General features: G+C 41.0%; 5 protein-coding genes across 5 annotated transcripts; all 5 read right to left on the bottom strand.

Annotated features, from left to right (window-relative positions):
- Nucleotides 1-17,709: 17,709 nt before the first annotated feature.
- On the bottom strand, nt 17,710-24,955 carry LOC101946402 (keratin, type I cytoskeletal 12). The gene is made up of 8 exons (XM_024100778.3): nt 24,243-24,955; nt 23,541-23,623; nt 23,115-23,271; nt 21,594-21,755; nt 21,368-21,493; nt 20,744-20,961; nt 19,850-19,941; nt 17,710-18,714 (listed from the first exon to the last, which is right to left on the bottom strand). The coding sequence occupies exons 1-8, from the start codon at nt 24,843-24,845 to the stop codon at nt 18,617-18,619; spliced, it is 1,539 nt and encodes a 512-aa protein (XP_023956546.1). The 5' UTR covers nt 24,846-24,955; the 3' UTR covers nt 17,710-18,616.
- A 6,835-nt stretch (nt 24,956-31,790) lies between these two features.
- LOC101946118 (keratin, type I cytoskeletal 19) lies at nt 31,791-55,316 on the bottom strand. Its single transcript, XM_024100785.3, has 9 exons — nt 55,193-55,316; nt 51,716-53,122; nt 37,155-37,237; nt 36,532-36,688; nt 35,528-35,689; nt 35,293-35,418; nt 34,930-35,150; nt 33,061-33,107; nt 31,791-32,056 (listed from the first exon to the last, which is right to left on the bottom strand). Exons 2-9 carry the CDS (start codon nt 52,148-52,150, stop codon nt 31,959-31,961), a joined length of 1,329 nt encoding a protein of 442 aa, XP_023956553.1. The 5' UTR covers nt 52,151-53,122; nt 55,193-55,316; the 3' UTR covers nt 31,791-31,958.
- Nucleotides 55,317-74,832: 19,516 nt separating this feature from the next.
- On the bottom strand, nt 74,833-90,111 carry KRT23 (keratin 23). The gene is made up of 8 exons (XM_008162738.4): nt 89,622-90,111; nt 85,754-85,836; nt 84,067-84,223; nt 80,870-81,031; nt 80,638-80,763; nt 78,163-78,383; nt 76,810-76,841; nt 74,833-75,389 (listed from the first exon to the last, which is right to left on the bottom strand). The coding sequence occupies exons 1-8, from the start codon at nt 90,036-90,038 to the stop codon at nt 75,286-75,288; spliced, it is 1,302 nt and encodes a 433-aa protein (XP_008160960.3). The 5' UTR covers nt 90,039-90,111; the 3' UTR covers nt 74,833-75,285.
- A 23,413-nt stretch (nt 90,112-113,524) lies between these two features.
- On the bottom strand, nt 113,525-121,113 carry LOC101944027 (keratin, type I cytoskeletal 15). The gene is made up of 8 exons (XM_024100780.3): nt 120,252-121,113; nt 118,791-118,873; nt 117,421-117,577; nt 116,340-116,501; nt 115,913-116,038; nt 115,575-115,795; nt 114,512-114,537; nt 113,525-113,955 (listed from the first exon to the last, which is right to left on the bottom strand). The coding sequence occupies exons 1-8, from the start codon at nt 120,852-120,854 to the stop codon at nt 113,852-113,854; spliced, it is 1,482 nt and encodes a 493-aa protein (XP_023956548.1). The 5' UTR covers nt 120,855-121,113; the 3' UTR covers nt 113,525-113,851.
- Nucleotides 121,114-126,657: 5,544 nt separating this feature from the next.
- Nucleotides 126,658-135,986, bottom strand: LOC101945842 (keratin, type I cytoskeletal 19). The gene is made up of 8 exons (XM_005294107.5): nt 135,309-135,986; nt 132,769-132,851; nt 131,079-131,235; nt 130,640-130,801; nt 130,379-130,504; nt 129,998-130,218; nt 128,769-128,797; nt 126,658-126,980 (listed from the first exon to the last, which is right to left on the bottom strand). Coding segments are annotated over exons 1-7 (1,188 nt in total). The 5' UTR covers nt 135,747-135,986; the 3' UTR covers nt 126,658-126,980; nt 128,769-128,796.
- Nucleotides 135,987-136,304: the final 318 nt, after the last annotated feature.

The following is a 136,304-nucleotide window of genomic DNA, read 5'->3' as shown; positions in this document are numbered from 1 at the left end:
CTGGTCAAATAGTCGTCATTGGTGCTTTCTAAGAGTCCGGTAACTGACTTTTGAGTGTAGCTGGTGGTGTTGTAGTTGCTGCATACTGTACAAGTTTATACTAATATTTCTTCTGATGTCATAGTGATTGTTTTGATGATAGTGTCCAGTTTAGGAAATAATGTAAATGTAGATATACTGCAAAAATTATTCAATAGAACAACAGCAAATAAACTAAACTCTAAGTTACTGTGTTTTGATTTTTACAGCAACCATAATTCTGCTTTTGTGTGTATATATGGTATTTCTTATTCCCTTTATATTGGGTAATATTTACACCTGAATACATGTAAATTTGGATGAGAAGTGGTACATTTTCCCCATCAAAAGGGAGATACTGGTAAGAGTGGGAAAGAGATTATGGCCTCAGGTTTCTCGCATATAAAAAGGAGATGTTGGGAATGGAAGAGGAAGACCATGAGTGGTGGCCTCCATTATTAGGAGGTGCTATTCAGAGTAAACTTCCCTCTTCAAGAATTCTTGTCTGAAGAGGGTCAAGGTGGGATTTGGGTCTGGACCCTTGAAGATAATCGAAGGTGATGGTGAAGGGTAGTGGAGTTAATTCTAGCATTGGATGCTGCTGCAAGGTGCTGTTACTGTGTTTGTGTGGTGAACACGATAGAGGGATATCATTCTAGAAGTGGCCTCATAAAATGTGGGTAAACATTCATAATCTATATGCTTATCAGAACTGAGACTAAATTCTAAATATTTTGAGTTTCTCTCTCTGCGGGTATTAACCAGTGAGGTGCAGAGTTTCACGGTTTAATGTAACTATAGCTGTGACCAAATATATAACTTGTAATAGTAAAAAAGTTTATTGAAATAGACTAGCGAATAAAATTAGAATATCAGAATATACTTTTTGGTTTTCATTAAAGAATATTTTCCAATTAAGTAGAAAAAATGAGAAACTCTTGGTGTAATTCTGATTTTAAAAATAGAAATTATTCCTCAGGCCACTCGGGATGCTGCACTTGTTTGGGAGATTTCCTCCTTTCTTGACTCTTGGTTTTGACACCTGTAAAAGGATCATCTGTGCAATCTTGATGCTGTTTATTTAGTTGTTTTTTCTTCACAAAGTCACTAGGGAATATATTTTCACGGTGGAATATAAATCCCTATCAGAATAATTATACATGCAACAAAGGTGTATTGTATTTTTAATTATGAAAACTGGTGTGACAACTGTTACATATCTTGGCAAGTTGGGACTAGAGCTCTAATTCCAGTGCATGAAGAGTGCCTTTCAGACTGGTTATTTCACTCTTTCTCGAGCTTTGTTGATCAACATTGGTAGAAATCACTTGTTGCAGGGCTCCATACTGTAATACCACAATCAAATAAAAATAAAATGTTAGTTAATTAAATAAAATCAGTGTTTCATATACTTGCTTTACCTTCCGAATAATGCCATTTTTACCTGAGAGTTGAACTGTTCTTCTGTCTCTCGGTGATTCTTTTGTGCAAGAGCTTCATACCATGCTGTCATGTCATTTAGTCAGATAAACTCTTGGAGCTGCATCCATTTCAACATTGATATCACCACTGGTAACCCTTTGAAAACTTCTGAGTTTCTGGAGAAGGAGAAACCAGGAGGACTTTAATAACACAGTGACGTTACACTATAAGATATGAAAAAACGACCACCACCTGGAATAAGTTTAACACAGCCCCTACTGTATCCACAAAGTGAGACTGTCTTTTGATCACCTGATCTAGGCTATGATTCAGTGAGGTATTTAAGTACCTGCTTACTTTTAAGCACATGAGTAATCCCATTGACACTTTCTCTGAGCCTAGGTCTACCCTACGTGCTGGGCTGTGATTCCCTTGCTCATGTATGCATACTCGCAGTAGATCTCATTGACCTAGCATGGGCATAAATAGCAATGTTGCTGCGATAGCATGGGTAGCGGCAGCTTGAGGCACAGCTCCTTCCAAAGCTGGAACCACCGTTAAAGCCTGGGCTACTAGATGTTCTGAGAGATCCACCACTACCACTAGTACTGGGTGAGGAAAGCTTCCTGGAGCCATCAGATGTGAGAATAGAGAGAGATATGGCATTAAAACAGAAGTGGGACCTGCCCCAGTATAGCAGAGGTTGTATCAGCCAGGCAGATTTTTAGCCTGTATATGTATAATTAACAGAGATTTTCATTCCTGAATTCGGTCTCCTCATGGCAAAATGTAGTTTGACAAGTTAATGTCTATTATCTACAATTGGGTAATTTTTTTCTGATTAATGTTTTTACTAACTTTATTAAGTACACTTTCATAGAAATATGTCCTTAGGATATTTGTTACACCAAGGATTGTTATGGCAGTAGGTGGAGCAAAGCAAAATTTATTTCACTGTTCTTTTAATCTTTTATTTTGATGATCAATCTTTTTTCCCCCTTTTAACTTTGGCTCTGTTACATTCTCTTCATCTTTCACACTCATAATTTCAACAGGAAACAGAACAAAACTTCGAATGACATGTATGAACAGCACTGCTACCTGGATTATTAGTTTTGCATTTTTTATTTTTAGCAAAGAAAGGGACATCAGATCTGTTGTCATTGTTTGACTCAAAGGCATAATTTAGCCGATGCACTGATTTCTTCTTAAGTTATTTTTAAACAAATTTGGTACTAAAACCTGAGCTGTGCATTTGCTCCACAGAAGCCTGCCAGTGAAAGTCCTGGTATAGGGAGTGGGGGTGGGGGAATTCACTAAAGCAAGAATTTCTTTCTAATTTGGGATTTATAAAAGGCTGAGTTGTTGGCTGGTAATTTCATTTTATAATCTGAGCTCACTGGAATTCTTTAGCAGATATTGATTGTAAAAGAGGATTTCACTGGTTGTTGCAATAAATCATCTAGTTTATTTTGTGTTGCGGATATCAATGCATTTAATAATATTTATTATTAATAATAATAAAATATATAGTGATTTTGTGTTAGAGGCTGCTTCCTGACTTTGAACTTGTCTCAGGAAGGATTACTAGCATTGTAAGGAAAAATTGGTACATAAAACAAATACCACAACTTTTGTCTAGTTAACAGTTTTTCAAAGAGATTTACAATACCTGGTGCAGTTTTTCATTTTTTCCACCACAAGCACAATAAACATTTTCCCAGCTAAAATTGCATGTTGCTTATGCAAATGAAACAAGCATCACAGTGGAAGTTCAGTTTGGGAGAAATTCTCAAAAAGTAATATGGAACAGATGATCAAGTGTCCTCTTTTTAAAAAGAGCAAGTCATTGCAAATGCAAATGTGCTATTACAACCAGTGCATGAGTACAGTTGCGGCAGGATTCCTGTTACTTGCACCTGGTCTAGAAATGTCAGCAGCCACACCATCCCTTATGGGGTTTGTGGTCAGACATATTTCTGGGTGCAGCCCATAGGTTTGGGCTACATACTATATATATCCTCTTTTAATAAAAATAGCAAAAGTGTTAGAAGCTAGGCCTCCAGTCAGTGCCACTGAAATAATAGCAGCAGAAGATAAATTAGCAGCATTTCTTCTTCCATAACTCCAGTGCATTTAAGTTTAACTATGTGGGTTTAAATTCTGCCCTTGACATAGATAGGAGGGTTACATTGTTAAGCAAACCCAGTTACCAAATTGTTTGAGATTTGCCCAACACTAGAATCTATCAGTCAGTACGTAATTCACATAAAAATAATCAGGACCAATGTATATCATTAGCAAACTTAAGAAAGTTTATTGACATACACCAGAACATAGATATATTTTTTCGTTTTATTTTGCATAACAGAACACTTCTAATTAAAATGAAAAGAAAAAGCAGAGACCTTTCACTAGACTCTCTCTTTTTAAGAAAAGAAAATATTTCCATAGCCACTCAGGATGATGCATTTACTCATTTGCATTCATTCTGGTCACTTTGTATTAGTATCTGTAAAAGGACCATATCTTGATGTTGTTTACCTTATTGGCTTCTCTTCAACTGACTGGACCTTAGATGATGTGACTCTACCATGCTGATCTAACTCTTCAATGATTGTTTTAATCACTCTGATTTTCGTTAGTTCTAAACATGAAATAGAAAATGTGAATGTCAAAACTTAAATATAAGATAAAAAATAATGCTCAATTCACTGTCATTTTTTTGTGTGCAAGGGATATGTTTCAGAGATACTATAGTATATCAATCAAACATTGGTTGTAGGCAGACAATGGTGTAAATTAATCTAAGATACTATAAGGGCTTCTTCATTTCTTTCTTAACTCAGATGGAGTGTGAAATTCCTCATTACCATTTTGGGATAAGAACTTGACTAAAAGTCCATTAGATTATAACAAACATCTAACACATACTGAGAGAGTATTTTTTACTCCTAAGTAATAGCAAAAAACCCCAACATTCTTCCTCTACACCTGAATTTGCCAAGATCTCTACAGCCTAATAACAAAAATCAAAGGAAAATAAACACAGAAACTAATTACCTTTGCTGATATCGCATGACTTAGAGTCAGAGCTTGCCGATCCAGAACGTCTAGATCCCAACTCTGTACCAGCGCCAGAACCACTAGAGCCTGAAACTGTAGCAGATCCTGTACCTCTCAATCCCAAATCTGTGCCAAATCCTAGATTTCTAGATCCTGAATCTCCAGAAATAGAACTTCTACATCCAGGACCTCCATATCCAGAATCACTGTAATAAGTAATATTTTATTGTAGGTTTCAGAGTAGCAGCCGTGTTAGTTTGTATCCGCAAAAAGAACAGGAGTACTTGTGGCACCTTAGAGACTAACAAATTTATTAGAGCATAAGCTTTCGTGGACTACAGCCCACTTCTTCGGATGCATACAGAGTGGAATCCACTCTGTATGCATCCGAAGAAGTGGGCTGTAGTCCACGAAAGCTTATGCTCTAATAAATTTGTTAGTCTCTAAGGTGCCACAAGTACTCCTGTTCATTTTATTGTAGTTATTATTTAACCATATTTTCAGCTTTCTCATTATATGCGGTGTGGAACAAAAGTAGAGAATGACACGATGAGATTTTGTGCTTCGCCTCTAAAATGTGTAGCACAGAACTTGGAGCACAGGGAGATGAGGGAATAAGGTGGCTTTAAACCAAGGGTTCCCAAACTTTTTACTAACTTTTTACCCACGAATTGCATTTTGTCTTTATTTTTGTGCCAAGCTTGGGTCCAAATTTGTGTGTGGGGGGAGACAAAATCATAGGCCAGCATCTTCCTCTTCTCGCCCCACTGAGGGGGCACTCATCACCCAGAGCAGTTCCCTCTGCCCTGGCTTGCTACCCTAATCGTGGCCTGGTGTGGAGGGGAGACCCCAAGAAAATGGGGTTGGAGAGCAAGACTGTGCTGTGTTCACTCTCCAGCAGTAGGTCCTGTCCCACAGGGCTGGGTCTGGCTCCCCACTCTAGGCAGCCCATCCTGGTGCATGGGGTCACAGCCCCATTAGGTTTGGCTCAGCCACCCCTCCGTCATGATGGAGGGGTAGCCAGGCCAAACCCAAGTGGCGCAACCACCCTGTGCATTAGATTGGAATGCCTGGAGTGGGAAGCCAGGCCCTACGGGACGGGAGCTATTGCTGCAGGGTGAGTGAATGGCAGGTTTACTCTCCAACCCCTCTGCACTAGGCCTGCGACCCATGTAGAACCTTCCTGCAACCCACCAGTGGGTGGGGGCCACCGTTTTGGAAACATCACTTTAAGCAACCTTTATGTCCTCCTAGTCCTGAGCTGTACTAGGCTCTGGGACCAGAGCCCTGTGGGCTGCAGTGCCACCTGGAATCTCCACATTGTTGCATGTTCCAGTCTTGGGCTTGACATTCTGTTCCTGCCTCCAGCCCCCTCCCTGACATGCCTATATTCCTGTGCTTGCAAGGGAATCCCTGGAAAACCACTTTATGACTGTCATTCACAGTTCCAGCACTGGGGGAATTTTCTACCAGCTGGAACCGAGGCTTGTAGAGTCCCTTTACATTGGTCCTGACCTTTTATCTGGTGTAAAGGGTTTGGAGTATAAGCGACGATTTCATCTGCACTCCCGACCCAAGGAGCATGCATTTCAAATGAGACAATGAGCGATCCATTTCAGACACACCGTACATCAGATCACATGAACGTCTGATATCGTAGTACTACTGATGACCAGTTTCAATGAAAGGTTTTTGTGGTGAAGGTTTGTGTTTGTTTTAAGAATGGATTTGAATGAAGAAATGGTGACTCTTTTACACAAAGGAGGGAGATATTTACCATATAGTAATATTAAAATTTCAAGGAATACAGAGAGATTTCAAAAGGGAATCAAAATTGTATTATTCAGTATTTTAAAGGGTCGTAGAAAACATAAATGTTTAACATAAGATTTTTTTTTCTTAGTAATTTTAATGCAATGTTAAATTAGATCCCGCTAAACAGCACTAATGTGAAGTGGCAATGGTCAGGGTACAGTGATATATGTAGAATCTAGACTAGAAAGTGGATAAGATATCCAGAGCTGGGTGAAATTTTTCTGACACATAGTTTACTTGCTGAAAACTGCAGTTTCTGGCTTGACCAAAACTATTTGTGAATTTGAGTTGAATTCGATGAATAGTTTTGGACAAAAAATTTTTTTTTCAAAAGTTGATGCATTTTGGTGTGTTGCTTAGAAATGTAGCTAATATATTTAAAAAAAGACCCCAAAGAGGTTAAAAGCACCTGAAACCAAAATGAACCCCCCCCCCCAATAAATTTGTTTTGGGTCGAATGAAACATTTTGTTTGATCTGAAACAGAATTTTTTTGTTTTGTTTTTCGTTTTGGCAAGGAAAACTGAAAAAATTCCCTTTCTAGTCAACCCCAAAAGATTTTTTTTTTAATTTTGTTTTTCAGTTGGCCACTAACCTGAAAAATCAGTTATTTGTTCAGCTGTAAATACATTGTTTTCTTCAGTACTCTTCCCTTTTCTTACCTTCCCTCTCCATCTAGCAGGTGGCGGTAAACCTCAATCTCATTTTCCAGATGAATCTTGATGTCCAGGAGTAATTCATACTCTGAATTCTGGCATTCCATGTCATCCCTTATCTGTTGCACTTGTGTCTCCACGCTGCTAATCACCACTTGTATTTCTGAAAGCTGTGCACAATAGTGACCTTCTGTCTCTGTCAAGGTGGCTTCAAGAGATTGTTTCTGACATAGAAGAAAAATGAACAATACTAATATGAGGGGGTGGAAGAAAAACCTTGTTTTAATAACAATGAGATATGAGCATATGAAATTTAGGAGCCTAAGTCCCATCTTCAAAAGCAGTGTAGGCACTTAGGAGCCTAAGTCCCATTAACATTTTACCTTAGATCTTTGTTTTAATAACATGGACTATAAAGATAAAGAAAGCAGCTTTTATTATTTAGTATAACAAACTACTCAACAATTAATAGTGTATGATTTTAACTCTTTTAAATGGTTACATATTAGTTTTCTTTGTTCATATACTATTTGTGCTTTTAATAGCATTACAGAAAAATGGAGCTAAAAGGTGAAGAAGGACACTTTCATTTTTAGTATAACAAACTACATGACCATTAACAGAACATGATTTCATCCCTTTGATTGCCATAGAATATTTGTTTCCTTTGTTAGTAGACCCTTATTGTGTCAGTTTGTGTCAATGTATATATCATTCCATTTTATTTTGAAACTCTGCAGTTCTTTTGCAATGCTACCCCTAGCTATAATTTTTTATGCTTTAGCGCAGAAGTTGTTTGAACAACAAAGTAAAAGGAGAAATGTATAATGTATCATATATCTCTTGCACATAAAGTGCAACACCCTGACTTCATCAAAGCCCATGGCAAAGTTCCCATTCACTTCTATGAGGGCAGGATTTCACCCAAATGCTATTTTAGAGGTACAGATTTCAAAAATGCATATAAGATTTAGAAGCTTAAAAGCCCCATCTTCAAAAGCAATGTAGGCACTTAGGAGCCGAAGTCCCATTAAAAATTGTACCTTCGATCTTTCAAAATTAATCTAAGACGTATCTATTCTCATACCAGAACAAGTTGGGATTTCAGCTCTATCTCCAAGGCTTGAAGAGTGCGTCTCAGTTCAGTAATCTGACTTTTGTTGGTACTGGTCTTCTCAGCGCTAAAGTTGATCTTTAGAAAACAATTTTATGTCATGTCAGTTTCTTTGACTAGTTGGAAGTACCACAACACAGGGTTATCAACAATCAGAACATGGATTATATTCATTTAAATGTTTGCCTCCACATTGTCCAGAACCCAGAAGGATAACAGCATGATTCAACAAGCAGTTATTATGCCTGGAAATTTGAAGAGTCTCTGCTTCAGCGGATAAGAGCATTGGCATTTAACTGAGATATGGATAGTTTGACCACTACTTTTCTCCATCTGTTGATACAGTGTTCGTGCCCTACAATAGAAACAGTTCCTGAAGGGAAAGTAGTGTTTTTATTTGCATGCATTGACTAAAAGAGAGGGACATTGTTCTATGACAAATAGCTGGTGTACAAACTTGTTAGGAGAAGCAACTAGAAATAGTCATCAAAAAGAAAATGTGAATAATCTTTCAGAAAAAAAAGATTGATGTACCTAGAAAAAAGTGTGATATACCTGAACAGTCAACCTTTGCTTGGGTCTGCTTATGAGAAAAGAGCATACAGTCTTTACTCGGTGTTTAGCTGCTGTGTATTGCAGACTAGATAACCCATATCATTTTTAGATTACTTGGTAGTACAGATATGTATTCAGCAAAAATCCTGAACATTTGTGAAACTTGAAACTTGTCTCAACCTTTCCAAGGTAATGTATTTAAAACATAAAATGTTAGTTTTACCACAATTAATAAAAAAAGATTTACTACTTTTTTATGTTTACTGAAAGAAAATGTAGTTACTAACAGATCAAACATATACGGGATGTCACTTTATTGCTTTATATAGTCAACGTAGAGAACCAAAACAAAAGGGCTCCAAACCCCAGTTAAACCTACTCTCCTAAAATAAATTTCTCATTCACAACACACTTTAATTTTGTGATTACTTTTATTAATTTTCATAAAGAAACAGACAATTAAAAGTATAAAAGGTAAATGACTACCACACTATTCTAATAGAAAACTGTCTCCTTTCAGCTTCACATTTTAAAAAATAACAAAGGTCTGGTCTATACTACCCGCCTGAATCCTAATAACAGGATTGGGGACTTCAGAAGCAGAGTCCAGGGAAGGGGTGGGGACGGTTTTATGGCCTGCAGCATGCAGGGGGTCAGACCAGATGATCATAATGGTCCCTTCTGACCTTAAAGTCTATGAGTCTATGAGACCTCTCGGGGATCGATTTATCGCGTCCCGTTGGGACGCGACAATCGATCCCCAAATCGGCGCTCTAACTCCACCAGCAGAGGTGGTAGTAAGCGCCGCCGACAAAAAGCGGCAGAAGTCGATTTTGCCGCCGTCCTCACAACGGGGTAAGTCGGCTGCAATACGTCGAATTCAGCTACGCTATTCACGTAGCTGAATTTGCGTATCTTAAATCGACTCCCCGCTGTAGTGTAGATGTACCCAAAGAGTCCTGTGGCACCTTATAGACTAACAGATGTATTGGAGCATAAGTTTTCGTGGGTGAATACCCACTTCGTCAGACCCACATGCGTCTGACGAAGTGGGTATTCACCCACGAAAGCATATGCTCCAATACATCGGTTAGTCTATAAGGTGCCACAGGACTCTTCGTTGCTTTTTTACAGATCCAGACTAACACAGCTACCCCTCTGATTTTAAAAAATGATTATCTTTCCAACTCTCTGTCCCCACCTTCTCCTCCCTGCCATGTAGCTAAGATACAGTTTGGAAAAGAGGAACCTGTGCACATATTACTATAACAACATTTTAAATAATTATACAAAAGGATTGAAAGCTAATTTAATTAGTAAAGCCTCTCTGGATAATCCTGTACAAATAAAAAAAGTTTTAAATTATTAATATGATTATTTATTCTTTGTTTCTGGTAGTGTCCACAATGAGCTAGTCATGGGATAGACACAAAAAAGATACAATCCCTGCCCTAAAAACATACAGACTAAATAAGACTGTGTTTTTATGTGTGTATATGTGTTTTGTTCTCCTCTCCTCCATGAGAAACTATTTTTTTTCTTCTGATAAAAACTTGATACGTTGCCTGTCTCATAGCCTAAAGGGAACCCCATATCTATATTATTAAATAGACATGCACTATATGATGATAAAGACCAGGTATTTTCAATTCTTTTCATCGTTTGAGACACATTTTAATTCAGAAATTATTTTGTGAACTATTTCCCCTTCTATTCATGATTATATTACATCCTTGTGGCAACTAGAGCAGTTACCTTTGTGGAAAAATATTCAATGTGTTTATAGCTTCTTTGAGTGTAATTCAGCAATGAGAAATAAGGAGGAGGAGCCAATACCATGTGACCAGCCAGCTTTCTGACAGCCAGTGCTCTGCACACCAAAGTTTAAGAATCTCTACTGTAGCCTTAAAAGGACAGGTTTCTGGAGCAAGTGAATCATCTTTGGTTGAAACTGTCTCAATTTTTTCTGTTTCTTGTAACATGCAATTTAGAATGTCAGACCGGTCTTCAATCATTTTGTAATGTTTACTGTAGTCGTGAGGTCTTCCATCATTACCAGCTCTTGGGTCAAATTTAGCATACTGTTCATTCATTTTCATAAGAACATAAGAACGGCCATACTGGGTCAGACCAAAGGTCCATCCAGCCCAGTATCCTGTCTACTGACAGTGGCCAATGCCAGGTGCCCCAGAGGGAGTGAACCTAACAGGTAATGATCAAGTGATCTCTCTCCTGCCATCCATCTCCACCCTCTGACAGACAGAGGCTAGGGACACCATTCCTTACCCATCCTGGCTAATAGCCATTAATGGACTTAACTTCCATGAATTTATCCAGTTCTCTTTTAAACGCTGTTATAGTCCTAGCCTTCACAACCTCCTCAGGCAAGGAGTTCCACAAGTTGACTGTGTGCTGTGTGAAGAAGAGCTTCCTTTTATTTGTTTTAAACCTGCTGCTCATTGATTTCATTTGGTGGCCCCTAGTTCTTGTATTATGGGAAGAAGTAAATAACTTTTCCTTATTCACTTTCTCTACACCACTCATGATTTTATAGACCTCTATCATATCCCCCCTTAGTCTCCTCTTTTCCAAGCTGAAAGCTCACCATTAGCTTCCTCCAAAGTATGTGCTTTGCCAAGTAGCATGCCAAACGCTCATTAAGGTTTTGCATGGTTTGTTTTTCATCACCAAGAGAAGACCACTGTCACCAACAATAACAACCCTCATGCACCACTGGTTTAAAAGCTTCCAGCTGAGCCACTTCCAGTACCATCCCATCCAGAACTGACTCCCCAGCTCCACCTGTGCCCCACATCCCAACACCAGAATTCCACACTCCACCGCTAGCTCTCCTCCCAAAACCACACCTCTGACCTCCCGAAATGTGTGATCCATCACTAGAGCTTCCAGCAAAGCCACATGTTGCACTGCCTGGTACTCAGACAGATCTGCTGCTGCTTTGTGAGGAGGAAACCTGGTTGCACTTGTGATAAAAGAAGGTCATTGTCATGAAGAAGCTGTACAGTGTTTTCCAGTGCAAATATGCAGTTTTAGTAGAGGCTGTGAAGATAATTTTAAGCTTTTATATACAAATTTCAAATGGCATCATACTCTTCTTAAGTATATAATATTTTTTGCTGATTTACCTTTCCTAGCTCACCATTAGGTAAATTATGATTATTAATAGCCAGCCCCCAAATGTCCATTTGTGTTCTTTCTTCTGGTGTTTGTCATGTCAAGATAGAAAATGGATGTAATAGAATAGGTCATACCTTTCTTTATACTCTTCTGTCTTCAGTTTTTGAACAAAACCGAGTAATTCTTTTATTTCTTTACAGCTTTATTTCTCCCTAACCCAAATAAATTATTTTAATGATGTTTTTACCTATCCTTTCTATAATTTGTTACACGTGTTTGCAATTTTTGAAGTTCCTTTTGCCAGGAGGCTGTGCAAATACTTCTGGGTTGATTTCAGCTTATTTTGTTTCTTCAGTCAGGGTAGTGCCTAATAACTATGGGCTAGATTGTCACTTTACAATTTTCCTTGAGCAAGGGGATGCATGTAGTTGTGTTGCCCCAGAAGCAGCCTGGCAAGCCAGCTTTGACTCAGAGCTTTCTGGTCTCTTCACTGCACTGGGTAGGTAATACACTGTGCTGGGCTTATGCCTGGCTTAGCATATATAATATGGCACATCACACAGAGGGTTGGAGCCCAGGCTCTATCTAGTCCCTTCCCCATCCTGCTCACCTGCACAATGGAGTGACGGGGAATAGTGGTTCTTTTTTGAGTGGCTCTGCATATTCCCACTTATGTGTATTGTGCCATCTAGTGGTGCATAAGAGTAGAACCTTTTCTAACTGTGTCTGTTAGAGTGCTTATGTGTCCGCTTCTGCTCCTCTGTTCAGCATCTCTGAATGTTCTGAGGGTGAGGCTATATAAAGGGGTGCAGAGCCCGCCACCACCTCAGCTCCTTCCAATCGCATGCCAAAGATGGAAGTGAACTGCTCTGGTCCATTTGGATCTGCCCGGTCAGCCCGTGCTCCACTCAGGATGTCCTACACATGTTGTCTGCTTTCAAGTGGACATATTTGCTCACCCAAAGGTAAGTATTGATCATACATACAGCGTGGAGCCAGTCAGTTTCACCTCTACCATCTGCCTGATGCTAAGAGAAGGATTCTGCTCCCAGAATCTTCTTTCGCAGTTCAGTCATGTCAAGCCATGTTCTCCCCATTCATTCAGTATGGCCACACCAATTCGGCACCATCCCAACACCTGCGACGGTACAGCCTCATTCCACTAGAGCTATAGCAATGTCTTTTACTTGTCTTAAGCAAGCCCCTGAAATTTGCAGGGCTGCTATCTGCAATTTTGAATACACTTTTACTATCACATTATGCTTTCTATTTGGCTTCAAGGGCTGATGCTAGATTTGGTAGAGTGGTGCTTAAGTCTTTGTTCTGTTCAGTTTCCTCCAATTTATTTTCAGCACTGCTTATCAAACTATTCGTAAGTGGGAATATGCAGAGCCATTCAAAGAAGAAACGAAGGTTACTTACTTGTAACCGGAGTTCTTCAAAATAGCACCCGCCATCCCCTCTTTCTCAGAGTCCTTTTATTCTGTGTCTGTGGGTTGGTGGTGGAAGAAACTGAGATGCTGGAGGGCTCTGTGCCCCTTATATAGCCTTGCCATCAGAATGTTCTGAGACACTGGGCGGAGAGGGAGGAAGGGGTAAATGAGTGCTCTGACAAACTGCTTGGAGAAGGTTCTGCTGTTAGGCATCAGTAGGTGGCACAATACCCATAAGTTTATATTTGCAGAGCCATCTCGAAGAACTCCATTAGTAATCTTCATTTCTGTGGAGTCTGCTTCTTCTCCTGCACTGTGACCTTTGCAGTAGAAATATATTAATAAATCCCTACTTGTGACATTAGTTGGACAGTAATACACTTATTCTGACACTATATATTTTTATAACCTCTTAGAGGCCACTTCAACATGAATGAAAACATGAAAAGAGGTGAGCCACAACTGCTTTGTGTCCTGTTTTCTGTGATTGATATTTTACTTTAAATAATGTTTCTCCACATAGTTCAATTTTTTCTGCTACTTTTGTTAGAGACCACATTTCAGCAAAGCACATAAGCACATGCTTAACTTTAAACATGAATAGTTCCAATATTGGAACATGAGTAGTTCCAATAAATTTGCTGTAAAGTTGTTTATGAACTCCCAGATTATTAACTAGAACTGACTAGGAATTTAAGTTAGATTGCTTGCTTACATAAGTAAGGTGAGTAGGATTTAGCTTAAATGGGAAAAAGGAGGTACCTCTTTAAAGAAGTATCATTAATATATATATATATATCACAGCCATAAGATTTAATAGCTTAGTAAAATTAAAAAACAAATAAGACATATAGAATCTGCACTTACACTAGATTAAGATAAAAATGTTAATGGCTATTCTTTTCTTCAGAGTATCATATGATCCTATGTTGTGGTCTTAAAGAAAATATCCTGCAATGTTGCTGAAGTGGGGGCAGAGGAGCGGGAGAGGGCTTCCATCTTTCTTGGCAGCATATGCCATACCAGAAAAGGATACCGGACTAGGTAGACCATTGGTCTATTTGGTATTGCAATTTGTAGGTTCATGTAAGGGTAAAAGTGAATTAACCTCATTTTTTTTAGGTCCTGATGTCTCTCCCCTGGACTTCATTTTTTTATTTGAAAAATCATTAAAAAGAAATTCATCTCAACTGCGTTCCACAGTCCTGAATAAAAAAGACTGAAGTTTGGCAACAGCTAAATAAAAAACTAGGTTTGTACAGAGCTTTACATTTACTGTGCATTTGCTTAATGATCTTTGCAAGAAAATGTGAAGTTATTTTAACCAGTTACCGTTCAAGCCTGGTAAAAGCTACTGACTTGCTAAATCTCCTGTTTTGTTGAAGTCATATTCTGTATGTTGCAACACATACTCATTACTAAACCTTGAAACACAAAACAGGTTTTTGGCCCATAAAAACAAGCTTTGTTAAATGATTAGTCATTCACATCAACTATTCTTATCCTGTTAAGGAGTGAATACTTCTGTGGTTTTGCCCTTCTCTGGCCGATGAAGGTTTGGCTAGTGCTTCACCACGCTTGACTAATAAAGGTTCACAAGGGTAAGGTGTGATGCTGATAGTCAAATCTGTCTTTTAAATGATCCTAGAACAATGGTTAACCAATTATGAATTATCATCCCCTGTGACATGTCTCAGACTCTTTTTCCTAGTGACTCAGCAACATGGAAATGGTAACTCCCACTCCATCTCTTTTGTGCCATTCCTAAGGTGCAAATGGAATAACATCTGGTCCCAACTCCCCTGATGGGGATTCCCCAATCCTACATCATCTTCCCCATAGTTCCTGCAGGGGATATATTCAGATTGGAGAAGGACAGTGGCCTTACTGCCTAGCACACTGGCTCGGCACAGTTGGTTGACTGTGTGTTAGGACCAGATTTTCAAAGGTATTTAGGTGCCCAAAGATGCAGCTAGATGCCTGGTGAGATTTTCAAAAGGCCTAAGAAGATTAAGCACCTATGGAACATTGAAATCAATAGAATTAGGTACCTAACCTGATTAGGTGCTTTGAAAAATCTCACTGGGCACCAATCTGTATTTTTAGGTGCCAAAATATATTTGAAAATCTGGCCCTTAGAGACTGTTGCCAGGGTGGTGCAAGTTAGAGCCGTTCCCAGTGGAAAATCAATTTAGCAGAAAATCTGGACTGATATCTCTGACTTCTTGGTCAATGTGTTCCTAAATACAGAGAAATGTTTTTAAAAAGACCGGTGTTTATTTCTGAGTTTGACATTGTGACGGATTCGGTCACAGAGACCCCCTTGGGACTGTTCCCTGATGTACTGGAATTACCTCTGAACCCGTTTTCCCTGCCAGCTTGGGACTCCAGAACCCTGCCTTGTTGAGCCAGACACGCTAGCCTGCTGCAACACAGACCCAGGTCTGGTCCACACCCCCAAAGCTGCAGACTTTAACCAAAAGGTTCTCAGCACGTTTCCTATCTCCAGCATCCAGACACCCAGCTCCCAATGGGATCCAAACACCAAAGAAATCCATTTTACTCTGTATAAAGCTTATACAGGGTAAACTCATAAATTGTCCGCCCTCTATAACACTGATAGAGAGATATGCACAGTGTTTGCTCTCCCAGGTATTAATCACTTACTCTGGGTTTAATAATAAACAAAAGTGATTTTTTAAGAATAAAAAGTAGGATTTAAGTGGTTTCAAGTAAGAAACAGAACAAAGTACCGTATATACTCATTCATAAGCCGAATATTTTTGGTAAAAAAGTGACTCATCAAAGAGCGGGGGTCGGCTTATAAACGGGTCTACACCAAAATTTGATGATTTTAAACTCGATGGAATCATTGAATTGAATATCTAATACATTGTCATTTTGTTTACCTGGAGCGTCTGCAGGTCCTTTAAATCATCCCCGGAACCCTGCTGCCGGAGCCCTGGGGAGGCGGCGGCGGGGCTTCGACGGCTATTTTAAAGGCTGGGGCGATAGCGGCTGCCGCAGCCCCGGATCCTTTAAATAGCCGCCGGAGCCCCGCCACCGCTACCCCAGGGCTCCAGGGATGATTTAAAGGGCCCGGAGCGGTAGCTGCAGCAGGCGCCCCGGGCCCTTTAAATCGCCGCCGGAGCCCCTCTGCCGCTTCCCCAGGGCTCTGGCAGCAGGGCTCTGGCAGCAGTTTAAAGGGCCTGGGGAAGCCGATCCGCCCCGGTATGGCGCACAGGCTCTTGCCGGTACACCGTACCGGCTTACTTTCACCTCTGCTTAAAGTCTTGTGATGACCATGTGCAAAGGGTTAAATTTCACAATAAATTAACATCAGCTCTGTTATATACTAAGAATCATGAAAAAACATTTCCCTGCAGTTGTCATGAAATATCTATCAGCTCCTTGAGAGGTAAGACACTGAGAAGTATATTCTAGTAAATGAATACTGTCAGTTTTAATTGCTTTATCAAGAAGAAAGGTAGCAAGGATAATAGTTCTGTGAAGGTATCCAATAGAACACACCTGTAAAATCACTGAAATCACTACCGATTCCTCTCCCCTTGCATGCAAGTTTAAGATTTTTGTTCATTTTCAGATTTGATTGTGAACCCTCATCTGGATAGACCTATGCTTTTCAGATAGCTTCATTGAAATCAATGGGACTATTTGAGAAGTAAGATTCTGTTCTGTGGAACACAATCTGTCTCATACCTTTGTTTCAGGTGAGATGCTTTTTAATAGTTACTTAAGTGTTGTGATTAAAAAGTGAAACATATTTGAAAAGTTTGTTTTGTGAACTCCCAATAGATGGCATCGAAGAATAAAATCTGGCTGGTAATTGGTTATGATATTATACTTTGAAACATAGATAGACTATCTATCTACTCTCAAACACTCTTTTCATTTTCAGTAAGTGTACAAGCATGGCCATTCTTGATTCTGCAGACAGAATGTTTATTTTAAATGTCTTTCTCGATTGTGGCAGTAACAGTTTGGCTAATTTTGCCCTTCATGAGTCACTCATTTTCTGATTTCAGGTGCAGTGGGTTCTGCCAACATGAAACTCCATTGCTGGCAAATGGGGAATGCCATGTCATATACACTGGCTGTTCCCATCTCATGCCCCAGCAAGCTATTTATGTCATGCTCACCATCCTTTAACAAACCACACCATGACAAGTCACTGCTTTTAGAGAATGTTCCCTGTGATAGTATCTCGGTCATTATCATGTCATTCATTGCTAACTCTGGATCATACTTTTAGGCAGAACACTATGTGTAAATGCTCTATTATAGTTGCTTGTGTATTCATTAATGAAGCACTTTTGACATTGCGTCTCAGTTTTCTGTTGTGCTACTCAAGGTATTCAGTAAAATTTACAGTTGTTCATGAAGTCTGACTGCTGTTATGGAGTCCCCTAGTGTAATGTGCCCTGTATTCTGGGCTATTGGAGCAGCTGAGTCATATTAATAATAATTATGAGTAATAATTATTTTATATCACCACAATACATGTTCATGATGCTTTACAAAATACAGAATAAAGCAGTTCCACTCCAGCAAACTTACAGTCTAAGTCATACATGTTCTTCATTTGGAAGCATTATGTTGAATTAATTGTGACTGATTAATGAAATTTATTTTCCTAAATGTTCTTAGTGCCCCAGTAGTAAAATCACTAATATGAAGCTTCCTTTATTATGTTTAGGTTAAGGTTTTAAAATAAAGTCTCATCTACAACATTTGTGCTCTAGAGTGTGTTGGGTGGTTCCAACTGGAAAAAAATTAGGCAACAAGAGACTGTATTTGCATTTCATAATAAATGCATCTTGATACTCCGGTTTGTTACAGAGTATGGTATTTAAATTGTGCAACATCAAATATTGCTTTGATCACAAACTTAAACAGTGCTTGAATGTAATGTTCTTGTTTCAGGTACAAACACTCTTTCTTAAATGAGGATTAAAATTACAAACATACTCACACAAATTGTATGATAAAGCAAGGTACTGAACAGAAAAAAGTATATGGTCAGTAACTAGAGTTCTAAAGTTATGATAGCACCTCTCAAAGAGTACTCATATTTTAAAAGCTTGTTTATTCCTTTTTTATTGGTCAAAAACTGTATATGGGGTTTAAAATTTTGAAAAGTAATAAAGACAAGTATAATTTGAAATAGAATGTTTATTGCATTACCAAACTTCAGAGGTTCAGAAATTTATTTTAGTTTTGTATAAAAGAATCCTAGTCATCAAATCAAAAGAAAAAGAAGGCAACATGTACTCATCGCTTCAGACAAAAGAATAGAGATCCAAAGTGATGTCTCTTCATTGGGATGCTTGTCAACGAAACAATCTAATGACTGGATCCTCTGCAGTGTCATGCTGTTGCTTACATCTTCTCTTCAATTTCCTTTACATGGGATGAGACAACTTTACCATCCACCACCTCCTCAACAATTGTTTTGATCTTTCTGGTTTTGGTTGGATCTAAACAGTAATAAAAAAGAGTTAGTTTATGAAAGTATTAATGTTATTAAAAAACCCCTCCAAATGCAGAATGGAATTTGGAATGCTGCCTAAGGAATGACAGGGATGTCAAAATAAGCACTAAGCTAAATGTCTATTGGGCAACTGTGCTTACAATGCTTCCATATGCTTGTGAGACATGGACAACATATAGTCAACACATTAAGAAACTTGATCAATTACATATGCTCTGTCTTTGGTCTGTTTGCAGGGTCAAATGGTATGACAGGATTCCCAATATCAAATTCCTTAATCATTGTTGGATGTCCATCATTCAAAGCACACTCAGTTCAGCTGCTTTGGACTAGGCATTTCGTTCGTATGGCCAACTCGAGAAAAGCCAATGCCATATTTTATGGTCAGCTAAAGCAAGGCACCCATTCTCATGGTGGCCAGTACAAACAATATAAGGACATACTGAACTCAAACTTGAAAGCATGTTGGGATGACCCCAGCAACTAGGAAGCAACAGTCGATTCCAGAGCAAGATGACGGCAGATTTGTCATGTCGCCATTCACCACTTTGAAGCAAGACACATTAACAGCTTATATGAAAAACATGGCGAATAATATGAAATATGATAAAATAAAATAAAAAGCAAAATATGAAAAAAGCAAGGATACAACAGCTTGCAATAGTCAAGAACAGGCTTTTCTGTCCCACATATAACTGTGTTTGTGGTTCTCACATTGGTCTGACCTCGCATATATGTGTGTGTTTGCTGAATCTTCGTACGTTGACACTGATATTGACATCAGACTCCATCAATTAAAGTTATAAAGCAGAATTATACACACAGATAACTAGTTATGTCCTTAATCCTTTTAAAATTAAAGATTAAAGTTTCTTGTCATAATGAACTTTACAGTGTAGTGGAACAGAATGGCATTTACTAATTTAGTTACAGCAATTGTTTTATAAAATCATTTTAACTGGGTATTTCCTCCCCCATACAGACATTAACGACAATTTTACATCTACAGTTCACAGTACTTAGTAGTATATACACACAAATCTAATCATCAGTTGAAGTTAAATGCTCAGGGTCAATGGGCACTTGCAAAAATAAATGTTATCCCAGGAGAGACAACTCACCATTAGAAGAATCCAGTGATTGTGTTTGTGATTTGGAAACTGTCAAGGATGAACTTTCAAATGAACCTCCTTGTCCCCCAGCAAATCCATTTCTGCAAAGAAATCACAGATACACATCACACAATAGTTGTCAGGATCAGGAGTATAGAGCAGCAAGTTTTTGTTTGTTTGTTTGTTTTTTTAAATCCTGGATAAGTCAGGAATAAGTTCTCTCTGATTTCTTCTTTTTTAAAATACTGAAATCATCAGCATCATGGGTGAGAACTTTACTTTAAAAAAAATCATTATATTATCCTGCTTCGATTAGTCAGTACAATTGCAACACTGCCAGGTCAATTCTTACCAGACTACCAAACGTATTAGCTGAAAAGGACAATTTATTTAACTTCAAAAACATATATGATTACATCTACTTCAACATTTTCTTAAGTCATTGGTCTGGTAATTTTGCAGGAACTCCATGAAAAACAAAATTTCTGGCATGAAATGGCCCAAAACAAAATAAATTTTGTGTGAACAGTCTCATTACTTTTACACAGGTTTAATTCTGTCATATCTTAGTTAAGCCCTGAAATTCCATGTCTCTCTAATTCAGGCTAACGCACACTAACTCCAGTCACATTCAAGGAGTGACTTAAATATAGGATAGAATTGCTGATTCTCCTTAAGTGGTTTCTATATTTAAAAAGAGCTATAACTTTAATCATTACAGGATCTTTTACAACCAACAAATGTATTGTTGAAATATGTGTGTGTCATAGGCCTTACTTTCTGTTGGTTTGTGGACCACCAGTCTGCACCATTCCTACTTCCTTGGAATTCACATTGAAAGCTTGTGAAATTCACCATGGGAATGAGTAAAAAGGGAGTTTTCAATTTCAGTTCTTTACTTACCCAAACTCCCCATCTAGCAGGCGACGGTAGGTCTCAATCTCCATTTCCAGCCGGGTCTTGATGTCCAGGAGTTGCTGATACTCTGCATTCTGGCGCTCCATATCAGCCCTGACCTGGAAAAGCTGGGACTCCAGATTCCCAATCTGAAGCTGTATTTGTGAGAGTTGAGCACAGTAACTTGCTTCTGTTTCTGCCAATGTGTCTTCAAGGGATTTTTTCTGCATAAAAAGATATGTTACTGATTAAGTGTAGTCTATGAATGGGGAGAAGAAAACAATTTAATAATTAGGAAGAAAAGTGAGCTAAAATGATGGAGAGAAGTGGTATTCTTTCTCATGCTGTATAGTGAAATATTTAAAAATTTTCTTAGAATGAAATATTAATTTGTAGAATTCCTGCTTTGGCTTCTTATTTAATATGTAATCCTGTTTTTTGCTGTACCCAGTCATAACAATCTATTTGTTTTATAATGCATTACTTGCAATTCAAGTATTCCAGATATTACTGGAGTTTATGGACTAAAAAGAACACAGAGTTCCCTGGGATAATTAAACGTTAATCTTAAATAGCAGTATATCTGAAATTGGAAAAGCTACTCCGAGTAGCAGCTGTCTGTGAGCATACCATGGCAAGTTGAGACTGTAGTTCAATTTCCAAGCCCTGAAGAATGCGTCTTAGATCTGTGATTTCACTTTTTCCTGATTGAAGCTGTTCAGTGTTGGTGGAGATTTCCCTTTTCAGTTCCATGCTCTGAAATATCAAGGAAAAATAGAATGTAATTCAGCTACTACAAATGTTTTTCCTATATTTAACTAGGTTTGGCTGAATTGGTTAGCTCTAAGATGTTTACTTTTTCATTGAACCATGCTTCAGCCTCTTTACGGTTCTGTTCAGCAATGACTTCATACTGTCCTCTCATGTCATTCAGAAGCTTGGTCAGATCAATTCCTGGAGCAGCATCCATTTCAACACTGACTTGGCCAGTGGCATTACCTTGGAAACCTTGAAGTTCCTAGAAGGGTAAAAGGAAATAAAACTGTTTCAGTATAATAATGAACAAAATGATCAGCTCTAAATTATGTATAAAGAAAAGTGTATGATTCAAGATCCCTTTAATTCAATATTAAACCTTCCTAGTCTAAACTAATCTACCACTATCTGTACTGTTAAATTTACCCTGTTTTAAATATGAATATCTTTTCACTGTATCACAGCAACCTCAGCAATTCATATCTACAATCTTGCCATTTCAATTTTTACATCTTTTGTGGACATTTCTAAATTACAGAGAAGTCATCTCTTCCCCACCCAGTGTCCTAGGCTATTAGTAAAAAATCACTGAAGGAAAAGATAGGGTACTAGTTTAATTGACTTTCACAGGTTCCTCTGGTTCATTTCGGTATTAGCTTTCAACTTGAGAGAAAACTTATCCTTGGTGGGAAAGATATTTTTCATACATTATTTTATATTTCATACAGTTTTGCCACATCTGTTGAAAATGCATGTAAACATCCATTGTATCAAAATAATACATCGGGCTGATTTTCATGATACTTTGTAAAAGAATATGAAAAGATCTTGCAAACCAGTTTCATTTCATTCATCACTGAATAGACTGACAAAAAACTAAGAAGAGCTGTTGTGATGAAGTGATAGCAAGAGTTAAAAATGTGTTGCATACTAGTGGAAGCAAATATGCTGACAGTTCAGTGTCCTGTACATTTCCAGAATAAACCCAGAAACTCAGGAGCAGCTGGAAAGAAAACATGTTGCTGCCTACCCAAAGGCAAAAGGTAAATAATTGAACTTTGCAAAACCCAAACTAAACAGAATGTAACATGCTGGTGCATTTTAAAGGGCTTTTGCACCTGATGTTTTTTTAAAGCCCAGAAAAGTAATCAAAAGATGCAGTCGTAAGCTTTTTCCATTCTTACATGGCAGATCCAAGCCTACTTAATTCTTTTTCAATAAAGTAGTTAGGCCAAGATGGGTGTGGCAAAGATACAGCTATCTCTTGTCCCTACACAGAGAGGCCTTAAACAAAGCATATATTATTGGGAAAATTGCTTATTATATTACTGGAGGTGAATCTGAGAAAACCAGTAATACTAGCACCATTAAATGCTCACAGTTTGTCTCTTTGTCTGCCTCTTTCTGTGTGTCTCTCTCCCCCCTATTCCTTGATTGAACTGAAGACAAACAAACAAACAAAAACCCAACAACAAAAAGAGCTCTTTCACAGGATAAAAAAAAAAAATCAGAGAAAAGACTGACATTGCACATCTCATCTCCTTTTTTCTAGTACATTTTGAGTTTTACTATTAATCAATTTTTGAGAAAACTGCAATACTGAAGCAAAAAATCTGTCTACCTCCTCATGGTTCTTCTTGAGGTAAGCCAGCTCCTCATTCAGGCTTTCTATCTGCATCTCTAGATCAGCTCTGGTCAAAGTCAGCTCATCCAGAACTCTACGCAGACCATTGATATCAGCCTCCACACTCTGGCGAAGGGCTGCTTCATTCTCATACCTTAAAAGAAATCATAAACCAGGTTTTTGTACCATAAATGGGATCAGTGTAACCCATACAAATAAAAATAACATAACTGTTTTTTACTAGATGGTTACATCTTTTACTACCACTTCAAAACCAATGTATTATGATTATGATTGTTATTAAATTGTACAAGAATGTTTCATTTACGTTTTCTAAGAGAAATATCTGAAAATCGCTGAATTGATTTGGAATTTTTAAATAAAACATTTATAATGGGTTTCATAATAGTACTCTCTGCTTACTTCAGTCTGAAGTCATCAGCAGCCAGTCTGGCATTATCAATCTGCAAAACGATCCTGGCATTATCAATAGAGGCATTAATTATCTGGAAAGACAAGCAGGATGCCCAAGGGTGATTCTATAACCTATAGACTTACTGTTCAATATATTTAGTAATATAATAATGCAAGGGACATTCATTAGACTCTTGTACAATATATAACTAAAATATTTAGGACCAGATTCTCGCCTAATGTAAATAAGCAACCAATTTATGCCAGTGAATATCTGGCTCATGGGCTCTAAAGTAGCTTTTCAGATAGTCTCTTTATTGCAGAATGAATAGGATGAAAGAATGTATGAGGTAAAAGAAGTATGAAGGGTATTAACATGAAAACTTTTTTTAACTATCAAGAAGAAAAGTAATAATCTGAGTTAGTATTAGTTAATTTTATCTCTACCTTCTCTTTAATTCAAATGAGGCCAGGTGAGTTAACATCATCAAAAGGAATTTTGCTACACAATTTCAATACATTTGCTATATCTGCACTACAACAAAAATGTTCTTAGTATCAGCACAATATGATAGATGATCATTACAAATAACAGTATCATAGAGAAAATTTGCTGTTAGTTTCTCAAAAGAATTATTGTAATTTTCACCTCGGACAATATTAGGTGAATTTAGATTGTAAAAAGATGAAACAGGTGATTTTTTTTTTTACCTTATTCCTAAGGTCTTCAATTATTGGGTAATATTTGCTATAATCATGGCCAGCTCCAGGGCCACCAGCACCAGGACCATTTTTCTCATACCACTCACGGATTTTATGCTCCAGGTCAGTATTACCCTCCTCCAAAGAATGTACTTTGTTTAAGTAGGCAGCCAGACGGTCATTCAGGTTCTGCATGGTTTCCTTTTCCGTGCCAGAGAGAAGGCCGCCATCACCACCACCGCCAGCACCAAAGCCACCTCCAAAACCAGCGCCTGAGCTGCTACCAAAGCCACCTCCTAAACCTCCACCAAAACCAGCGCCTGAGCCGCTCCCAAAGCCGCCTCCTAAACCTCCGCCAAAGCTACCTCCAAAGCCACCAACTGAGCTGCCACCAAAGCTACCGCCCAAGCCTCCCCCCAAGCTACTACTACCAAACCCCCCACCAAAGCCAGAACTAGAACCAAGCAGAGAAGCAACACCAAAGCCTCCACCAGATCCCCCACCAAAGCCTCCTGCACCACTGGAACTAGATATTCTTACAGATCCCCCACTAAGACCACTCCGGGACGAAAATTGCCGAGATCCTCCCCCTGTACGCACAGAAAGAGCCATTGTGTTCAAGTTGCCCTGATCTAGTGTAACAAGTAGATGAAACAGAGCAGGGTAGCTCAGAGAGCACTTTTAGCCTTTATATACAGAAAGAAATGGGTGTTTCAGTTGTACAGTCCACACCTCCTCAAGCAAAGCATTTCATCTTTTTCTTTTTTTCCCAGCTTAACATCTCCTGACCATACTAAATGATATGTGCAAATCCATATTGTCCATTCATGTGAAAATATATCACCCTCCAGATATTTGTTCTACTAATAAGGGATATGGGTGGAGTAGAGCTAAGCTTTCATTATAATGTTTCATCATGTGCAACTGAGCACAGAAAAGTATCTTTCATTTTAATCGCTCATCCATAGTTTTTTTCTCATTCTAATATTAATCTCCTTTATTATTTGTGGCTGTTCTTGTAGTAATATACCTGAGAGAACCAGTAGAAAGATTCCTTTAATCTCATTATATTTCTCTTTCTGTCACTTGTCACGAAAGAGAAAGAAAAGAACAAAACCATGATTTTCTATAGAAAATCACTAAAGATCGAGCAGAAAGCAATACCAGCACTTAGACACCAATAATAAGTATGGATGGGGAAGAGTTTACAGAGAAATATTTGTGACATATTATACCATCATTTTATATTGGACTCTTTAAAGGTTTTTCCTTTTCTCTAAGTTGTTTGAAAATGATTCAAGACTGTACTGTGTTTGTACTTTATCCCAATGAGAAGGGGGTCTACAGCATACCTGTTTTCTTGGGTATCTAACAGGATTTGATTTGAGTCTCCCTTGTACTACCATCCCAAAGTTATGTATTTATGAATAAAGAAGGAAATATTTTACTACGTCCAAGAGTAATTTTTTAGGAGCACTAATTGTATTATTCACCTACATTAATACTATCTTCCCTAAAGAACTCGTAAATAGACTGGTATATCCTTTTTGTTTTGTTTTTCTTTGAACCGTGTTTCCTTCACAATAAACAGACAACTTATGTAGTAAAACTCCGTAGTGATGGGAGGGAGCGGGGTTGAGTTGGTATACCCGAGCCTTTTTAATATACAGTAACTCCTCAGTTAACATTGTCCTGGTTAACATTAATATGTTGCTAATCTGTTAGGAAACAAGCTCATTGAAAGTTGCGCAATCCTCCCTTATAATCCCAGCTGCCTGCTTTGTCCACTGCATGCAGGATTCTCTGGAAGAGCAGCCCCTCCTTGTGGGGATTAGAACCAGGGGGGGCAGGGGACAGCCCCCCCCATTAGCTCCCCTAAATTCTCTGTAAAGTATCTGGCTCGGCAGCTGCCCAGTAGCAGTTCAGCTGTCCCTCCCCCCACTGCTGTCCTGCTCCTGCCCGGCCCTCTGCCTTGGAGCTGCTCCCGGGAGCTTCCTGCTTGTTGGGGTGGGGGGGAGAGGGGTGCTTTCAGGATGTCCCCCCCACCCCCCGCTCCGTATCCCCTTGCCACAAAGCGGAGGAGGGGGACAGGGCTCAGGGACAGAAAAGAGGAAGCTTGCTGGAAGCTGTTGCTTCCTGTCTGAATTGGTGGATCTGCTTAAAAAGGCAGCATACTTGAAGTGGGGTCAACGTACTTAAAGGGGCAATGCACGTCTCGCTGTCTCACTCATGTGACGAACTGGGACTGTTCTTACTGTGGTCTGTGAATGCTGACAGGGGAGTGTGGCTAGGATAGTCTGCATTGGGGGATGGGAGACTGGCCGACGAATACCTGAGCATGTAACATGAGAACCCAGGAAGGGGTTAGAGGCCAGGTGACACCTTTGCCCGGGAAACTGAACAAAGGCTGTGGGAGGGGTCGCTGAAGGCAGAGTTTCAGGAGCTGGCTGGGGAGCTGGCTGGGAGGCAGACGGGGCTCTGACCTCGCAAGGGGGCTGGGGCGCCCTGGGACCCCAAGATGGACCCAACTGAGGGGGGTCCTGTTATCTGTGCCTGCAAGACCTGTCTTGGACTGTGTTCCTGTCGTCTAAATAAACCTTCTGCTTTACTGGCTGGCTGAGAGTCATGGTGAATCGCAGGAAGCCGGGGGTGCAGGGCCTTGCATCCCCCCACACTCCGTGACAACTCATGCATGCACCCCCCAGCACTTTGGAAGGTCAGCACCTCTGCAGCCCTGCATGTGCTGTCAGGAGGAGGGAGTGCTGCGCTCCAGCTGGATAGTGTGGGCTCATCATCATGTTCAGTTTTTGCAGGGAAGTGTTTGCAGCTACTGCCCTGCATCTATTGTGTTTCCTCCCTCCTGCCTCAGTTCATACAGCCTTGTAGAGTGTGAGGCTACATTAACAACAGCGTATTAACCCGTGAGGGCTCAGCCGAGTGCTAGTTCAACATTTAGCAGCAAGGCATTTCCTGGGAAATATTCTACCCTCTTTCTCCACTACCTCAACCAAGCTTCACTATCATTCATTGCTGTGTACAATATTAAACTGTTTGTTTAAAATTGTTTAAAACTTATACTGTACATAATGTTTTTTGTCTAGTGAAAAAAATTTCTCTGGAACCTATCCCCGCCTATTTACATTAATTCTTATGGGGAAATTGGATTCACTTAACATCATTTCACATAAAGTCACAGTTTTCAGGAACATAATTACAACATTAAGTGAGGAATTACTGTATCTGTAATTGGATATATAATACATTACTGTATCAATTTTATGTTTTAAAAGGAATATAGTTCTTGAAAATTTCTGTCATGCATATGTTTTTAAATCTGGACTAAAAAATTGCAGGCTTCTCCAACCAGCATTTAAAATTAGGAAAAAAGGATATATTAAAAAAATCATACAGAAAGTTCAATAAGAGGTAATACACATGACATATACAAAAAGTTTCTATTGTCAAACTGAAATCACCTTTGTTTCTTTTATATAATTTGTTAATATCCCAAAGTCGGGGCACTAATCTCTTGGGTGGCTGATGGTCATTTTCTCTTATGACTGGAGCTTGGTGAAAATTTTAGACTGAAACTTTTTGACAAAAAAATGTGGATTCAGTGACACCAAAACATTTTGTGAATTAATGTTAATTTTGCCTAGTTGTTTCCATTAAAAAAATTCAAAAAATCAAAACAATTCACTGAAAATTTCAGTAAATGTTCTTTTTCGTTTGACCTGAAAATAATAAAAATAATAGTAAGTATTTATTAGTATTTATTATTGTTTATTTTATTAAATATATTATTTTAATTGCCACTGAACCAAAATCCATTATTTTCCTAGCTCTACTTATGACAGTGGACTTAAAAGGGGAGGAGATACCCCAGGAACTGCTGTTTGGGGGCCTTGGGAACTTTCAAACTTCATTAATAATGACATCATCGGCCCATTTGTCATGGGGGCAATTATTAGGTAGCACTGTCTCTTTGCCTCAATTTTTCATCTTGCAGCATGAAAGTCCAACAAATGAATGTCCCTTAACACACCACTCTCCTTTCCCTCCATGGCACCTCACTCACAGTTGGTAGTCCTTGGTTAGTGAAGACCCAGAGTTCAGAGGTGTTCATGGGTGGGGGTAGGGGCCTTGGGCAATGCCTCTGCTGTTGCTGTCCTCTGCTGCCATTGGCTGCCATCCCGCTGCCTCTTTCTGCTGTGACATCACATTCTGAGGTTCCACCACTAACCCAGCTCTCAGTGATTTCAGCAGATAGTAGGAATCTCACTGCCAGTGCAGTTTCTGGGTTGCCTTTCTCTGTCCCTACACAAAGTCTAAGTCTAAGGCTTAGACCCTAGACTTGCTCAGCAATCAGGGCAGCTCTAGGAATCACCAGCTGGAAACAAGGGCTCTTAATTGAGTCTAATCAGCTCTGTCATTAAATGCTGGTGAAGGATAGGCCAAATGGTGTCTAGGACTCTCTAGGCAGCAGCCACACCACCACTAGGAACAACTGTTCCCACTCAGTGTCATCTTCCCTGGGATTTGGCATCCCTACCCCCTGCTTAGCAACAAGGTTCAGTTTAGGGTGATCCCCTCAATCAGGGCATGTTAAGCACAGTTCTGCTGCCCTTTACTTGTACAATAAGGATAACAAAATTTCATTACTCCTGCATTCAAATACTAGAGTGATTTGTAACCCTGCTCCTGCTGCCTGACTAAGACTTCCTGGTATCCCAACTTTGCCCCTCTTCTTGACCCTGATCTGCCCCATGACCTGTCTCAGACTCTGATAACCTGAGTCTCCCTGCTTCCTGACACATGGCTTGGTCTGCCCTCTGGCTTGTCTTGGACTCTGATCTCCTGTCAACTTGACTCTCGGTCTGCCCTTTGGCCTATCTCAGATTCTGGTCCATGGATATCCAGATCTGGCCTGCCTCCTGGCTCCCAACTGCTGCTTTGATCACTAGGTCAGACCGCCTATGTCCTGGTCAATGACACTAAGCACTCTAGACCTAACAAAGGGCTATTGGTAAATCTCATTAGACAGCAAAGCACAGACAAAATCCACCTTCATTACTGATTTAGGACTTTTTGAATTCAAAGTGTTACCTTTTGGGTTAATTAATGCACGAGCCATCTTTTAGAGGCTCGATAATCAAGTGTTAAACAGGTTACAAGACTTTGTATAGGTTTATATGGATGACATTGCAATATTTAGCAATTCTTTGTCAGGTTATAAAAATCTCTTGGGAATTGTGCTGACAAAATTCAGAGATGCAAGTCCCACCGTGAAAGTGTCAAAATGTAAAATAGGAGCAATCAAAGACCCTTATTTAGGACACTGGGAAGGAAGTGGCCAAGTTTCCCCAGATCCTTTGAAAGCGGAATCCATAGTTAACTGGCCTATAGCCAAGACTAAAAAGCAAGACCAGTCATTCATTGGCTTGGCTAGCTACTGCTGCTGATTTGTAAATGGTTTCAGTGACATTGTGTCTGCTTATCACAGAGTTGTGCAAAAAGACAAGACTCAACAAAATAGCCTAGATGGCAGCCTCTCAGAAAGATTTCAACGAGGAAAAGAAAATCCCGTCAGGAAATCCTGTCCTGACTAGTCCAGATTTTGAAAATATGTTAGAACTGTCTATGTATCTATTTGTTTACATGTACCTTTGAGTATTGTTGAGTATATTTGAGGGATAAAAATAAGTAGCATAAATTTGATGCAGGGAAAGTTAATTAGAGGTGAAAAGAGACGTTCTTTTAAACTTGGCTTAGCATATTTTGGCTAGAGTATGGTGAATGGTTGGAACTACAAGGACCACATTAATCTTCACACTCAGCAAAAGCAGGCACCGGTGTGCTGCACAGTATAACACCAGATACACAGATACCATATGTCACATGTCAAGTTTATTACCAGAAGTACAAAGGAAACAATTTTGATAGTTTAAGAAAGATTCAATAACATTAAACTACATGGCTCACGCATCATGCTAAGTCTTTTGTACTTATATGATTACTACAGTTTTATGAAGCTTTTTCATAAATATATAGCGACATCGTAATTGCATATTGCTGAAAATTATTTGTTAATTACTCTTAGAAGATCCATAGTAATTGCTATAATTGTATGTACCATGGTTAAGATAAACAGAAATGATCATGGATTTTTAACAGCACGGCACACTGTGTCTATACACAGTATTCTCTCCCTGAATGGCCCTTATTTGGTAATCAAACTGCCAGTCACCATGTAAGTAAAGAGCTATTAAAGGATATTTGTGCCTTGTAACTTAGTGATGCAAAGCAATTTTTGATTAATGGACAAAAAATGAGGATATAGCATGTTGTTTCCCAGTAGATAACATGGCAGTTTTCTTTCAGCTTGATCCAAGTGCCATTGAAGTAAATAGAAAGCTCCCCACTGGGTCTACACTGCAGAGTTTTGTTGTCAAAAGGCAGCTTTTGGTGATGAAACAGTGGAGGTGTACACACTGCAATGCCACTTTTTTCGATAAAACTCTTCAGTTTCAGCAACAAAATGAAACCACTTCGACGAGAGGCATAAAGCTTTTTGTGGCAAACTTAAAGTGACAAAGCTTCAGTGTAGATGCTGCCATTTGTTATATTGCCATACTGGCCTCTCCCAGTATCCCACAATGCCCGCTGTGACCGCTCTGCTCACCATTTTGAACTCAGCTGCCCTGCAGACATGTACCCCCTCCCCTTTCTTAGCTCCGGGAAGTTCCGACAGCACTACGAATTCAGAGGCAGGCAGGCAGAGGCGTGTGGGTGTCTGTGTCTGTGTGTGTGTGTGTGAGAGAGAGAGAGGGTAGCTGTGTTAGTCTGTGTCCACAAAAACAACAAAGAGTCCGGTGGCACCTTAAAGACTAACAGATTTATTTGGGCATAAGCTTTCATGGGTAAAAAACCCACTTCTTCAGATGCATGGCTTCAGATGCTGGGCTTCTTCAGACACATGCCATGCATCTGAAGAAATAAGGTTTTTTACCCATGAAAGCTTATGCCCAAATAAATCTGTTAGTCTTTAAGGTGTCACCGGACTCCTTGTTGTTTTTGTGTGAGAGAGACTCTGCTGTGCTGTGCAGAGCCAGGGTGGGGGCTGATGTCAGGGGTGTCCCCCTCCCCCGCCTCAGGCCTGGTTGCTTCCGGTGGCTGTCTGAACTTAGAGATTTGTTGGGGAGTTTTGTTCACTCTCCCCCAACGCACACACTTCCACAACACACACTCTGTCTCTGTCTCCCCACACACACATGCTCCCTGTCACACATGCTCTCCCCCTCCCATCACACACTTCTGTTGAAAAGCAGCTGGCAATCTAGTAGGATGTCCATGGGCCCACGGAACGATGGGATTGAGAAACCTGCAACATGTGATGCTGTCTCTGCCCCATGAGGCATTGCAAACCCTTCCCAAAGCACCTTATGGTCAGTTGCACAGTGTATAGCTACCCACAGTGCACTGCTCTCTGTGTCAATGCAAGAGCTGCTAATGTGGATGCACTCTGCTGATACAAGGAGCATACTATGGACATACAAAAGCGGTTTAATCAAAGCATTTTAATTAAACCAGAGTAACTTTTGGCGACAAAACTCTGCAGTGTAGACATAGCCACAAACAGTCCAATCCAACTCCCACTGAAGTTTAATCAAGTAATTTTTGCCTTCAACTCTAAGAAGTTCAGAGGCATCTCCCTGCTGATGCTGCTTATATCTTCTCTTCAATCTCTTTGGTCTCGGAGGAGACAACTTTGCCATCAATCACCTCCTCAACGACTGTCTTGATCTTCCTAATTTTATTTATTTCTGGAAATAAAATTGCAGAGTGCTAATTAAAACATGTATATTAAAAGAGTAATACGTTTTTAATGTTTACTTCAGTAACTAGCTCTATACTTTTAGTTTTCCAGCCTGTTAAGCAAACATATTTAGAAGGACTCCCTTAATCCCCCATTGGCATAATCAAGAGGAACGTCAGGAAATTCGAAACACATATGAAAAAGAAAAGTTAAAATACTGATCGTGTATAATTTTGCTCTTCAGTTTAACAGTGGGTTTAAGAATGAAAGTGCCATTTATTGTAAAATAGATATGAAGCATCTTCTTAAGTGTAAACGATATGCTAATTTCAGTCTGAACTCAAAATTCTGGGTTTTCAGGTGTCATATTAATAGAGTGCCTGCCAGTCATAGCTGGGGCAAATGGAAGAATACACTTCCGGGTGTTGGAAAAAATCCCTCCTTATGGAAAAGAACAAACAAAATAGTACTGTTTAATTCATGTGTGGGCTGAGGCCAGTTCCAGGGTGGAAGTGGGGGAATACCTATGTAAAAGGGAAGCATCAAGGACAATGCATGTGATTTCTTGAAGAATATACAGCTGAACACAAGGAGGCGCCAGTCCCATAAGTGTGAATTTGTAGAGATGACACTAGTAGCTTCTTTTTTGATAGTAAATAAACTCTCTTTCTTGGTGTACAGAACATGGTTTCTCTAATTACTGAACATCCTGCACATCACCCAGAACTTTTTACAGAACATTGTTTTGAGTCTTTTATTCCTCCTGAGCATGTTTTGGTGCTTGGGTTTTGTACAAACGGAATAGTTCTAAGGTGCTTTTAACAGAAACATTACATTGAGAGTTCTATAGTTAATGGAATTGGCAATTTTGCCATAAGATTTCACTGATTTAATATTTGCATCTGAAAGACTTATACACCTCAACTTGTTTTATATCAGCGTAATTCATTTTAATGCAAATTAGTAGCAACCAAATCTAAAAATATGAAAACAAAAATGTAAGTGACATACCTCTCTCGGGCTCTTCTATAGTAGATATCTCTGTCTGGAAATGTCTGCTAAATATATGAATAAAACATACTTTGTAAATAAAGGTGCTTATTACATTTAAGAAATGTTGAGATCACTGATCTTTGTACCTTTAATTTGTTCACTTAAGCCCCAATACAGCAAGGTATTTAAGCATGTGCTAACGTTGTTTTTCTTGTTAAATTCCTTGGATTAATCTCACTCAGTTCTACAAACAGTTATCTCTGGGGGGAATGGAACAAAGCCTAAGTAAATGAACTTTGTGTCAGGTACTATGATGGGGCTTGATGGATACTGAACCAATTAACTTCTTTAGCAGCCTCTCGAACAGGGATGGGCAAACTATGGCCTGCGGGCCGGATCTGGCCCACCAGTCGTTTTAATCCGGCCCTCGAGCTTCCGCTGGGGAGCCGGGTCGGGGGCCGTTCCGCGCGGCTCCCGGAAGCCGCGGCATATACTCCCTCTGCCTTCTACGCATCGGGGAAGCCAAGGGGCTCCGCTCCACACGCTGCTCCCACCCCAAGCGCTGCCCACGCGGCTCCCATTGGCCAGGAACTGCACCTGCGGATGGGGCAGCGTGCAGCAGAGCCACCTGGCTGCACCTCCGCATAGGAGCTGGAGGGGAGACATGCCGCTGCTTCCAGGGCCCGCTTGAGGTAAGCGCTGCCCTGAGCCACGCCCCCGTACCACAACACCCTGCCCCAGCCCTGATCCCCCTCCTGCCCTCCAAACCCCTCATCCCCAATCCCATCCCAGAGCCTGCAGCCCCAGCCAGAGCCCCGCTCCTGCACTCTGAACTCCTCATTTCTGGCCCCACCCCGGAGCCTGCACCTCCACCCCAGCCCCAGTTTCGTGAGCATTCATGGCCCGTCATACAATATCAGATGTGGCCCTCAGGCCAAAAACTTTGTCCACCCCTGCTCTAGAATGTCCTCTCTGCAGCTGAATGTGGTGACTGACTGTCTGTCAGCAGGAAAAAGAAGGCAGGACTCCTTGAAAAGTCCCTACCACATTTGTGTTATGAGGAATGGAATGGAAAAGGGAGACAGACTTACCTGAGAGTAGCCAACGAGTCAAAAGAAAGTGGCAAGACCAGTTGGGGGCATTGACCCACCATGTGCACCAGGGGAAAGGGGAGGGTATTTTTACCCCGTACATTCCGGAACACACACACACACACACACTCTCTCTCTCTCTCTCTCTCTCTCTCTCTCTGTCTTTCAATCATTGATCAGCAATAGTTATTGCAAGGAGGTGTGACAATGCAGTAATGGCTGCAGCCTGCTTTACTAAAGAGTGCCACATTGTTTTCAGACCCACCTGCCAAGTCCCAGATTGTCCCCATCCCCAGTCCCCATGCTGCTTTGCAGAGATATCCATGGTGCAAAGGATAATGAAGAGCGCCCTTGTGCTACCAATCAGGTTTCCCCAGAAGCTGAACAGTTCAGTGCCATAGTTTGGAAGAGACATGTTACCATATGCAACAAGGGTACTTGTAATTGATCATTTCACTGTTACTTTTTGTGGGGGAAGCATTTGTACTAATTTTTTTAAATACAAATATTTTTCTATTTTAGAGCATAATTGCCTTCTCACTTTGCTTGTTTGTCTTTGACTTTCATTCTCTTTAGTTTCAGCCAGACTTAACACCACCAGTAAAGTAACCAGTGCTGGCAGGATTTTAGTACGCAGAAGCATCCTTTATCCATTCATTTTATTGAATGCAAGTGTAATTCAACATCTGTCCTCTTTTTACCCCTAGGCAGCCTTTACAAAGAGTATTTAGGATAATTGCTGATTTGCTATAATTCTGAACTAAACAACAGACTTCACAGATACTCAGTTCCTTACCTACTATCCTCTCCTTCCAGTAGGCGTCGGTATGTGGCAATCTCCATCTCCAACCGTGTCTTTATGTCCAGGAGAGTACTGTACTCAGTACTCTGGCTCTGCATGTCAGCTCGAAGCTGCATCAGCTGTGCCTCTACATTGCCAATTGCAGCCTGTATCTGGGCAAGTTGTGAACCATAACGTGCTTCCATCTCAGCCAGGGTGTCTTCTAAAGCCTTTTTCTACAGAAGGTGAAATTATAGAGGACTTACTTATTTGTGTTTTAAAATTATGTTTACATTGAAAGACCTTGTAGTGCCTGTGTTTATCCAAACAACTATCTGTTAAAGATATTCCCGATGTTACATTTTAGATATGTTTTACCGTACTAAGCTGGGACTGCAGTTCTATCTCCAGGCCCTGGAAGGTCCGTCTCAGATCTGTGATCTCAGTTTTTTTGGTTTGCAGTTGTTCAATATTAATAGCGACTTCCTGGTTCACTTCTTCTGTCTGAAATACAAAGAATGGAAAAGAAGGTGTAAAGGCAGTGAAGTTCAATTTTAAATCTAGACTGAACTCCTTGTGAGGTGCTGCTGTTATGTGATCAGTGAGACTTTACCTGTTTATCAAAGCGGTCTTTGGCCTCTTGACGATTCTTTTCTGCCATGCTATCATATTGCTGTCTCATGTTTTCCATAATCTTGGCAAGATCAATGCTCGGAGCAGCATCCACCTCTACATTAACTGTGCCACCTAACTGTTTACGCAGTTCACCAACTTCCTACAAATAATAATGATTATAGATAATTCTATATTTATGAACATCAGTTAAGCTTTTAAATAGGAAGAGAAATGTGTAGTCATGTTAAGACAGAAAGACAGAAACAAATTAAAAATGCATAGAAATAGGAGAGCTATAAAAGTAATTCCTAGGCCTGAGTAAGCACCTTTCTTCAGAGACTCTCAGTCACTTTACAAATATTAATTAAAGCCTCACAACACCCCTCTGATGTACTATTTTCCTCATTTTATGGCAAGGAAAACTGAGATACACAGAGGTGAAATGATTTCCTCAAGGTCATAGTGAGCAGTGTCAGAACTGTGAATAGAATGCAGGAGTCTTGGCTACCAGTTATCTGGTTTTGCATGTAGTGGTGGCCCATAGAACCAAGGGATATTCTTTAAAGGAAGACCATCACGCCTTAATTTTCAGAGCCTCTAAAATGTCATTTTTCTACACAGTTAGAAAGAATGTAGGTATTAAAAAGTGAATACTATAATTTATGATTGCTAAGAGGAATCATTTTGTGTTATGGATTGTAACAAAGGAGGCCTAACCTATGTGAAAGTAACAGGCTTTCTGTTAGCAACTAACAGAGTAGCAGGTTAATTCCAGATTTCAGTTATGTGATCCTACCTCTTGAAAAGAACGGGAGAAACCAAGATTGGTTAACAGTCATAGTTTTATCTTTTCACTTTATGTCTCAAATTCTAAAGTTTATGTTTTTTCAGATTAACCATGGAATTTTCATTATTCTGAACAAGATTTGCATGTGTCAAATGTTTTCTGTATGTCATTGAGAAAATGTGTGAATTCTAAATGAGTTTCTCTGCTGCTCTCACCTCTTCATGGTTTTTCTTGAGGAAAGTCAGCTCTTCATTCAGACCTTCAATCTGTAGTGCTAAGTCTGACCTTGTCAAGGTCAAGTCATCAAGGACTCTGAGTAGTCCAGCAAGATCATTTTCCACATTTTGTTTGATTGCTAGCTCATTCTCATACCTGGAAAAGAAATGTTCATTCCAGCATCATTAATATGTAATTACTAATATGCAATTAATACGTAATTACTATATTAATATGTAATTACTTATATGCTTTACCGTGATAAGCTAGGACTGTAGTTCTGTCTCAGAGAATCACTAACTATTACTGTCTCAGTCTGCAAATTGCCTTTTTACTGACTCTTTAGGGACAAACAGTTTAATTGTCAGTTTTAACTCCAATAACTTTATTACCAAGACAAGATATATAAGTGTATCTGTAGGGTTTCTCTATAGGAATAGGGCAGGTGGGATGTATGTAATGTATCTGTTTTGTATTACTATTCAATTTCAGTGATCTGAAGCGGTTCAGTTTCCTCCTAAAAAAACCCCACATTTCCCAGAAGACCCCGCTGGCTTTTAAAGAGATCACTTGACTGACAGGAGTGGGGAGGAGATCACATTAATTCATCATAGAAACTTACTTCATTCTAAAGTCATCAGAAGCCAGCTTGGCATTGTCGATCTGCAGGAGAAGCCGGGCATTTTCCAGATGTGCAGCACCAATCTGGAAAAGAAGATGATAGATTGTCAAGTAATCTGGAGTTAGCAAACCAAACCAATATTTAAATGTTATAAAAATAACTTTGGATGACATTTTAAAATATGGAATCTGTGCCAGCAATCAGATTGTTCTGTTTTCAGAAAATTTTCATATCTAGGCATATACATTTCTCTCTAACTTATGGTGTTAAGGGAAGAAAATCTAAGGTTATCTGTACACTTCGGAGACTACACTATATGTTATCAGCATAGCCCCTTAGAGTAGATGAAGCCTACATTGACAGAAGGAGTTTTTCTTTCAGTGCAGGAACACCACCATCATAAATGTTCGTTATGTCGATGGATGCACATTTCCATCAACATAGCTATGTCTAGACTCAGGGTCAGAGGGTTGTCAGCATAACTGCGTTGTGCTGACTCAGGGGTGCAGTTTAACCTTGAGTGATGTAACTATGCCAATAACTTTTCCGTGTCGATCAAATCTAAGTAAAAGAATCTTCCAAAAGCAGTGGAAGGAGAAAGCAAGGACTCTGACATTTCCTTCCTTCCCTGCCCTGCTGAAGTCCCTCTCATTAACCGTGTGTTTAGAAGTCTGTGGGTCTACATAATGTGTCAAGCCTCATGAGAAGTATGGGGTCTGGGAGCATCCACTTTGCATCACATGCTCCACTCAAACACTGGTGGTTTTCTGAGAGTATTTAGTGCTGATAGAAGCAAGAAGCAGGATTAACTCTCCTCTGTGGCTTCTCTTCCCCTTGGACGGAGAAAGTGGAGCCAATTTACTAAAGGTAGGCAAGGCCCTTTTCACAAAAGACCTGAGATCAAAAAGGGTGGAACCTCATGGATCCTCAGACAGAGATAAACACCTACAAGATCTCTATCAAGCATTCTTGAAACTACAATACCGACTTGCTGAAGTGAAAAAACAGATTGACAGAGCCAGAAGAGTACCCAGAAGCCACCTACTACAGGACAGGCCCAACAAAGAAAATAACAGAACGCCACTAGCTGCCACCTTCAGCCCCCAACTGAAACCTCTCCAGCGCATCATCAAAGATCTACAACCTATCCTGAAAGATGATCCCTCACTCTCACAGATCTTGGGAGACAGACCAGTCCTCGCTTACAGACAGCCTCCCAACCTTAAGCAAATACTCACCAGCAACCGCACACCATACAACAAAAACACTAACCCAGGAACCTATCCTTACAACAAAGCCCGATGCCAGCTCTGTCCACATATCTATTCAAGTGACACCATCATAGGACCTAACCACGTCAGCCACACCATCAGGGGCTCGTTCACCTGCACATCTACCAATGTGATATATGCCATCATGTGCCAGCAATGCCCCTCTGCCATATACATTGGCCAAACTGGACAGTCTCTACGCAAAAGAATAAATGGACACAAATCTGACATCAGGAATCATCAGATTCAAAAACCAGTGGGAGAACACTTCAACCTCTCTAATCACTCAGTGACAGACTTGAAGGTGTCAGTTTTGCAACAAAAAAACTTCAAAAACAGACTCCAAAAAGAGACTGCTGAACTCGAATTAATATGCAAATTAGACACAATTAACTTAGGCCTAAACAGAGACTGGGAATGGTTGGGTCATTGCACTAATTGAATTTTTTTCCCCCATGTTAAGTTCTTCTCACACCTTCTATGGGTCATCTCGATTATCACTTCCAAGTTTTTTCTTCTGCTGCTACTGATAGCTCATCTCAATTGATTGGCCTCTTACAATTGGTATACGTACTTCCACCTTTTCATGTTCTCTGTATGTATAAATATCTTCTGTCTGTGTGTTCCACTCTGTGCATCTGAAGAAGTGAGCTGCAGCCCACGAAAGCTTATGCTGAAATAAATTTGTTAGTCTCTAAGGTGCCACAAGTACTCCTGTTCTTTTTGCAGATACAGACTAACACGGCTGCTACTTTGTAATCAGTCTTTATGTGTATACATGGCTATGTGCTTCGCCATGCTCCACAAACTCATTTTCATGGGTATAGGGGCAAAGATGTTGGTTTCTCCGTTTTCTCTACCGGTGGGTTTAAACATGAAGGAGAGTATATAGACCATAGCTAGGATGGTTCTCAAAGCTGATAAGAATGCAGGCAGGTCAGTAGCGGCAGTGAGAACTTGTTACTGTATGGCATGAACAAATGCCAGATGGAATGAATAAGACCCTGACTGTTTAAAAAACCCAATCAACATTTGTGCAACCCTGACCTGCACACACTCAATCTCCAATGCGCCTTCGCAAGCTTGATATCTCTGCACACCTGCAGTAGCTGTGTGCGCATGCAAATTAGGATTTGTGTGTTCATTGCAGCTGTGTTCACTCAGATCAAGAATGCGCATACTCATTTCTTCAAGTGCATTTTTGAAAATCTGGCTTTAATTTAGTATCAGACTTTTGATATAATATAAAGTCTTTGTAATATAGTTATTGGATCTTTGTGTCTGCTCCGAAACCAAGAATTCAGGTGTGCCTTAATATTCATAAAGCAGGAGGAGTCCATTGACCACTCACAATGCTCTATTTCATCCAGAGCTGTCTATGTATTTTCCATGAAGTATATCTTTTTTATTGTTGACATTTTTGTCAAGAAGACAAAGCAAATGAAGATAAAAAAAAACATTGAAGCCCAGATTAAGTTAAGGAAAAAGATGTCCTAAACATTGAACTTCTAGTTCTTCTTCGAGTGCTTGCTCATATCCATTCCATTAGGTGTGTGCGCGCCGCGTGCACGATCGTCGGAAGATTTTTACCCTAGCAACACCGGCGGGTCGGCTGTGGAGCCCCCTAGAGTGGCGCCTTCATGGCGCTGAATATATACCCCAGCCGACCCGGCGCCCCCTCAGTTCCTTCTTACCGCCCCTGACGGTCGTTGGAACTGTGGAGCGCTGCTTAGCTGTTCTCCACTCTCCCTAGCTTAGTTCGTTATTCGTAGTTATAGTTATAGTCCTAGTGTTTATAGTTAAATAGTTCAATAGTTTTAAAAGTTATCTAGTTGTTATAATAGTTCAGGAGATTAAGGGGGTCGTCTCCCCCTTTCTCCCCCGGCCGCGGGGCCGGGCTCATGCCCAACGCTCCCGGCTTCAAGCTGTGCGCCTCCTGCGCTAAGCCTATGCCCACGAGCGACCCGCACGACTCCTGTCTGAAGTGCCTGGGAGAGTCCCATCAAACAGATAAGTGCAAGATCTGTAAGGCCTTCAGACCAAGGACCAAGAAGGAGCGGGACTTTCGGCTCCGGCAACTCCTGATGGAGGCGGCACTTAGTCCGGACGCTCCATCTACAAGTCAGGCCCCGGCACCTAGCACCTCGGTGCGCAGTGCCCCGGCGGCACCGGCCATGACGACCACGCGAGTGGCGTCAGATGAGCCTTCCCGGCACCGGACCTCGTCGGCACCGCAAGCACAGCAAGTGCCTCGGCGCCGGTCATTATCCCCAGGGCATAAGAAAGCCCATAAGACGGGGACCTCCGTGCCGAAGACGCTGGCTCCCCCAGTGCCGGGGGTAGAGCCGCGTACGCCGGTGGAGCACCGGAAACAGGTGCCTCCAGCACCGTCGACTCCGGCGCCGAGGCCGTTGAGTCCGGTGCAGACGGCGTCTCCACCGAGGCCGGCGGTGATACAGTGCCTCCCGTCGACGCCAGAGACCTTCGCGGCGGCGAGAGACTTAATAGCTCTCACGGAGCCGGCACCGCCTCAACCACCGGCACCGACGGCACCGTTGCCTCGCCCGGTCCAGGCGAGGGGGAAACCTGCCTTGATGCGCCCTCCATCGCAAGGGCTGGAACCTCGGCACCGATCCAGGTCCCGAAGCAGGTCCCCACGCCGCTCGCAGTCCCGGCACCGAATATCACCTCGGCACCGGTCGTACTCGCGGCCAAGATCTTCTTCGCGGCACCGCTCTACGTCTCGGCACCGCTATGATCGTCGGCACCGATCAACGTCGAGACGTAGTTCTCGGCACCGCTACGGTCGCCGCTCGACGTCGAGAGGCCGCTCCCGGTACCGGGCATACTCCAGGTCCTCGTCGAGGTCCAGATCCGACTCCCGGCACCGACGAGGTCATCGGCACCGGTCGCGGTCCCGGCACCGATCGCCGGCACCGCGTGGAGATAGATCATCTCCAGACCGGCACCGTGCGGCACCGCAGCCCACGGGAATCGTCTCGACGCTCTCGGCACCGCCATGGCCATCGAGATCGGGGTCTCGCTCCTCGGAGGACCTCTCGAGATCGGCATACCCCCCTCAGGGGCAAGCCGAGGAACAGGACTTGAGCCATTGGCAGAATATAACAGAGGACCATTCTCATGGCCCATCTCACTGGTCGTTTTGGACCCCGTGGGCGTACCATCAGGCGCAAGGGGCTCCAGTTGCTTCGACCTCTCGCTCCGGCCACTCTGTTAGAAGGGCCCCGGAGTCCACCATCTCTCGGCCTCCGCCAGGGGGCATGGAGGCTTCCGTGTCCGCACTACCTGACGCCCTGGACTCAAGCGCAGGTGATGCTCCGGCCCAGGAGCAGGGAGACCAGGACCCTCCCTTGGATCCTGTTCCACCGGAGGCATCTTCCTCTTCCTCTCCGGATGAGGCAGTGGCGGGCACATCGTGCACAGGTCCACCTCCAATAGATCTTCGGGCTCACCAAGATCTTCTGCGTCGGATGGCCCGTAATATGGACCTGCAGGCGGAGGAGATAGTGGAGGTGCACGACCCCATCGTGAATATCCTCGGAGCGGATGCCCCATCGAGGGTGGCGTTACCCCTGATCCGCACAATACAAGCCAATGTATCTACGATATGGCAGACTCCTGCCTCTATTCCACCCACAGCGAGAGGGGTGGAAAGGAAATACTTTGTCCCGTCTAAAGACTACGGGTACTTGTATACCCACCCCCAGTCGTGTTCACTGGTGGTGGCATCAGTGAACGCAAGGGAGCGCCACGGTCAACAGGCCGCAGCGCCCAAATCGAAGGAGGCTAAACGCCTCGATTTATTCGGCCGTAAAGTTTACTCAGCCGGAGGGCTGCAACTTAGAGCGGCTAATCAACAGGCGCTCTTGAGCCGCTATAGCTTTAACTCCTGGAACTCTATGGGGAAGTTCAAGGAGTTGGTTCCCCAAGAGTCCAGGGAGGAGTTTGGAGCCCTGGTGGAGGAGGGTAAGAAGGTGGCTCGGACCTCCTTACAGGCCTCCTTAGACATAGCGGACTCTGCTGCGAGAACCCTGGCCTCAGGTATCGCTATGCGGAGGATCTCCTGGCTCCAGGTTTCGGGTCTGCCTCAGGAACTGCAGCAAACCCTGCAGGATCTGCCCTTTGAAGGACAAGGGTTGTTTTCAGAAAAGACGGACTCTCGCCTGCAGAGCCTCAAGGACTCCAGGACGATCATGCGTTCCTTGGGGATGCATGTTGTGGGCCCTCAGCGCAGGCCATTTAGACCGCAGCCTCAGCGCTTCTACCCCCCCCCCGCCTCGTCAGAGACAGGACTCGACCCGGAGGCGAGGGCGAGGTGGTAGAAGAAGGTGGACCGGCCCTCAACCTGGTCAGAACCAGGGGCCACCTAGACCACCTTCAGGCCCCAGGCAGAACTTTTGAAGGTGCGGTCGAGGACGGCGCCCCAGTCATCCCACAGGATCCAGCCCCATCCTTTCGGGATCGCCTTTCCCATTTCCACCATGCCTGGTCCCTTATAACTTCGGACCGTTGGGTCCTTCGCACTGTGGACAGGGGATATGCTATCCAGTTTTCCTCAATTCCCCCCTCTTCCCCCCCTTCCCCGTCCCTCTTCAGGGACCCTTCTCACGAGCAACTTCTTATACAGGAAGTTTCCACGCTCCTTACTATGGGGGCCATAGAGGAGGTTCCAGTGGAGTTAAGGGGCAGGGGATTCTATTCCCGTTACTTCCTCATTCCCAAGTCCAAAGGAGGTCTGCGACCCATCTTGGACTTGCGCGGACTCAACAAATTCGTAGTAAAGTTGAAGTTCCGCATGGTCCCTTTGGGGACCATTATCCCTTCCCTCGATCCTGGAGACTGGTTCGCCGCCCTCGACATTAAAGATGCATACTTTCACATAGCAATTTACCCGCCTCACAGACGCTTCCTGCGGTTCGTGGTAAGCAAGGTGCACTACCAATTTGCAGTCCTTCCCTTCGGCCTATCCTCGGCCCCAAGGGTGCTCACGAAATGTATGGCTGTCGTGGCAGCGTACCTTCGTCGGCAAGGGATACAGGTGTTCCCGTACCTAGACGACTGGCTGGTACGCGGTCGCACCAAAGAACAAGTTCGAGATCACGTCCACAGAATAGTGCACACATTCAACAAGTTGGGTATCCTACTCAACAAGGACAAATCCACTCTAGAACCTACCCAGAGAATAGAATTCATCGGCGCGGTTCTAGACTCCAGACGTGCACAAGCCATCCTGCCAGACAATCGCTTTTGCACCATCACGAGCCTCATTCAAGGACTCAAGGCCTTCCCAACTACCACGGTGAGGTCGTGCCTTACCCTGCTGGGTCACATAGCTTCCTGCACGTACGTAACCAGGCATGCCAGACTTCGGCTTCGCCCACTCCAGACCTGGGTGTCATCAATATACCGCCCACATCGGGACAGCCTGAACATGGTGGTCACGGTCCCGAACTCGGTCCTGACCTCCCTCACATGGTGGCTAGACCACAAGGTGGTTTGCGAGGGGATGCCGTTTCACGCCCCACAACCCTCTCTGCACCTGGTCACAGACGCTTCATCTCTGGGTTGGGGCGCCCATCTCAACGAGCACCATACCCAGGGCCTGTGGACTGCACCCCAGATAGCCCTGCACATCAATGTTCGGGAACTGATGGCGGTGCGCCTGGCGTGCCAGGCATTTCTCAATCTCCTACGTGGCCGCTGTGTGTTAGTTCTCATCGACAACACCACTGCCATGTTTTACATCAACAAGCAAGGAGGAGCACGTTCGTCAATTCTATGCCAAGAGGCCATTCGCCTGTGGGACTTCTGCATCGCCCACTCAATCCATCTCACGGCATCGTTCCTCCCTGGAGTCCAGAACACTCTGGCGGACCGACTCAGCAGGTCCTTTCAAACGCACGAGTGGTCTATCCGTCCGGACATCATACATTCCGTTTTCCAGAAGTGGGGGTTTCCCCAGATAGACCTGTTTGCATCTCGAGACAACAGGAAGTGTCACGTGTTCTGCTCCCTGCAAGGTCGAGCTCCGGGCTCCCTCTCGGATGCGTTTCTCCTTTCCTGGAAAGACCACCTGTTTTATGCCTTCCCTCCGTTTCCTCTGGTCCACAAGGTACTGCTCAAATTGCGCAGAGACCAGGCACAGGTGATTCTGATCGCCCCAGCGTGGCCGAGACAACATTGGTACACCACGCTGTTGGAGCTCTCGGTTCAGACACCGATCCCGCTTCCATTATGCCCGGATCTCATCTCTCAGGACCACGGCCGCCTGCGTCACCCCGGCCTGCAATCACTCCACCTCATGGCGTGGCTGCTCCATGGTTCACCCAGGCAGAGCAGCAGTGCTCGCACTCTGTCCAACAGATTCTGCTGAGCAGTAGGAAGCCCTCAACACGGACCACATACTTGGCCAAGTGGAAGCGGTTCTCCTGTTGGTGCGAACAACGAACCACGTCCCCGTTACAGGCGCCTATTCCTCTCATATTGGAATATCTCCTCTCCCTAAAACAGCAAGGGTTGGCGATATCTTCAATTAGAGTTCACCTGGCCGCTATATCGGCCTTTCATCCAGGGGAACTCGCGTCTTCGGTATTCTCTAACCCGATGGTCGTTAGATTCCTCAAGGGCTTAGACCGGATGTACCCACAACAACGTCAGCCCGTTCCGACGTGGGACCTCAACCTGGTTCTCTCCAAGCTCACAGGTCCTCCATTCGAGCCACTGGCCACCTGTTCACTTCTGTACCTATCCTGGAAGACAGCCTTCCTCGTAGCCATCACCTCAGCAAGGCGCGTTTCTGAACTCAGGGCGCTTACATCCGAGCCCCCTTACACAGTTTTCCATAAGGATAAAGTGCAGCTCCGCCCACATCCTGCCTTTCTCCCTAAGGTGGTTTCTCCATTTCATATCAACCAGGATATATTTCTCCCGGTCTTTCATCCTAAACCACATGCTACTCGCCAGGATCAACGTTTGCATTCTCTGGACGTACGCAGAGCCCTGGCCTTTTATATTGACCGCACAAGGCACTTTAGAAAGACGACGCAACTCTTCGTTGCAGTGCCCGACCGAATGAAAGGCTCACCGGTCTCCTCACAACGCCTATCCTCCTGGATTACGTCTTGCATCCGGACTTGCTATGACCTGGCGGGTGTCTCAGCACCGCACCTTACCGCTCACTCCACGAGGGCCCAAGCTTCCTCGACGGCTTTCCTGGCGCAAGTTCCCATCCAGGACATTTGTAGAGCGGCGGTTTGGTCATCAGTCCACACGTTTACGGCTCACTATGCACTAGTGCAGCAGTCCAGGGACGATGCTGCCTTCGGATCAGCGGTTTTGCACACAGCAATGTCTCACTCCGACCCCACCACCTAAGTTGGGCTTGGGAGTCACCTAATGGAATGGATATGAGCAAGCACTCGAAGAAGAAAAGACGGTTACTCACCGTTGTAACTGTTGTTCTTCGAGATGTGTTGCTCATATCCATTCCAAACCCGCCCCCCGTCCCCACTGTCGGAGTAGCCGGCAAGAAGGAACTGAGGGGGCGCCGGGTCGGCTGGGGTATATATTCAGCGCCATGAAGGCGCCACTCTAGGGGGCTCCACAGCCGACCCGCCGGTGTTGCTAGGGTAAAAATCTTCCGACGATCGTGCACGCGGCGCGCACACACCTAATGGAATGGATATGAGCAACACATCTCGAAGAACAACAGTTACAACGGTGAGTAACCGTCTTTTGCTTGTGATTTGTGTCGCAATCTTAACTTAAATATTGATTTATGTTATTACAAACTATAACCCTGTCTCTACAAAGAATGGTACGTGATATTGTTGACATTTTGCCATTGTTTCAAGCTTATCATTTCCAGAACCGGAGGAAGAAAAAAGGAAAGAAAACTACAAACTTTGAAAGACCAGGGAAGAGATATAAGACATAAAATAGAAGGAAAAATGTAAATAACATTAGTGCATGTACCCACACATACATTATGTTTCAGTTTGTGTGTGTGTACACATGCACACATGCATATTTCCCTGCTTCTGGTGGATTTCATTCCCATCTCTAGATATGACTAAAGTGTTCCTGCCTTGGCTTATTTTTATTCTAGATCTTAGCTACATCTGAAGACCAATTAATTTTTTTTGCCTTCGGAATTCACCAGATTGCACCACATAGCAGGTGTTTTTTGTAACGATTCCTGGAGTGGAATACGCTTGGACTCTGTTACAAAGAAATTAGGGTATTATAAAATATATCTTGTAGGCTGGCCAAAAAGTATGATCCAGACCATTTGACGCTGTAAACAAGAAAAAAATCTCAAGTCCATAGAAAAATTAAAACAAACTGTGGGCAATGTTTAAGAGAGGCCTATCAAAATCTCAAGGCTCACATTTGCAGCTGAAAAAAAATGAAATTGACTGGGAACTGTGGCGGGGCAACGACTCACTGGCACGGCGCCTCCTGCTGGTCATCCTGGGAATTAGCTCTGTCCACTCAGGAGCACCCTCTGCAGACCGGTGTCTCACTTGCTGCTGGCCCCCATCCCTCCCGGACCCCAGTGCCCCTTCTCTCAGGGTTCTGCCCCCTGCAGTACCCCGCAGTCTCACTGGGTCTCCCTTCCCCAGGGAACCGCCAACCCCCTATCCCCACCTCGCCTCAGTCTTTGGCTACTGCCAGTCACCGTCTAGCCCTCGCTCACTGGGGCAGACTGCAGTATTGGCAAGGAGGGTTTGGACCTGCTGCCTCTGCCTACCCTTGGGCTGCCCCTCTACAACCCCAGTACCTTTTCCAGCCTTTAGCAAGGCCTGCAGCCTGGGGGTTTTCCAGGCCCGAGCTCCCCGGCTCCTCTGGCTTTTCCCCAGCCCTGCTCCACTTTAGGTACCCTGCTCAGCTCCCAGCAGCCAGATCCATCCCTCTCAACATCTAGAGAGAGACTGTCTGTGTGTTCAGCTTCTGGCCCCAGCCCTCTTATAAGGGCCAGCTGGGCCCTGATTAGGCGGCCCACAGCTCTGGCTGCTTTTCTAATCAGCCTAGCTGTCTGTGCTGCAGCCCTCTTCCAGGTGTTTTAGCCCCTCCAGGCAGGAGCGGGTGACCACCCCACTACAGGAACCCATTGTTATTAAAATTAAGAAGAGTGTTTAACAGGGCAGGCCACTTTTTGAAAAACGTTTGAAAAAGCTTCAGGACCATCAGAAACCATGATGTAAATGTTATATTAAATATGGTGTCATATATGTGAATTGATTCTTTCTATAGTTTCCTCCCCCATCATGTCATAATCTTGGGAGCCACACATTCGGTTATATTGTGGTGATATATTGACAAGGGAGATTTTTTTGCAGGTATATAGATGGGAGCTCATGAAGAATGCCTCTAGGTCAGATATTGGAGAGAAATGGGTTCCCTGTAAATGAAAGCTGCACCTAGTTTGCTCAGCATAGTAGTCAGAAAGCAACTTCCCTCTAGATCAGTGGTTCCCAAACTTTAACAGCCCACGAACCCCTTTCACTAAATTGTGACATCTCGTGAACCGCCTCCTAAAAATGAATATTTCCAGGGATTTAAGTTTAAATTTCCTCAGTGTGATGGATTCGCTTGCCTTGCTCTGCATAGCTCTTGGAAGTCTGGAACCACTGGAGAAAGATAAAGTCTCAGGTCTGGTTCGGCATCAAGTCTGTTTCTGTATTTGGTTTTCGGATGTGCATACGAGGAAAATGCTTTCTCGCATAAGTATGTTGTTGAAAATGGTAACAAAACTGCAGCAGCTTTTTCTGCCAGAAAGGGGTACTCGTTTCTTAAACTCAGCCAAAAGTTGATCAATGATAGATTTCTGAAACTCCTTTTCAGTTCGTAATCACAGGAGATCTCAATCAATTTCTCTTTTTCCTTGGTGTTTAATATCTGTGTTGAGAAAGTGGTATCATCAAAAGAGTTGCGAATTCAATCATTATCGCCTGACATAGCTGGAAAGTATTCCCTGAAAGCTGTGCAAAGTCCTTTTAGGTGTGCAATTATATTGGTTTTAGTGCACAGATCCAACTGAAGTTTATGTTCTGCCAGGAAGTCATGAAGATTACTGAAACACTCAGCTTGATTGTTTTCCAAACAACTTCTTCAGAACTGCAATTTCTTTATCAGGGATTTAACTCGCTCTTGCACATTGAAAACTGTTATATTGAGGCCTTGAAGAGATAAATTTAGGTCATTAATTCTTGAGAAAATATCTGCCAAATAAAGCTAGGCTCTCGGACCCAGACATTATTTTCCATACAGCTGGCAAGATGGAAAGGGTGGCTGTTGAAAAAAAACCTAGGATTTCCGTTCTAACCTCAAACAAGCGCACAAGGATTTTACCCCTTGAGAGCCATCTAACTTCAGTATGGGTCAACACACAGTCGTGTATACTACCCATTTCTTCGCAAAGTACGTGAAATATTCTGGAATTTGTTGGCCATGATTTTATGAATTTCACCATTTTCACTGTATTGTCCAGCACTTCCTTCAGTCCCTCTGGCATGCATTTTGTTGCAAGGGCTTGTCTATGGATGCTGCAATGAGTCCAAGAGACTTTTGATGCAACCTTTTTTGTTCGAGCTACAAATCCAGTATACTTCCCTGTCATTGATGTGGCCCCATCAGTGCAAATGCCTAGGCAATGAGACCAATCTATTTCCTTTTCTTGAAAATATGCATTAGTCAGATTGAAGATATCTTCTCCAGTTGTACGTTCTTCCAATGGTCGGCAAAACAACAAGTCTTCTTCAACCATACCTTCATTCACATAACGTACAAACAGTAGCAAAATAGCTAGATTAGCTACATTAGTTGATTCATCCAACTGTATAGCATAATATGGACTATTTTTCACTCTATGTACAATTGTGGTCTCTCCATTATTTGACATGTAATTAATTCTTCGTGACAACGTATTATTGGACAAAGGTACCATGTCAATCCTTTTTGCAGCCTTTTCTCCGAGCATGCAATGAACTACGTCTTTTATACATGGACCAATCAAGCTCTCTGCTATGGTATGGGCTTCTGATGCTTTTGCTACTCGGTAGCTCACGTGGTATGATGCTTTAAGGGCATTTTCATGATCAGTACTTGCTTTGGATATAGAACTGGTAATGTCAATTTTCTTCTCAGCTAATTTTCGCTTGAAAAAATCAACAGGCTTGTCGAGTTGTGCAGGATGCCTAGTTTCTAAATGGCGCCGAAGTAGAGAAGGTTTGAGGCTGCTGTTTGCTAGAACATCACCACAAATCACACACAGTGGTTTTGGATGTTCTTGATCACCAATGCATGTAAAGCCATATTTTATATAATCAGCGTCATATTTTCTTTTCTTTGTAAGTGACTTTCCAGGACCATCATGATCATTAGACTTAGATTTTCCACAGTGTGGACTTGAAGAAACACTAGCTGATTCCAGCGTCTTTACACTTTCCTTTTTCAGCCACTTATCCATTGAACTTGTGTACAAAAGTTCTAATAAAAATAACAGAGAGAGAGACTGCTAACAACCAACAAACTAGAAACTGAGAAGATTCACTCACTGAAGCAAATCAGCACTCCAGAGAGAAGGACAATTACTGAGACACCTTAACACTCCTACACTGGCTACAATGTGCTTCTGGCTGGTTTGGCTCGCAAACAGCTTTTCTTCCACCGAGAAAGGTGGGACAGGAATCTGAGCTGCCACCTGCACCCCACATGGAGTGCTGGGGTTCGGGGCTGCTGGCTCCCCCGCTGACAGGGGAGGGCTGGGGCTGCTGGCTGAAACTGCCCGGCCCCGCTCTCCCTGGGGCTCGGGCTGTCTGCCCTGCAACTGGGTCCCAGCAGAGTCCTCTGGCCGCCATTAATGAAATTTTTCTTGCGAACCCCCTGAAACGTTCTGCGAACCCTCAGGGGTTCGCGAACCCCACTTTGGGAACCACTGCTCTAGATCTACAATGAACTGGATTTTAAAATAAAGTTTAAAATCTTAATCCACATTGCTGAACATCTTGCTGTCAGAGACCATCTCTTTGGAATGTAATATTTGTGACACTGGCAACACGGGGGCCGATATGTAAAATTGTGAGACATTTTCCTTTACTGCTACTTTAACAAGTATTAATGTTTTTGTGTAAATAGTAAATGACAACTGAAATTACTTGGGGAAATTAGTGAATTATGAAACAGCAAAGAGAACTTGAGATTTTTAGATTTCCTCAATAAACAGCACCTCCCAGGTAACAACCATCTGTTTATTTACTGTTGTCCAGGTATAAGAGATTAGATTAAACACACACTCACAAAAGAAGAAAAACAAAGTCTGAAAGTCTGATGTGAAGGTGACAAATACATGGCAATCCATAAAGATAACCAAAATGCTATCTTTAATACTCCCTCTTGTGCATAGATAAATACAATTAATGGATGCTGGGAGACCTTTTTAATAGACAATTTAAGATGAGCTAAGAAAGGAATTTTACCATTTACACTAAATTTCCTGCCTTTTGTAGATATAAATCTGATTCTTAATGTCACTTTATCTTGGGTTTTTTTTAATTCAGTGATATTAAGAAAGATGTTATTTGTCATTGAATGTTTGGTGATCCATTCATATGTTGATTATGACAAACTGTAACAGCACTTTCAAAACCTTTAAAGCCTTCTCTGTACTTAGAACTTCTGAAATAATTTACATTAAGATGAAGGTAAGTGTCTTAACTTAGAGTGTCCGACCTTCAACAACATTGAGGAAAGAATTAAAAAGTTTTATATTCTCACAGTCCAATTGTGAGTGTGGCTAATTGGATAGGGCAATATAATGAGAGGCAGGAGACATGAATGCTATCCTCACCCCTACTCCTGGTCTGGTCTCTGACCTAGGCCAAGTGACTTTACTTCTTTGTGCCTCAGCTGTAAAATAGGGATAATTATATCTTCTCTTGGAAGCCCCACTTTGAAATCTACAGCTGAAAAACCCTATATTCTGTAATTATAGAAGAATTAATTCAGCCTTTATGATAGAGTTTGAACTGTTAGGTTACACATATCCATAGACATTTTTATAGCAATATAAAATGTGCAGTCAGTTTATCACATCACAATTTAACCTGCATCTTGCCAAAGTTAAATGGTTAATGAACCTACAGTGAGGCCACAGTGAATTGAAAAAAAAAAAAATTCTACGGTTAGCTGACTCTCTTCATTCTCTAATCATTGGAGTACAGAAGCATATAAAGTCGCAAAATAATGGATACTTTTATGATTTCTTACCTTGTTTTGGAGGTCTTCAATGGTTTTAAAATATGGACTGTGGTCATGCCTTGTAGTTGAGGAGCTATTTGCATACCACTCCCTGATCTGCTTTTCAAGCTGGGAGTTGGCTTTTTCTAGAAAATGCACTTTCTCCAGATAGGAAGCCAAACGGTCATTCAGATTTTGCATGGTCAGTTTCTCATTTCCAGCAAGCAGGATGTCACTACCACTGGTGTTGAGCTGAAATCCACTGCCAAAGCCACCACCAAAGCCTCCTCCATAGTTAGTGCTGGTGGAAATGCGGGTGCCATAGCCACCAGCTCCCCCATAGACACTCGGCGCCTGATACTTTCGGATAGCTGTTTTCCTGTAGGTTGAACCACTTAGACTGGGTGCAACAGGCTGGAAAATGGAGCTTGTACCAGTAAGGTAGTTTCGGCTCTGGAATGCCATTGGTGGTTTTTGTTTTAATTAAATAACTAAAGCACCACAAGATTCAGAGCAGCTAGAGTGGAGAGCACTGTATGCTTCTTGAACCTTTATACTTTATCTGAAAAAGAGGCACGACAGTTGTAAACTCCACCTCTGCTGACACACAGTTTAATTGGGTTCAACACCACCAGCTCTCAGCGTCTTGCCCCTAACACCTGAGTAATGTAATAGAACTTTAATTTGTTCATGTGTGCGCCAGGAAAAGTCCCCAGGTAGTGGGAGCATCTTTGTGATTTTTTTAGAGAAAAGGTAAACCACATTTAAGCTATTGAAAAATGTATTGCATTTTACCTGATACCACAGTCTCAATATCCCTTTTGAAAAAAAAAAAAACAAAGGAAATACTTTTACTCCCGATTTGTAGATTATGGTATAAAAAAAGCAGAGGTGTGTGTATGTAACCAGGGGCATAAAACTTGGTTAGAGTCAATAATATATTTCTACTGACAAGACAATAGTCACTGCCCGAGAGACTATTTAGAATAATAGTAGTATGTTTGTGTAAAAAAAAATCTAATCAGGCAAATGATTAGAAAGATTACTTTTGTATTTACCATGTTCATTTATTTTACAGTAAATGCAAAACAGCATTAACATTTAAAACAGACATTAAGCATTTGTGACATTAGCAAAGGTCAGGTATGTTACATATAAATATAATACTGGTTTTAAACAAGAAATCCTTACTATAATTTAAAATGAACAGACTTTCAATACACTTAAAAATAAAAAGAATATTACTTTGTCATACAATGTAAGTAAATGCAACTTAACTAACTGGGCAAGAGCATTTGAAATCTCATTGCTCACCTTCATTTCCATAGCAGCAATGGAGCTATACTGGGGATTAAGTTTAGCCAAGTTATTTTATCTGTAGACATACTTACCTGCCCAGTTTAGCTGGTCTCTAGCACTTTTTGCACTCTTGTGTGGCTGAAGTTAAAGTGAAACAAATAAGCTTTCATTAAATATTCTTTTCATGTTTTATATGCTCAACAGATAAAAGTATATGTATTAATTTGAGCTGTATTTGGCAACTACAATAGGTTGTACTCTGTGTATTAATGATTAACATTAACTGATTATGTTGGCATGTTAGTAAAAACCATTCTGCTTTTCCAGTGCACTTGTTTCCTTTATTCAAAACATTTTAAAAATAATTTGCTTAAAAAAAAGAATTTCTTTCCTCCAACCCACCCATGCACACATACGCACACACTGTGTCCACTTGGCTATTTTCTACAGAAAACTTGAAGATTTTAGACTCATCCCTGTCATTTGACAGAATGGTTTAGTTTCCAAATGTTAGTGATATTACCTTTCTCCTCTACACAGAATTGTTATATCTCAAACAAACAATTAACCCGTAAAGAAAGATAATATATTTTTGTATCATTCAGGACCAATAAAAACTTAGGTTAGAGTTCGCAAATTACTTAGGTATCTGGCATCATATGCACACTTTTACTTTCTTTGTTATAGATATATGATAAAAACAAAAGGTTTGTGTGCCAGTGACAAATATTTTCTAATTTGAAAAATGTATTTTTACTTGCACAGTTCCATTTCCGTTTATTTGAACTAAAAGAACTACTAACGCTGTTGCTGCTGATAAAGGAAGGCGGGGAAGAAAGGAATGTGGCTAGTGGGTTCAGGATTATGTGGATCCACTGACAACCTCATTTAGGGCAAATATGGAGACAGTAGCAGTGCTGTAATAGAAGCTATGTAGAAGTTGCTGCTGTGGTCTTGGCTTAAGAGGGAAGAAAGATTCTTTTGCCCCAGTATTGATGGAGTTCCCCTTTGTAAGGCCTGTTTTCTCTGGTGCTGTGCTAGGAACGGGGCGAAATTCTGGCCCATTGAAGTTAATGGCAAAACTCTCATGTACTTCAATGATGCCAGGATTTCACATCAGGATTTCTGCTTAAATGTCCCACTTCCATTCAGATGGTGAGTGATTCCACAATGAGGGTATAGGGTCTGTTTTCTACTTTCACTGCAATGTGCACACAGAACTATCAGGTTTCTATAGCAGGAGACTGACTGTCTTTTACATCCCATGATTAACCAATTACCAGAATCAGAGGGCCCTTGCTAATAGCAATGATCTTACTAGGTAAACTATTCTGTAAGCTGTACATTGGGCACAGGTGTTTATGTGCCAAATACAGGGAGATAAAGCTAGGGAAGAAATGGGTTATTGAATGAATGAATGAATTTTGGTGTTTTCAGAACATGTATGGCGTAGGTATGCACAGACCAGACAGTAGCTCTAGAACCTAAGGGCATTGCAGTTACTTTACCTTATTAAGCAGAACAGCAGAACAGTCAAGAAAGCACACAGGGCTTTCATAGTTTAAAGCACCTGTACCAGATACTGGTGTTCAAAGCTTGGCAGAGAAAGTGATGGAGCTTGTTAGTCAAAACAGTCTCCTTGTTTTCCTTTGGTTCCCTGGTGTGGAGAAAAATGGGTAATAAGGCAGCTTCTTGGAGTTTGTAGAAAGGTTTAGGAAATTGAGATAATCGTGCAATAAATTGTGATGGAATTAATTTTGTAATAATTACCTGGTCATGCATTAATCATGACTAGCAGTTCAGGATGACAAGGGTTAACACCACACCTTTGTGCAGTTGTGCATATATCTAGAAAGTGGCATGTGAAAAATTAGGTAATACCCTAGAGAATGCTATATAGGTTTTAATGAGTTACAAGGACATCATTCTATCAGTTGTTTCTGGTGACAACATAAACCAAAAGCGTGAAGCCTAAGATGGATGAAATCATCAGTAATTTGTTTGAGGAAGGAAGAGAAACTTTTCTTCTGTCAAATGGCAAATTTAGCATCAAAAAAGAAAAAAAGCAAAGGATACACCATTTTCTGTCTTTTTAAATTAACTTTGATAAACTAGTTGGAAAGTAAAACAACCAAAGACCTATTTGCTGCAGACCACAACAAGAAGTGTGAAGTGTTCTGCCTCAGAGGAGGATCCAGTCAGGGTTACCTGTCAGATGTCTTTCTTATCCTTTGGGCACTGGGACTGCTGTAGGCCTTCCCTTTGGTCCCTGTCATACTGATGGTCCTGAGGAAACTGAGGCAAGATCTAGGATTGATGATCATGATAGTCCCTGCACAGGCAAAGCAGTTCTGGTGTTTGGATATGATGAATCTCTCAGTGCAATCCCCAATTACTTTGCCTGCTCTGTCTGACAGAGTCTTACAGAACCATGGTCACATCATACACCCAGGCCCAATATTATTACATCTGGCAACCTGCATGCTGGCTGGATGACATCCACTGAAAGAAGATGGTCAGATGAAGTTCAGAACATTCTACTCCAAAGCAGGAAAGCCTCAACCAGACTTATAAACCTAAGTGGAAGAGGTTTTCTATTTGTCCATCTCAGCAGCATCTGTCTCCTTTGACATGACCCATTTCACCAATATTGGACTATGTGCTAGCCCAGAAACAATTGGGACTTTCTTATCAGTTCTATAAGGGGCCATTTAACATTACTCTGCAATCCAGGGCAATACTGTATTTTCTCACCCTCTTTATTCATGTTTTCCCCCAGTTTTGGAGCCCCCTCCCTCTTGGGACCTCCACATTGTAATAACTGGGTTGATGGTCCCTACTTTGATCCCTTAGGTGGCATAGGGAGCAGGTTTCTATCAGTGAAGACTGCCTTTTTAGTAGCTATTACATAAGCTGGAAGGGTAGGAGAGATTCAGGTCTTTAAGCGAGTTCCCTCTTCTACAGTGCTCCATAAGTACAGGGTTTCTGTTAGGCCTTATCTCAAGTTTCTGGCCAAAGTTCTTTCAGAGTTCCATATGAACCAATTCATTCATCTCCCAGTTTTCTTCTCCAAACCTCAATCAGCCTTGGCAGAAGCTAAATTTCAGACACTTGAAACAGTACGGGAATTATTATACCACCAACAGGAATAAAATCATTCAGGAACACAGCTACCCCCTGTTTGTGGCCTTTGCTGAAAGGGTTGAAGGTCAGGCCATATCTTCACAGACAATTTCAGAATGGGTCTCCTCATTTTTAAGAACATGTTATAAGTTAGCCAGGTTAGATCCATCTAGCCACATTAGGGCTCATTCCTCTAGAGCTCAGGTACCCTTTGCTGCTGCCTGTTTGAAGAATATCGCTATTTATGAAACTGTAAATTAGCTATGTGGATCTCAGTCCACACCATTACAAGACACTTCTGTTTTGCAGAGATTCTCAGATCACACGCCTGCTTTGTTAGGACTACTTTTCAATCATTGTTTAAGTAGGACTCCTACTGTCCATCTCCAAGCAAACAAATAACTGGTTGTTAGTCACAAAGACTGGAATCCATGTGGACAATCACTAGAAGAGGAAAGAACAGTTACTTGAAGTACAGTAACTGTGGTTCTTTGAGATGTGTTGTCCACATGGATTCCACAACCTGCCCTCCTTTCCTTCTACTACAGAGACCTACTCCTCTGGGATTCTGTATTGGTGAAGGAACTGAGGGATGGTTACACCTGCTCCACTCTTTATGCCCCTGGGTGGGGAGGGGTGACATGGGGACATCTAAGGCCCAAGTAATAAGAAGTTAATTTTATAGTAGAGGGCAGATATTAGATGGTGAAAAAGGAGAGGGAGGAGGTGTGGCCAGAGTGCACTGTGCTCTAGCTATGTTTAGCTGGCAGACTGTCCTTAATGGATTGTTGTGCTCTGGCAGCTCCTAGGTCACTCTAACCTGCACCTGAGGCCAGGCAGAGAATCAGGAACAGGGCCGGCTCCAGGCACCAGCTGAGCAAGCTGGTACTTGGTGCGGCAGATTGTTGGAGGCGGCATTCTGCCCAATCCTAGGGCGGCATGGTTGCTTTTTTGTTGTTGTTATTGTTCTTGTTCCGCTCCGGCCGCCCTGTAGGGGGCGGCGGCGAGGAGAACCAGAGCGCCCTGCAGGGCAGTCCTCTTCCTTCCCTCCCCGCCGACTGGAGCGGAGCCCTCGCGGCAGGAGGCGGTGCAGCGGGAGGGGCCGTGTGGCAGCGCCCCTGCTGTAGCCCTGGCCACCCCTTCTCTCTCTCTCCCGCCCGCTCCCTCCCCCTCCCCCCCAGCCAGTCCCCCTGCACCCGCGCTCCGGCTGCGCCGCAGGTTTTTTTTTTTTTTTGCTTTGCCGTTCTGGCCGCCCCGGGTTTTTTGTTGTTGTTTTTTTTGCTTGGGGCGGCCAAAAAGCCAGAGCCGGCCCTGATCAGGAAGCACTAGCTAGCTCTCTGATGGCTTCCTTCCAGTTTGGTGCAACACAGATTGGCCCTAAATTTAAACATTTTAAGTACATTTTGAGAATCTGCACTTCCCTCATACTTTTTGATCATCACATAAAGTGCAATTTTCAAAGTCTGAAAGTTTTCCAACCCAAGCTGAACAACCTTTAAAATATTATCTCATGTTAACTTTTTATACAGGGATGCCCTGCCCTCATTAATGTGAATTGTCTTTGGACTTCAACCCTCTGTGCGTGTGACTGATATGTGTAAATGACTAAAGAATATTTATGAGAGTTGAAGTCAAGGTATACTAATCAAATCTCTTAGGCAAGTAACTATGGAAACCTGCAATAGATCTTTATCTGTTTATTAAAAACATTAAATCTGAGAGGAGTGGAGAAGCTACTATAACAGAGTTCATACTTATGAGACCTTATTTTCAGTGCAGCAGGTGTTTGAGTCATAATAACTTCACTTGGCTAATTATTCCACTGCTTGTCTGGCAGTGACTTGTAATATCCAAATTAAAGAACAGAATGCATCAAGTGTTCCTGCATATTTCTAGCAATAACTAACTTTGCAAGTTACACAGGCCCAGATCTACAAAGGGACTTAGGCACCTAGAAAATCACTGGAATGACACTGCGATCCATGGTGCCAAGGCTCCCTATACAATGAATAGGGAGAGATAGGTATCTCAGAATGTAATCCACAAAAGCCTGCACACTAAGCAGGGAGCCACCACAGCTAGCCAACAGGAGATGCCCAGGGAAGAGATGTGTCCTAAGCATTTACCTGTGTTATGGGAGACACAGGTTTAATTCCCCCCTCTGCCTGAGAGGAAAACAGATTTGAAGAGAGGTCTCCACACCTCTCAGGAGAGAGCCCTAACTACTGGGTTATAAGATATTCTGATGTGGGTCTTTCACAGTCTCTCCACTAACAACAGAGTACAGCATCCACCATCTTGACACAATGATTCATTGAGGTGCCAGAGCACTGCTCCTTCCATGGATAACAGAGTTGTTATGGTTGTGACAGTCAATGTGTCTGATAGGGGTTTTAGGAAGAACACAATCAGACCTACCCCAGTGAGAAATTTTCCTGTCCTGGTCAGAGCAAAATGTTATGTCTCTATGTGCACTCCCTACCAAGGAGGAAATGAACACCAAGGGTAAACAGTGAGGTGACAAAATTTGCAGATGATACAAAATTACTAAAGATAGTTAAGACCCAGGCAGACTGGGAAGAACTACAAAAGGATATCTCAAAACTGGGTAACTGGGCAACAAAATGGCAGATGAAATTTAATGTTGATAAATGCAAAGTAATACACATTGGAAAGCATAATCCCAACTATACTTATAAAATGATGGGGTCTAAATTAGCTGTTCCAACTCAAGAAAGAGATCTTGAGGTCATTGTGGATAGTTCTCTGAAAACATCCACTCAATGTGCAGTGGCAGTCAAAAAAGCGAACAGAAAGCTGGGGATAATTAAGAAAGGGATAGATAATAGGACAGAAAATATCATGTTGCCTCTATATAAATCCATGGTATACCCACATCTTGAATACTGTGTGCAGATGTGGTTGCCCCATCTCAAAAAAGATATATTGGAATTGGAAAAGGTTCAGAAAAGGGCAACAAAAATGATTAGGGGTATGGAATGGCTTCTGTATGAGGAGAGGTTAATAAGACTGGGACTTTTCAGCTTGGAAAAGAGACAGCTAAGGGAAGATATGATTGAGGTCTATACAATCTTGACTGGTGTAGAGAAAGTAGATAAGGAAAGGTTGTTTACTACTTCTCATAACACAAGAACTAGGGGTCACCCAATGAAATTAATAGGCAGCAAGTTTAAAACAAATAAAAGGAAGTATTTCTTCACACAATGCACAGTCAACCTGTGGAACTCCTTGCCAGAGGATGTTGTGAAGGCTAAGACCATAACAGGGTTCAAAAAAGAACTAGATAAATTCATGGAGAATAGGTCCATCAATGGCTATTAGCCAGGAACAGGATGGGCAGGAATGGTGTTCCTAGTCTCTGAAGCTGGGAATGAGCAACAGGGGATGGATCACTTGATGATTCCCTGTTCTGTTCATTCTCTCTGGGGCACCTGGCACTGGCTACTGTGGGAAGACAGGATATTGGGCTAGATGGACCTTTGGTCTGACCCAATAGGGCCATTCTTATGCTCTTATGTTTATATCGCAGAAGCTGGCTTAGCAGAGTAGCTCCTGCATTCAGAAATACCTTTACTCATTGAAAATGTATTTGATGGTCTAACGATTGACTTCTGCATCTGGAAAGAGTAAAAAACAAACAAACAAAAAACCAACTAGGCTGCAGCTCCTCTGTGTGTTAGGACCTGGGATGTGAGATTGTGAATGACCTTTTGCCAAGCTGGGCACGATCTCTAGTATACGTCTTCCCATCTTTTCCACTTCTCCCCAGGGCAGTGCAAAAGATGGGAAGGAGAGAGTGGCAGAGAAACTTTTCATGCTTTGCTGGCTGAAGATGCAATGGCTCTGAGGATTAACCTAGTGTAGGATCTTTGGATGTCTCTGTCTCACAAAAGAAGTCTGCTACTGCAAGATCAATTCTCCTTCTCAGACCAGACAAGTTTAAAATTAATAGCTGGATTAAATGATTATTGCTTTAATAGACACTTCCCGCCCCTCCTCCCCAAAAAATAAGTCAACAAATAGCACTTGTTCTACTAGCTGGTGCAAAGTCCAGAGTTTAAGTACCATGTTAATCAAGTGAAACATAGAACTGAGTTCCTTCAGGAGGCTTTTATTTGGGTGTGAGTGTCCAACCAAAAAAGTCAAGTCTCTGTAGTATAATGTTCTCAGTGTGTTCAAGAAAGAAAACTTTTCTACAGATACCAACATAAAATCTTCCTTAGGGCATCAACCCTTATTACAGTCCTGCAAGGTCATAGAGCACAATATAGTAACCTTATTTTGCTTCTTACATTACAACCCAGATTGAACTCCTGCAGGAGGTTTTATTAGTGGGAGTGTTGAAAGCAAGACACTAAAAGTAATTCTTCCACTCTACTCAACACTGATAAGGCCTCAACTGGAGTTCTGTGTCTAGTTCTGGGCACTACACTTTGGGAAAGTCCAGAGGAGAGCAACTAAATGATTAAAAGTCTAGAAAACATGATCCCTGAGGAAAGACTGAAAAAATTGGGTTTGTTCAGTTTAGACTGAGAACAGAAGACTGAATGGGATATGATGACAGTCTTCATTACATAAAAGGCTGTTATAAAGAAGAGTTGACCAGTATATGCTGGCTAGCATATATTTATATATGTCATTAATGATATGTATTATCCGTACCATATGCATATTAGTAGGCATGAAGCACAAATAGCATTAAGCACATCATAGCGGTTATATAGCCTAAATTGGACTATACCTTTACTATAATCCTGTTCACTTATGTTAAATATTCCACAGCACCTTGCATTAGCAGAAATAAGCCTTTACTTAAGTAGATAGGAAACCTATCAGGATCAGGACATATGAGTATTTTACCATAGCAACAGGTTATTATCACAAGCCAATACTGGAATATCCCAAAAGAAGATAACAAGATTGTTCTACTCTTGTACAAACCTGGAAGTTGCCTTCATAGACCAGTACCTGGAATGGTAGTTGTGACGGGTTTGATCACAGAAAACCCCTTGGGAACTGCCAACTGATGTGCTGAGACTACCCCTGCCCCAGCTTTCCCTTCCAGCTTGGGACTTCAGAGCCCTGCCTTGTTTGAGCCAGACACACTAGCCTGCTGCAAACACAGGTCCAAGTCTGAAACACGTCCCCCAAAAGCTGCAGGCTTAACTGAAAACAGCTTAAGAAGTGTTCCTGTCTCCAACACCCAGCTGCCCAGTTCCCAATGGGGTCCAAACCCCAAATAAATCCATTTTACCCTGTATAAAGCTTATACAAGGTAAACTCATAAATAGTTCGCCCTCTATAACACTGATAGATATGCACAGCTGTTTGCCCCTCCTCCCCAGGTATTAATACACACCCTGGGTTAATTAATAAATAAAAAGTGATTTTATTAAATACAAAAGGAAGGATTTAAGTGGTTCCAAGTAATAACAGACAGAACAAAGTGAATTACCAAACAAAATAAAATAAAACACGCAAGTCTATGTCTAATACAGTAAGAAAATTATTACAGATGAAATCTCACCCTCAGATGTTTCAATAAGCTTCTATCACAGACTGGACACCTTCCAGTCTGGGCACAAACCTTTCCCCTGGTACAGCTCTTGTTCCAGTTCAGGTGGTAGCTCGGAGATTTCTCATTATTGCAGCCCCTTTTGTTCTGTTCCACCCACTTATATATCTTTTGCATAAGGCAAGAATCCTTTGTCCCTCTCTGGGTTCCCACCCCTCCTTCTAAATGGAAAAGCACCAGGTTAAAGATGGATTCTAGTTCAGGTGACATGATCACGTCACTGTAAGACTTCATTACCCACTTGCCAGCACACATGTATACAGAAGACTTCCAAGTAAAACAGAGCCATCTACAGTCAATTGTCCTGGTTAATGGGAGCCATCAAGATTCCAAACCACCATTAATGGCCCACACTTTGCATAATTACAGTAGGCCCTCAGAATTATATTTCATATTTCTAGTTTCAGATACAAGAATGATACATTCATACAAATAGTATGAACACATTCAGTAGATTATAAGCTTTGTAATGATACCTTACAAGAGATCTTTTGCATGAAGTATATTCCAGCTACATTATATGCACACTCATTAGCATATTTTCATAAAATCATATAGGGTGCAACATCACAGTAGTATCCAAAACAAACAAGGAAAGTAACAGAACAATAAGTTAAGGAAATGTGACAAACTGATGGTTTGAATTTTAGTGACCTGTAAAGAGATGTGTAACTTGTAAAATCATCCTGTAAATATTACCAACTGAAATGGATATGTTTGGGAGCATAGCTTCTGCTTTAGGTGAATGTAACAAAACTGCACAAGACAGGTTCCTGGAAGCTGGTATTGTATAGAACCTTTTTCCTGTACTATATTGTTATTGGCTTATAGCAATAAACCTGACATTGGTTAATTGGTCTCTTGTGTATATTTAATAACCAAAGTGTGGTCAAACAATTGATTAAGCCAGGGGTCGGCAACGTTTGGCACGCGGCTCGCCAGGGTACGCATCCTGGCGGGCCGGGCCAGTTTATTTACCTGCTGACGCGGCAGGTTCGGCTGATCACCTCCCCCACTGGTTGCGGTTCCCCGTCCCGGGCCAATGGGGGCGGCGGGAAGTCGTGGCCAGCACATCCCTCGCCCGCGCCGCTTCTCGCTGCCCCCATTGGCCCGGGACAGCGAACCACGGCCAGTGGGAGCCGCGATTGGCCGAACCTGCCGCATCAGCAGGTAAATAAACTGGTCCGGCCCGCCAGGGTGCTTACCCTGGCGAGCCGCGTGCCAAACGTTGCCGACTCCTGGATTAAGTAATTTTTCAACAATGGTGATAAATTGTTCTCCTTATCCACTGAGGACAGGATAAGAAGTAATGGGTTGTGTGAGCTATTTTCCTGATGACCCACAAAAGGTAAAGAAGTGAATTGGCCAAACTATTTATCCAAGATGTTATTGATTTGGCAGCACTGACTGGGCCATTGCAAAACCAGTTTACAGAGCTCTCCTCTGATACAACACTGGAACTAAATTTCTCTAGTCAGAAACTCAGCAGATGTTGATTGTCTCTGAAAGAGAAATTAATTAATTTTAGTTGCAGAAGTTGAAAGTTCTTATACCATTTTCCTGTTTGCATCTCTGTGAATGAAGTTTCTCTTAGATGGTGATGATAAAAGCAAAGTATCATAATCATCTGTTGATTGAAAATTACTTAAGACTATGTGTTTCCCTATTCAACATTTTGTTGAAGATCTTTCATCAGCACAACAGGCTTTAAACTAAATGGTGTGGATTAACACCAACCCTCCCCAAAGTTGTTGCTGTTTTGTTTCTAAAAGCCAGCCTCAGCCAATTTTACCACTAACTGACAAATTCTGAAAAGATATTGTAGCTTCTTTTTGGCCAGAGTGGTTAGCCAATATGTGGTTGCCAGGTTGTTTCCATTAGGAGGAGAAACTGATGATATGAGTCTGGTATTGTTTTGGGTGCAATTTTATTTATTTGCAAAGAATGTTCACAAAGTTCTATTTCTGTGAACACAGTTATAATCAATGGGAGATAGTTTCCTTGCTCACAATTTCCCAGCCTGCCTTTCCAGCGAGTCCTGTGCCCCAAAGAACTCTTTCTCTGCTCCCTCTCAAGGCCATGTTCTCCACTGCTTCTCTTGCTTTGAAACGAGAGTAGTTCAAAGCACACTGGGGAACTGTTAGTGCCCAGCAGCAAGGTCCACACAGACACTTAGTTCACGGCAGGCTACTACAGGGTAGATTTACACCTCAGCTTGCTTCACACTAAATGTTCATGTAGACAAGGCCTCACGCTCACAGACGCAGCTGCATCCAATCAGTCTTCCAGCCCTCGCATTTGCAGTCTGACCCCAGGGAGACCCTCAGCCCACATGGCTTAGCTTCTTCTCAGGCCTTGCTGTGCTTCCAAGGGATGGGCAGTGGCTTCTATTGTTTCATCTCTTACTACATGTGATGGGATTTACACACCCTACATAGAGACTAAGGAAGTGAAAGAGCAGTACTAGGCCAAGAAGGCCCTGCCCATCAGCAGTTGCAGAGCATGCTCCAGTTGGAGGATCTGCTCAAAGTCAAAAGGGAATTCTGACAGTCTAGCAATGAGGAGAGAGAAGGAAAGGCTGTTTGAAGGGAGAAAGCCAGTTTCCAGCTTCTGGGGACAGAGTGATTCACAGGAGAGGGGTCTGTCACTGTTGGTAACACCCCAGTTGGGAGGGTAGGCCTTGGCCCTTTTCCCATCGCTTCCTGCTGAGAGACGATAGCTGAACTTTGGGAAGAGAACTGGGGAATACTTATTTGACCAACTGAGCTGCTGAAATTGATTGGGAATTCCCTGCTAGGGTGGAGGTGGGGGTTGTCACCATGTCCCAAATTGAAAAGAGAGCGAGGGGGTAGGAAGCAGCCCAGGGAAGGCTGATCAGGTGCACGAGGAAGAGGTTTCTGTGCCTCTCTCCCCTGGGCTGGGACACGGTAGAGAGGAAGAGTCTGGGTCCCCCTACTTTCTTCCCTCTTGCCCTTCCTGTCTGGGGAGTGATGGACCACAGCTTGACTGCTAGCCCACAGACCATCAGGGAAGCCTCTCCCAGGACTTTGGGAGTGGAAAGACTGTCAAGCCATAGCTTGCCTGCAGGCCTCTGAGTGGACCCTGCTACAAATTGGTGGAAGGGCTATCTAGGTCTGTGCACTAGCCTGCTGGCCCCCAAGTGGAACCCACTAGACTATACAAAGGGGCATTTAATTGCTCCTTCCATTTAGCCTGAATGAAGGGGGCTTAGTACACCCATCAGTTTGAACCAGATTGTGACTGATGGCAGCTATTAACACCTTCCAGCTTAACAGTACCTTAAGATGATATGAAAAAAACGGAGAATTATATTTAGGTAATATTGATACTTTTTATCCTTATTTTGGTTCAGTTGTTTATTGAAATTATTAAAATAGGGGAGCCGGATTCTCACAACAGTAGAAATTAGCAGTTACTCCACTGATGAAATAGCTGAAGGCTGCCCGGTGTCAGCTGGAGATCAGTGGAGTGTAGGAAAGTTCTGGTCATGCCCCTTCTGCTACAGTCCAATACCAGCAGCCGTGATGGGGTGCGATACCAGGGGTGAAATCCTGGCTCCATTGAAAGCAGTTGGAGTTTTGTCATAGATTTCAGTCAGACCGGGCTTTGCACCACCCCTGGGGGATCCTTCCATGGGCAGATACGTTGGGTTTAGATTAGTAGCTACCACCAGTGTGGCTCAAAGTAGTGTCACTGCAGCTGAGGCTTAGGGCCATAAAAACAGCAGTCCTACCTCCTGGCATTAAAACATGCGCTCTCCTTTATGAATCGTCTTTCTCTTCCTCCTATCTCTGCCCACTTCATTGCTTTCTCTTTACTACTTCTCTTTTCTTTCCCACCATTCTCTTCTCTTTCTCCCCTGACCATTTCGCTCTCATCCTGGTGCATTTGTAGTAATAGTTATTTCTGAGTCTAAAGGCAAATGGGAACATTAACAATAGTGTTTATTATGAGAAATTTAACTGCAGAAGCAGGCTACAGTTCAAACCACCAAAGGGGATTGAGAGTAAGTCAACAATCAATGAAAATTCAAGTTAGATATATTACTTTATCAGAATAACTCTCATTGGGTGATTGGTGATCCTGAAGGTGGAACATTGTTTCCTAGCAACTTCTGAAAGGTTACAATTAAACCTTTTGTGGGTGTTAATATACTACATGCTTCTGTCTTTTTCTCTCCCTCCCAGTAAGTTTCACTCCTGAATATTCTGTAAAAACAGGCTACAGATTCATATACAGCAACTACTTTCAGGGAAAGGAGCTGCACGGGCTGAGTGGTTTGTGTCTAGTGAAATAAGGTGTTCACAGAAACATTCAGAGATTATTTAATGTCCTGAAGAAATTTTACATGTGTGACTGAAGTTAAATATATTTTAGAAGGCAATGAGGATGACTCATGCAGGAGTGTGCTAACATGTGCGTGCCATTTAGTATTACTCATCTATTTACTAACCAACCCGCTGTAGTGCAAGAAGGGGGACACGCCTCTCCTTAGTCCTGTATTCATGCAAATCTTTGGGTGTAAAGTATGCTTTTCTTTTATTGTAAAAAGATAAAACAAAAACTGGCTGACTTCGGGAATTGATAATGGGGTATAGAACCTTTAATCTCAGCCGTTGATAGTTGCCCAGGTTGATCGTGTACAAAAGTCATGGCTCTCTGCTGCCTGTTAGTGGCCTGTGTGAAATGAGTTGCTGATCTCAGTCCACTTCTTAGGGTGGACTTTTGTATACTTCACTGATGCAGTCTTGAATAGACTCCCTATGTAAATGTGCATTTAGGGGAGAAGGGGTTCCTTGTTCAATATTGCAACATATCTCTTGGCAGTTCCTCTTCCACCTTTCTAAATCTCAGCATGGGAGAAGGTTTTTTTCTCTCTCTCTCTTTAAATATATGCTAAGGTGGTTCTTGCACAATGAGAAATGGTGCAGGAAAAAGCTTCATAGGAAATAAGAGGCTATTTATAGTGTAGTTAAGACCAAATCACAAATATGGGTAGGGAACTCTTTGAGCAGAAACAGCAAACATGGTGGCTATTTGTTTTTCCTCTGAATTAGGAATCAAGCACCATGAGTTTCATATCGATTAGTATGTCACATATGGAGTATAGCTGACATACAACAAGAAAATGGCTATTTGATTATGCTATGTTTTATCCTTCTTTATCTGCTCTTTGCTGTAACACTATCTCTGATGTACCATGGTTCCCAGTCACCTGAAACCCTGTTAAAATTATTCTTATAATAAGCAGGGGGTTGGACTAGATGACCTCCCGAGGTCCCTTCCAACCCTGATATTCTATGATTCTATGAGTCTAATAATGACACTTCATACACTGATGTGGCATGGAGTGGGGCAGCTGAGATATGTAACAATGCCAGCTCTGTAGCAATTTCCTATATATTTTACAGCAAGCTAGCATGTAATACAAAGATAATGTTCAGGTCTAATCTTCACCAAGTTATATAATTTTCAACTGCTGTAAATTAAATATTTGTATTGTGAGGTGAGGGGAGAAGAGAACTTGGAACACATCTCCACCCTGTAAGCAAATTATTTCCAACATCTATGTTAGTCCAAATAGTGCATCCTCAAAATGCCACGTCTCTATCTAATGCTCAGAATGATTATTACTCATGCTAGCTGTGACCAAGAAGTACAGTATATTGAAGTAAATTAAGCACAAAGCAAGTCACCTGCTCAGTGACAACTGCAGGAAGCAATAATCCATGTAGTTTATAGGGGCAGCTCTTCCTCTGAACATATAGACTAGGATGTGTTGTTCAGAGTTCTGTACTCTAAATTATCCAAGATAACAGAAGTCCAAATCAGTTGTATAAAATTGCTTTTTTGTAAAAGTAAGCAGAAGTTAGAGACAAAGATTAGCATAAATTGAATGTTTAAGTTAAAAGAATTGTGATAAGAGGTCTTCAGAGCCCCTGGTAAAGTCATGGGCTGGCATAATAATGAGCTGAAAGATTCTAGAAATGGGAGGAAATATTTGTGGTTGGAATCACCAAATGCAGTGCGGCAAGTGAAAGTCTGCACCACAGACAGAAGAGGCTGCCTTTTCTACCTTTGCTGTTCTTTTGAGACAGGGTCGGACTTCAGTGACAACAATAACAGTTTAGGCCATCTTAATTAACCTTTTCTCTTTTTCTTCCAAAAAAGGACAGTAAATACCTGTTTTAATACCATCTAAAAGAATGTCAAGCAGTGTTTTTTCTCTATAAAAGACTATGAAGCTAAAGGGAAAGGACCCTTGGACTGAGTCAGGGAATGAAGGAGATTCACAAACATTTTAATTAGTATTTTGTTGTTGTTTTTAACATCTATGGGTTTCTGCATGCCACATATGAGGTATGGGTATCAAAACCAAGTATTTTCCTTTTGGGACTTGTCCAAATCACTCTAACCCACTTGTTTCATATATATATTCATCACTAGAGGCCTCCATATGACTTCTTAAATCAGCCACTTGTGGTGTAATTAGGACATTATTTTACAGGAAGAAATCCATGCTGGGACTTGAACATGGCTAAGAAAGCAGCTGCTTCCAGTTGAAGCAAATGTATTTTGTCACGGTAATCTTATATATATTACTCATGTTTTTTACATCTTAAACATCTGTTCACACTATCCAGTAGACAAAAGGATTAAGGACTCTTACATCTAAATGTAAAGTGCTGTGAGGATTACCTTCATAATCTCAAACATTACATAAAAAGTGTTGAGTTTAAAGTACAATATTGCAATGATTTTGTAAGCAGCAAGAACAGCTATTATGTAGTCTGCAATTGTTTACGTATCACTGTGCACATTAGAAGCTGAATTACTGAGAAAGTGAATATTTACCAGTGGATTAGTCATTCCTTACTCTTTTTGGTAAGTGCCATGGTAGCCTTTAACTTCCAGATAGCAAAACCTCTAGAGATCAAAAGAAGAGACCTTTGTTAATACCTTATTTAAGGGTACCTCCAACAGAGCAGCAAACTCACCCCAGTATTGCACTGTGCAGCTCGTGCGCCTAAAGATCATACATCTCTGAGATTGTTCTAAATATTTCTGCTTACTGTGAAATGGAGAAATAAGGTCTGGACACTGACTATAGATACAACCACTGGGCAGATGTGAGTGACATTCCTCCCCATCAAATAAAATGTTACTGTGTCTTACGCTTTCTCGTGCTACCCCCAAACATTTTTATTTTAAAACCTCCTGGAAGTCTGCGATGTCCTTCTCTTAGGCCATGCAGGCTTCCAGAAACCAGGTACTCACTTCAGTAACATTTTCAGAGATGGAGTGAGAACTATTTTGTTTTCTAGACACTGGTCAGTTTATGGTCCAGATGCTCTCTGAACCCCCAGCCCCACTGCACCACACCATACAAGCGGTGCAAAAGGGATTCCTCAGTAGATGTAACTCCACTCTAGCTGACATCTGCACCTCCTTCCCTTCCTACCTATGGGGGCATGTCAGGGGCAAATAGAAGTATATTAGTAGCATAGCCAGAGTGTGCTGTGCTCTGGGTATAATCAGCTGGTGGACAATCCTTAGAGCAAGTGGAGTTGAGAGCAACCTGCATGCTTCTCAAAATGTCACCAGGGCTGGTACAAAATTGGCCCGAGAAGATGGCTTCTTTGCTACAAGCAGTGGGGACGTCAAGATGAAATTTCACTGATAAGAATTGCTCCCTTTCCTCCAGAAACGTGGTCAGAAGGGCTTTTATTCTGTTGCTCCCATCAAGCAGGAAACAGATTTGAGGCCCACCTCCAATAGCACTGAATAATAATATTTATCTCCTATATAACCTATCAAGAAAGAAGTACCATTAATTTACCATGTCTCTTTTGTCAAAAGCTTTAGCTTGCTTCCTAATTTTCTCCCATCCAAATGTAGAAAAATTTCATAGGAAAACTAGATAGTTCTGTAAACTGAATTTTATTTTCATCTCTTGATCCCTAGTCATAGCTCAGAGCATTCCAGTCCAGGTCAGGGACCTCTTCTGATTCCTGTCTAATCTAATCTGGCAAGTCTAATGTCAAGAGAATGGTAAAAAGCTAAATGAAAACATAAATATTTGCAAAATGGTGCATTGATCATACAAGTCATCCATGAACATAAATGAAATGTATCCTATGTGATGTGGAGTTTACCTAATATACTATATCTTTAGTAGAAAACTCAGATAAATTACCCATAAAGTCCAGACAATTGTTGGAACTGCTTATACTTTAATTGTTTTTACTGCTTGTACGCCTTTGAGCTTATGATGCACATTCAAAGCATTTTAGGAGGCCTTTTTCATTATGTAAAAAAGAAAGAGCATACACCTGTCTTAACATGGCATGCCTTATTACTTTGTCAACCATGCACTGGTTTTCCATTAAAAGGACCTTGAACCTCAATTTTAAATCAATTAACACTGGCATCTGATGTGGAATTTTACAAACAACTAGTTGAGATCAGCAGCCATGAGAGAGAAGCATAGCTTGTGTATGTAGATCATGTCAGTTTAGTAATAAACTTTTTTAAAATTGCTAAATTTTACACTGAGGAAGGAAATGTGAGGAAGCAGTGAAAATCCAGTCAGATCCTAAATTATTTCGGATACCACTAAGCCAAGTTTACAAATGAAGCCAATAATTAAAATGGTTCTATAATTCAGAAAGTACAAGTTCTTAGCTGTGCTAGGGGTGTACAGGCCTCCCGTTTTTGTTCCTCTCCTTGTTTGCCTGTTGATAGATCCTTCCCTTTTCCAAATGATTCATCCACAGGAATGGGCATCTCAAGGGTGTGGACATCACTGAGTTTCAATGTTCCAATTCTATTATAATAATGGTTCCTATTTCCTAATGTTATAAAGGTCTCATGTCTCTATTAACTGAATTTGGGCTATCCTGGGTGGGAGGATCTGAGCTAATCATGAAGAAATTTATTTACAGGAAGTTCTGGTTTATCTTGAATCTTCCGTTTCAGAGCCTAAGTGATTCTATTTTCCTGTTTGCTCTTCTCTGCCTCCAGCAGCTAAAGTCAGTGGTGATTTCCATCTTCCAGGTGGCTCTTGAGATACAGTGTTATCCAGTGCATTGAAGTTCCTTGTGCATTCTAATCCTTATCTTTGACAACTTGTCTTCCATATTACAGAAGGACTTGATGGGAAGATTTTCAAAAGCCTCTCAGGATTTAAGAGGAATTAAGTTCGATGGACGCTAGCTTTTGAAAATCACCCCTGTTATGTTCTGCAGGTGGTTGAAATTGCCATTCTCCATCTCAGATAGACTACATTATCAGAATTACTTTCTAGAAAGAGAACATTAAATAAACCCATCTCAAGACCTGATATGACGCTTTTCTTTAGTCAGTACCTATGAAAATCAAGCCTTTTTTGCATAGCTGTTTTCACTACTTTCCTTGTAACTTTACTCACACAAGTAGTTCCACTTTCATATTTCCCATACTTTCCATGATAAAACTGACTGAAGTTAAACTGACTGGTCTGTAATTCACTGGGTGGTCCTTATTCCCCTTTTTATAGATTGGCACTATATTTGCCCTCTTCCAGTCCTCTGGAATCTTTCCTTTCTTCCATGAGTTTTTGTAGATAATTGCTAATGGCTTAGATATCTCCTTAGTCAGCTTCTAGGATGTATTTCATCAGGCCTGGTGACTTGAAGACATCTAATTTGTCTAAGTAATTTTTAACTTGTTCTTTCTCTATTTTGGTCTCAGATCCTACCTAATTTTCACTGGCGTTCACTATGTTAGACATCTAATTGCTACTGAACTTTTTGGTGGAAACTGAAACAGAGGAGTCTGTTAGCACATTTGACATTTCTACATTTTCTGTTATTGTCTTTCTCTCATTGAGTTACAGGTCTACCCTGTCCTTGATCTTCCTCTTGCAACTAATGCATTTGTAGAATGTTTTCTTGTTACCCTTTATGTATCTAGCTAGTTTAATCTCATTTTGTGTCTTAGCCTTTTTAATTTTGTCCCTACATGCTTGTGCTGTTTGTTTATGTTCATCCTTTGTAATTTGACCTAGTTTCTGTTTTTTGTAGGACTCTTTTTAAAGTTTCAGATCACTGAAGATCTCCTGGGTAAACTAGGGTGGTCACTTGCCATACTTCCTCTCTTTTACTACGCAGTGGGATAGTTTGCTCATGTGCCCTTAAATAACTTCTCTTTGAAAAACCGCCAACTCTCTCGACCTATTTTTTCCGTTAGACTTGCTTCCCATGGGATCTTATCTACCAACCCCCTGAGTTTGCTAAAGTCTGCCTTCTTGAAATCCATTGTCTTTATTGTGCTGTCTTTCTTCCAGTCATTCATTAGAATCATGAATGCTATCATTTCACAGTTAAAAGAAAACACAAACATAACACACATAGCTTTATACAGCATACATGAACATATCAGTGATTATGTTCCAGTTAATAATATAGTACCTATGTTTCACTTAGATTAGAATAATCCTTTTTAAAATCAAACATTTTGTCAGCGAAATACATCCTGTGAAAAAATGATACTCAAATATTGCATAACAGAAACCATAAATATTATAAACAATCATATCAAAATGTTGATAAGAAATATTAGTTAGAAGTTTTAGAAATGTAAGCATACATACATTCACATAAAATTATTCTAATCTTAGATCAAAACCAAAACAAATGCATTGGGGTATTGGTGATTTGAGCTCTGCTTTTGTGCTTTGTGATACCACCGGGTTTAGCCAATAGAACTGTCACTTTGTATTAAATGGTTACGCTCCTGTTCTATTTGTCATATAGTCAGAAATAACACATAGTCAATAGTAATGTATTTGTGTGACATAATTAATCTTTTCGGTGAGTGCCAATATGAGTCATTGGATGGGCCCCTTATGTAGCAGTAAAAGATCTGGGTTTCATTCCTAGCTCTGCCACTGGCCTATTATATGACATTGGACAAGTCATTTCACCTCTCTGTGCCTCACTTTACCCATCAGTCAAATGAAGATAATAATATTTTGTATTTGCCTCACCTTGAGATATATGGATGAAAATCACTATTTAAATTATTTTTTTTAAATGTCTACAAGTTTTGTAGACTAAAGCTTGTGATTCCTTGGTTCTTGTTGGAGATTCCGGTGGTGCAAGGGGTGCTTAAAGCCACCACAGGCAGGTATCTAAGTATTCCCCCAGTGCAAGGGAATCCTTTGATAGCACTGAGCTGGCATAGCCACCTACTCCCCCATCCTTGACATAAGGGTTGGGAGGGTAACTATGGGACCAATCCAGCCAGTATCATTTAAAGCAGACTTTAGGATTGGGGGAGTGGAAAGGTAGTTTAAAAGAATCCAAAATTTTTGTTTAGAGTCAGCCAGGTACATTCCAGCCCAGGTGCTTTAAGTAACAGGTCTGGCTGGTTGGAGCTGCTGAGAACTAAGGAATACAACTTCAATTAGTCTAGAGCCACCAATCCAGTATTACCAGTTTGACCCAATTTAGACAAAACATTAAGTAATTTGTTCAAGGCTCTTGGGATTCTTTCTGCAACCAGGTGTAGGGGAGATCACTAACTTGTCCTAACATGCCAGTAAGAAAGGGTTGGGTCATGGGGGTTGGATTTAGTGCATTTTAGAAGTACATTTTTCCTGAGTCTTTGAGACTTTCACCCTCTTTTGTGATCCTTGTTTCAGTGCACACTAAGCAACAGAATATATGTGCAAACCCATTAAAGCGAAGGATGAGCAGGTATGAAGGAACACAATGTAATTTTCTCCCATTGACATAAGGCTGGTCAGACCAGAACTGTTTTGTCTGGTGTGCATGTATGCTGGGGAGTGCAAATCACATGCAGATGCTCATACTTCTCCATGCTGTCTCGCTTCTGTTGCTTCATTTTCCAGTCCTCCCTGGCTGAATATTCACTTGTGTTGATTCTGTTTGCCAGAGTCTCTATTTATTATACTTCACTGTCATTTGTCCCATCACTGTCAGGATTTTCTCCTGATTTGGTGAATGTGCTGATGTGAAATGTAGGGAGGAACTGCAAGCCTTGGCCACAGAGATTGTTGGCCTGAATTTCACACATGCTGAGAATCCAGAACTGCTATTGACTTTCGGTGCAATTCAGATTGTTCATTGTATCTGAAAATCAGGCGCTCTTTCTCCTCGTTACTAGAGTTTGTTGAGAATTAATTTTTTCCTGCAACATTTTTTATGAGAATGAATTCTTTTTGTTTTCATTGAAATTTTTCTTCAACATTTTTATGATTTTTATTGAGGGGAAAAATGAAAACCTCAAAACTGAAAATGTTTCAGTTTTTGGCAACCAAACACCCAAAATGTTCAGTTCTCAGTTGAAATTTTTTTGATGATCCCCACAAATTTTCATTGAAATCAAACATGTCCCATGTAAATTTCTGTTTTGATTTAAAAAAAGCCATTTTTCATTTAAAAAAATTTCAAATTAAAATTTTTTAACCAGTTCAGCTCACTTGTTCATGAACTCCTAAAATAATATGATTGACCTTGGTTCTATTCTTTGATATGTCAATAGACACCTATTTATCTGTCTATGTTCTTATACAGCACTCATCAACATGGGATATGAGCTTCTGTTAGGAAGGCAAACAGTCAAGTGATGGGTTGGATTAATCAGATCACAGAGAAAATTTGAGAATTCAAAGATGGAGGCTGAAGGATGTATCTGGGCAAACTCACTCTAAACTATAGATGAAAAAGAGGAATTTAATTATATGGACTGATGGAAGGAGGGTTTTACAGGCAGAGTTCTCTACAGTTGGTCTTCAAGAGAAAACACACATTTCCAGAATGGGCATTTCATTAAAATATACTTTAAAATAATGCTAAAAGTAATATATTTAAAACCTGACATTTAAAAAGTTGTACACAGGAAATGCCTAATGTACCTTGTTTATATACTTGGCAAGTGTAGGATTTTGTGCACAGTGTCAACCTTTTCTTTGATTATTATGATGACTGATGATGATGTTACCATCCAGCTTCACACTTGCCCAAGACACACAAGGTTTTCAGGCCTCTTGGATCTGCCGCCCTCTAGTTTTTTAATGTAAAAAAACAACTACCAGCGAAAGTATTTGAATAGCGTTTATTACAGACAATGAGGTTTATTGTAAAAGATAAAAGGTAATTGAGACTGACAGCGAAGGTGGAAAATTATTAAATACACATTCAGTTACAGTCAGTTTGGAAAACAATATGTCAATTATAGAAGGAGGTTAGCATACTCACGGTCCTGGTGAGAAATGCATACCACATTCAGTACCAACATTCCCGAGTCATTTTCATTACCTAGCTTTTCTTCCATGTCTTGATGGGAAAAGAATTTTTCTTTAAAAAAAGATAATACCATCTAGCTCTTATATAACACTTTTCATCTGTGGATCTCAAAGTGCTTTACAAAAAGAAGGTAAGTATTATTATGCTGATTTTCCACAGAGAGAAACTGAAGCACAGAGCATAAAAGATTTGCCCCAAGGCCACATATTGGGCCATTGGTAGAGCCAGGGCCTAGTATGTGCCTTGCTTCACATCTGCTGGTCGATTTCATTTGTGGTGGAGGACACCACTTGCCCATTCACACTGTCCTGCGTGACTGTTTTGAGCTTTTGACTGGTCATTCCAGCATGTTCTGAAGGGAAGTAAATAAGAGATTTATTAGGCACGAGGCGTATTGAAAAGAAATCAAGCAGGGAAAGTTTGCTTTTGTACATAGTTTATGGGCTAGATCCACAGATATGGTAAATTGTCATAGTTCTCTTGAAGTATTTGGAGCTATTCTGATTTATATCAGCTGAAAATTTAATGCTATATATGTTCGTTGGCCCTGACCTGACGTAGCCATGAAGAGATTTTCTGGGGTAGTATAGTTCATAAATAGGTTTATGGTACGTCATGTGAATGGTGAAATGTTTCTGTTTGAGCTGCTAGTCAAAAGCTCTGTATGTTTCACCTTTGGCTTGACATGGCAACATTCTTATGCTGTATGTTTAAATTGGTATTGAAGCAGGCTACAAACTGATTTCCAGTCTCTAATGCTGGGTTCTGACCCTGCTAGGGCTAAATTGTCAACTGTAGCTTCCAGTTTTTCACTGTCACTTTGTGGGCACAGCTATTTGCTCTTGCAAAAATTAGTATGCCCCTTTTATGCAAAACAATCACAACCACTCGGTGCTTGCATATTAAGTGTTGGGCACCAATTCACAAAGGCAGATTTTTTCCATACGCAGAATGGAGTGATGATAGACACATCCAGATAGTTCACCTTTAGGTTATCACATAAATAAAGATACTTGCCCACGTCTCTAGTCAAAGTGTCTTAATGTGTCTAAAAGAAATATGTGAAAAAGACAAAATGTTGTCTCTAGATATGTGAGACAGCACTGACTTGCAGCTGGCACAAACAGCCCAAACTTACTGGCTCAGCCAAAGGGGATGCTACTTTTTAGCTTGCCTTGTGGAGCTGCTGTTCCTGTGATGGACCATGAGGGCCTGAGCTAGAGTCTTAGCTGTGGATGATGTATTTCAGTAAGTGGGGAAGTCTGTACCAAGAAATGGCTACAAGCTGGTGGACACAGCCGCATACACTGAGGATGTGTCTATGCTGCAACAAAAAGGTGTGAAGCAGCTCAGGTGGACATACCCATGCTATCTTTAATCTAGCTAGGACAGCCAAAAATATCAGGGACTCTGCAGCAGGACTGGTTTCATTGCGAGCTCTTACAAGTGCACCCAATCCACTTGGGTATGTATTCATATTCCTAGCCCACATCTAGCTTCACTATTATTTTTAGCTGGGCTAGTTAGATTCAAGATAGTACAGGTATGCCTACCTGAGCTGTCATCACACCTTCTATTGCAGTGTAGACAAACTGAGTGAAATTCACCCCTGCATAAGACATATATGCACCAGTTAAACCATATCAAAATGTGGCTTAAGTGGGACTTAAGTTGTGCATAAGCTTTCCATAGACCCTCCACACAGGAATAAAATTCACCCAACGCGAATGTGATTAGTATTTACTATAGAGAGCAAAATAAGGAGTTTTTACCTTTAGTGCTTGATTCAAAGGTTTTTGTTATTCTGTAAAGATAATAAAATGAAGGTAAAATAAATGAATATTCTCAGTTCAATATATCCATCAATGGTATTTCTAATGTGACCATCATGCCAATATCTAAAAGGCAAAAACAAAAACTGACCACATGTATTTTTTACCATGAGGGATTTTGCTCTTCATTACTCTTGGGTCCAGCCATTTCTACTTTGAATGCCCTCCTTTGTTTTTTACTGTTGTTGCTTTTGAGGAAAAGTGTATCTTTCATCATGTCCTATAAATGGTTAGTGTTGGGCCCATTGTGGTTTCTGATAAGGAGTTCAATATTTGGGAGGAGAGTGCTCTCTGGGAGTTTCAGCAGCAGAGCTGTAAATTACTACTAATTACTAATAATCTTCCTCCATCTGGTTTGTTAATTCCCAGGTCTCATGTGTTTGAAGCAAGTTGTGGATTTTAATTGACAGAACAAAGAACTGTGAGCTAAGAGGTTTCCGAATGCAGAGATTCATAGAGTCAGAGTGGATAGACTAGATAATTCATTAGTGAGGGGCAAAACTTCAGAGATGCAGTATGGAGGCAATTGTGAATTTGGATGATTATCCAAAGCCTATCCAAACATATCTCCATTCTTCTTTGTAGACAGCAAATTGGGCTGGAAATAAAAAAATAACTAAGCGTTTTAGTGAAATATCCATCTTTTCCTGAGTCCAACTGAATCACACACAGTGTAAGAACATAGTAACAATTTTGTTTTAGATAAATTTTAGTTAAATTTATAAATATATATAAACATAAACAAATTAACTAAATTATCACAGCCCCGAAGAATCTAGCCTAGGTGTTACACAGTACGTAGCACATTCCATTACAAGACTTTGAGATGCTTCAGTTAGTACAGGGTGAATTCTAGCTTTGTGTAATGCATTTCTCTTGTCTGTGTCTTGGTTTCCTTACCTATAAAATAGAGTTAATTAAATGTACTTTCCTTACATGGGTATTGTGAATTTTTTTATATATATATTTCTAAAGTTCTCTGAGAGCCTTGGATGAAAGTTACTATACAAATACAAAATATTATAATAATTCAAGTATCCCAATTGCTAGACACAAGAGCAATACATTCAGATATTTGTTAAATAAATTTAGTTAATCAAAATAATATTGATGCAAGTTTCACTGTGCAGTAAGTGTCTCATGGATTTTATTATGGTCCATACACATAAAAATACCAATGTCTATCTACCATCTTCATGGTGCCCACAAATACTGATTAAACATAAATAAATAAGTTACATAAACATAAGGACTCCTCTCTCCTCTACCCAAATTAGGCTAGCTTTGTCTTACCCGTCAGCAGTTCCCTCCAGGAGCTGACGATAAGTGGAAATCTCCTTTTCCAGGCGGGTTTTGATCCCAAGGAGGATCTTATAATGATTGTTCTGGCACTTGATGTCTTGGCGGAGTTGACTCAGCTCTTCCTCGCAGTTAGAGATGGATTGTTGTATATTCTGGAGCTGAAATGTATAGTGAGCCTGGGTCTCGGCCAAGGTACCTTTAAGGGCATATTTCTGAAAGAGCAGAAAATACTAGTATCATTATTTATGAGGTGGCTACAGTGTATACTGTACAAAATACCAGAAGGCATGGTCCCTAACCGGAAGAGCTTCCAAATATAAGGCTCTAGTCCTTCAAACATTTAAGTTACATGCATGATTACTCATGTAAGTAATCCCATTGAAATCAGTAGGATTACTCACATGAATAAAGTGTTGTATGTGCATAATTGCAGGAATGGAGCCTAAATTGTCCCATCCCTGTTCTCCATGCTCAAAGGGTAACCGAGTCAGTCTTTAAGGAAATCTTGGAACGGCCTTTTGATCCCACCTGACTTGAACTCTGACAATCTCCATAATTATGCACAATCCTCACAAAAAGGTACAAAAATGAATTTTTGCATTGTTGACTAATATATGCTGGCTAGCATATCTATCTATCTATCTATCTATCTATCTATCTATCTATCTATTAAACAACAATAAAATTAAGCACAAATATTGTAATAGTGATACACCCTAAACTGGCCTATACAATAATCCTGTTACCATAGTCTAAGTATACCATAACTCTTGGCGTTTGATTAGGTAGGCCATTGGCACAAACAGAAAGGAAACTTGCAAAATCAAGGTATATTTGTTCTGTGTCTTAGTACATGCTAGGGAAGTACCTTCATGGACCAGTACCTGGAATGCTAGTAGCCAAAAAAAAAAAAAAAAAACGATAAGGAAGGGATAGAACAAGAAGTTAGAGAACTGAGACAAACTGATGAATTGGATTTTAGTGATCTGTAAAGAGATGTGTAACTTGTAAAATCATCACATAAATGATACCAGCTGAAAAGTGTAAAGTGGAGAGCACACCATCTATGTAAGATGAATGTAACATCGCTACGTAGGATGGCTCTTTGGAGCCGGGTATCATAGAACCTTTTTCCTGTACATATTAATAAACCCAACTGACATTGGTTATTTGGTCTCTAGAGTATATTTCATAATAAATCAAAGTGTGGTCAAACAATTGATTATTCTATTTATCAACAGCAGTAATGTAGTAATAATACTTAGCACTTTTCTGGCCTGATTCACCACTGTGGTTCTTCACTTTTACAACAATATAGTTCCTGTTTTAAACAGAATTACACTGGCATAAAACTGCATTCATACTGTGATCAATCAGGCTCTTCTCAGACATTAACTATCATAATCAATCTGAAATTGGTTTCCACAAGGACTAAGTAAACATAAATAAATCTCAAGTTAAATTTTAGAAATATTTTCTCTTTCTAATATGATCTCCAAAGGTCACATTTCTTTTTTCTTAATAACCTCTGCAAAAGTTATTAACATAACATTGACATATCCAGAATTTTTTTTTAGAAAGGTGAAATGTTAAGGTTATATTTGCAGCTCAATTATGATAATTCCTCTATGACTCTCTTTGTTTTTACAATGGTCTAAAATGAAAAGGAAACAATAGGTTGACACCAAATGTGCATTTTATCATGTAATTAACTTTTTCTAAATTTAAAGATTATATCTGGGGTGTTAGCAAATCACAAAGGATACTTTTTGATTAGTTTAAAAAAGGGAGGCAAATATACATGTTACTATACAATGGCATATCAGAATTTTTCTAACCTTAGATTACTGACTTTGGAAGTTACGGATTTCCTCTCTCTGGAGTTGCAAAATACACTTTTATATTTTGTAAATGAGACATTTCTTCGAGCATTTTGTCAGTTTTCCTCTTATTATACAGTGTTACTCTAAGATCTCTATGTCATGGACACAGGAGCTTTAATCTCTGGGAAATCTGAGGAATTCTTAAGATTTTCAGCCAATATTCTTCCTAGTGTGTGTGACTGTTGGTAGTAGGATTTCACATATCATATTATGATTTTCCAAACCTGACATTTGGACCACTAGGCAAACTCCTCAGCCTTCCCCCTTCCCCCACTGGAGCACCTTACTGGCTGGCTTCCAGGTCATCTCACTCATTTCCTCCTGTTTCCTCCATGTGCAGTCACAAGAAGGGAAGTATCTAATGAATTTTCTACATGTTGGCGTTATAACAGCCTTCTTTGCAAGTGTCCATGAGTTTAAATATAGACAAAAAGGGTCAAATTCTGCTTTCATTTATATATAACTCCACAGAAGTCAATGTAGTTCATGGGTGTGAATGAGGGCAGAATTTGGATGAAGGTATGTGTTCCTGGAGAACTTAATGGATAAAAAGTGACCTGCCATTGATTTCCCCAGAAGGTACCTTGCTAAATTGTGCCTGCAACTCAATTTCCAAGGCCTGAAAAGTCCGCCTCAGGTTCTTGATTTCACTTTCATTGCTCTGTATTTCTTCTGGACTGATATTTGTCGCTGGGGACACAGTTGCAGTCTGTGGAGCAAAAGTAATTGAAAAGTTGACTGATACTGGTCAATCTTTTATGCAAATAGGGCTCTGTGAAATCAGCAGAAGGGAATTTGATGTACTCCTTTGTTACCTGCTGTTTGTACCAGACCTCTAGGCCTTGGTGGTTCTTTTCAATAATGGCTTCATAATCCTTTCTTATCCCTGCTAAAATCTTGGCCAAATCTTCTTTCGGCACTGCATTCACTTGCACATTGACCTTGAAATCCTGTGATGAATGATGCTCCCCCATATCCTATTCATATTAGCAGAGAAGAGAAAATAAGTAGACACATTTATGAAAATAATGACAAAGAACTGCCCATTCTCACCTTGTCCCCTTCGTTCCTATTTTCAGTAAGTAGCACTAAAAGACTAGTCTCATTATAGTGAATTAATTGTTATACACACAGTTAACAACTGCTTATCTCACAGTAGTTTGACCTGGATAAACTTAAAACACACTGTGATTTAATTTAAAAAGAGCAATCTATTTAAATTATTTAAAAAAAAAGATTATTACTTTACACTTCCTGCAGAAAGACTCTCACCTACCTATGCTTTGTGGTCTCTTAACTTCTTAGTAAAAGCTTGTATTTTCATACCACTTCTCTGTTCAGCCAGGAAAGTGCACTGCCTGCACTGACTCTTCATTTATAATAAGGGAACACACACATATCTGGGTTTCAGCATTTACTCATCTGACTGTTTATTTCAGATTCCAGACCCAACCTTTTGGAACACTATTTTATCATATGACAATGTGAGTAAATTACTGTGCAGAATCAGCTGCAACAAAGACAATCATGGAAGCTCCCAAACCATTAGGGAATTCCGACTGCTGGAAAGGAAGTTGATTTTATTCCTATTGCAAAATTCCATAATGGAAGAGTTCACTTCCTAAAAAATGTACGTAATTTTTGTTTGTCTACAGCACAATATATATTTAATCTGCAAAATATACTACAAGCCATCCGGGCAGGTGTGGAACCCTCTATGTAATAAGAATTCTGTGGGGTTTCTTTACAATGTAGATGCCAGATCCAATCAGTTTTACCTCACTAGTCTCACACCCATACCAGTCAAAAGATTAAACTCTTATAAGGGCTGCCTCATTCCAACCTACAACCCCCTCCCCCACTTTCTTGCTTTGTAGACATACATAACAAAGAACCTAGGGCTGGAAGTATGCCGCCATAGACAAGCTGTTCATTCTGATATGTTTATACCAATACTTTTGAGCTGTGGTTATCCCCACTCGGTTGCTGGGCTTCTGTTCACCAGAGACTGGTGCAGACAATTTGCAAGCCCTATTGACTGCTCTTTTTAAAATTAATATTCTGTTGGTGAAAGATGTTCTACTGACAATCCTGGAGACTGAAGTCCTCTATATCCACAAAACAGGTACAGCATGGACAAGAGCAGTGCAACTTCCCCCAGGTCATCCACTAACATGACTCCATGACATGACTTTAAACTGGAAAGACCACCTCTTGGGTGATAAAATAGTTTGTTCTCCACTTGAGATGAATGATTTTCCAGATAAATTCAATTGTTCTTATGGGTCTGCAAATCAGTCTGGCCACAATAAGAGCCAGTATATATCTTTATCTAAAATGTGACTCAAACCAGTGCTCAAAACTTTTTTGGGAGGTTCAGTAAAGTTTGATTAAATATTGTGGGTAGGTAATGTCATGGTGTATCTGACGTGGCCAAAACCAGCAGCCTGCTTCTGCTCTTGATGACTTCAGTGCATGTAGGACTGGGTCAGAGAACTCAACAAAAAACGCAAAAAAACTTGTTTTCATACTATTTCTAGAAGCAAGACACTTGAAAGAAGTATTGCCACATTTGGATGTTTATCTGAATGAAACTTGAAACCATCCAGATTCATTCAACTCTCATTGTAATTTCACCTTTCAGAGCATACATAGTATTTATGAAACTATAGCCAAGTTTACAGGAGAAGATTATAAAAGTTCAGTGTAATTACTAGAGGAGCAGTCAAATTAAAACATATAATTACTGTGTAAACAACATAATTATAGCACAAGTCAAACAGGTTTGGTAAAATTCTCTTCAATGTAGCATAATCTCATGTTTTAAATACCATTTCCAAAAGCGCCCCCAGAAAAAGCAACACTCCAAGATATGATACTACAGCATTTGAAATGCAGATTAACTGGACATAGTAACGTCTTTCTTGGTTGTCCTGCTTCCAAAAATTGCTATAATATAGCTTATTAATATTTCCGGGTACACAAGTGAGTCAGCCAGTGGAAGTCTGATCTTTTACCATCTTCCCTTTGGATTTCTATTCCACTTTTTAAAAAATGATGATCACTGAGCAGGATACTTGGTACCTAGGTACTACAATGGATAACAGCTAAGGACAACAATACAGCAGTCAGCATGAAAATGTCATGTTGTCAAGCAGTGACACAGTGCTGTGTGGAGATAGCAACATATACCGCACAACAACAAAGTGAGAATTCAGAGTAGTAAGGTTTAATTGTCAAGGCTTAAGTACACTAAGTACTGTCTATTTAGCTATGTTTAGAGCTTTGGAAAAGTAATTAGTTTTTACTTTGGAGGGATTTGTGCAAACATTTTCTTCAATTTTGATCTGTCTGTATTCATTCTTGCCCAAGTCTCTTTCAAACTTTCATTCTGAACTTTGGGTTCAGATGAAACCAAAATCTCAAAGCAAACCTCAGAACTGACATATCCAGAGTTTGAGGGTAAATCTGGGGGCGAACACACCAGTAACAATCATTTCATACCTTAGGAAACACAATATATAATCTGAATAATTTCACCACATTGCTAGTATCAGCTTTGCTGATCATAAACATGAATGGTGCTGTATCAGCTAATGATAATAATTATCTCAGTGGTTTTCATCTGCAATCACTGCACAAATATTATCTAATTATTTCTCACACTATTCCTGTAAGATAGGCACGTTTTATTATCTTTGTTTTACAGGTGGGGTAAATGAGAGGCAAATGGGCAAAATGAACTTTCCAAGGACATACAGTAAGTTATTGTCATATCTGGGATTAGAATTAAAGAGGTCCAATCCTAATCCACTAGATCATGTATAATGCAAACTGTGGGTTGGACCAAACTCTCATTGAAGTCAATGGAAAGACTCTCATTGACTTCAGTGGGAGCACAAGTGGGCCTTGAATTATCTGCCTCATTTATAGGATGTAGATATTACACAAACTGCTCCATTCATTAGCAAAACTGTATTAGTTGGGATTTTAGGGTCTAGATTTCTCCTACCTTCTCATGATCTTTCTTCCTGAGGATCTGCTCTTCCTGGATGCCTTCAATCTCCATTTCCAGATCTGTCGTGACAATGGTCAGGTTGTCAAGTTCCTTACGCAGGTTCTCAACACTGATTTGCATTCCCTGCCTGAGAGACTGCTCCACCTCATATCTTTACCAGGAAAAAGGAGGCAAAACATGGATGCTGAGAACAGGTGAATGCATGAGTTCTCTATGAATAGCATCAAAGAAAAGCAAATGCTTGCGCAAATCACAAGAAAGTAGGCTCTTTTAAAAACATATTCTTTGCTATTTCTTAGAAATCCTTTAAAATGAAATGTCACCATACCACTCCCATATATGATAAAGGGAAATTAACAAGATAGCATTTTCTTAATTTTCTTGTTTATGACTAGCACAGCTCTAGAAATAGGGGTTTCAAAACTAAAAAAAAATTGCTATTAGGGATTTTAAAACAGCATCTAGAATTTAATGTCTCCTGCAGTTTGCCCCAGAGTGATTGCCATACAAGCCAGGTGAAATCACTGTGTGTAAAAATTGCTTAAAAACTAGCTAGTAATATCCTTTCAAACTCTTCAAGTTAGCCGCATTTAGGAAGTTGACACCTCCTGGGCAAAAAAAACCCAGACAAAAACAACACTTGAAACTGGTACTGCAGTTACTTTCAGTTCTGAAACGGCTTTGATTCTCTGATTGCTCCCCAATCTCAAATATAAGAGAAACCAAAATCTCTTCCTCGCTAATTTTTGTGGGGTCAACTAATGTTTCCTCCAACTAATTCACCAGACTCTCTTCAGAATGCGATAATCACACAGAAATCCTATACAGAACAACATTCCCTTCCATTTAAGAAGCTTCACAGTTCCAATTTTTAGTGGTTCTGTTCTATGAAATATCTTGGTAACTAGTAGTGAAGTGAAAGGAAGCATAGAGAATGTATGGGATAGTGACTTGGGGTTTTGAGTCTTAAAAGAAAAAAGTCATTACAAAAAATATTGCCTTACAGTGCTAGCTTCTTTTGCTGAATGGAGGAGTCTGTTCAGGGTCCATCAGAAACTAGCCTACAATAATGTAAATTCCCCTCATGGGCATACGCTTGCCTGGAAGTTTGCAATTCAAATTAAACCATTCAGGTTTCTTAGACTTTCCTGAAAAAAGTCTCTTAATACTATGTATTGCCCACTGAGATGGCACACTAGTGGTTCATCAGGAACTGATTCAGTTACTGTGGCAACCCCACTGTGGAGACCAGCAAAAGGTAGTGAGGGAGAGGGGCATGCTAGGGGTCAGGAAGAATGAACTGAAGACCACAGGAGACAGAATAATTTGGTTGAATTGGGGGAGAGGATGAGGTGCAGACCAGAGTTAATTTATATTCAGCCTTACCGTCTATACATACTTTTTGTGATAAGAATTAAACACCTGCAGTAAAACTTGTTCTTCAGCCCCTGATCTACGATTCATAAACAGAGTCGCTTGTGATTGTTCAGCAATCATTTGTAATTTTAACATTAAGTTCTCATTCTTCTCCCTATTATTTTTGCTTTACATTCATTTTATTGATCAGATGTCACCAAAGAACTTCACCAGAAACAAGTTTTATTATATTATCATGGACAAAGCCTGGATTTATTTCCTTTCACCCTTCTTACAAATATGAAGAAGCCAAGAAAGAACTTACTTGAGACTCAAATCTTCAGATGCTATTTTAGCATTATCAATATGCAGAAAAATACTGGCATTGGTGATCTTGCCATCCTCAATCTGTAAACCACAGATAGAGAGTTAAGTTCCCACAGATATGCCATATAGTGGATGTCTTTCGCTATTCTGCCATTCCTATTGTTTGAAGTGTGAATGGATTTAGAGTACAATTTTCAAATGCACCTTAGTGACTTGGGCACAGATCCTCAAAGGTATTTAGATGTATGTAACTCCTTAGGAACCTAAGCCCCACTCTCAAAAGTTACATAGGTGTTTAGGAACCTAAGTCTCACTAAATGTCATCTCTTGCCCATGTTAAAACTACCAGCAATGTGAAATTAGTTAGTGACAATTCCAATGGTGGCTTTTGTGATGTGGAAGCCTGCTCTAAAGGAACAGAAGTAAGTAAGAGCACTAGCTCATTTTACAGAAGATACTGGGCAAGCCATCAAAAGGTAATGGCTTTCAGTCTCCACCAACCTGGGGTAGGTTTGAATGTGAATGTGAAAGGCTCAGTATTCCATTCCAAATCCTTAAAAGCAATCCAGTTCTCTTCAAACCATTAATTTAATATGTAATTAGGATGAACTAAGAACTGTGACATATCAAGTCTTTTACTAATTAAGGGGGATGAGGAGAAAAGAGGTAATCACAGGGAAATTTCTCACTTCAGCCTTCTCTAAACACTTAGATGGCAATAAAAGGTGAAAATAGTCCTAAAATCAGAAATATCTTTATCCAATGGTTTTTCAAATAAAACTTTCTGCACCTAGTCAGCAAGAAACCAGGAAAAATAAAACATGACAAAAATATCTTGAAGTGCTCCAAGTTGACTTTTGAATGGAAAAATCAAGGTGTCCTTGGAATGCATTAATCAATCAATAATACAGAATACACAGTACATTCCTGGCCAATTACAGCACATTTCAGGTTTTGCCCTAAGACATAATGAAGGCCAGCTGAGAAGTACAATAATATCCTAAATGTTTGGCAGCCTGGGGTTTGTTATTGCTGGCAGGGAAAAGAAATAAAGATAATAATTGACCCCATTTCCAGAGCATTATAGAATATACTGTGGAAGAGCATAATTGAGAGCCAATCTGAAAGCTGCATTAGTGTCTTGAGTTCTGTAACCATTTTATAATATAGCAAATCAACAATAAAAATAATGACATTGTAAGGGCCTAAGAGTAAAAGAGACTCTGTCCATGGCATCTAAAAGGCAAAGAAGTGAAGGACTTAATCTGAAATATACTAAGTGGGATTTACTGTCACTGCACTGTGGACTGCTGAAGAATGCCAATTCGAATGCTGGTTGCTGCTGATTTTGGAATGTGGACATTTATCTGCTTAGAGCTAGAATGAGCCTTTCAATTTGTTTTACAGTGGCCACAAAATGGCTATAATTTAACAACTTTCCATCCCTAATGCCAACACTAAACCCTATTGTTTGAGGCTGTAAAGGTAGATTTAACAAAGCACTAGATAATATCCTGAAAGGCCTGTATCATATGTACCATATGCACTGAGGTGGGAGCTGTTAGCTTCAGAAACTGCAAATGCCAGGTTTTATTGTAAGGAGGGATCTTGATTTTGAAGAGCTAAAATAGCAGTAAAGTCCTCAACTGTGAGGCATGGTCAGGCAGTAAATATTTGCAAGCTGTAGTCTAATACCATAACCATTTTACTGCTGTGTGGATGGATGATGGATATTCATACAAGCTCTTTTTGGACATATTCCACATTCAATCAGAAAATATGGGCACTTTGACTAATACATGATTAATTAATTATGATTAATAAAGATTTATTTCATTGTCATTCACAATGGTGGCGATTATGAGGTTCGCTGGAGTTCCTTCCAAAATAAATGAAAATTCTGGATTAAAGGTGTCCGAGGTACCCACTGTAAATATCTGACCCATCTGATATCCCACCTCCTCGATGAATGGTATGTAACATAATACATACTAATAAAATAATACATACTTGGTCTAAGAGGCTTGATGCTAGTAACTACTGGATAACCCACCTCACCTGTGAATGGTAGATACAAGAGTTATATTGGTGGTACACTTAGAGCTTTATCCTGATCAATCCTATGATTTCGTCTTTTCATCTTTCTGAATCTCTTTCTTTCTTAAGAAAGGTTCTGGCATGGGTGAATTCTGTAGGTCTGGATTTTCCCCCTGAATCAGAACTTCTCTGGGTTCTCATACAAGATGTGAGAAAATCTGTTTAGCTGGAGACCAAGTATTTATCTCTGGTTTAGAGATTTTTTTTTCTTTTAAAATGAATTCACTGCTGAACTGTCAGGTCTGGAGACTGATGACCTGTTTTTATCCTCAGAGCAGGCCACGGCAGCAGTAGAACTAGCTTTCCTTATGCATTGCCTGGGGCCAGTGTCCCTCATCTTCTGCCTGAAGGCAACATCTTTAGCAGTCAGAAGGAAGTTTTATCCATGTCTATTCAATCCCAGGCCTCCCTACCATAAGTCAGCAAAGGTGTCAGTTAATGCCAATGTCCAGATATCTCTGGAAAAAAGTTCTCAAGGTCATAAGAAATCCTAAACAGCCCCATTCCAACAAAAAGTGCCATTTAAAAACTAAAAACATAGCATTGTTGAGTAGCTTTGCTTCTTGCCTTATATGGTCATGTAAAGTTAATTGTTCTGATTAGTCACAGGATGATTACTGAGTTAATTAGATTTTATTATGTATGCAGATTAATATTATTCTTACATTTTTAGATACATGAGTTTGAAAGACGTATTGTTGAGCGCTAATATGATATAGTGGTGGGAACCATAAATTCACTTTTTAGTTACAGTGAAAACATGCCAAAGAGTATTTGTCAGTGCTGTTTTCATAATTAGAATGGACATTTCATTTTTCTTTTTTATTTGGATATGATCATTATATGTTCCTCCTTCACCACCACAGAAATCAGTGAATGAAATACAAAGGTACCTCTAAGAATAGCCTGTGTGAATGTGTATTTCTACTCATTCCATTACAAATGTGTTGTGAGGTCTTTTATGTTTCTGTTATTTCCTGAGGCATTGCAGAACCTGTCCCCTTCAAAAGTGCTATATTGGGGATGTTGGAGTGACATCAATGATTTCATGACTTGGCTATAGGTATCTTTGGTGTAGCCAAAGCCTGCTGCAAGGAACTGCTAGATAGGAGGAAGAACAGTTGTAGGTAATGGTTTCTATATGGCATCTGCTGACTGACTCATCTTTCTAGACTACACACAAGACTTTTATGGTTTTTCGGTATAAAACCTACAAGATTTGGATTATTTGGAAGATTTGTAGTATCTTTGTCAGTGCTCTTAAGGGGCATTCATGAATGACTTTTGCAGATTTTCTGAACTTTTAACCCCCCATTCTTCTATTTTCCACAATAGGCCCTCACTCCAATAGTCCTAGGCAGTCCAATCTGCCTTTCTCCCACTTTGAAATAAGGCAGTCTCTTCACTTTTCCTGCTTTACAATTTTTCTTGGTGTGATTTACCACACTGGGCATTCAATGAGAACATGTTATGCAAGAAATCGCAGATCAGTCCACAACTTCAAAAGAACATTTGACAATATTTTAATTTCTATATATCACAGACATCTACAGACTCTGACACCTCTCTTTCCTTACACCCTTTCCTATCCCCCTCCCGCCTCCTTGAGTGCACAATGGACTTTTATGCACAGCTCTGGTAATCACTTTCATTAACGTTTCTAATATTTTATTTATGCTTCTGTAAAGTAGGGCTGTCTGCCTGAAGGAGTACCCAGGTTTTACAGAGGGGGGATGCAGAATGCATAGCCAAATGCAGCTCTGACTTACCTGTCCTTGCATGTCAGTGATGTTTTGCTCATATTGGTTGAAGTCATGCTTCTTTTCATGAGACCTCTTCTTGTGCCACTCCAAGATACAGCTTTCCAGCTGAGCATTAGCTGCTTCCAGAGAACGTACCTTCTCCAGATAAGCAGCCAAACGGTCATTCAGGTTTTGCATGGTCTGTTTCTCATTCCCGCCCAGAAAGATGCTATCTCCATGGCTCTTGCCAAAGGCTCCCCAAGATACCCCCACTCCAGAGGCCAGCCAGAGGGGCCTGGTGGAGGAAATGGAGACAGATGTGCCAATGGCCCCTCCATGTGCACTTGAAGGTCTGTAGGAGCTTCCTAGCAGAGCCAAATCACACCCTGCACTACCCCTGTGGGATCCAGAAGAAAACTGGAAACGGCCTTGGCTGGAGTTCATGATCACATCTATTAGGGATCTAACACAACGTTTGACTTACTAGCACTGACTGAGCAGTTTCTCAACCTTCCCTAAGCTTTTTTATGCCTTTCCCTGTGGGAGTTCCCTTACGTGAATGACTGCAGCAACAGGATTGTGTCATCATTAAATATGTGTTTCCTCTTGGTCAATTCTGAGCCATTTATGAGTCTGCACACACTGTTGTTATTTGGAACAACAACTGCATACCATGTTCAATTATTTTTCTTCTTTTTCCCCCTTCTTATTATTATAACAGTAAGGTGTGGCTAGCAGCAGTAGGTGTGGAGCAGGATCAGCTCTGCCTCAGTCTAATCTCACAGTAAATATGTTGTGTTTTCCTGTCTACAGTGGGAAGAGCTTCTTGAATTACACAGAGTACTAAAGGTCCGAACAGGGTTGGGTTTCCCACGTGTCTTTTTAATAAACAGACTTTTTAAATATATATATAAATGTCAGTATTTTTATAACAAGCTTTAGAATTTTAACTGCATGTTAAACACCACTTCCTATGAAGCTGTTATGAATGCTTCAAGGAACAAAAAAGGGATAGAGCCTCAAGTAATATAAATGAATGAAGCTAGGCCGGTTAACATCAGCTGGAGATCTGGCCCCGTGTTACTAACTGCTTTGGTGCTACATTCCACTTGTTCTTTCATTCTGCGCGGGACCAACGGAGAAAGGCCTAATTTCCACTTAAATCGGAACCTAGTATAGCAGGTAGTGATGGGAAAATGTAAAAAGTTTGGAGTTTGAGTTTGTATAAGAGACACCCAAAAAGTCAAATGCTTCTCTGAACCTACTCAAAAATTTGCCTGGAAATCTTGTCAGAATGGGCTCTCAAGACATTCCAGTTATTTCCCAAGTCTGGATAGGCTAAAAATAGTGCAATAACAGTTTTCCCATAATTTCAGCCTGAGCTGAACCCAGAATTGCAAAGGCAGCGTGAAAATACAAAATAGTGGGGTTTGGCAGTGGCACTGAAGGGAAGGTGACCGATCATTTGACATTCAAAGAGGTTTGCTTTAGTTTGGATCCAGTTCTAGAAATGGGCAAATGTTCCGGGGGCAGAAGATTTTACTTATTTTACAAATTGGTACATTGGTCAGCACTGGAAGTACATTTTCTTACCGAATTTTTATGTTAAGCAGCAGTAACATGGTTATAGAATATATACTAGCTGCAGTTTCAGTAGAAATGGCTTCATAAATATTGTAGGATTAAAAAATAAATTTCCCTTGTAACATTTTGGAAGCATATGGTTTGTTTTGGATGTATGTCACTAATTATTTGTGTGATTTGGAGTGATATTTATTAAGTTCTATGTGGAATTGGTTTTGGAGCCAGTAATGAACTTAGTTAAAACATTTTGGGATGTTTGCTTTTCCTTCAAAAATAAATGTTTATTTGGGGGTGTTAGTCCCTTAACACGCTTTCTGTTGTTCTAGCTGTTGCTGCGTGTCAACTTGAACCACGACAAATTTCCCAGTTTTCTTCATCTTTCCATTTCCTTCTACTCACCATCCCTCTTAGCACGAAGCATTCCGTTCCCACAAACACCCAAAGATTCAAGAATGCTGAATGCTTTCTGATAAATTATGCTCTTTCAATATATCCAAACATTTCAAAGACAATTTTTACAATTATCACAAGTGTTTTAAAAAAAAATCATATATCAGGTGCATTTGTTCCCAAATTACCCTAAATATTCCCGTTTACTACACATTAGTTTTGATGTCTTGCACTGAGAAATATATAAAACAGTCAACTATTAAACTTCAACCAGGACACATAACTGACCCATTTGTTGGTCCATTTTAGATAATATATTAAATTGTAAGCCAGGCAGCAGAGAAATCCATCTTTTTAAAAGCTACCCAGTGCTACTCCAGACCTGGGGCCATATGGTGGCTGCTCTGCTGTATGATTTATTTTAGCTGAAACATAATCTTTCTCTTGTCTACAGAATGGGGTCTGAACAATACACTGGCAATTTCTGCTGCTTTTATTTCAACATTTATGAATACTGAGGCATCATGCTCTGGTAGTCTCAACAAAACATGGGAAGACAGAAACTCTTGTCTTCTATTTTAAGCTCTGCCACTGGCTTACTGCCTGATATTGGGCAAACCACATTCCTTCTTTGTGTATCAGCTTCTGCATCTATATAATAATACTTGCTTATCTCAAGTGGGTAATTTGAGAATGTAGTTTGTATTGTTTGTACACTGCTTTATGTGTATGTGGGTGTGTGTGTGGGGGGGGGGGATTCTGTTGCCTGCATTACACAGGAGGTCAGATTAGATGATCACAGTGGTCCCTTCTGGCCTTGGAATCTCTGGCCTTGGCTACACTGGCAATTCACAGTGCTGCACTTGCTGTGCTCAGGGGTGTGAAAAAACACCCCCCCGAGCGCAGCGAGTGCAGCGCTGTAAAGCGCCAGTGTAATCAGCGCCTGCAGCGCTGCAAGCTATTCCCCTCGGAGAGGTGGAGTACTTGCAGCGAGTGTAGCCAAGGCCTCTGAATGCATGAGACCAGCTCCTCTTTGGGCAGCTTCTTTTGAATATTAATGCCTAAAAAAATAATTGGCACTGGGCTGTGTTTTAACAGATTCCCGTGTTCTTTTGTTTTTACTCTGGCATTATCCCATACATCAAAGCTACCACAGAAGTTTATTTTTTTCCTTAAAACTGCAGACAAACTCGTTGTTGATGAAACCAAAACAACAACAGCACTGGCCAAGATTTTCAGAAGAGACTAGTGGTTTTGAGTGCCTCCGTTTTTGAGTGCCCTATTTTAAGGGGTCTGATTTTCAGACTGTGGATTCTCAACACTTTCTGAATGTCAAGCCCCTCGGAGGTGTCACAAGTTGAGCACTCAAAATTTGACTTGCCCCAAATCACAATTTACTTTTGAAACCTTGGCCAATGGATTTCTGAATGATCGTATGGTGAGTTCTTTTCAACAACAAGTTGTTCAAGTTTTGCCTTAATGGAAAGAAACTATTAATATGCATCACATTCCTCTGACATACCAAAGCATGTGCTCATCTGTATTTATGCATCTGTTCTAAGAAGAGTGTCTATTATATAACTCAGTGTTTTATCAACTAGCTTTTCAGTCTTTTCACAGGTGTATTGATACTAGAGAGAATAATGTTGCGTGGCCATAAAAATATATATAGTTGAGATCTACCTTCAAATTACTTCCTAAAGCCTTCCCCTTTATTATCTCTATGTTAATAATCACCTCACTGTAGAACTAGGAGTGAGAGAGAGGATTTGAATACAATACTCTTACTTGTCATGGTGGGCACTCTTCACTTAATTACATCCCTTCCTATCAGCACCTAGAACTGCCTCTCTTCTACTTCATTCTCAACTTTGTACTTCACACATTTATCCTTAAGAAACGATCATTACATCATTATTTTGGATGTAATCATCAATCTCCATTAATCTATCATGTCTTTACTGTTTAGACTTGCTCAGGAGGATTCAAATTTCATTTCAGTTTACCTAAATGTATCTTGCTTGGCAATTTCTAATCTAGCCTAAAGGAAAACAAGCCTCACTTCTCATTAGATCCTTAATAGGCTTGTAAATAATTCATGTGTTCTTGTTGAAAGGCTAGAATCACTTAAAGATTTTTTCTTATGAGACTCCTTTCTTGCCTAAGTATGTTTCTTTCCTCTTTCTCTCCATGTCTCTGTACATAATTTTACTTACAGAGCTTCACTGCTCTGCTTGTACTTTTGTCAGCTTCCTCTTCTCCAGAGGGTCCCAAACAGCAACTGGTTGATCACATAGTTCTGGTCCTCTTTATTTTCAGCTGCTAAATCTCATTAAAATAAGCTGATAGACATTAAAAAGTCTGAAAACTCCTCCGCTACCACCATCTATTAAATAATCATATGGATTGTCAATGATTACATAGATGGTGGAAGAACTCATATGTGCCTAAGCCATGTGTTGTAAACGCAAATAGCTCCTTTGGAGTTATGATAGCCTAGCTGGGATCCCATGGGCTTTGGACACATATCTTACTTGGTATCTCCCTCACATAGACTTCCCATTCACCTCTGAGAAAAGACAGGATGAGCTGGTTTAATCTGTCCAAATATATTTATTTATGGTTGCTTTTTTGTTCTTTATTTCAGTAGAGTGCAGTAGAAGACACATAATGTGCTCCTAGCCTTAAAGTCAGAGGTTAATACAAAGAAAGATAAAGGTGCTTATAACAGAGTGCAGAGGCCCTACTTGATTTCAAGAAAGCAAGAAATTAACTCTTTGCATATCTTTGACTTTTGTTCTGATTTCTGAGCCCTCTGTGATATTTTCCTACCATTTCTGACCCTCCCAAACACCTCCCTATTATTCTTTATCCCTTGGGTGTTAAGCTAAGACATTGTGATGGGGTGCTGTACTCAGCACTGGATGGCACTGCCCTGTGGCGGTTCTGGGGATTAGCTCTGCGAGGCTGACGCTCCTTCCTGCGGTTGCCCTCTGTCTCTCTCTCCCAGTCTGCAGTCCCTTTCTTGCTCCAGGAGCTCCTGCTGCCTCGTCATGGCTCGGCCTTTCAGCCAGGTTGCTACGTGGTTTCCACTTCCGGGGGGAGTCTTTCAAAGTCTCTTTCCATAAGCGGCATCAGGCGTTCCTCACATCTGCTGTCCTGATTATGTCACTCTCACAGTGACTCCATCAGTCTTCATATCCACAGCCCTTAGCAATACCACTCTGCAGTGATTGGTAGGGGAACCCAGGCCCACCTTGTACTTTAGATTCCAGTTCAGGGCCCTGTAGTGACCAGTTAAGGTCTGCATCTACACCACCTTACTGCTCTCACCTGTGGATGTCTTCCTACTGTGCTTCTCCCTTACCACAGGGAGAGGAACTGCAGGTTTCCTCGCTGCTACTTCCCCACACTATTTCCAGCCTCCTAGCTTTATAAAAGTTCTGGCTATTCCCTCACCTTCTAATTAGCTTCATCCAGCCTAAATCTCTCCTGTTTGTATCCTAACTGGTTTATTGGACCCACTTGGCCTAATGCAGCTCTTGCAGGGCCAGTGTGGGGAGTACACCCCATCACAAGGCTCTTTGAAAATGTACTCCTCATTCTCCATGGACCTGGTGCTTATTACAAGTTAGGCTAAACAAATGTAATAATACAGAAGCAAGAGAGTCGATGGAAAAGGCTGGCTGCACTAGGTACTCTGGTAATTCTTCTCACCAAATATTAGCTGTTAAATAGTGTATTCAGTCTGTGGTTCAAATAGCTCAGCTCCCTCACTTTGTTCTATCAACAAGTGAAATGATGATTGATTAAAAATGTTGAATGATCTAATCCAACCCTCCCACGGAAAATCAACATTACATGCAGAGTCTTAATCCAACAGTTCAGAGGCAAAAGAGAGAGTGACATGGAGAGAAAGATCACACTGATCTCATGAAGGCACAGCAAAGAAAAAATGACAAACACGCAAAAAATTAACAACATTTGATGGGGAAAAAGACAAATATGTGAGTAGAGGACCATAAAGAAAGAAAGGTATGAAATGATGCTACATAAGAAACACAAAGTGAAACTGTGGTATGCAACCTGTCGTTTAAATCAGCCTCTGTACCCGATTAATGGAGGATAGCAAAGTAATGCCAATTTTTAAAAAAGGCACCAGAGGCAATCCGGGCAATTTGAGACTGGTAAGCCAAATTTCAGTACCAGGTAAACTGAATGAAACTAATAAAGAACAGATTTAGCAGACATATTGATGAACACGATATGTTGGGAAAGAGTCAACACAGCATTTGTAAAGGGAAATCATGTCTTACCAATCTATTAGAATTCTTTGAGGGTGTCGACAAGCATGTGGACAAGGGTGCACCAGTTGATACAGTTGTATTTGGTCTTTCAGAAAGTTTTTGACAAGGTCCACACCAAAAACTGTTAAGCAAAGTAAGCAGACATGGGATAAGAGAGAAGGTCCTTTCATGGATTAGTAACTGGTTCAAAGATTGGAAACAAAGAGTAGGAATAAATCATCAGTTTTCACAATAGAAAGAGGCAAATAGGCGGGGTTTCCCAAGGGTCTGTACTGAGACCTGTGCTGTTCAACATATTCATAAATGATCTGAAAAAGGGAGTGAACAGTGAGGTGACAATGTTTTCAGACAATATTAAATTAGTCATGATAGGTAAGTCCAAAACTGACTTCAAAGAGTTACAAATGGATCATACAAAACTGGGTGACTGGGCAACAAAATGGCAGATGAAATTTAATGTTGATAAGTGCAAAGTAATGCACACTGGAAAAAATAATCCCAACTATACATACCAAATGTTGGGGTCTAAATTTGCTGTTATTACTTAAGAATGAGATCTTGGAGTCATAATGGATAGTTTTCTGAAAACATCTGGTAAGTCAAGAAAGCTAACAGAATTTTACAAGCCGTGAGGAAAGGGATAGATAATAAGACAGAAAATATTATAATGCCACTATATAAATCCATGTTATGCCCACACCTTGAACACCACATGCAGCTCTGGCCTCCCCATTTCAAAAAAAGATATATTGCAATTGGAAAAGGTACAGAGAAGTGCAACAAAAATGATTGGGGTAAAGAACAGTTTTCATATGCGAAGAGATTAAAAAGATTGGGATTGTTCAGATTAGAAAAGAGACAACTAAAGGGGGGATCTGATAGAGGTCTACAAAATCATGAACGGTGTGGAAAAAGCGAATAGGGAATTGTTATTTACCGCATCATAGAAGAACCAAGGATTACCCAATGAAATTAATAGGCAACAGGTTTAAAACAGATATATGGAAGTACTTCTTCACATGCACAGTCAAACTGCAGAACTTGTTGCCAAGGGTTATTGTGAAGACCAAAAACATAACAAGGTTAAAAAAAGAATTAGATAAATTCATGCAGGATTAGTCCATCAATGACTATTAGCCAAGATGGTCAGGGACGCAACCCCATGCTCCGGGTTTCCCTAAATCGCTGACTGCCAGAAGCTGGAACTGGACCACAGGGGATAGATCACTTGATAATTGGCCTATTCTGTTCATGCCTTCTGAAGTGTCTGGCACTGGCCACTGTTAGAAGACAGGACACTGGTCTAGCTGGACCATTGGTCTGACCCAATACTTTTCTTAAGAGTCGTGGTGTGAGACCTTGTCAAAGGCTTTCTGAAAGTCCAAGTACATTATATCAACTGGCACTCTTTTGTCCACATGCTTGTTGGCATCCTCAGAGAATTTTAATAGATTGGTGAGATATGATTTCCTAAATAAACATAAATCCCTCCACCAAACACCATCATCTCATCCATGCATTGAGACCTGCAGTTCTGCTTGTCTAAGTGGCTCTGCGTGTGGAACTGGAAGCATTTCAGAGAATGGTAGCATGGAGGTCCTAAACTTTAATCTCTGACCTAGCAACCTAAATTTGGCCTCAAGGACCTCTCTCCTACCTTTCCCTATGTCATTGTTATCTACATGTACCATGACCACCAGCTCCTTTCTAGCACTACATATCAGTCTGTCTAGATGTCTTGAGAGATCCGCAACTTTTGCACCAGGTAGGCAATTCACCATGCAGTTCTTCTGGTCATCACAAATCCAACTATGTATATTTCTAATAATATTTCTAATATATTTCTGTTACTGTTATTTGGTTCTTCCTGCTAATGAGGGTCCCCTCCCACAGAGAGGAATCCTCAGTGCGAGAGGATACCATGACATCATCTGGAAGGAAGGTCTCAAATATGGGATTGTTTCCCTCCACTCCAACTTGATGTTCTTGGTTGTGAATCAAATGGATACTATGTATATGTCAGATTATTAATAAATATATTAATAACACAGGTAACATGAGCATCTTAATAGAATGGCCAAATCCTGCATTTGGATGCTCAAATAAGCACTTAATACCTACATTATTTTTATGCATTAATTCAAGTATCTGAATGCAAGATTTAGATTGTTTATTAAAGAAAGGAACATAGATTTGAAAAATGAGCTTTTTCTATGAGGAGTATTAGCTGCTTGTTTGCTTTGATATGGACCCTATATAGAAAAATTCATCTGGACATTTGGATCATGAGGTTACTGGTACTGGGACTAAAGAGCTGAGGATAAATAGGAGAGGATAAAAAGTCACCCAATGAATTCTGATAGCCTGCAGAAAAGATAGGCGGGGTAAGGGTTACCATTATGTAGGAAATATTAAATAATGTAGATAATAGAATTCTCATTGTCAGACAGTAAAGCAGATGTGGACATTAATCAAAACAAAACTCTTCAACTGATGTCTGGAAAACCCTTTATTAGTGAAATTGCTGTAGCATGCCAGGTATGACAAAGCAGTTGAAGAAGAAATGTGCACATTTGTACTGTACATATTGTCCTGAGTAGAGTATGTTCATCATGGTGGAATGAAGCCCTCATAATATATGCTTTGTGTTGTTTTTATATTGAGCCAGTTCTTGATTAAGAGACCGGCTCTGCAATTTGGAATGAACTATGTGTATTTTGGCACTAGGTCCCAGGAACAGACACAGAGGAGTCTGGTTTGGGGCACTTTTCACTTACTGCCTCCTCCGCTTGTAGCTTTCTTCTACCCTTTTCCGTCCTCTCTCCTCCTATGATATTCCTTCACCATTCCCATGTTAATACTAACTATTGACCCAGCTGAATGTATACTAAGTGAACAAACACTGCCTCTCAACTCTCTGCCAGTTGCTTCAAATTCATATGCATTACATTCACCATTTTAAAATAACGTGGTTGAATTGAAAAGACTGGTAGAGAGGGAGGAATTGGCACATCTGTGCACCTAATCAGCATTAAGTTAAGAGCAGAAGAGGCAAATAGAGAAGATAGAAGAAATTCACTTCGGGGAATAGAGAGAAATGAGCATCCCCCATGAAGCAACCTACTTTCCAGTCAGTGCCCCCCACACATTATTTTCTCATCAGCTGTAAAATGCTCCCAAGTACTATACCTAGAACAAGTTTCCCTCAAAAAGCATCCTTACTTCCAAGATTGATGTCCAGGTTTTAGTGTTCAAAATCTGGTCACCCATGATTTTTTATGACGACCTGAACATTCACAGGTTCCCAGAGGATGACAAGAGATGGGACCATTCTTTCTAGAAACAGTCCAGCATTTCTTTCTCTTAGCGAGTGCAAGTCTATGTATCTGCATGTGATTGCTCATATTCAGAGCTGCTACTCTCAATCAGAATGATGGGGTTGTCTTACCTTTCTAGTGTCTTGCACAGGTGCTATCTTGAGAGAGCAACTCAAACTGTCTTCTGACTTGGGGATTTGAAAACTGGTTCATCAAAAATTCTGTCTTACCCATTGTACCACTTGGGGTCCCTGTATCCACATTAGTATTATATAAATTGTAATAATCTTACATGTCCAATGTTTGTCTCAACATAAACAGACAAAAACATCTTTACAAACTAAAACTGAAACAACTGTCTTCAAGGGAGTTTGGTTTACATTAAAAAGTATTGAGAGCACCACCTACTGGTGAAAAATGTAGAACTGAAATGATTCTCTCTACGTTGCTATTTCAAAATGCGGGGAATAGTGTGGAAAGGCACTATATTTGTCCTGGATAAGGAAGTTTTCTATTCATTTGAATTCTTTACAGTTAAAATGTTTGTAAATATGTTATTTTATATATGAGACAAGGTGGGTGAGGAAATATCTTTACTGGACCAACTTCAGTTGGTGAAAGAATCAAGCTTTCAAGCTACACAGAGCTCTTCTTCAGAAGTAAAACATACTTCCTCACCCACCTTGACTCTCTAATATCCTGAGACCAACAAGGTTACAACAACACTTCAAACAACTTATTTTATATATGGTCTTTTCATTTTATATTATATTTTGGAAACCTTTATTACAGGTAGTTTGAAAAAGGACAATTGATGGCAATTCACAGAAGAGTTTGTTTTGTATTTAGGTCCATGGGACCCAAGAAAACAAGAGCAGGATAAACTTGAATTAATACAGAGTCAGTTCTTTTAAGGCCAGAACTTACTCCGAAATAACTCTTATTGAAATGCATCCGAGATTTGCCTAAATAGGTCTTCAATAAGGCCTGCCAGATTTGGCCAGTAGTTCTAAATCCTGCTGCATACAATTAAAATATTTTAACCAGTACTTACATTTACTTGCTCCTGAAGCAACACTCAGTGGTCTGCAATTCTCAGCATCATCCTTAGCATGTAGACTATCTAAAGCTGAACTGAAATGTTCAGGACAGTGGGACAGGCACCAACAAGTGCAGCATGCTGTTGCTTCATATTAGAAGATGGATCGAATTCAGCTATTTTATAACAATTGGCTGTAATACAGTTACACCCTTTTATAACTGGGCTAAATATAGCTTTTTATATTTTTATTCTCTTTGTTGACGTTTCCAGTAATATCACTAGCAGTAGGTATTGCTGTCACCTTTACCCATTCTTGATGAAGCATCCTTACCAAAGAGACAAATACAGGAACATGATATAACACACTCTCATCCCGATGTCGCTGACTTGCACGGGATTTAAACTCCCCTTTGTAGAGGTTTCTCAGAACTAGCAAAGAGCTTTGAATTTTCTTTTTAAAATTCTTCCCAGGTCAGATTCCCGTTCAGAGGACATCTTCCTTCTTTTGTGTGTATACATCACTGCATGTGTACAAGCTGGGTTGGGCACGTAACATTTTAAATTGCTGAGGGCAATTTATCCACTTTTATAAAGAACTTCAGCATACTCAAATTAAAAACACTGTTATCTAGTAAATACAGAATTATTGTTCTCTTTCTGAATTAAACTATTCTGACAGCAGATGGCACTGACAGCTAAGGTTTGTTTTCTGTTGTTTGCTGCACAAAATTAGTGATTGGTAGAAGTGAAGATTGCTTAGACTTGCTGGCCAGAAATTACAGCTATTTAGCTTAATCTAATCAAATGGGGATATGGTAAGGGAAAACATGACTTCTTGGTATCCAGTATAACTTGTCACTGATAACACTCATATCAAGTCTGCTCAATGGGACTTCTGAGACTGACAGCTTTGTGGGTTAAGTCTAGTGTATGAAAGTTAAACTGCAGCCTTTCTGCTTCATACTCAGTGTGGAGTCAGAACATGGCTAGCAGTGACGCTGATGGTTCACGAGACAGAATATACTCCATCTTACTCCATGACAGCAATACTGAGCTTTATACTGACACCAATGACTGCAGTTCTCTTCATGCAGTAGGTTGAATCTCACAATTTGGCATCCAAGAGGACCATTTACTCACAATTTCGGTGCTCTATGCCAGATCAAAGGTCAGATAGCTCTCCCTCTACATTGCTCAACAGACGCAGGAGCTCCGGCAGCTGATTGCTAGAATGAATTACTGTTTCTGCCAAGGTGCTTTGCAGAGCAGCGTTCTGAGATGAAAAAGGAACATGAATGTAAGAAATATTATTATTCGCGCAGGACAAGTCCCGAGCAACCAATATTGCCTGTGCTTTTTCTGAAGTTTACAGACAGATGCAGTAAGTTCTGTTCACTTCTAAATGTCTGGTTTTATAGATTAGAAAATTCCAGATGACCTGTGATATACTTTGCTTCTAACTACTTTTTATGAAGTTGGCCTGCCCTGCTGCACTTAATTGGGAGGCCCTCCCTCTCAAAATGTGGCTTATTTTGAGAATGGGATAAACATCTACTAAGGCCTAGGCTGAGACAGGTGAACTATCCTTACTTGTGTCCAATGTCTGATTTAAAATCCATGCCATCAGAGATGAATGACATGTCCCTTATTCCCCTTGTGCTACAAAGCAACTTGTCAGCTAAAGGCTGGTTGCCATTTCAGTGTAAGACAATCCTCAGATATATAGATAAATATACAGCCGCCAGTTATTTAGATCTTCTGCTGGAATACTGTGTCAGACATACCTGTTAATTCATTTTCAGAAATGTCAAAGGTATTGTGAGTGCTCTGAGTATTACACACCGTGCTGAGATGAGCCTGCAGGTCGATCTTTAGAGCAGAAACAGCATGTCCTAGCTAAGTGATTTTGGTCTGGCTGCACTGCATCTGTTGTCCACTGGTGATCACCTCTGTGTTCAGTTCCTCCATCTGAAATACAAATAAGGCAAAAGGAAACAGTCAGACAATGACAGGTTTCAGAGTAGCAGCCGTGTTAGTCTGTATCCGCAAAAAGAACAGGAGTACTTGTGGCACCTTAGAGACTAACAAATTTATTTGAGCATAAACTTTCCTGGGCTACAGCCCACTTCATCGGACGCATAGAATGGAACATATAGTGAGGAGATATATATACATACAGAGAACATGAAAAGGTGGGAGTTGCCCAACCAACTCTAAGAGGCTAATTAATTAAGATGAACTGTTGTCAGCAGGAGAAAAAAAACTTTTGTAGTGTAGTCAGACAATGGTGGCTCCACTTTACATGACAGTTGGGCATCCTTTGGGTTTGGAATTTTGTGGTGACTTGTCTGCCACAAAATACTCACCTGGGTGCAAGTACCAGTTCTAAACTCGACACCAGTTCTTCTCAGCTAAGTGTTGTACTGATATCTTATCTCCCCCTCGTTCAGATTGCATGCAGGGGTTGCATCCACTTCCATCCTGATTCTGTCACTGACGGACAGCAAAGTGGATTAGCTTCCAGTAGAGCTGGAAAAGTAAGAGAGTGAGTGTGATAAAGCGATCCATTCCGCTGACTACTCACCATATGCCTCTTAGAAAGGCAGCCAAGCCCCATAGAAATCAGAAATTAACCTTACATTCAGCTCTATTCAGTTCATTATGAATAAAAAACAAATAGGCAATATCTCATCTGTTTAGAGCATTCCACAAAATCCATTTTCCAGTGCTTAAACTGAATCATAGAATATCAGGGTTGGAACAGACCTCAGGAGATCATCCAGTCCAACCCCCTGCTCAAAGCAAAACAATCCCCAGACAGATTTTTACCCCAGTTCCCTAAATGGCCCCCTCAAGAATTGAACTCACAACCCTCGGTTTAGTAGGCTAATGCTCAAACCACTGAGCTATCCTTCCCCCCTCAATGAGGCAGCCATCTTTATCTCCCACCAGGAATTCATATATTTCATGGCCAGATAGGACCATTATGATCAGTTAGTCTGACCTGCATAACACAGGCCATAGAATTTGAATTCATCTAAAAAAAAACCCAGATCTGTAAAAGACATGTTTCAGAGATCCTTAAAAATGCAAGGAAACCCAGAGGAGTGCTTCTGTAGAGGCTCCATTCTCCAGGGAGACCAATCGACTAATGATTCTGAAAGACCAAACACAGTCTTTTGAGTGGCTTTACTCTGATTTAGTAAATTTCATCTAGCGATGTCAAAATTCTCTACAAAATGCTTGAATTTGGGTCAGTCCGGATATGCAAGGGGAGGTTCTATAGCTATTTATAGAAACTAACATTGGGACCCTTGCCTCTTATATCTTGTCAAATCTACTTGAAAACACTGGGCCTGAACCTTTTGTCACAATGGAGTTATACTGATGTAAAACCAATGTAAGTGAGAGAAGAATCAGGCCCCTTCCATCCATTATTAGAGAACGTTAATGGCTTTATTCAGAAGACCAGCAGTCCTCAAATGAACACCTTCTCCAGATGCTGGCAATCTCACCAGTTTTTACTTTGTCTGTAATATTCCTTTTTTAAGGAAAGATTATTTCAAAGAGTGTGGCAAGGTTATTTTGGCTTTATCTGGAGACCCTGAAGTATTTCTCATTAGATGTAGAAGCAACTGAAAGGGTCATCAAAAATTTGCAAATCTTCAACAGAACAGAAAACACACCTGGAATATAACAGAAATGTAGATCCATAGAACCATAGAAATGTTCTGTGGGTAGGGACAGACCTCAAGAGGTCATCTAGACCATCCCCCTGCACTGAGGCAGGACCAAGTAAACCTAGACGATCCCTGACAGATGTTTGTCTAACCTGTTCTTTAAAAAACTGCAAAGATGGGGATTCCACAACCGCCCTTGGTAACTTATTCCAGTACTTAACTATCCTTATAGTCAGAAAGTTTTGCTAATATCTAATCTAAATCTCCTTTTCTGCAGATTACAGTGATTTCTTCTTGTTCTTCCTCTGTGAATGTGTAGAATGATTGATCACCATTTTCTTTACAACAGCCTTTAACATATTTTAAAAACTGCTATCAGGTCCTTCCTCACTCTTCTTTTTTGAAGACTGAACGTGCCCAGTTTTTTAACCTTTCCTCACCAATCAGGTTTTCTAACCCTCTTACCATTTTTATTGCTCTCCTCTGTACTTGCTCCAGTTTGTCCACATCCTTCTTAAAGTGTGGTGCCCAAAACAGTTACCTCCTTTGTTTTACATGCAACCCTCCTGTTGATACACCCCAGAATAACACTAGCTTTTTGCAACTGTATCACATAGTTGGCTCATGTTCAATTTGTGAACAACAATGACTCCCAGATCCTTTTCTTCAGTAAATCACTGAGCAAAGAGATCAAACCTTCTGCAGTAGACTGGAGACCAAAAACAATCTTGCTTCTGATGTATGGAAATTCTGTATTAATTTACTGTTTTACATCCGTGTACATCTTTATGATCTTCAAAATTATAAACCTCATCCTATGAGTCAAAGCAACTTCATTTAGTGTTTCTTAATGTTAAAGTGTAAATATTGTATCCCCTAGAGCACATTTTGGAAAAGGGAAAATCATGTATCTTTTGGGCCCTATTCATCTTCCACTGCAATCCAGGAGTATAGTTTGCAAAAGCACCTAAGTGACTTAGGTGTCTACGTCTCATTTTCAGAAGAGATTTAACCACTTTGGGCCATATTTTCAAAGGTATTTAGGCACATAAAAATGCAGATAGGTGCTTAGTGAGATTTTCCAAAGCATTTAAGATGCCTAAATCCCATAATAGGAGTTAGGTAACTAGGTGCTTTTCAGAATCCCACTAGGTTCGTATCTGCACTCTTAAGCACCTAAATGCTTTAAAATCTAGCCCTAGGTGCTTTTGAAAATGTTACCCTTTATCTCATTGAAAGTAAATGGGTCTTAGGCACCTGTGCCACTTTTGAAAATGTGACTTAGGTTTCTAAGTTGCTTAGGCACATTTGAAAATTTTACCCAGTAGAAGCAGGATAGGACCCTTAAATATCGAGTAAACAATTTGTTCTGCTTTACCATTTTGTATATGTGGGCCTCTCATTCTACCATTATTTTGTTGAGGAATCTGCTGTGGAACCATTTTGCCCACTGAAATCATTTAAACCATACATACAGTGTCAAATGATTATGAAATACATACCAGAAACATACTGAAAGGAATGAATAACAATGGGAACCTAATTTGCTATGCGAGAGAAATAAGATTTATTAGAATATAAGGAAAAAAATTTCATTGCATCAAAGAAGATATAAAAGCACGTAGAATAAAAGACAGGAAACACAATACAAGAGAAGCCTTGAAAGCAAAAACATGCTAAAGTGAAAAGATCTTCAGCAAATTCCAGTGACCAGAAGTTCAGTTATAAGCCTTATTAGATTTCTTAGCAAAGGGTAGAGAGTATGTTTCTTTTCTCAGTTGCCAGGCCCCGTCCTTGTCTGGATGCTTCGAATCAGTATGTCTGGTGCTGGGTATATTCAAATGCGGCAAATATTAGTGGAAATACAAGTTACAGATACACAGGATAGACAGGCTGGAGCACACATTGGTGCACAGGGATTACAGTAGGATGGACCTGGGTTTGGTTCAATCATTGGCAGACAGGGTCTATAGTCAGGGAGAAAAACTGGTGCACAGATTGATTCTGATGCACAGGCTGGTTTGCAGATTGTTGAGCACATGGAGTTGTACTCTCTGGGTTACAGGGGTATTTCGGCAGCCTGGTGAAACAAAATATTTTTGGATAGATTTAATATGAGGTGAATAGACTTTACAGAAGTTAATGTGAACCATGAAAAGAAAGCAACAAAGAATATATAGTAAAACATTAAATCCAGAAAAATCTCAATTTTGACAAGTTAGATCCTTTTTCTTTTATATGTATAAAGTAAAAAATAATATAAGGCAATCAGACAATGTCATTGTGTGAAGTCTTGGAAGGCAAGGGAATTTTCCCTTGGAATAGTTCACCTCGGCATTCAGGATAAATAGTTTTCTTTTTGCTGAGCCCAGTTACAAATGGTCATTGAGCATCACCAACAACACACAACTGGATCCCCCTGTTAATGGAAGGGGCAAAGAAAGGAGTGGGGAAATATATGGGAGAATCAAAGGTGGAATTATGCAACTGGGGAAAATGGAGTGTGAAACACTATGAAACGATCAGCAATTGGAGACAGCAACTTCATCAGAAGGGTATGTGCTTTAGATAATTGAATGCCCCTTTCAGTTGATCCTTCATGCAACCATAAAACAATTCTTGAGAAAGCCTGAAAGATGTCCTAATAGGTACAGAAGATAAGCACTGGAATGGAAAGCTTCTTAATAAAGTATTGTTCAAGACTTTCCACTTTTCAAATATACTTTCATGTCCTGTGAGTTTCAGGTACTGTGGATGGGTACTTACTGCCAATAGATTCAGATAGATGTACCTGGCTTAACCAGCAATCATTTGTGGTATACATAACTTGCAGTCCCCTCCTTCCAGCAGCCTGCAGTAAGCACTGATCTCACAATCCAGCTGATACTTGACAGGGACCTTATTTTATACCTGTGTGAAACACCTTTGCATGCTGTTGGCACTATATAAATAGATAAGTAATAATATTAATTGATCCTCTTGTATGTGATTTAGAAAATTTGGACTGGCATAAGACCTTCTATGTACTAGGTACACTTAAGAAAATGTTGAAAGAATGAAAGAGAAACTGGTTAGATACATTACAAAAGTGAGAGGAAGCCTTTGAGGGGACCACATTTTCACACTTTTAAAAACTTTTTTTTCAACTGGAAAAATGTGTATATGGGTTGGGGGTGAGGGAAGGGCAGTAAGAAAGAGAGAAAAAGTAGTACTTCCAGTGGGGAAAAAAGGGAAAGAGTTTAAAAGAGGGATGGGGAGAGAAGTGGGAAACCCCCAAAATCAAAAGTTGAAACATTTCTCTTTTAAAGAACAAAAATTTTTAAATTTGATTTTGTTGTTCAAATTAAAATTTAAAATGAAATGAACATATCAGTTTTATATTTGAATTTTCCATAAAAAATTACAGTTTTTGAAGAAAAAAAATTCCTTCAAAATGTTCTTGTGAGGAGAAACCCTGTTTTTGCACCAACTTTAGTGTTCAGTGACTCTGGAGACAAATGAAACATTCAGAGTGAGCACAGCCATAGATGTTAGATTTTACTGTATTGAGGGAAAGTTATGCAAGACACCAGATTTCTCTCTTACTCTTTATGAAAACTACCTGGTGATCATTGTCTTCCACATAGACAATCCACATCAGATGAGTATATGGGACTTCAGTTCACCCTTATCCAAAGGACTACTCCTCTAACAGTACAGTACCCCGTAATGTTGTACTGCATGGTCAGTATTTGTTATGAGCCCAGCCCTGGTGTGGGTCAATTGAAAAGGCAGTTGCTGAAATGTACTCTCTTGTTCTGGGAGCAGCTCTCTGTGCGCCCTCGTGTATTTCTTTGATATGAGTAAATCTTCATCATTTTATCTTGATACAGTCCTGTGGGTGCACAGAGGACCAGATTGTCACTGGCTCTTGTGTTATGGCTGAAGAATCAGAGTGGAAAAGTACAAGTATGCTTATATGTCTCATGGAGGGACCAGCCACATCTGCAGTGCCTGTGCTCTCTTGAGGGAGGGGATTGCTTCCTGCTAGTGTCCCTTAGATCTGATAATCTAACCCAAAAATGGCGGGGAAAAGGCAGAATCATTCCTCCTTGTCCCCAAGCTGTCCAGCAGAGCTGGTTGGTCTGGAAGGTGAGTTCATGCAGTACCCTTCTTAAGGCGTAAAAGATGGTGCAGTGACACACTGCCACCCGGATTGGGCAATGAGATTCTCACATTCTGATCTAGAGTCAGTCGCAGATTGACCAAAATGCCAAACAATAATGAACCAATACAACCAGTTCAGAAACATTTCTTGTTACTGAAATATATCTTACTGATATTTATCAGATGTTTATTTTTCTTGCAATGAGAAAATATATTTCTTGTATCATACTTTGAAAAGGAAATTGTATACATTTAATTGCTAAATTTAGCGTTTATTTTGCTTTGGAATTTTGAAGTGTTGGCTTTAATTTTTATTAGTGTTCACATTACGGTATTGTCTAGAGCCCCCAATTGGGCCCTATGTGAAATCAAATAAACTATTTTCTATTTTGTGTGTATTCAATGAACAAAACAAACACACAGAAAGGAATGAATAGCAATGGTAACTAAGTTTTGCTGTGCCAAAGAAATGAAGTTTATTAGAAAATTAACAAGGCAGCTTTAGATGGCCTTAGGCACTGAAACAGAATCGGAGACAGGAAATGCAATACAAGTGGCAACAAAAAAGCAGAAGAGTATGTTGAAATGGTAAGAAGTTCAGCACCTTCGAGAGAATAGGACTGAGATTTGTAAAGCCAACTAGGGGATTTAGACACCCATTCCCATTAACTTCCCTTGGAAGTGTGCATCCAAAGCCATGGCCATGAGGTGGCTATGAAAATCTTAGCCTAGGCTCTTCATGGTAAGTCTTGAGTATAGTGTATTTTCTCTACCACCGTTCTGTGTCTTTGTCTGGATGCCTCAAATCAGTGTTTCTGCTGCTGAGGATTTTCAAATACGACAGATTTTAGTGGTGACCCAGGTTACTGATGAACAGGGACTGCAGCAGGCCAGAGCCAGGTTTGGTTCAACCATTGGAACACAGAGGCTGCAGTCAGGAGGAAAAGCTCATGCACAGATTGGTTCTGGTGCACAGTCTGGTTTGCAAACTGATGAGCAGATGGAGGTTGTACTCTCCGAGTTACAGGGGTAGTGAGGCAGCCTGGTAAAACAAAATCATTTTGGATAGATTTAATGTGAGGTGAATGGACTTTACAGAAATCATCGTGAAACAAAAAATAAGCAATGTGAAAAATGTACAATAAAATGCTATATAGTAAATCTAAATCTAGAGAACTCAACTTTGAGCCATTTGGATCCTTTCCTTTATATATCTGAAGTTTAAAAGAGGGAAAGCTGGGCTGTCTTGGAGTGCAAGAGGATTTTCTTTTATAATTCATTTTAAGGTTTGTCTACACTACAGCTGGAAGGTAGATACCCATGGAGGCTAAAAATAGAAGTTTTGGGGTTCTATGTCAGATCAAAGGTCAGCTATTTGTGCCTCCCCACGGCTGATCAGGCACTGGAGCTCTGATAGTTGGTTACTGTAGCGAGTTTCTGTTTCTGCCAAGGTGTTTTACAGAGCAGCGTTCTGAGACGGGAAAAAATGGAAGTAAGAGATATTGTGATTCATGCAAGCTTGCAAATATGAGTACCCGGTGTTTGCCTGCAGTTTACAGACAAACCCACATACTCCTGTTCAATTCTCAGTGTCCGGAATGTTCTAATCTATAAAAACGGATGACCTGTCATGTGCCCTGTTTCTAACTACATCTTATGAAGAGTGTCAGAGTTGCAGCCATGTTAGTCTGTATTCACAAAAAGAACGAGGAGTACTTGTGGCACCTTAGAGACTAACAAATTTATTTGAGCATAAGCTTTCGTGGGGGGCTGCCTCTCGTAAAATATGCCTTATTCTGAGAATGGAATAAACATCCACTAAAGACTAGGCTGAGAAAAGTGAACTTTTCTGTCTAATTTCAAATCCATCCCATGAGAGATGAAATGGCAGTGCCTTATTCTCTCTGTGCCCCAAAGCAACTTGTCACATATATGTCTGAAGGATGGTTGCAATTGAGTGTAGCAAAACTCTCAGCTATACCAATAAATATACAGCCAACCGTTATTTTGGGCTTCCTCTACAGTGCTGTGTCATATATGCCTGTTAATTCATTTTCAGACATTCCAGAGATGTTGTGAGTGCTTTGAGTGTTACACACCATATTGGTTTGGGCCTGCAAGTCAATTTCCAGAGCCTGAACTGTGTGTCTTAGCTCAGTGACCCGTGTCTGGCACCTCCTTATTCAGTTCCTCTGTCTGAAATACAAATAAGGTGAAAGAAAACAGTCAGACAATGATGGCTCCAGTTTATAGGCAGCCGGGCACCCTCTGGGTTTGGAATTTGATTTTGATTTGTCTACCACAAGATACCCACCTGGGCACAGTACCAATCCTCAACTTCACACGGTTCTTTTCAACTAAGATCTCATACTGATATCTTATGAATATCCATATTGAATCTATACACAAGTGCATGACCAGCCCAATAAGAGGTGAGAACACTGAGAATACTACACAAGTTAAATGATGGAAAGGGGATGGGGAGAGAGCAAAGAGGAGGGAGACGTACTGTGCTGTTGAAATATATTAACTTGAAAAATTGTATATGCTTCTGAGTGTCCGGGAGTTAATGGTGTACCTTCTGTATGATTGCTTGGACTGGTCCCTCACTGTGGGCTGGCAGGGGCTAATAGCATTTTGATTGCGGTGTGATCAGGTCCTGCGGGAGGGAATGCTGTTACTTTATATCAGTCCTTCTGGTTGATTGAGAGATAGTGTTGAGGGATGTACTGCTGACACTTTGGAGGAGTTGTAAACAAGGAGACAAATGGGAAAATAAGCTAATGGGGCTGGCAACCAGGAGAGGATTTTGATTGCTAAATCAATCAGAATCCCATAGAAACAGCGATAGACAGATGGTGGGGACAGTATTATCACAGCACAGTATCAAACCCAGACTGGGCAGTCCAAATGCCACTTACCGAACCCATTCCCAATTAATGAGAGTTATTGTTTAGGTCTGATGAAAGGTCCCTTTGATGATGCAATAAAAATAACATTACAGTGGCAAAACTTAGTGTGATAAGTCCTGACTTATCTAAATCTTTTAGTACTGGCTGACTCGCCATAAAATGTCTTGTTGAGACATCAAGTTACCCTATGCCATCTTGGGATCTGAATTTATACTGTTACATTTGATTAAAATTTCTTTTGAACCTTTGGGGAGTTGTTCATTATTCCATCTCTCTATAAAAACAGTGTTTTTTATAGCAATCTCTTCTGCAAGGCATACAAGTAAATTACATGCATTAATGGCTGATCTTCAATTCACTGTTTTTCATTAAGACAAAGTGGTTCTTTGAACTTACCCTAAGTTTTTTACCAAAGTTGGTTTCCGATTTCTATATAAATCAGTCTATTATTTTACCGGTTTTCTTTCCCAAACCTCATACTCATGATGGAGAGGCTAAATTACACACACGAGATGTTAGAAGAGCTCTATCATTTTATTTAGACAGGACTAAACAATTTAGACGGTCCTTAAAATTGTGTATTGCTTATGAAATGAAGAACAAGGGAAAAGCTATTTTTGTACAAACACTTTCTCAATGGGATAGATTAGGTAGTTATGAAGATTATAATTTGAAGGCGGTACCCATTCCTGAAGGGATTAGAAAGCATTTGATTACAGCAAAGGCAGTCTGTAGGGCTTGACACTTTCCTCTAGTAAAGATATGTAGAGCAACACAGTGGAGTTCTGTTCAGACCTTTACTAAACCTTATTCCTTAGATTTGGAATCTAGATCTGATGCAAAATTTGGCAAGGCAGTCTCTGATGTAGTGTACAAACCCTCCACTGAGGCTGAGTCAAGGAAAAGGCTGGAGCAGTACTGGGCCAGGAAAGGTACTACTTAGGTACTACTGGTGAGCATGGTCCTGGGGAAAGGAGCAGAATATGGAGAGCTCCAGCAGCGTAGGCAAGGGGAAGAAGAGAAGCCATTTCCTGGAGGACCACTGCCCTGCAACAGTAAGAAAAGGAGCCCCTTACTGAGGCGGTCCAGCTGTTAGTCTTTCCCTCCCTCATTTTAGACATCACCCAAGAGGTAAGGAGAACTGCATGCAGGGGTACCAGAGAGTCACCTGCATCAGCCCTGGGCCTCTGTGGTTTGAAACAATGGACTATAATTTAACAGCAGCCATGCCCCAAACTAGTGCATTGGGTGTGGTAGGACCCGGCCCAGGGCAAGATGTGCAGGAGATGGGTCTCACATATGCCATCCCATGCTATCACACCTTCAGGGCCCTGGGCTGGGATCCAGCAGAGCAGGAGGGCCTGGGTCCCCCTACCAACCCCAAATTTTCCTACACCAGCCCTAGGATGGGCAGGATTAGGGGATTCTCAACAAAGAAGCTGATCCAGGGAGCTCAGAACACATTGAACTAAAAGGGAGACTGGAGCAGCAGGCTCTCACTACTAGGCCTGCTGACTGAACAGCCAGCCCTGCGACACAGTCCTTCAGACCTTGTATAATTAGGACTCCGTTGTCCCATTATTCTGGGTCAGAGTACTGTTTATTAATCTATCCCATAAATGGGAATATGCAGAGGAAAATCAAAGGAGGAATGGAGGTTACTTACCTATAACCGAGGTTCTTCGAGGTAGACTCTGCGTAGTCACAGACCCCACCCGCCTTTCTCCACTACCTCAGAGTCCTACTTTCCTATTTCAACTCTCCAAATGACATTATAGGGAAAAGGAACTTCCTGGTCTAAAAGGGCATGTCCGTTTCTCCTTTTCAGGAAGTAATGAAGACTCCATATGAAAAGGTGCTAAGCAGGGCTTCAGCTGTTTGGAGGTGGTTATTATATTTGTCCTATTGTGTCCCTAGTAAGCCATGACATAAATGTTTAGTTCTTTAAATCTTTCCTCATAAATCAGTCTGTCCAGTTCCTTGATCATTTTTTTCTTATCCTTCCAGTTTCTGGATATCGTTCCTCCACTGAACTGGTGCCTAAAGGTATATCCCAGGTGCAATCTCAATATTACAGGTGTAAGCACTGGAGATCAAGGGACTATTGCCTTCTTGCACCAGGAGCTAGTGCCTGTATGTATGCAGCCCCAAATCATACTGACATTTTGCTTCCAAATCACATTATAAACTCATGTCTAGCTTGCTCTCCTCTATCACCCATCTCTGTAAGCTTTACTGCTTTCCAGGGTTCTCCCTCACCTTCACTATCTGTATTTTAGATGATTTTCCCCAGATGTATTAACTGTAGCCTAATTTTGTTTTATTTCTGCCCATGTATTATTAGGAGTAGTGTTGGGAACTTAATAGTATATAGAATTATTCATATCTCAGTTACTCCAAAAGCTGTTCAGAATCAGAGACAATTGCAGGCAGATGTATGATGATAGTAATTTGGTTTGGATTGTCCTGGACACGTGACATGGGTGCCACATCTAACACACAAAACCATGTTGCTGATTATGAAAAAATTTTAAACAAAAACTCAACATACATTTATTTCAAGCCAGGAGAGAAATTTTATTATCCAGACTCATACAATGCAGTAAAGCTGCTGGTATGCAGTAAAACGAGCCCTTCACCTCAGGATTTAAGAACAGATAGTCAGTGTAAAGACAGAGAGGAAATTATAAGAAAGACACCAAGCTGTTGTGCACTATTGGATTACACTGTTATGACTATATAATTATCATTTCCTTTTGGAATTTTCTCGTGTGCGTACTGAACAGATTCCTTGTTACTCTGTTTCATGATTCCCCTCTCAGATGCCTGCTGTGGTTAGAACTGGTACAATACAGGTGGTCTCATGTGGGTGAAGGGAATCAGTATTTCCTTTCATGGGTCGAAATTACTTTTCCATCTACTGAATCTTCCACACTGATGCGAACCTTACCGCTGCTGCTGCTGCTGATGCTGCTGAGGGATGCTGTGATGAAGAGAACGGGAAACAGTAATTACAACTGGGGAAATAAATATACATTCATGGAACACTGAAGAATCCTGTTTTTCTCCCACTAGAAGCTTCCTTCACTGATCATACACACAGCCCTGCCTCTTCTCACGACATTAGACTGTCACAGTCTTGAAATATGAGGATCATGAGATCTAAGTAAAGCTTACGTAATGTCCATATGAAAATTACATATCAAAATTGGCCGTACTTTACTGTTGGTATGACTCAGCAGAAGCCGATCAAGGGACACCCAGCTCTCCATAATTATTTAGATTTCAGAGATATGAGTACAAGTGATCAGTTTGCTAGACCAGGGATAAAATAATTTTGGTCCTAAAAAGCTGTGGGGGCTATGGAGACAGTATGATCAATCTTTGGGGGGAGAAATGGAGATACTGTCTGTAATCCCTCTAGTCAATAGAGGATGGGCTTGTTCAGTTCTATTTTGCCACAAGGATGGTGGTTGCATCCACCAACCTCACTACTAAATGTATTTTATTTCCCCTCTTTATTTCAAAATCCTCCTTACCATCCTTAGGGCTCCATCCCGACAGCCTGTGGAAGAGAAGAGATACGGGATTAAACTAATGAGTCCCACTGCAATTGTGCACTGTGCAGCAGATTCAATCCTACTGATGTAGTCTGACCACTGCACGGCCTCTAAGTTGGAACATGCACATTTTGTGTACAAAAGATCGACTGTGAAAAACTGCAGCTGCGAAACGGAGGCCCTTTTGAAAACGTGGCCCTTCAATGACCATTCAGGAGTTAGAGAGTTTGGGTTGTTATTGATCTGATTGCGTATCCTCTTTTGCATATTCTGAAGGTCCAGTAACAGTAAAGAACGTGAAGAGCAGTCAATACAGTTGTAGCCCTTTAGATTCCTATTTCCATTCTTGACATTTCTACATTTTTACTTCTCTTAACATTTCATTATTTACACAAATAAAAACTAAGAGCCGACTTCCCCCTCCAAAATAGTGCTTCAGGGCACACCCAAATGTCTGACTAGCATTAATGCCAGTTCCGTTTGTGGATCAGAGATGGGAATAGTCCCCAACAAGGGAAAAGTTTATTTAAGAAGTGTTCTACACCCTGGAAACATGAGGAAATGGCTTAGAATTACACCATATAACAGTGCATATTTTCATCTTTCTATGGAGAACCAGGGGTGTGACATTTACGTGCGTAGTGAGAAGAGACTTAAATAGATGGTTCTACGCTAATGGCCATGATTCCCATGCAGCAAGAAACATGCAGGACCTTTATCTATTGCTCATCTTGTAGCTCATCTTAGTTAATATGAGTGCATTCCCACTTCATAATTAAAGTTTTCATTATCAGCTCATTTGCCTATGAAGATGGACTTGCATTTTGGCAGCCTTTGGGGTTTTCCTGGACACCTATTGGCACCCACATTAGGCCCAGTACCCAGTCAGTACAATTCAGAAATCTGCAGTAGTCCTGGTTGTAATGAGGCTCAAGTTCACCTAATTTCAGGGCAGATTCCATACGTTACTGTTATAACATATGCCATGTTAACAAGATGATGTAATTGCCATTAGGGTTTTATTTTGGACATAGTTACATACTGGGAGTCCTGGCCTTCCAACAGACGGCGGTAAGTGGCAATCTCCTGCTCTAATCTGGTTTTGATGTCCAGGAGCATCCTATACTCTTGGTTCTGCCGTTCCATGTCACATCGAAGCTCTGCCAGTTGCTCCTCAATGCTGGTGATCATGGCCTGAAGTTGTGCTAGCTGTGCACAGTATCTTCCTTCTGTTTCTGCCAAGTTGGCTTCCAACCCAGCTTTCTAATATAAAACAAAGTTAAAGTGGGTTATTATGCAGATTCATTCCGTAGTAGAGCAAGAGATCAAAGGGAGGCATGCGCTAATAGTGACTTATTGTGGCATGGAACAGCCACATACCATGCTGAGCTGGGATTGGAGTTCTATCTCCAGGCCCTGCAATGTGCGTCTCAGTTCTGTAATCTCACTCTTGCTGGTATGGATCTGTTCAGTACTGGTGGCTACTTCACGGTTCAGCTCCTCAGTCTGGAAGGAAAACAAATACAATAAAAATCAAATGCAAATTGGATTGCCAAATGTTTTATTTCCCAAAAGGAAAGTACCATTCTGATCACCGTCATGGTGCTGCTTGCTTTGTATCTGAATCTAAGCAATGGTCCAATGGTGAAAAGAGGAATAATGTCTAAAATCTTGGTAGGTGTATCAGGGCTCTTAGCTTCTTACCGAATGCAGAAACTGATCAGCAAATGCAGTAGTGTTGCAAAGAAACTGGGGCCATGATGAGCTGCTAATGCATCAATTTATTTGTTCATTAGGATAGCCATACCTGTTTATAGAACCAGGCCTCAGCATCTCGACGGTTCTTATCAGCCAGTATTTCATATTGCTCTCTCATCTCAGACAGGATACTGGTGAGATCAACCCCAGGAGCAGCATCCATCTCTACGCTGACCTTTCCACCCATCTGATTGCTGTATTCTTTCATTTCCTACACAGACAGAAGGACACAAAAGACGTTATAGTTTCTTCCCTTGTACACTTTCTGCCCTCAGCAATCCATATAGTGTAATTGGGAAACGTGTAGTTTGAGTTATGGTTATTACACACCTCACTGCCTGCTAGCCTTTAATTCCCCATTTCATTTTAAATGGGCTCCTACAGCATGTGTAAATCCCTTACGCTTAACAATCTGTCCCAATTTGTAATTAGCTCAGACACTGTGATTTCCTTCCCCAGACTTGAAGATGAGCTCTGAGAAGCTTGAAAGCTTGTGCCTTTCTCCAACAGAATTTGGTCCAATAAAAGATGTTACCTCACTACCTTGATACAGGTTGCAACATCCTCTGTTAAATTAGAAGTTTTTATTTTCTTTCCTTATATAGAATTTAACTTTATTATGTATAATTTCTATTGCATGTATTATAACTTTAATATCTTAACTCATGGGTTCTTTAGCAGTTCCTTTTCATGAAGAAATTTATTCAGACACTGAATTTTTGTTTGCTTATGTGGTTGGAGCTGAAATTTTTAAATGAAATATCTTGATTACTGTGGATTGATGTTTATCTATGTATGTGATCTTTTTTTAAATAACATGTCTGGAAAAGGCATATTTTGTTTCTAAATGAATGGGAACATTTCATGTAACAAATATTGTTATCTATGGAATAATTTAAAAATTTCTGACCGCATGCTCATGCATGTCAAAGCAGGTACACAACTCACATCTTTAACACAGTTTGGAATCAGAGGGATGTTAGCCTGGGGAGCCCTTTGGATTTGTTTTAAGTTTAAAGATATTTTATAAATCATCCAGTTGTGAAACTATCATTCCTTGGGGTATTTTTTAATCCCAAACTGAATTCTAAATGTGGATGGTTCTCCCCACTCCATGTTTGAGCACTCACTTCCTCATGGTTCTTCTTGAGGAAAGCCAACTCCTCCTTCAGGTTTTCAATCTGCATCTCCAGGTCAGCTCTGGACAGAGTCAGCTCATCCAAGACTCTACGCAGGCCATTGATATCAGCCTCAACACTCTGGCGAAGGAACAACTCGTTCTCATATCTGCAATTAAAAAAAAGAAACAGACATTTGAAAACACATAGCTTTGTATCCTATGTAATTATAAAAACAGGGAATCGTATGCCTGTTGTGTCAGAGAGGAACAGGACAACAGCAATGTAAAGTCAGAAGAGAGACCAAAAATAGTAATCTAGAATGTTTGTTCCAATTTTAAAGTATGCTATGCAAAAATTTGTGAGATAGCCATCTTGGTTCTTTGTTGACATTTGACAACATCATACCACCAAATAAGTTGGCATTTTTGGCAATCCCAAGATACCAGCACCTAGTTACAACAGTGATTAGTACTATAAGACAGACTGACAGACAGATCAGGATTTAGGTGCAATGCCAGAACTGTGTGTGGGAACTTACAAAATGCCCACCTACTGGGTTATCAGGCTGGTGCTCATAAGCAGTAAGAAAATCACCATATTTAAAGAGGAAAACTTGAAAATAACAAATGTATTTGGACTTGAACTAGATTTCTGAAGTACAGATAAATATGAGCTTTATGGGTTTGTATAACTAGAGTGGGCTATTAACATCTATAAAAAAGATAATGGACAATCCAGTTTTAGTGACCTCTCAGTTATGAAGAAAGGCATATGTTGTTAGCTTTGCCCAGGGCGCTTGGTGAGAAAATATAATCCTGGAGCTACTTCATTGTAAGAGAAAGTAGTTGGTGGCATCTTGGCATCTTGACAGCAGACAAGCTCATTTCAACAGCGTCCCTGAATTTCAGTAGAACAGTCACTCTTTGGCTTTCCTATCTGGCTTTCCTCTCCTAATGCTTACATCCTCTGAGAGAGAATGAGTACAAGAAAAAGATTATCCCCCACATCCTATCATGCCACTTCTAGCTGAAAGCAAATTCAGACCCTTTCTCATTTTAATATCTTTAAGTGATAATTTTTGTCAGTGAGAATGAACTGTACAAAAAGTTAATAACAGTATAGAAGTTAAGACATGAGGTATCACAAAACAGGAAAGCATCTTGATTGGCTTGGTGTCATTGCTGATAAAGTTTCTTCTCCCATTTCTTCCTTTAGCATATCTATTCTTTTGCCAGGATTTTCTCTTGTAAATTCTAAGGGAGAAAATTCCATCCCTAAACTTGTGAGCCGTGTTTGGGAATCCATACTCTCTGCTACTATGATGAGATGTTCAGCTTCAGAAATATTCATTTGAGACAGTGAGAGCAAAATTAACTTACTTCAGTCTGAAATCATCTGCAGCCAGCCTAGCATTGTCAATCTCCAAAATGACTCTGGAATTGTCAATAGTAGCTGCAAGAATCTGGCAATTGGGAGACAGAAAAAAGATTCCTGTGAATAATGGTGAAAAATCACTGTACAGGGGGGGGCAAACTTTTTAGCCTGAGCGCCACATCTGGGGATGGAAATTGTATGGTGGGTCATGAATGCTCACAAAATTGGGGGTTGGGATCCGGGAGGGAGTGAAGGCTCCGGCTGAAGGTGTGGGCTCTGGGGTGGGGCCAGGGATGAGGGGTTTGGGATGCAGGAAGGGGCTGTGGGCTGGGGGTGGAGCAAAGGGGTTCAGAGTATAAGAGGGGGCTCTGGGCTGAGTCAGGGGGTTGGGGTGTGGAAGGGGTTAGATAGTTGTAGATAATAGATAGTTACTGAGACATGTAAAGCAGTAAAGAAGGGAGAAGGATTGGATCTGGGTGATAAATCATTAATCAAAACACGATTTATGGATTCCAAAAAACACATTTCATTATATCACCCTTACCCCACACCATACTATTCATAGCTTATACATGGAAAAATTAAAAAAAGCTAAACATTATTCATATTCTAAACGTGGACCCGGGAGCTGAGTGTAGAACAGAGATCTTGAGGTTTATCTGGAGCAAGTGTGGGTGTGTCAGACTGGAATTAGACAGCTTGATTTTCCCTCTCCTTCCTATTCATGCAATCTCTCAACGTTCATGCAATTAATGGCAACAAATTCCAACCCTTTCATTCTCTGGGCTAATGTTCTTAAGATAAAAAATGAAATAAGAATTAAAACTGACAGCACATTATTACCCTGTACAGTTCTGATGGCAACAGAATATTGAAACATTCTCCTTGCCAAAATGTGTGTGAAATAATCAACTCAAAATATAAATCTAACTTTTCATAAGCATGTTTCTCTCGTTTTAAATTTATTCTGTGGTACTTTTGTACAAATTTTATAATCCTTATAAATTAATTACACTGGGAAGTTAAACCGTACGTTCAATTCACACCTAGGGTAAATGGAAAATAAACTTACACAATACAATATTTCGCCTTACCTTTGCCCTGGAGACTTCCTTACTTTTGAAGGCCATGGTTTATACTTTGTTACATTGTTTAATATTTGATTGCTTTACAATTTATGGATAAACTTTAATGTATTGTGTCCCATTTTGTTATTGTCTTAGAGCTTTCAATTAACATAAAAAAAAGCCTCCATTTTCAGTGTGAGACTTTTATTTCATTACAGTAAACAGCAATAGCTGTTCCCTTCTTTTCTGCTGGAGTGTTTTTATCCACAATGCATTTACTTTTTTGGCAAGAAATTATGACTTTGTAATTCTTTCTAATTGGTTTAAAAAGTTGGAATGTGCAATTCACTAATAATAACAAATTGCTATAACAATCCTTTCTAAATATGAATGACATACCTTGTCTCGGAGCTCATCAATTATCTTGTAATAAGGACTGTAGTCACGGTCTGGACTAGTGGGACCTTGCTTCTGATACCAGTCTCGGATTTTGATCTCTAGATCAGTATTCGCTTGCTCCAGAGCTCGCACCTTGTCCAGATAGGACGCCAGACGATCGTTCAGGTTCTGCATAGTTACCTTTTCGTTTCCAGATAGGAGGCCTCCATCACCACCACCCAAGCCACCACCAAAGTCATAAACACCACCGAAGCCGCCACCAGCACCTCCTCCAAAGCCGCCACCAGCACCTCCTCCAAAGCAACCACCAGCATCTCCTCCAAAGCCAGAATAAAAGCCACTACTTCCTCCATAGCCCCCACCCAAGCCAGAACCATATCCAGCCCCATAGCTACTGCCCAAGCCACCACCATATCCACCTCCAGAGGAGACGTACCTAGCGGAAGAGACAGAAACACCCCTGCCACCAGATCCTCCATGGATACTTGGGGCTCTGTAGGATCCTCCCATTCGGACTGAAGAAACACGAGAGGAGCCACCGCCCCCAATCCCCAGACCACCGCCATAGTTAGAAGAGGAGCTCTGCATAAAGGAAGTAGCCATGACAGCAGCGCTGAAGGATCCGGTGTCAGTTACTCAGCTTGGCCTAGGAGAAGAGAGTAAGTCTCTGCACTGTCGTGGGGCTCCATTTATACCAACCCCGGTGGGTGTTCTATGACAAACCCACTCGCCAACCCTCCCCCAAAAGATCTCCACCCTTAAGGGTGATGCCAAGTTGTAATTATTTTGCTTACTAACACAGCTGGCTGTACATCCTGAGGAGCTGAACTTTTTTTCTTCAGCTAAACAAAAGGTATGAGTCAGGATGAATGCATGTCTGTTTTTTCTTGAGGCTACAGTTCTGACACTCGGATTATGTTTTACTTTTTTTTTTTACATTCAAGAAAAGAAAAACCAAGTGAGTTTGACCACCCCCAATTTATGCATTAACAAAAACCACTGTAGTCACTTTAAGAAAAAGTCTTCCACAAAAGTGAAGTTTGTTTTATATGAACTTCCACAGTCATTTCAAATGCATCTTTAGCAGCTTATCCATTGCGGCTGCTTGTCCCTCCACCCTTTAAAAAAAAAAAATCATGGTTTGTTTCCATCAGGACTTTAGAATCAGCTACTTTTTTATTTCTATTCTTTGCTCAGAATCATCCTTAAGGGTTTGGAACCTCAATGTTTAAGACATAAAACACATAATCCTGCTGGTGTGTGAATCTCAAATGAACAGTGATCAATGACCAGGAGACAGTATTCATAGTTATTAAAATAACTGAATAATTATTGGGAGGTAACAGTCAAGAGAAAACAGAAGAACGGGGATGATACGAGATGAGTGAAAAGTAATTAAAAGGCTGCTGCAAAGAAGAAGTGGCAGAGCTTCCCACTGCTAACTGTTGCGAAGGCTAAACATACTGGATAGTATCCGAGGGGTAGCCGTGTTAGTCTGAATCTGTAAAAAGCAACAGAGGGTCCTGTGGCACCTTTAAGACTAACAGAAGTATTGGAAGCATAAGCTTTCGTGGGTAAGAACCTCACTTCACTTCCACATCAAGTGGATGCGTACTGGATAGAACATTAAACAGAAAAGTTTCAATCAGATAGAAGTTAACGTTTTAATGGCGATAGCCACATGGAAATTGAACAAATTTCTGAAAATGAAGGTGCAATCAATATCAAATTGAGATCTTCAAAATCACAGCCTGAGGAGTACCTATCAGAAATTATCTAAAGATATTAGTCCTGCATTAAAAGCAGGGGAGTAAACTATGTGTCCCTTTCAGTCCTAACAATTCTCTGATGAAATTCAACAACACAGATCAATCATCTGTTAGTGTAATTGTGCAACATGAACTGGATGCTGTTAAGAAACATCTTCACATCCTTTGTGGACAGGATGAGACTGAACTTGTGAGATTTCTGATGCTAGTGTTATTTGTTCTATCCTGCTAGAGTGGTGTGTGTGCGTGTGAGAGAGAGAGAGAGAAAGAGAGGATGGAAACAAAGTAGCATTGCTCTTAAAACCCCTGTTCCCCCTGCCCCTGCATCCCTTTTGTGGCGCTTGAATGACAGTTTCCAAGGAGATTGTTCTTTAGATGAAAGCAGTGGTTTTTACTGGAGACTGGGGGTTAGCATGAGGAGTAGTAGGGCATGGTACAAGTCAGAATTGTAGGTTTAGGGAGTTGGAAATGCTGCCGGTCATGACTGACTGGCATTGGGAGTGATGTATAGGGAGCCAAGTACTGGAAGCAGAGGTTGTACTGTAGGACCTGATGTGTATTGACAGAGCAACGGTGAAGGGAGAAATTTTTCCTGCCCTTCACTTCATAAGCACCAAATGTACATTAAAATCAAACATTTAAAGAAGAACAACAAATGTTATGTGTTTGCTGGCAACATCAATAAAAGAGGTTTCTATCTATCGCAGGTGCAGAATTGGATATAGATAAATACACTGGAAAACGGGATGTGAGGTTTCAGATTAACGGTCCGCAGTATCAAGGTTTTTGTGAGGTTGCATAGTTGACACTTGAATGGAGCACTAGAGATATATCACCAGAAAGACATGGCACTGGGAACCAAAAGAACTATATCAACTGCCCCTCTTTGAGCCACACCTTAACCAACTGCTTATGATACTGCCCTCTCACACTCTGTTTTCTCACCTTTCCTACTCTAGAGAAAAGGCAGTATATTTCCAAATTTTGATAGCATGTTTCAAACTGAGCTTGGAATTAAGCCATGGAGGCTTAGTCTTGCCATGGGCTTGATTGATAGTTCTTAGTAGCTTGCCAAATCTATATATCACCAAGTCTTTAGTATCTTAAAGAACAAGTTTCAACAAACCCTTCTAACAGTGAAGAATGTTCCATAAAACCCCTGTAATGTAAGCATGCTGAAACTTACATGCTACTAGGCTCAGTTTAACTCCTACTGATCCTCTAATAAGCAAGATCAAGTTCTGTTTCATTAAAATCCTGGATTTCAACAGAAGTCTTTGTGGAAAATATCATAGATTTTAAAGGGATACTAAACAGATTTTTCATAATTTTAAATCTTTTTTGCACTTACTGTTCATAATAACTCCTTTGGACGCTTGAGGGTGAAATATGCTTTACTGATTTTATTTTACTCCATGCACACACTGGATTGTTATTGGACAGGATCTCATGAACGGTAGGTAGCAGATGCAGCCGAAAAAATAAAAGCAATCTGGTGGCAAGACAGCTTAATTTATTCTCCTATAACATAACTCAGAAGAGCAGCCTGACAGAGAGTCTGATGTTTTTATTCCTCCTTCTGGAACATTGAGCCTGAATTCTCAGGGCATATTTCACGTGATCAAGATCCTGCAATCCCAAAAGGGCACAGCAGTTGCAGATCTCAGCCCTTTCCATCTTCTTATTCTTGATTTGTTTTTCATTTTAAATGACAAGGCCAGCTTTGTTCCAATAGTTTATATTTTTTCTCTATATTGTTTGTAATATTTTCTTACCAAAGGTGCCAAACACCTGTGAATTTTGGAGAAGTTCAGTTCTGGATCAAGTTTTTACAGCATGAACCAATTGCTGTTTCTTACAGATGCTTTCACAATAAAGTTCATTTCAGTGAGTCCTAGTCCGAGTGTTGCTTCTTCTTATGAAAGAAAAATGATCAAATTTTCCACAATGAGTGCAGATTGCTGGTAAACAATTTGTGTGTATCTATAGTTCACAATTCACATTCTGTTGGTTATTTACATAAGCCTCATAATATTATTACTGGCTCTTGTTTGGATTACTTCTCTAACTAGCCAATATATTATTTTATAGTCAAATAGACAGTGTGAAATTAATTGGCTTTTGTCAAATAATTGAGCTAAGATGTTGCTTTTCTTGAGTATTCACGTTAGTAAAACTTGAGATCAAAAGTTACTTTGGCTAATCAAAATTCATTTTTGAATTTGAATAAATATTCACTGAATTCCCCCCCCCCAATATTAGTTCAGCTCTAGATCTAGGTGTGAATCCTGATATTAACAAATGTGGGTATCTTTTTCTAGAGACTATTTCTGTATGTTACTCTTGTTGTATGAACCACCTAAACAATTCTTTACATTTCCCCAAGCATTGACTTCTCCCAGTTTCACCACCCTCCTGTGTTCAAATGAATCTTTCTTTGAGGTCAGTGGAGCGATGCCGTTTTACACCAGCTGAGATCTAGTTCACTGTCTTGTTCATCCAGCACTTTTCTGCAGCACGGTATGAAGTGGAAATGACTCTACTGAGGGAGTCACAGCAGAGCCTCCCACCCACTGAGATTGTAGGAGCTGTATTGAGCTTGCCACTTGTGGTCTTTGCACACTTCACACTAATCTTTCCCTACGATTTTATACCTCATACTTGACCCTTACACTCAGTACTGTGCCTCTGCAAATGAGGAATTCCAAACTAAGCTGTGTATAAACTACTCCCTTTGTCCTGTCTTGGCAGAGTTTTGTTGGCAGACGTACTCTGGCATGTCTGCACTCTGCAAACTCTGGTATTGTCATAGTTTTGTTAATGGATTTTTTAAAAAATAATCACCCTTCAGCTCATGCAGACAAAGAGTTCCATTCAGAAAGAGGCTTGTTTGTCACCATGACCTACCCAGCCTTTGTGTGGCCAAACCATAACGATTCATCACATACCCTTGAAGAAGGGGAGGCAGTCCATTTCTGAATGAACTGAGAGAGCCAGACTTCAGATTTAAGGTGACACTATCTGTATGATTTTACATTGAATATTTCACCTGAAACCTTCCAGTACGGTAAGAGTATATGCCAACATTTTCAAATTTTGGTGCTTAAAATTAGGCACTAAAATCCATATTTTGGTGCCTAAATAAAGGTGGCCTGATTTTCAGGGCTGCTGACTATCTGCAGGTAGGGCTTCAATAAAATTTGTGAATATTCAGCTCCTCTAAAAATCAGGACATTCCATTACATGGTTAAATGTCTATTTAGTATTTAACTTTAGATACTGAAATTTGAAAATGTTGGCTGTAGGATGTCCATGCAGGAAAGTGTCCCCATACATCTTACCTTCTACCCTGGAGCATTTAATTACACAAACGATGTATGATAGAAATACTCAGCCTCTTGAGTCCACATAATGCAAAGACTTCGAGGGTTAAGCATTTTTCACATATTGTTTTAACTATTGCAATGCCAAAGAACCTGACTTACTGCCTGAGCATGTAACTTGCTGTAAGCTAACTAATGTCAGTACTCTGTTGGGACACCCTCTCTGTTCAGACACTTGGAATAAAGAGAACTCTGACAAAACTTACAAACCCACATGGAATGTGTTCCTATGTATAGCCTTTGGAGAATAAAGACAGAACTGGAGATCTTTGCTGATCTGGAATGGATTCCAGGTGTAACCACTGAGTTTAGGAGACAAAGGATTTGCAATTTGATATGAAACATTTGTTAGAAAGTGAGTCAGCAACTTTGAATGAGAGATACAGAAGCCTCTTTGTGTTTGATGCGTTACAGACTTCTCCCTCTGCTCCCACAGGCAGATGTAAAATATAAAGGTGTACTGTTTTAGAACAAGCTTCATCTCTACCAAAGCTAATGCTTTTATTCATGACCTGCAATACTCCCAGCTCTTCTGATTCTGTGCTCACCTCCAGCTCTGCCAAGGTACCTCAGTGCAACTTCTGTTCCTGTCTTAGTCTCCCCCTCATTCCCCTGCCTTTGTCAATGCACCTCAGACCTGATCTGTGTGGGTAGGATTCTGTAGTGGGGACAAGAGGTGTTTTCATTATTTTTCCCCCTGTGGTTATTTTTCAATCAGACAACTTTCTAATGTGATCTTGCCAGATTCCAACAAATTAAGCCAGGACAGGCCATGTCAGTACTTGGAAAGAAATCTCCAAGGAATACCCAGGGTGCTGCAGGAAATGGTGTTGGCAATTCCTATGAGTCACTACCAAATGAATGCACCAGTATGGTGTTTGCCCCCATGATTAAAAAGGGTTTGCTCACACTTTGTGGATGAGATTCATGGTCTTGGGATACTTCTGGATACCCAGATGCTCTCGCAATCCCAGGTAGTGTATTAGCCAGATGTGCCTTTTCTTGTCTGTGCTTGGCACAGAGAATGCAGCTGTTCTCTCTAATGTGGAAGTTGTCACAGTGCTCCATGCCTTTGCCACCTACAGATTAGAATTACTGCCATGCTACACTTGAATACCATTCTGAAACTAACGTTGATACAAAATGCTTTGGTTGGTTTACTTATCAGCGCTAATTACAGGGGATGTGTTACATCAACACTGCAGAGGCTGAATTGGCTTATCTATTCAGTTTATCACAATAACCAGACATAAGTAAAGTTTGCATAAATCAGATGACTTTATTAGACAGTAGAAACAGCAAAAATAGTAGTAAAAGAGAACTGGAAATGCAAGAACAGCTAACCCAGTTCATAAATGTATCACTAATAAATGGCCCTATTCTACCTTGACCATTGTGTGGTCTAGAATTTCTTAGAAATGAATATCTCAAAGCACTACTGTCTGTTTGTGATGGCACCCTTTAATACTGATTCCTGCTTGTCTAGTGTTTTTATTCTTCGAAAGTGAGATAGTCTGAGTCTCTTCCGTAGTTCTTTCCATCAGCCACCTTCTCTCTTTTGCTGCTGCTTTGAGAACCTGCAGTACATAAGGAGGTAAAGAACAACGATTACACAGGTGAAAAGTTTAGCTCCAACCTCAACTCTTAATCCTCCCTCTCAGAACTTTTCTTTGTAATATCATTGAATTTGAAGCATGTGTCACTTCCACAGTATTTTGCAAGATACTGTGGACCCAAGAACATTCACAGCAAATTCTCCTTAAATGTGTGCATAATAGTTCTGAACTGGTCAGTCTTGAATTTCTTCATAGTCCTCTCACCCATAGGAATGTCTATGTGCTTGGCTGTGTACATAGCCATTTATTGTGCTTAGATACTTTTCCCCACCTTTAGTATCTTGCGGTGACTATATAAAGATCCCTAGCAAGGAGCTGTAATCTGTTAAAAATTTCTAACTAGACTGAATGGCATTCATTGTTTCAGAGTAGCAGCCGTGTTAGTCTGTATCCGCAACTTAATTGGTCTCTCAAAATTGGTAAGACAACTCCCACCTGTTTATGCTCTCTGTATGTGTATATATATATATATATATCTCCTCAATATTTATTCCACTCTGTATGCATCTGAAGAAGTGGGCTGTAGTCCACGAAAGCTTATGCTCTAATAAATTCATTGTTTGAATTCTATCAATCACCAGAAGTAATGTAGGGTTGCCAACGTTCTGATTTCAGAAAACCAAACACCCTTGCCCTTCTCCCTGCTCTGCCCCTTCCCTGAGACCCCACCCCTGCTCCGCCCCTTCTCTGAGGCCCCGCTCCCAACTCACTCCATTGCCCATCCCTCCGTTGCTTGCTCTCCCCCCACCCTCGCTCACTTGCTCATTTTCACCAGGCTGGGGCAAGGGGTTGGGGTGCGGGAGGGGGTGAAAGCTCCAGCTGGGGTCGCAGGCTCTGGGGTGGGGCCAGAAATGAGGGATTTGGGGTGTAGGAGGGGGCTCCGGGCTGGGGTGTGGGGCTGAGGAGTTCAGAGTGTGGGAGGGGGCTCCGGGCTGGGCCAGGGGGTTGAGGGCTCCAGCTAGGAGTGCGGGCTCCAGAGTGGGGCCAGAAATGAGGGGTTCAGGGTGCAGGAGGGGGCTCCAGGCTGGGGAGTGGGTTGGAGTGTGGGGAGGGTGAGGGCTCTAGCTGGAGGTGCGGGAACTGGGCTGGGGCTGGGGATGAGGGTGGGGAAGGGGCGTGGCTGGGGGCAGGGCAAGATGGTTCGGTTTTGTGCGATTAGAAAGTTGGCAACCCTAGAGGGGGCATGGGGTGAAGGCTCTAGGAGGGAATTTGAGTGCAGGAGGGGACTCAAGGCTGAGGCTGGGGCAGGGGGTTGGGGTGTGGGAAGAGGTGTGGGCTCCAGGCAGCACTTACCTCAGGCGGCTCCCTGAAGTGGCCGGCAGGTGCCTGTGGCCCCTATGCTCAGGGGTGGCTAGGGAGGCTTCACGCACAGCCCTCACCTGCAGGCACTGCCCCTGCAGCTCCCATTGGCCACGGTTCCAGGCCAATGGGAGCTGCGGAGCCGGCTCTTGGGGCAGGGGCAGCGCACAGAGCCTCCTCGGCTGCTCCTGCGCCTAGGAGCCGCAGGGACGGTGGTGGATGATTCTGGGAGCCACGCGGAGCCAGGGCAGGCAGGGATCCTGCCTTAGCCCCGCTGCACCTTTAACGGCCCAGTCAGCAGTACTGACCAGAGCCGCCAAGGTCCCTTTTCGACCGGGCGTTCCAGTTGAAGACCGGACGTGTGGCAGAGGCACCAAGATGGATACCACTCATCAATAGATAAAAATACTCTGCCTTTTAAAGGTTCCCATAAAGAGAAAGGATCCTTACCAGCAGTTCCAGAAAGGGTCCAAAACTTCCTGTGGCACAAAGAGAAAATAATTATAGCAAAGAACAATCACAAATATCAAGTGTTGGATGAGAGGAAGATATGAAAAAGTAAAGTCTCTCTATCAGACGCCCTTTTCAGCATCAGGAACGAAAGGTTTATCTCCTTGCTGGCTCCCGCACTAACTCTTCTGTTCCTTAGCTCAGGGAAGAGGAAACTACAGAAAATGTGTCAGAAAAGGACAGAAGTGGCAAAGAGGATTCTGGAACTAAGGAAATAAATTAAATATGAGAAATTTAAGAATCTGTCCAAGCCCAAATGGTTTTTCATGTTCCAAAATATGAGGAATGTTTTCCCTTTGGTGCCACACATGAACTGAGAGAAGGCTATGGCACCATGTCTGGGGTAAAGTTATACTGGTGTTTGAAATTAGCTAGATACTGGGTCTGCATTCAAACCCCTCCTTAAGATTCACTTCCACCATGATGCCTACTTTTGAAAAGAACCAGCTGTGGATATTTGGAGATAATCTATTTAATTTATAAAACCACACTAACAACATTGTGTTATTAAGACATTGTGTAACTAATAGCCAGTTACCACCTTGATTACTTTACTTATATATTCTACTTCTTGCCTCTACCCTTTGTCTGTTTGTCATTTAGATTTGTAACTCTTTGGGGCAGAGACTGGGCCTTCTTTTATTGTTTGAAAGCAGCTAGCATGGTGTAGGCATTACTGGAAACAAATAATTAACTAGTAATAATTAATCAATTAATAAAAATAATAAATAATTAATGTAGCTATATATAATGCAAAATAATAATTCCCATCTGCACAACATAGGTAGGATCACTGACATTTGCAGATTTGTCATGTATCCTGCAAATGTCGTCCACTGGACATTTTGGAGTCTCCAAGTGTATTTTACATGGAACACACTGTGGTGCAGAGTTCCCACAGAATAATAATATAATATATGGAGATATACCTATCTCATAGAACTGGAAGGGACCTTGAAAGGTCATCAAGTCCAGCCCCCTGCCTTCACTAGCAGGACCAATTTTTTTGCCCCAGATTCCTAAATGGCCCCCTCAAGGATTGAGCTCACAACTGTGGGTTTAGTGGGCCAATGCTCAAACCACTGAGCTATCCCTCCCCCCCTTCCCCAGCACTCTCATGACAGCGTAACAACCCTCAAATATCTTTTGCAGTGAGTATAGTTACATACTAGGAGTCTTGGCCTTCCAGCAGCTGGCGGTAAGTGGCAATCTCCTGCTCCAGACGGGTCTTGATGTCCATGAGTTGCTTGTAGTCACTATTCTGCCGCTCCATATCAGCTCGAAGGTCAGTCAGCTGTGCCTCCACGTTTCCAATCAGGTGCTGGATCTGTGCCAGCTGGGCACCATAGCGATTCTCAGTGTCTGCCAAGGTGCCTTCCAAGGCAGCTTTCTGAGAATAGAGAAGTTGGAAGAAAAAAAATTCAAAGGCTGTCACCAAATATAGGATTGGTCTTTAGAAAGGAAACACCCTTGGTTAGGGGTCACTTATCACTATATCTTTCCTAGCAGGGATTTATAAATTGAAAATCTTGGGAGAAATTGCCACATACCATGCTAAGCTGGGACTGAAGCTCTATCTCCAGGCCTTGAAGGGTGCGTCTCAGATCTGTGATTTCAGTCTTGCTGGTCTGCAGCTGTTCAGTATTGATGGCTACTTCTTGGTTCAGCTCTTCAGTCTGAAGCAGGGAAAACATTTGATAAATGGAGTGCAGTTTTCTGAAGATCATGAAAGGTTGTAGCCTGTAGGAGCCCTTTTCTACAAGAGGTTTGAAATTATTTTCTTCTGTCTTGTATTGTTTTATTTTTTTTACCTTACTGTTGAACCAGGTTTCAGCATCCTTCCTGTTTTTCTCAGCCATGACTTCATACTGGTCTCTCATGTCAGCCAGGATCTTGGTCAGATCAATACCTGGAGCAGAGTCAACCTCAACACTGACTTGGCCACCTGTTTGCCCACCCAGGGCTTTCATTTCCTATAGTAACATTGCAGAGAAAGACACAAGAAGGCACAAGCATTAGTGAAAGACACTACTAATCTCTCTTGAATTCACCCACTCTCCTCAAGAGCTAACCTCTGATTGACCATTCTCAAATATTTGCAGGTGGGAGGCTTTATTTACCCAATCTATAAAGAGGCTTTTTATATTCTACTAGAAAGCCCAACATAACTGAGAAAGTTCAGATTCCCTCCTACATATCAGTCATCTTTTTCCTACTGCTATTTTCAAATGTACACTTTGGGTTTTTTACCTCCTCATGGTTCTTCTTGAGGTAAGCCAGCTCCTCCTTCAGGCTTTCGATCTGCATCTCCAGGTCAGTTCTGGCCAGGGTCAGCTCATCCATGACTCTTCGCAGGCCACTGATGTCAGCCTCAACACTCATACGCAGTGCCTGCTCTGTTTCATACCTTCAAAAAAGCAGACAAAAACAAAACAAAACCAAGAGTTATTAAAATCTAGAACAAGGGGCAAATAGTATTTATTACCATTTGCGTTTGACTTTGACTTTAGTTTTCTTCATTGTATAAAAAAGCCCTATATTTGTAATACTGAATCTATCCCAATACTTTGCACATAGGTTGGTATGAGCAGTATAACTTACGTGACATGTACAGCACTGCTCTAATTTAATGTATGGAATTTAATGATATTACTTTAATAGAGCAAGACATTGTGCAGGAAGGTGTTGTGTGATCTTCCCTCTACATGCTATACATTTACCTTGTAGGATGCTATACTACAATTTTTCTAATCTTTATAAAGCTCCTTATATAGCTCTACAGAGTCATTCTCAGCATCCTCATTATTGTAGCTATTATTAACTTTGTTGAATTGTGTCATGATTTTTATAGACTGGTGTCTGCTAACATATAGGAGGAGGTCCACCCAACCCATTAAGGTTGGTTGATTAAGCCAGGTACATTGTGAAACCCATATTATACATTAACTATATCTATTTTCAGACCACATTTTTATTGTCTAGTTTTAATGCATGGGCTTTAGTGACATTCCTTTTGCTTTTCCAAATAATAACGACATGAAGATCTGCCTGCCTTTCAGTTAGGGTTGCCAACTTTCTAATCACACAAAACCAAACACCCCTGTCCCGCCCCTTCTCCAAGGCCCCACCCCCGCTTGCTCCCATCCCCCCTCCCTCCATTGCTCGCTCTCCCCCACCCTCACCCACTTTTACCAGGCTGGGGCAGGGGGTTGGGGTGTAGGAGGGGGGTGACGGCTCCAGCTGGGGGTGTGGGCTCTGGGTGGGGCCAGGGATTTGGGGTTTGGGAAAGGGCTCCGGGCAGGGGTTGGGGTGCGGGGAGGTATGGGCTCTGGGCTGGGGGTGTGGGCTCTGAGTGGGCCCAGAAATTAGGGGTTCAGGGTGCAGGAGAGGGCTCTGGGCTAGGGCAGGGAATGAAGGCTTTGGGGTGCAGGAGGGGGCTGGGGCAGGGTGTTTGGGGGGGTGCGAGCTCCGGGAGGGTGTTTGGGTGTTGGAGGGGACTCCGGGCTGGGGCAGGGGATTCGGGGTGCAGGGTCCCGGTGGCACTTACCGTGGCTCCCAGGTATCGGCTGCCAGGTCCCTGCAGCCACTAGATGCATGGGTGGCCAGGGAGGCTCTGCGGGTCGCGGTTACTGGCCAATGTGAGTTGCGGAGCCGGCTCTCAGGGTGGGGGCAGCGCGCAGAGCTTTCCTGGCCGTCCATGAGCCATGGGGCCGCAGGGACCTGGTGGCCGCTTCCAGGAGACATGGGGAGCTATTGCTGGCAGGGAGCCTGCCTTAGCCCAGGGCCCCCACTGCACCACTGACCGGACTTTTAACGACCCGGTAGTGGTGCTGACCGGAGCCACCGGGTCCCTTTTTGACTGGGCGTTCCAGTCGAAAACTGGACGCCTGGCAACCTGACTTTCAGTATGTATCTCCTTGCCTTTGAGGAATTTACTTACTTGGTTTTGAAGTCATCAGCAGCCAGCCTGGCATTATCAATCTGCAGAACAATCTTGGAGTTGTCAATGGTGGCAGCAAGAATCTGGAAAAAGCCAAGTGGCACCGTGTGAGTCACAGTCTAGGCTGAAATGACCATATGCCTCCACTCATTACAATCCAGGATAAAAGACGTAAGAAATTCTGGTGAAATTCTGACGAAGCTATGAAGGGCTTTAAAGTTGAGTAACTGACATTTCAGGTCTTTTTGTTTTATTCCTAAAGTAGGCCTGTCTCTCTTTGCTCAAGGGCAGTAGGGTCTTCAGTTAACATACTGGACAAAATTAATCTCGGATATAACTCCCCTCAAGGCTGTGAAGCTACACCAGGAATGGATTTGCCCCTTTCTTTGTGTGATCTGCCATTAAGGATCTACCCATCAGTTTCTGAGATGTAGCATGTAGATCAGGAAATGACCCCTCCTCTGGGCAGGCTCACTGAATTCCACTGACATCGGCAGAGTTAACCCTACCACGGTATTAAAGAGCCACAAGGAGACAGAGGTGCTGAGCAAAGGAAGTCTGCGGAGTCTCCCTGGCCAGAAATTCTGCTCAGGAGGTTTTATCTGTGTTAGCCCTTACCAGAGATTTGGGGGTTCATGTTACTTTTATATAAATAAAGACAAATGATGCCTTTGTATATAACTCTATAATGGAATACAATATAATAGTAATATAGGAAAATTCTATATCACATTTGTATAGAGTTTGAATGTATTTTATCTCCTAGCCTAATCATACCGCAGGGTCCCCAGCTCCAGAATGCTGAGTGATTCCTGTAACACAGAGAGTTCTGTTTACTTAAAACTTTTTCCCTGTGTACCTTACCTGACAAATGTACTTTTATGAGCCACCTTATGTGGAGTGGGGAAGGAATTTTCCCCCAGGTCAGATTGGTGGGGACCTTGGCAGGGTTTCACCTTTCTCTGCGGTGTGTGGATGCAGGTCACTTGCCAGAATTATCTGGATATATGTCACTTTATCATTTCCCTTCCATTGCAGGGCCTTGGGCATTGGTCTCTCCAGTTCTCTGCCTGTGGCACATAATAGTCTGGCCTCTTGTGGACTGTAATACTTTGCTCTAATTTCGATGGCTAGATCTTGGGTGGTGTTGATGGCCTGTGGTTTAGGGAAGGTCAGACTAGATGGTCTGGTAGTCTCTTGTGGCCTTGAATTCTATGAGTATCAGAAATCAATAGGTCACCTGGGAAAGCAGCGGAAGCTGCTCACTCTCATGAGTTGGGAATAAAGACAAGAGCCCAGGAGATTTCAAATGAGAGAATCTAATTCCAGCTCGTCTTTTTCGGAGGTTGATTTCGGAAATCAGTACAGTGTGAGCGAGGTAAGCCCAAGGGAAAGGAAACTGTGTGGGTGGGGTCATGAACTTCACACTAAGATCTGAAAAATAAACTTTAGGTTTTCTCATGAGACTGAGTGTTTACATAGTTCAGTCAGCAATCACGTATGTCTTCTAAGGTGTGTACCACCCTTAAACAAACTGTTATTGTGCACTAATGAATTTGCTGGGGCAGAATAAATCCTGTATTGTATGCACTTAATTTAGTTAATGTCGGCTGTTTCTTTTTTCATTAAGTAACATATTTAAACACTTCAAAGTTCAAGCTCAGGAGGCAAAATAAAAAGGGTTAAAAAAATCTCAGTTTCACGTGTTAAAATTCTGAAGTGTTCCAGCTCACATTTGCAAGCCCCTATATTTGGTCAGTTCTTATTTTAACTGTAAATATCAACTCAGAGATAGTCATCTTCTCTGATAACTGGTAAAGCAGTGCACATACTGGCTGTCCAGCATCTTCAACAGAAGTGTATGATTGGTAGGTGACTGCAGAGATAGACAGATACCTAGTCGTTTGACAAGATTTAAATTGAAGGATGACTTTTTTTTTGGGGGGGGGGGTATGCCAAATTCATCCCAAAACCAAATTGATACGACCCTCGTTGACTTCAGTAGGAATTACCTTCACTTACACCAAGGCTAAATTTGGTACAATAACTGTGCAGAATTAATTGAGAAAAACGTAAGGACTTTACTACTGTTTTCAGGGGCATTGAGCAAATGTGTTTGTGGGAGTTAGTGGGGCCCTCAAATCATTTCACCGTTGACTATTAAAGGTGTCACTTGTGCACATTTTCTTAGCTAACAATTTTAATAGCAGATACATTTCATACTAGGCATTGTCATTGTCCATCCCTTCTGATTCACTACATACTCACATCACCCTTCTACTCTCCCATAATCCACCATTCCTTTTGGCTGGTTTTCTATTGAAGCTTTTCTTTTCATTTCTTATTAAATTTCAGAAATGTAATTGAGGCTGAATTTGTCTTTCATTGTTACTGGAAACTACATAATAAAACAGTTATCATTATTTACAGATAATAACATTTTCCTTTCATCTGCTAATAATAGTCACATGATATATATGCTGTTTTAACAAACATTTGGGTCTATCCTTAGATGCTTTTTAATAAACTTTAACACCTACCTTGTCTCGAAGATCTTCAATAGTCTTGTAATATAGGCTGTAGTCATGGGCTGGCCCTGGTCCTTGTTTCTGGTACCAGTCTCGGATTTTAACTTCTAGCTCAGAATTTGCCTCCTCCAGAGCACGTACTTTGTCCAGGTAGGACGCCAGGCGGTCATTCAGGTTCTGCATAGTTGACTTTTCATTTCCAGAAAGGAGGCCATCACCACCACCAAAGCCACCACCAAAGCCACCGTACAAACCACCACCATATCCACCACCAAGGCCACCTCCTACCCCAGAAGAGACAAACCGAGCAGTAGAGACAGAAATACCCCTGCCACCAGATCCTCCATGGATACTTGGAGCCCTGAAGGAACCAACAGCCCGACTGAGTGAGGAACCACTAATATTACCTAACCCAGAAGAAGTTATTTGCTTCGAGCTGTAAGTGGACATGGTGAGTAGATAGCAAGGATCCAACTCTAAGCACAGTTCACACAGTTTGTGCTCTTGAAGCAGGAGTGAAAGATTCTTTCTCCCACCTGGCGTCTTTTATGCCTTTGTGCCTGTGACAATGGGAGTTGTCCATAGAACATGATATGTAAGCCCTGTGGAATTCAACAGCCGTAAGCCTTTTGCCAACACTGAAATTCTTCTTATTGGTCAGTCGATATGAAGTGGGCTGTGTTTCTTTGCCAAATATTTTCAGACATACCAGATTTCTTTTTTTTCTCCCTTCTCTTCCTCTTCAGACTAAAGGTGTGATTCACAGTATGTGACTCTCTGCTCAAAGAGACATTTGTGACTCTAGAATGCTAGTTTACTTATACTGAAACAAAAGACCCGTAAGCACACACCCCTTCTGCACTGTACAGTGCCTCCATTGTGAAAACTTTCCTTAGGTAATTTCAGAAGAAGGTTTATAACACATAGTAATGCAGTTAGTGGCTGTTAATAGAGCCTTGTATAGAGGGAGCCCAGATGACAAACAGCACTGTGAGGAGAGAGCTTTGG

The sequence above is a fragment of the Chrysemys picta genome, chromosome 24 (assembly GCF_011386835.1).
Source record: "Chrysemys picta bellii isolate R12L10 chromosome 24, ASM1138683v2, whole genome shotgun sequence".
In the NCBI taxonomy this organism is placed as follows: Eukaryota; Metazoa; Chordata; order Testudines; family Emydidae; genus Chrysemys; species Chrysemys picta.
Note: the sequence above shows the minus strand (reverse complement) of the source record. Positions and strands in the feature narration are given on the sequence as shown.

Coding starts and splice junctions, on each gene's coding strand:
- LOC101946402 (XM_024100778.3), bottom strand. CDS start 24,845: ATGGCTCTTTCTGTGCGTACAGGGGGAGGATCTCGGCAATTTTCGTCC. Junction 23,624..24,242: donor TTGAAGACCTTAGGAATAAG/GTAAAAAAAAAA, acceptor TTGTCTTTCCAG/ATAATTAATGCCTCTATTGA. Junction 21,756..23,114: donor TCAAGAAGAACCATGAGGAG/GTAGACAGATTT, acceptor TTACCCTTCTAG/GAACTTCAAGGTTTCCAAGG.
- LOC101946118 (XM_024100785.3), bottom strand. CDS start 52,150: ATGGCATTCCAGAGCCGAAACTACCTTACTGGTACAAGCTCCATTTTC. Junction 35,419..35,527: donor AAGACCGCTTTGATAAACAG/GTAAAGTCTCAC, acceptor TTTGTATTTCAG/ACAGAAGAAGTGAACCAGGA. Junction 35,151..35,292: donor TGCAGTCCCAGCTTAGTACG/GTAAAACATATC, acceptor CACCTTCTGTAG/AAAAAGGCTTTAGAAGACAC.
- KRT23 (XM_008162738.4), bottom strand. CDS start 90,038: ATGAACTCCAGCCAAGGCCGTTTCCAGTTTTCTTCTGGATCCCACAGG. Junction 81,032..84,066: donor GGAAGAAAGATCATGAGAAG/GTAGGAGAAATC, acceptor TAATATGAATAG/GATATGGGGGAGCATCATTC. Junction 78,384..80,637: donor TGCAGGCACAATTTAGCAAG/GTACCTTCTGGG, acceptor CTGCTCTTTCAG/AAATATGCCCTTAAAGGTAC.
- LOC101944027 (XM_024100780.3), bottom strand. CDS start 120,854: ATGGCTACTTCCTTTATGCAGAGCTCCTCTTCTAACTATGGCGGTGGT. Junction 117,578..118,790: donor GCAGATGATTTCAGACTGAA/GTAAGTTAATTT, acceptor TTTTAATTGCAG/ATATGAGAACGAGTTGTTCC. Junction 116,039..116,339: donor AGGCCTGGTTCTATAAACAG/GTATGGCTATCC, acceptor TTTTCCTTCCAG/ACTGAGGAGCTGAACCGTGA.
- LOC101945842 (XM_005294107.5), bottom strand. CDS start 135,746: ATGTCCACTTACAGCTCGAAGCAAATAACTTCTTCTGGGTTAGGTAAT. Junction 131,236..132,768: donor GCTGATGACTTCAAAACCAA/GTAAGTAAATTC, acceptor GCTTTTTTGAAG/GTATGAAACAGAGCAGGCAC. Junction 130,505..130,639: donor AAACCTGGTTCAACAGTAAG/GTAAAAAAAATA, acceptor TCCCTGCTTCAG/ACTGAAGAGCTGAACCAAGA.